Source organism: Pristis pectinata, chromosome 9 (assembly GCF_009764475.1).
Source record: "Pristis pectinata isolate sPriPec2 chromosome 9, sPriPec2.1.pri, whole genome shotgun sequence".
NCBI lineage: Eukaryota > Metazoa > Chordata > Chondrichthyes > Rhinopristiformes > Pristidae > Pristis > Pristis pectinata.
The window spans coordinates 65,766,412-65,910,590 of record NC_067413.1 but is presented as its reverse complement, the minus strand read 5'-3'; the positions used below and the strand labels follow the sequence as shown (position 1 = coordinate 65,910,590).

General features: G+C 39.9%; 3 protein-coding genes across 8 annotated transcripts in view; 1 reads left to right on the top strand and 2 right to left on the bottom strand.

The window, feature by feature from the left end:
* Positions 1-13,073, bottom strand: part of trappc9 (trafficking protein particle complex subunit 9) — a 460,625-nt gene extending 447,552 nt beyond the window's left edge. For 2 of the 5 annotated variants that reach the window (XM_052023166.1, XM_052023170.1), the window contains exons 1-2: positions 12,925-13,073; positions 4,955-5,555 (exon numbers count right to left, since the gene is read on the bottom strand). In XM_052023166.1, the coding sequence (XP_051879126.1) occupies positions 4,955-5,538 (584 nt within the window). In that variant the 5' untranslated portion in view covers positions 5,539-5,555; positions 12,925-13,073. Of the gene's footprint in view, positions 1-4,954; positions 5,556-11,240; positions 11,442-12,406; positions 12,553-12,919 lie in introns of those variants that run through there. The other 3 variants (XM_052023168.1, XM_052023167.1, XM_052023169.1) reach the window with 3 other exon arrangements.
* Positions 13,074-40,101: 27,028 nt separating this feature from the next.
* Positions 40,102-103,281, top strand: thoc1 (THO complex 1). 2 transcript variants are annotated; one of them, XM_052022981.1, is made up of 21 exons: positions 40,102-40,170; positions 42,834-42,907; positions 43,175-43,235; positions 45,072-45,138; positions 56,269-56,387; positions 59,024-59,072; positions 64,896-64,991; positions 67,563-67,645; positions 67,740-67,822; positions 69,015-69,123; positions 72,409-72,543; positions 73,537-73,637; positions 75,508-75,574; positions 80,115-80,165; positions 80,568-80,638; positions 81,089-81,184; positions 81,978-82,043; positions 83,482-83,565; positions 83,674-83,821; positions 84,664-84,748; positions 98,335-103,281. In XM_052022981.1, the coding sequence occupies exons 1-21, from the start codon at positions 40,123-40,125 to the stop codon at positions 98,625-98,627; spliced, it is 1,986 nt and encodes a 661-aa protein (XP_051878941.1). In that variant the 5' UTR covers positions 40,102-40,122; the 3' UTR covers positions 98,628-103,281. The 2 variants fall into 2 exon arrangements, with proteins under 2 accessions (XP_051878941.1, XP_051878942.1); XM_052022982.1 differs by having other exon boundaries at positions 40,108-40,170; positions 67,749-67,822.
* A 149-nt stretch (positions 103,282-103,430) lies between these two features.
* On the bottom strand, positions 103,431-142,236 carry usp14 (ubiquitin specific peptidase 14 (tRNA-guanine transglycosylase)). Its single transcript, XM_052022984.1, has 16 exons — positions 142,064-142,236; positions 137,536-137,681; positions 136,136-136,168; positions 129,974-130,078; positions 124,655-124,758; positions 122,805-122,863; positions 120,127-120,257; positions 117,354-117,434; positions 116,370-116,449; positions 115,695-115,809; positions 115,393-115,458; positions 113,342-113,434; positions 111,918-112,043; positions 111,052-111,118; positions 104,286-104,393; positions 103,431-103,857 (listed from the first exon to the last, which is right to left on the bottom strand). Exons 1-16 carry the CDS (start codon positions 142,077-142,079, stop codon positions 103,706-103,708), a joined length of 1,482 nt encoding a protein of 493 aa, XP_051878944.1. The 5' UTR covers positions 142,080-142,236; the 3' UTR covers positions 103,431-103,705.
* Positions 142,237-144,179: the final 1,943 nt, after the last annotated feature.

Sequence of the window (144,179 nt, the reverse complement as noted above, 5' to 3'; positions counted from 1 at the left end):
TAGACGCTTCATCAGAACTAGGGGATAAATGCATTTCCATACATCAACTGCCTTTCCAGGTAAGAGGTCAAAGGTTTGATAGTGATGCAATACATTTAGTAGATAACAAGGTAGCCATGGTGCAAGGGTTTTGGAAGGAGTAAATTATCCACTATCACCCAGGTACCCAAGAAAAATAAGGTAACATGCCTTCATGATTCCCACCTGGTGGCTCTGACATCCACCATCATGAAGTGCTTCAAGAGGCTGGTCATGGCATGCATTAACTCCATCCTCCTAGAGAACCTCGACCCACTGCAATTCACCTACTGCCAAAACAGGTCTACGGCAGGTGCCATCTCCCTAGCACCATACTCATCTCTGGAGCACCTGGACAGGAAAGACACCTATGTTAGACTATTGTCTCTTGACTACAGCTCAGTCTTCAATACCATCATTCCAAGCAAACTCATCAAGCTCAGACCTGGGACTCAACACCTCCTTTACTAACTGGATCCTTGACTTCCTGACCAACAGACCAGTCAGTAAGGACAGGCAGCAACACCTCCAGCATGATTGTTCTCAATACTGGTGCCCCTCAAGGCTGTGTCCTCAACCCCCTACTCTATTCACTATACACTCATGACTGCATGACCAGATTCTGCTTTAATTCCATCTACAAATTTGCAGAGTGGACCGTATCTCAAATAACGATGAGTCGGAGTACAGGAAGGAGATAGAAAGCTTAGGTGACATGGTGTCATGACAACCTCAAAACCAGCAAAACAAAAGAGCTGGTCTTTGACTTCAGGAAGGTGGGTGGTGCATACTCTCCTGTCTACATCAACGTTGCTGAGGCCGAGAGGGTTGAGAGCTTCAAGTTCCTAGGAGTGAACATTACCCATAGCTGGTCCTCATACAACCACGTAGACAGCACGGCTAAGAAAACTCACCACTGCCTCCTCAGGAAGCTAAAGAAACTTGGTATGTCCCCTTTGACACTCACCAACTTTGCACCATAGAAACAATCCTATCTGGATGTATCACGTTTGGTACGGCAACTGCTCTGCTCGGGACTGCAAGAAACTGCAGAGAGTTGTGGACACACCTCAGCACATCACAGAAACCAGCCTCCCCTCCATGGATGCTGTCTACACTTTGCCACCTTGGTAAACCAGCCAGCATAATCAAAGACCCCACTCATTCTCTCTTCTCCCCTCAGGCAGAAGATACAAGAGCCTGAAAGCATGTACCTGTACCACCAGGGTCAAGGATAGCTTCTATCCCACTGTTATAAGACCATAGTACAGTTCCCTGGTATAATAAAATGGACTCTTGACCTCAATCTCTCTCATTATGACTTTGCACCTTATTGTCTACCTGCACTGCACTTTATCTGTGGCCGTTACACTTCATTCTGCATTGTTTTTACCTTATTCTACCTCAATGCACCATTTAATGAATTGATCTGAATCAACAGTATGCAAGACAAGTTTTTCCCACTGTACCTCAGTGCAAGTGACAATAATAAACCAATTCCAATTCTCAGGAGGATGGGTTGGGTGGACATGTTAATTAAGCATGCTAATTTGATCTGATCCATTAATTGCAAGGTCCTTCATTTCCTCATACACTTGCAATTCTGTTCTGTAGTTTCAACAATGTGTAACATTTTTATCCTTGCATCAGTGGTAGTGAAATTACTGATGAAGATTCTTAGGAACAGGATTTAAACACATTTGGAAAAAACACAGCCTTATTAGGGATAGTCAGCATGGCTTTGGAAGTTAACAACATGCCTCTGTTGTTAAACAACCTGGATGAAAATGTAAGTGGTCTGGTTAGTAAGTTTGTAGACAATGTGAAAATTGGTGGAGTTGTGGATAGTGAAGAAGATTGGCAAAGGATACAGCAGGATAGAGACCAGTTGAATAATTTGGGTAGATATGGCAGATGTGAGTTTATTCCAGATAAGTGAGAGTTGCTGCATTTTGGGAGGTCAAAACCAAGAGAAAAGTATACAGTAAATGGCCAGACCTCTAGGAGCACTGATGTACCAAGTGATCTTGTTGTGAAAGTCCTTAGCTCCCTGAAAGTAGATAGGGCAGCAAAGAAGGTATACATCATGCTTGGCTTCAACAGTTGGGGCACTGAGTATATCAATTGGGAAGTCATGTTGCAACTGTATAAAACCTGGGTTAGGCCACATTTGAAGCAGAGTGTGCACTTCTGTTCACTACACTACAGAAAGGATGTGGAGGTTTTGGAGAGGATGCAGAATGTTAAAAACAAACTGCTGGAGGAAATCAGTTGGCTGAGCAGCATCTGTGGAAGCAAAGGGATAGTCAACATTTCAGGTCCAAACCCTACACCTGCAGTCTCCAGTTCACCAGGATATTGCCTGGATTGGAGAGCATTAGCCATAGAAGAGAAGTTGGAAAACTTGTATTGTTTTCTCTGGAGTGGAGGCCAAGCTGAGTGGCAACCTGAAAGAAGAATATAAAATTATTAGAGGCACAGATAGGGTTGATAGTCAAAGTCTTTTTCCCCCCACATGGTGGAAATGTCAAATACTAAAACAGAATAGATTTAAGGCTAGAGGGGGCAACTTCAAAAGGAGATGTGAAAGGCAGTTTTTTTTTAATTAAAAAAATACTCACAGGTAGGTGTCTGGAACACAATGTCAGGGGAGATGGATGAAGCACAAGTTTAAGGGGCATTTAGACAGAAACATGAACAGGCAGGGAAGAGGGGGGGTACAGACCACATGCTCGCAGAAGGGATTAGTTGGATTGGCATCAAGGTCAGTGCAGACAGGGTGGGCTGAAGGGCATGTTTCTGTGCTATATCATTCTATGATCTATTGTTAGGTGCACCTGGTATTTCTCATGGTATAATCTTCCCTACTTATTCTACCAAGGTTGAAATACTAAAGCTGGGGATTACAATTCTGCTGCTATTGACATCCCACAGCTTCTCACGAATTTCTTGGAACTAAACTGCTAAATTTGATCATTTAACATAGTGGTAATGTCATACACCACAATGAGGGCGTCATTAGCATGAATGTGGAACTGTTTCCACCATGACTGTGCAGTGCTCAATCCTATCAATTCTATGACAAACTGCATTTGCAACAAGTGGACTGACAACTCTTAACACCTCTCAGACCTAAGTCTCTGTAGCCCTGGTATTCATACATTTTGACTTAAGACCCAATGAAGTCACGTGGAATCTTGTCAATAGAGGAAGAAAACTTCCTGCCAATTATCACTTAAGGGCAGCTGCCTTGCCAATAGAAGATAATTCGCTCAGGGATCATGACAGAAGAGGTTTGCCAACTGTGGGGCATGCTAGGGCATTTTAGGGAATATTGTCGTGGGTGCCGAAACAATTTGGCCAAATTAGAACTGCAGATATCATCTGGGAAAGGACATGCTTAAATTAAATGTTTTTTTTAAGTGACAATCGCAGGCCACATAACTGAAACTGGCATTTTAAGCTGCATTATTTAAAAAGATTTTAAAATATCCAGCTGCTCTCCACATACCATCCTCCCTAATGAAGGACTACAATTTCTGTTGATTAGAAATTAATATCTAATATTTTGCAACCTTAATGAAAAGGATCTACAACCTCCTTCATTAACATCTTATAACTTGCATATAGTGTGCTTTATCATATTTAGCCTGCAGCAAACTAGAACCCAGTCATGGGTTTTTAGAAAGAAGAAAATAATCAGAATTTGCACCTCTTCTCCCCATCTCAAGTCACCCCCAGTCCCGAAGAAGGGTCCTGACCCAAAACATTGACAGCCTGCTTTTCTCCACAGATGCTGCCTGGCCTGCTGAGTTCCTCCAGCATCATTGTGTTTTTCCCATCTAGATTCTAGCATCTGCAGTCCTTTGTCTTTCTTTCCCAAAAATAACACATTGGCAAAGCAAAAAGGTATAATGTTTTGGGCCTGTATACACAAAAGTTTAGAGTAATGCAAGAAGATCTCATTGAAACTTACAATATTCTTATAGGGCTTGACAGACTGGATGCAAGGAGGATGCCTCACCTGGCAGAGGAACACTAAAACAAGAGGTCATAGAGAGAACTAAGAGTAGGCCTGTGATACTTAATTAAGGAGAAATTTCAGTAAATCTTCGGAATTATCCATCCTGATGGCTATGGAAGCCCAGTCATAGAGCTCATTTAAAACTGAGATTGACAGTTTCTGGAATATTAAGGAAAGAGAGGGATGCGTACATGCAGGAAAATGGTGCCAAAGTAGAAGATCAGCCATGATCTCAATGAATGGCAGAGTAAGTTCAAGGGACTAGTCCTGCTCACATTCAAAACAATTAATACAAACAAGTTCCACAAAACTAATTCAAAACTTCAGCATGTCTCCCCAAAGTAACATTTTGACACACATAACTTCTAATTACAATTTTAAAGTTACGTAGAGCAATTTATAATTGTAATATCAATACTGCATGAGTATTAATCACACCTCCATGCCTGCTGAAAAGAACAGCAAATTCTACCTTTAAACAACAGCTAGCAATAGATTTTTACCCCCATCTCCAATATTTTTTTTTAAACATTAAATATTGCAAAAGGCTGGTTTTTTTTGTGCAAGTCATGAGTGAATTAAAAACATTCTTGAAGATTTTGGTATTTACTATAAAAATCAAAGGAGTAAAAGATAACAAGTCAGGCACTACTTTTGGGAAAGAAGGCACTTTAATATACTCATTAAATTGTGATTCAATATTTTAAAGTGTATTTTAAGGATTAAAAATAACGGAGACAGTTATTTTTTGCAAAATACAAATCTCATGAATGAATCATTTATAACTCATTAGAAACATTTAACATTTCATTGCCATTCTTGTTTGCCCATAAATAGAGTTTCTTAATATTACAGAGTTCAAATCTTGCCAACAATGTACTAACTTCAAAAAATATATACATTATCACTCACCTACTATCTGTATCTAGGCCCACAAAATCTTTCTTTTCAAATGGCACACACAATAATTGAACCTTGTCTCCTGATTTATCTGTTGCTCTGTCGAGACGCTTCGATTCCAAAACAATAAACAATGATTCAATAAAGTCTTCCACTTTCTTTTCTATAGTTTCACACTCTTCGTAACTTGGATAAAATGCAACATCGGTGCGAGGTTGCTCAGCTATTTCTCCCTGCAGCCCAAAGACAAACAAACGTGAATCGTACAATGTAGAACCATAAATTTCTTTCTGTAGATGGAATTTCTCTGAAGTCTGAGGCCAGTCCTTTGCATTGCAGCACTCTGTAACAGCTATCAACCCCACAACTTTTCGATGGGTTTGAAAGTCTCCCCATTCATTGTTTTCAGGTGGGTAATGATGTCTATAACGAATGTATAGAACTCTTTGAGAATCTTGAAGGTTAATCTGATTGGCAGCAGAAATTTTCTTGTATATCTTGAAGAACTGTTCCTCTGGTACAATTCCCACAGGCTGGACAATAACCAGAAGACTCTGGTGATCCTCGGCACATTGCATGTAGTCAGGGACACTCATTCTCCATCAACTGAAACCTGGTTAAATGAAAAACAAAAATCACGATTGCTTTTCAATGTTTGAGGCTTTCTACTTTCAACAAACAAAAACTATTTTCAGCCATTACAAGGTCATCCATTTTTATAGTGAACTATTTCGATACTCAGGGATAATTATTTTCTTCAAAGAATTAAAACAAACTTCAAATTGCACAACTGCTCCACTCATAGGGAGTTAACTCAAGTTGGAGCAGTTGAATTTTATTTTTGAGAGACCTTTGCAGAACTGTGATTATCAACTATTCTTTGCAATTTCTGGAAAGTAACTTCAATGCCCGAAAAGATAGGTAGAGTTAACCAAATTTTGTCTCATGATTTAAAAAGCTGAATGAACTCATTAAGAAAAAGCATTAACACTCAAACATCCTGAAAACATCACTGATTCTATTTTATGTGAGGCCTCTGCTAATGTTGAAGTTCACACCTCATTTCTTCCTCCAATTGAACTGGTTTTTAAAAGCAACAAAGTCTGCTTGAGGAACTCAGTGGTTCAAGCAGTATCTGTGGGGAGAAAGGAATAGTTGGCATTTCAGGTCAAAATTGATAGGCAGGAACACAAAGGGCTACCAGTGCCAGAATCTGATAATTAAAGGGAGGTGAAGATCAGGACTATTAGGGAAGATGTGAATGACAGGTGGAACCAGAACCAGAGAGGGGAGGGGGAAAGCCTGTGGGTGAACTGTGTGTGTTGTGGGCAGATGGAAGAGAAAGAGTGAGAAAGATTGAGGATGCACAGGTCAGTATGGGAATTGGAAGAGGAATTGAAATGGCATGGAACTGGGAGCTCAGGATGACCATCATGGACAGATCATAGATGCTCTGCAAAACAGTGGCCCAGTCTGTGCTCGGTCTTGCCTTTATAAAGAGACCATATCGGGAGCACCGAATGCTGTAGACAAGGTTGGAGGTGGTGCATGTGAATCTCTGCCTCACCTGGAAGGGCTGTTTTGGTCCCTGGATGGTGGTGAGGGAGGAGGTGCAAGAACAAGTGTTACACATTCTGTGATTGCAGGGGAAAGTGCCAGGAATCAGGTGTGGGTGGGAAGGGATGAGTGGACCAGGGAGACACAGACGGAGTCGTCCCAGCAGGAAGGGGCAGGGAGGAGAAGATGTAGCTGGCGGTGGGATCTTGGTAGCTGGCAGAAATGATTAAGGATGATGTGCTAGATGCAGAGGCTGGACATCCATAGTGAAGATTAGAGAGTGGGGGCCAGGAAAAAAAAAAATCAGAAGTTATCAAAATGATGGAGGACATATGAAGAATCCCAGACACAGGTGGGAGGGGACAGGACAAGGGTACACAGGATAGAGTCGAAGTATGAAGAGATAACTTCAATGGATCATGAGCAGGCAGAAACAATGGGCCTACCAAGATAGTCCTGTTAGGGGATATTGGGCAAGAAAAAGAAGTGGTAAGTGCAGGGTTGGGACACTGTCAGATTGGAGTTTACATCTTAAATGCAATTTACTTTTAATGGATTGAAAATATTTTCCACAATGACGATGTCAGCCTTGGTTCAGTTGCAAATCAGAAGGTTATGGATTTAAATTTCATTCAATTGAGTCTTACTATTACTGAGAAATTTATGCATATGACAAACCAGGAATGCATGGTCCAGTCTTCCCACTCAGTTTGTTGTAAAAGATGATACTGCACTACTTGAAGGAAAGCTCTCTCACTAGTTCATTGGTTACCATTTTTCCCCCACCACTAAAATTCTGGCTTTCTGGAAAAGATTTATCAAGCCATAACTTAAGTACTTTTTCAAAATGAAATGTAACCTAATTTTCCAGTAAAGTCCTATCGTAGACCTGGAGATTATTATACAGTGCCTTTTATAAATTTCTTCCCACACTTTTGTCCACATGATCTTAAACTCAAGTTGTTCATATCACACAATTTCAGGCGACTCACATCAACTCAGTAAAATGTAACTTAATTTCCGGTAATGCCTTAAAGGTCTTTAACATCAAAAAAAGATGGGCCAATATCTTCAGAAGCAAAAAAACCTACAAATATCTTAATGCCTTACATTCAGTTTCAGCAACCAGGAAAAAAGTTTAACAGGCAGTAGCTCAAAGATAGTCTATGAATCACCCTCACCGTCATAAAAGCAAAGAGCAATCTGATGAGCTTTCAAAACAAGTCCAAAAGCCTGATTTATTGTCATGTGCTCAAGTACATGTATGCACAGGTGCAATGAAAAACTTACTTGCAGCAGCATTACAGGCATAGAGCATCATACAAGCAGTATTCACAAGAAACAAATTATATACAATTTTTTACAAGAAAGAGCATTTTAGTGCAAAGTGGTCACAGTGTTGGTAAACTGTAGTGATTTGGGCTTTGCCGGTTAGTTCAAGAACCAAATTGCTGAAGGGACACAAGAACTGCAACAATATCTGGAGGTAAAAAAAATGTATGCAAAGAGTTAAGCTTTAAGGCATGTATTCCAAGAGCTTCTTAGAAATATTTAAAAAGCAAGAGTAGTACAACTCAATACAAATCCTTTGGAGGCAGAGTTGAGAAACACTAATAGGAAGTAAGGAAGCAGATGAAGCCTTGTATATAAAAAATAAGTATTTTGTGGGATGAGTACTGTCAGTCACACTGCACATCTGTGAATGGTTCCAGTAAAGATAAGCCACCTTCTTGAACCATTACAGCCCATTTGTGAATTCACACAGTGCTGTCAGTGATTTTGACACAGTGACAGTGAAGGAACAACAATGCAATTCCAAGTTAGGACAGTATGTGACTTGAAGGTGACGGCATTCCTATGCACCTGCTGCCTTCCACCCTGGAGTGCTGGAGGTTTTGTATCATTCCTTTTATGGAAGACAGAATAAGGATAAATTCTGATGTGCCAAGATTCAAATAAAAGTGCAAAACTTAACATAAATGAGAAGCTATGGGAGAATTAAGGGGCAAACCCTAAGGACCCGTGAACCTTTATCACTGATAGTTTCAGAGACAGTCAAATAATTAGTAGAAATATTCCAAAATGCCTTCGATTCTGGAACGAAACAAAGTGTTACTCCTGTTTCAATAAAGAAAGGAAGAAGAAAGTAGGTATCATGTCAGTTAGCTTTGCCTTAGTTGTCAGGAACTTTTGGAATCAATTCTTAAGGACACAGTAATAATCATTATGTGATTAGAAATAACCAACATGAATCCAAGAAGCCTATTTTACAAATTAAAATTTTTGGTAACATGACAAGCAGGACAGATAAGCAACAAACAATGAGATTAGCATTGCTGGATTTTCAAAGTCAATTCATGTTACAGAAAATGTAATGACATAAAATAAAGGCAAAGTGTCAAAGTTAGTGGAGCTACAGCCTTAGAGCACCTACAACCAGTGTTGGACCCCGACCTCCTGTGTTGTGTGGAGTTTGCACATTCTCCCCATAGCTATGCAATTTCCAAAGACATGTTGGTTGGTAGTTAATTGGCCACTAAGTTGCCCTGATTGTGTTGGTGAGTGGTAGAAGAGTGGGGTAATTAATGGGATGCAAGAAGAATGGGAATGCTCCAAGAGCCAGCATAGGAATCCATTTGGTCCATGGAGACTATGCTGCAAAGATGAAGTAATACAAAATATTTAGATTGGCAATAGTGTATTAGCATCGGTAGATAATTGGTTAAAGGACAGAAACAAAAGGAGGAATAAATATTTAACTTATCCCACTACATCACTTACACATTGCTACATTGACATTCTTTAAACCGATCACAACAGAAAACAGATTATAAACCCGAATCAATTTGGGATTTAAAAAAATTCCTTTCCAACTCCATAGGTGATTGAAAGTTGCTCAGAGTATCACTTTAGTGAATGGAAATTACAAGAACAATCTGACCCACAAAACAAAATGGTAAATTTAGGGACGTGATAAATCTACAATCAAGACATGGACATCTTTGCATTAAATTATAAATTGGCCACAAATATTACTTTATCAGTTAGTAAACAAAGAAATAAGCAATGGATAAGGATTTTTTATTATTTACTCAAGGGATATGGGCTTCACAGGCCAAGCCAACATTTAATTGTTCATCCCTAATTGAGATGGTAGTAGTAAGCTGCTTTCTTGAACCACTGCAGTCCTTGAAGTGTGGGTATATCCATAGTGCTATTATCAATGTATATGGCATCTCTTATCACTTTAGAAAACCCTCTGTGATTCACCAATGAGTGACTTCAACATGCAGTCAATACTGTCACATTGGGAAACACAGCAAATATTATTGACCGAGCAAGGCCCACAAACTACAGAAGTAAAAATTACTCCCCTTAATTGTTAATAAGGGAATCATAAAAACATCTTTCCTCTCAGAGCTGCAACATCTGCCCATTTACCTCAACTTTCCACCAGTCCTTCCAGTGATACAACAATTCACTTGCATTTATTCCATTGAAATAAATTACATTCAACACTCACAACGTGATCTTGTCTACATGAGAGGAAACAAACACGAATTGGGGACTGCACTGATTCAGTCTGCAAGGGCAACAGGTGCTTATCACTTCCCACTCTGACCTCTCCATTTTCAACATCCTACATTGCTCCAACAATGCCTGGTTTAAGCTCAAGAAACAGCACTCAGCTTCCAACTACACCCGTTAAAATCATCAGTACTTAATATAGAATTTAACAATTTTGCTTTAGTCTTCTTTATCTCCCACAGATATGGCAATACCTTTGACTCAATCTGACTATCATGTTGCTCCACCTGCTTGTTTTAAAAGTAATCGTTACCTTGTCAACTTTGATTTGCACCCTATCACAGATATTCCCTCTAAACTCTCCACCTTCCCCTTTCTGCAACACAAACATACTCATCTTCTCACTTTTCCAGTTCCGATGAAGGATCCTTGACCCATAATATCATCTGTTCTATCCCCATTGATGCTGCCTTAACTGCTCAGGTTTCTGTCATTTTCTGGTTTTGTTTGAAATTTCCAACATTTACAGTTTTTTGCTCCAATCATCAATATAGTGTCCATAACTAACACAATCTGGAGTCATATTCACCTCCGTATTGATTAAAAGACCTACACTTACAGTACAAGATTAATTCAAGGGATTTGAGGAAAGACAGGAAAGTGATACTAAGGTAAGTGAACAGCCCTGACCATATAGCAAATGGGATCAAGTGCAAGGGGCTGAATGGCCTACTCCTGCTTTTGTTTCTTATGTTCTTATAGTAGCTTTCGTGACCCAAGGACATTAAAATGATTTGTAACCAAAGTCATTTTGACAAAGTTACAAGGACACCGTTATAATGGTGGCGAAACTGCAATCAATTTACCTACAGCAGGATCACACAACCAACAAATTTAAAACAGAGGCACAAGAGACCGCTGAAGCTGGAATCTGGAGCAACAAAATCCATTGAAACAACTTAACAGGTCAAGCAGCATCGATGGCAGGGGAAGGAATTGTCAAAGTTTTGAATCAAATCCTGCATCAGGACAAAAAGTGGAGATGGGGGATAGCCAGTATAAAGAGAAGAAAGAGAATAGTGAAACAGGAGCCAGAGGTGATTTGTGTTCCCAAGCAAAACAAAAGGAAGGTGCCGGGGGGGGGTGGGGAAAGAAAGAAGAGAAAGTGGAGAAGGAAGTTGAAGATAAAAACAGATACAGAAGTGAGCATTACCTGAAATTGGGATGGGTTGTAGACTACCCAGGCAGAATATGAGTTGTTGTTCCTCTCGTCAACAATGTTAAAATAACCAGATACTGTGCTTTAGTTACTTTTTTTGGATAAACTATTAACAGAATGTTAACTGGCTAACATCTCCTGGCCAAACTTCTTCTATTCTTCTTTAATAGATACCGTAAAATCTTCCACATCTACCTGAATGAAACAAGACCTTAGTTTAACATTTGATCTGAAAAACACCACCTCCCTTCAGTGCAATTCTTCCTCAGTACTGCACTGTCCCAAATAACATGGCCCAAGCTGGAGAGTTGGATTTAAAGTCCTGAGAATAAGAAAAACTGCCAAGGCTCAAAAATAATTTTAAAATTAATGCACAAATTTAACAGTAACCAATTTATAGTATTGACTTCGTTTGATAAGCAAACAAAATTATTAAATAAACCACTGAAATTACAAACATTGGGAAACTTCATAAAAATGTTGATAGACTAGAGGACATAATAAATATCAAACTCAATTGACAAAAAGGTCTTTTCAAAAAAAAACAGGCTTAAATGATCTTCTAATCCAATCTTCATGCCCAACCTGGGCTGACTTTTGCAAGATGACCATGAACCAGAAGTTTGAATTACATGAGCTGAGGATAGTATCAGAAAATAAAAGCCAATGAGAAAAAATGTTCCATGCAAACTGCATACTCAAATATTCAAGAAAATTATTTCTATGTGCAAACAAATATAACACTATTCAGAAATTATGATGTAACCATAAAAATTATCACTTCTATTTAGCATGGCTCATTGACCACTACCAAAGAATATTAACTAATAAATCATTGAGTAATTCTCATCTAAAATTTGTTGCCCAAAAATCATGTTTACAGGTTTAGTTCAGACTCAAAACATGAAATTTTACCATTAATATTTAAGTGTGCCAACTCATGTTATCATCATTTTCTAACTAATTAGTATTACGTTAAATTAGTAACAAAGTGATTTAATTCTTCTACCTTGTTTACAAAATGCTTTATTTTAAAATCAGATTTCAATGAAGAGTTACATTTACTAGAAAATATATTTAAGTATTTTCAAACGGAAGTTTTACTGCATTGATCAGTACTTTATCCTGCATAAGCAAACATTGCTCCAGCTGACACTCACTTTATCATCTCGGATCTTGAACAGTTCGTAGAACAAGTTATTGTTATTTAAAAAAAAATGTTTACCATAGAAAGCTTATATGAGTGTTTAAAGCCCGAAATAAATAATGCTCGTGCAAACAAAATGTAACCCCAGTTCGACTTTTAGTAAAACCGAGAAACCAGGAAACAGACAAGGCCTCAGCTGCACCAAAACACTCCAGGTAGGAGCGCTCCACTGGCCGCCCAGACTCAACCAATCGACTCTGGGTATATCACTAATGTAACAACAGGTAACACTTCAGTTTAAGAGAAGAAGTTAAATACAATAAACTCTCGTCTTTCCCGGTGTTATCTGTCATTGTACAACTGCACATTCCCATCCACGTCAATAACAAAACAAGATTTCCAACAGGTTCACGACCTCAGTTCAACAAGCTGCATGTACAACATGAATAATCCTCAGATGCCTCCCGTTAATGCACACCATTCTTTTCCCAAATTAACTGCTTCACGTTACATGAATGAAACGCACCATACCCTCCGACAGCAAGGGGAAAGCGACGGGAGACGGGCACGTAACCGCCAACAGAAGTTTCCCCGGGATGTAAGCCGACGCGCGAGTGAGGAAGTCGTTGTCCTTTTGTTGCCGATGGTTTTAATTGGTCCGCAGGCTCATGCCATCACATTCGGACTCCGCCGGCTCGTGCTCGATCAGTCCCGCGCGCGCGCGCGCGCGCGCACCTGTCACTCAACGTCGCGTTCGACCGCAAGGTTTGAGGAGATCTGACGTCGTCGGGCGGGCTCGCCAGATTCTCTCTCTGACGGTTGGTGCTTTTTTTTCACCACCACCCCCCCCCCCTCACTCCCCTCCCCTCCCCCTCTCTCCGCCCCACGTGAAACGCATCAATGTCAAAGCAGTGATGACGTCTTCGCTGATCAGCTGCGGCCCTCACCCGGCCGCTTCCAGTACTCCGCCGCCGTCAACGGACGGGGAGGGAAGGTGATTGCTAAAATCATAGTTTTTAAATCACAGAAGAACGTTGAGTCTAGGTGGAACAAATCTATGTGTTTTGGTAGAGGATGTACATTGATGCTGTTCGAGAATTAGATGCATCTCCTTTCCAGCCCCCTCTAGCTTTCCAGGCATTGAGTTAACCAGAAAACACCCAGCTCGAAAACCGTTGACTTGCTCCTGTCACGGGATAAAATGAGGGCAAATTGGCAATAAGGATGTTTTATTTCCAGGTTAAAATATGATTTGGAGTGTGATGGAAATGAGAAAATCCGTGCTCAATGGGGAGAGATTTTAAATAATGATTCAGCTGTTCCCAAGCTTTATTTCTCGACGCATTACTATCCCCTATTGCATTGCACCACCATCCTTTTGATTATTTAATCTCTCAATTTCACAGACCTTTCCCATAATGATTTTCACCCCTCCTGACTCCCATGCGAATGAAAACTTGATGACGTAGGAATTCTACTGCGCAGCACATGTATGTATTTATGTGGTGTGCTATGTGCTGCAAATAATCAGGTACTTGGTAATTTGGTTTATTATTGTCACATATGCCGAGTACAGTGAAAAACTTGGTTTTGTATGCCATCCATACAGATCACTTCATCACATCAGTACATCAAGGTAGTACAAGAAAAAAACAATAACAGAATGCAGAATAAAGTGCAACAGCTACAGAGAAAGTGCAGTGCAGGTAGACAGTAAGGTGCAAGACCACAACGAGGTGGATTGCGAGGTCAATCGTCCATCTTATCATACAAGAGGACCATTTCATTTTCTTATAACAGTGGGATAGAAGCTGTCCTTGAGCTTGGTGATCTGTGCTTTCAGGCCTTTCTGTCATCTGCCCGATGAGAGGGGGGAGAAGAGAGAGTGTCTGGGGTGGGTGGGGTCTTTGATTATGCTGGCTGCTTTACCAAAGCAGCAAGACATGTAGACAGACTCCATGGAGGGGAAGCTGGTTTTCGTGATGTGCTGTGTCCACAACTCTCTGCAATTTCTTGTGGTCCCAAGCAGAGCAGTTGCCATACCAAGCCCTGATGCATCCAGATAGGATGTTTTCTTTGGTGCATCTATAAAAACTGGTGTGCGTCAACGGGGACATGTCAAATTTCTTTAGCCTCCTGAGGAAGCAGAAGTGCTGGTTTGCTTTCTTGGCCATGGCATCTACATGGCTGGACCAAGACAGGCTATTGGTAATGTTTACTCGAAGGAACTTGAAGCTTTCAACCATCTCAACGTCAGCATCATTTATGGAGACAGGAGTGTGCGCACTGCTCTGCTTCCTGAAGTCAATGAACAGCTCTTTTGTTTTGCTGATACTGAGGGAAAGGTTGTTCTCATTGATACCATGCCACTAGGCTCTCTATCTCCTTCCTGTACTCCGACTGATCATTATTTGAGATTCAGCCCACTACAGTGGTGTCACCTGTAAACTTGTAGACGGAGCTAGAACAGAATCTGGTGACATAGTCATAAGTTTACAGGGAGTAACGTAGGGGGGTAAGGATGCAGCCTTGTGGGGCACCAGTGTTAAGGATATAAGGATAATTGTGGTGGAGATGTTGCTGCCTATCCTTACCGATTATGGTCTGTTGGTCAGAAAGACAAGGATCCAGTTGAAAAGGGAGGTGTTGAGTCCCAGGTCTAGGTGTTTGGAGATGAGTTTGCTTGGAATTATGGTATTGAAGGCAGAGCTGTAGTCAATAAATAGTAGTCTGACGTAGGTGTCTTTATTATCCAAATGCTCCAGAAATGAGTGTAGTGCCAGGGAGATGGCATCCATCGTGAACCTGTTTCAGAGGTAGGTGAATTGCAGTGGGTCGAGGTTGTCTGGGAAGCTGGAGTTAATGCATGCCATGGCCAGCTTCTCGAAGCACTTCATGATGGTGGACATCAGAGCCACTAGGCGGTAGTCATTAAGGCACATTACATTATTTTTCTTAGGTACTGGGATGATAGTGGTCTTCTTAAAGCAGGTGGGAACCTCAGATTGCAGTAGGGAGAGATTAAAAATGTCTGCATATACCCCCACCAGCTGATATGTGCAGGATCTAAGGATATGGCCAGGGACTCCATCCAGTCCAGATGCCTTCTGTGGATTCACTCTGGAAGATTGATCTGATGTCTGCAACAGTGACTATAGGTACAGGTGCATTGGAGGCTGTTGGGGTGGGTAGTGACATTCTGGTCCCCCCCTCTTAAAAATGCACATAGAATGCGTTAAGCTCATCAGGAAGGGATGCGCTGTTGTCGGCGATGCTGCCTGACTACATTTTGTAGCCCGTTATAGCAGGTAAGCCCTGCCGGAACTGATGGCTGGTCTGGGACTCTATTTTGGACTGGCATTGTCTCTTGATAGCTTTACGAAGGTCATATCTCGATTTCTTGTATAGGTCAGGCTCACCCAATTTGCATGCCATTGTCCTGAACTTCAGTAGGGAGTGTATCTCCTGATTCATCCATGGTTTCTGGTTTGGGTACACCCGGACTGACCCCTTTAGTACACAGTCTTCTACACACTTGCCTATAAAATCTGTGATGGTGATGACATACTCATCTAGGTTGGCTTCTGAGTCTCTGAACGTGGACCAATCTACTGATTCAAAGCAGTCACTTGGAAGCCCCTCTATTTCCTCAAACTAGCACTGTACAACTGTATGTACTGGATTCTCACATTTCAGTTTCTGTTTGTATGCAGGGAGAAGGAGCACAGCCTGGTGGTCTGATTTACAAAAGTGTGAGCAGGGGATGGATCAGTAAGCATCTTTGATGGTTGTGTAGCAATGGTCAAGGGTGTTTGGGCCCCTGGTGAGACAGGAGACATGCTGGTAGTATTTCAGTAATACACTCTTGAAGTTGGCCTGGTTGAAGTCACCGGCTATGATGAAGAGGGCCTCAGGGTATCCCGTTTCAAGGCTGTTGATCACGGAGTATAGCTCATTGAGTGCAGGATTCACATCCACATGGGGTGGGATGTAGACTGCTGTTAGCTTAGCTGAAATGAACTGCCATGCCAGCTAGTATGGGCAGCACTTCACCATTAGGTATTCCAAGTGTATTCCAAGGTAGTCCACTTACTCTTCTCATTGCTTCCTGGATTTTCAAGTTTTATGTTACCTGCAAACTTTGAAATTACACTCTGTATATATAATTCTATGCATATAAATGATCAATGGTCCCCATAGTGAATTCTGAGGAAATTACATTTTTTTAATCTTTCATTTGCTCCAACTTGTGTGGATTCAGAATTGGCTCGCCCATAGAAGACAGAGGGTGGTGGTAGATGGAGTGTATTCTGCCTGGAGGTCGGTGACCAATGGTGTTCCACAGGGATTTGTTCTGCTCTTTGTGATTTTTATAAATGACTTGGATGAGGATGCGGAAGGGTGGGTTAGTAAGTTTGCTGATGAAATGAAGGTTGGTGGTGTTGTGGATAGTGTAGAAGGTTGCTGTAGGTGATAACAGGACATTGATAGGATGCAGAGCTGGGCTGAGAAGTGGCAGATGGAGTTCAACCTGGAAAAGTGTGAAGTGATACACTTCGGGAGATCGAATTTGAAGGCAGAATACAAGGTTAATGGCAGGACTCTTAGCAGTGTGGAGGAACAGAGGGATCTTGGGGTTCACGTCCATAGATCCCTCAAGGTTGCCGCGCAGGTTGATAGGGTTGTTAAGAAGGCGTATGGAGTGTTGGCCTTCATTAGTCAGGATATCGAGTTCAAGAGCCGCGAGGTAATGTTGCAGCTCTGTAGAACTCTGGTTAGGCCACATTTGGTGTATTGTGTTCAGTTCTGGCCGTCTCACTATAGGAAGGATGTGGAAGCCTTAGAGAGGGTGCAGAGGAGATTTACCAGGATGCTGCATGAATTGGAGAACATGTCTTATGAGGATAGGTTGAGTGAGCTAGGGCTTTTCTCTTTAGAGAGAAGGAGGATGAGAGGTGACTTGATAGAGGTGTACAAGATGATAAGAGGCATAGATCGAGTGGACAGTCAGAGACTTTTTCCCAGGGCAAAAACGGCTGACATGAGAGGGCATAATTTTAAGGTGATTGGAGGAAGGTATAAGGGGGATGTCAGAGGTAAGTTTTTTACACAGAGAATGGTGGGTGTGTGGAATGCACTGCCTGCAGAGGTTGTGGGGGCAGATATATTAGGGACATTTAAGAGACTCTTAGATAGACACATGAATGATAGAGAAATAGGGGGCTATGTGGGAGGGAAGAGTTAGATAGATCTTAGAACAGGATAAGATGTCGGCACAGCATCATGGGCCAAAGGGCCTGTACTGTGCTGTAATGTTCTATGTTCTATGTTCTAACTGTCAGGTGGATGCAAAAGAATCCATGGCACTAATATGAACAGCAATGGCATCATCCCTACAATCCTGCCCAACATATATCCTGCAACCAATACTTAATGGAAAATTATCTGGTCATTATCTTATGCGGCACAGTAGTGTAGCAGTTAGCCTAATGCTATTACAGCGCCAGCGACCCAGTTCAATTCTGGCCGCCCTCTGTAAGGAATTTGTACGTTCTCCCCATGTCTCCGTGGGTTTCCTCCGGGTGCTCTCGCTTCCTCCCACATTCCAAAGATGTACAGGTTAGGAAGTTGTGGGCGTGCTATGTTGGTGCCAGAAGCATGGTGACACTTGTGGGCTACCCCAGAACACTCTATGCCAAAGATGCATTTCACTGTGTGTTTCAATGTACATGTGACTAATAAAGATATCTTATCCTATGGTTATTTATGTTTATTTATGGGAGTTTGCAGCACACAATTTGGATGTCAAGTGTCCCACTTTATAAAGGTGTCTACATTTAAGGAACTTAATTAGCTGAAAAGCAGTTTGGGAGGATCTGAGGGAATGAAAGACACTATACAAACTAATCTTTCTCCTCAGCCTACTAAACCAAACTTGTCTATGCTTCACCAGCTGATTTCATACACCTATTGCCATCTGAGCTTCAAGCACTTAAAAACACAAGAAATAGGAGCAGGAAGAGATCACCCATCCCCTTAAATTCTCCCCTAATACAACAATGGATAATCCTTTAATTCAAGACCTCCCTGATCCTGAAATCCCTTGATTCCATTGATAACCAAAAATGTCAATGCAGGTCAACATCTGAAATATCCACAATGCTCTGGGATGGGAAACCCCAAGGATTCACACCCTCAAAGAAAATAAATTTCTCCTCATTTCATTCTAATTGCTTGACTTTTTATCCTGTGACTATACCCCCTGATTCCACACAGTCCAACCCAAGGAAACATCCTCTTAGCATCTATTCTGTGAATTGCTCTTGGAACCATACGTGTATCATTAAGGTCACCTTTCATTTTTCCAAACTCCAGGATATCCTTCCTGAAGTACAGAGTTCAATACGAAACTCAATGCTCCAGGTATCATCTCAGTTAAACCTGTAAAAAAGTAACAAAACATCTTTACTCTTGGACTCTAAACCTTTTGCAATGAAGATCAACACTCCATCTGCTTTGCTAATTGCTTGCTGCATTTGTGTGTAAACTTTGTCTTTTGTTTATGAACAAACCAAGATCTTTCTGCATACCCACATTTACTAGTTTCTCACATTATTCTTTCCAAAATGACCCCATGTTATTCCCATGTGCACTTCTGCCTAGTTACTTAACCTATCTATATTACTCTGCACACTTTTTGCATTTTCCTCACTGCCCTCTTTTTATTCTAGATTTGTAACATTAAAACAATGTGGATTTAGTGATGTGATTGATTGACTTTGTCCTTTCCTTTACTTCTTTAATATGTGATGACATTTGTGGCTCTTTCACCACTGACTTCCTTATGTGTACTTACTCTCTCTTCCAGATGCCAGTGGAAAAGGGGAGAGAGAGTCAGTGCAGAGACAGCAGAGGTGGAATATGGGGGATTGTGCAGGGTGGGACTGTAGCTATGAGCCCAGGTCAGTAACCACTAAAGCAAAAAATGCTTCTCTGCTTTTATTTCAGATTTCCAACATCTGCAGTTTTATTTTTGATTTTCAGAGCAAGGAAAGTGGTGGATTTATTGTTCACAGAGATTTAAGTCCACTGGCAAGGGACAGCAGGTCACCTTGTGAATCTTGCTCCGAAAGCTGGATGAGGCTATGTGTTAGATGGTGCTTTCCTCAGCCTGGATGTGAGAAGGAGTGAAGCAGACCGATGCCTTGGGCCATCTGTTTCAAATGTTACCTGACTGACTATTTGGACCTTACTGAAGGATGATGCGTAATGAATAAGGAAGGGCAGCAGCTGGCTCTCAATACAAGGCACAAAACAACTCCATTATTAACAGATATAAAATGTTTTTTAAACAGTATAAGAAGTGATTGTGAAAGTATTTTTCCCAGAAATTAATAAGCCCAATGATTTTTGCAGATTACCACTATTAGTAAAGGATCAACATTATTTTTCCACAGCTCATTCTGGCTTGTCCACAAATCAAGCACACTTTATTTGACAGTTTAGGTCGGGCTTTATTTAGAAAAGACTTGGGTGCCTCATATTTAGGACCTAATTCTTCACATATTTATTTTAATTCTCCATGTGTTTTAACCCGGCATTTGTCATAAGCTTCATTTTTGTTTCATTTTCAGTTCTATAACAGTGAACTTTGCTTGTGTTAATGTTTCTACTATAGGGAAATTACGTCCCATTTAAAGGACCTACATTGTTTAAGTTACTACTTAATTTACTGGGTTGTGTTCCTTTTAACTCACCAAAATGAGTCCTTCTCCAACTAATTACCAAATCATTATTTTTATATTTTATTGTTCATTGGTCATGTTTTTGACAACTCTAAACTTGATGATATAATGCTTCCTGACTGAAACTTGCCCGTCTTCATTCCCCTGAACAAAATCCAACACTGGTCCTTTCATTATACGTTAGGAAACAGAGTAATCAAGAATTTCCAACTCAATCCATCAGATGTATGGACTGGATCATGATTGATCTAACACACCACCTATACTTATTGCCCACACTTTTCCTGCAGCTCCACAGTAATGATTGACTTTGAGGCTTGGCTGCTGCACCTGTCCCATGCTGTCCACAAATCAGGCACACTAATTCAACAATCAATGTCTGGGACACAAAGGATAGATTTTAAATTTTCTTCCCCCACCCCCAAGTGTCGTGATGTCTATTGAGCTATTTCTAAATGTCTGATCATCAGAGATATCGAAAAACAGTTCAAACAGTTTTAAGTCATGAAAAAAATTAAAATTGCTTAAAATAGTTTAAACTACAAGAAATTAATTTAAAAACATAAAAATGATAATTGTATTTCAATATTCCAGCAGCACAAATGTGGTGACAGAAATGGAAAAATGGAGTTCACTGGAAAACATGGTAAAATGAAAGGATGGGGAAGGTGTTTAGCATTTACTTTGAACAATTGAATACAATCTTCAAAGTTAATAACATTATAGAATAACATAAGAATACAATAGGAGCAGGTGTAGGCCACTCGGCTTCTCAAGCCTGTCCCATCATTCAATATGATCTAGACTTCACCTCACCCCCTCTTCTGTGCCAGTTCCCCATTGTCCTCAATTCCCTGAGCTTTCAAAAATGTATCAACTTCCTCTTTAAATACCTTCAATGACCAAGCTTACTTAACACTATGAGGTAGAGAATTTCAGAGATTCACCACCCTCTGCAAGAAAAAGTTCCTGCACACCTCAGTTTTAAATGACTTCTCCTTAGTCTTGTAACTATGTCCCCTCATTCAAGATCATGCCACAGAGGAAAAGCCTCAACTGCTATTCTGTCAGACTCCCTTAGGATCTTGTGTGTTACAATAAGATCACCCCTCTTCTAACCTCTTTACCCTCTTTTGGTGTCATTGACAAACAAATAGATTACATTCTGCTCCCTCCTCCAGGTCATCAATATAAATCATAAATAATTTAATGCCATGAACTGATCCCAGAGGACCTTGCACCTTATTGTCTACCTGCACTGCACTTTCTCTGTAGTTGTTACACTTTATTCTGCATTCTGTTATTGTTTTACCTTGTACTACCTCAATGCACTGTGTAACGAATTGATCTGTATGAACTGTATACAAGACAAGTTTTTCACTGTACCTCAGTACTTGTGATAATAATAAACCAATTCCAATCATTGGTTATTCCAGCCTGTTAGCCTTCCAGCCTTCTAGCCTGAAGAATAACTATTTATTCCAGCTCTGTCTTTTATGTGATAACCAATCCTCAAACAATATCTACATGGTATCCAGTCTTCAATCCAAGTTACAGAAAAAATGCAGAAGCACAAAGTATGACTAAAGCAAAACAGTACTATTAGTAGAAATGGGCTGCAGCACTTATGGGTGCCATGTCCTGCAGTTGATGACACATTTTCTAACAGTCAGAAAAATTAAAGACACACTTCAATTCAACACTATACTGAGATGCTGCAAAGCTTCAAGTTCAGTAAATATAATCAGGTACCCAAAGGGATAATTGTCAATTACATAATGAATTTGTACCTACCAAGATTTCAAATTTTGGAATGTCCCTAAACCGAACATTGAGGGACATATTAATGTGTGGGTTAATTAATATGTGAATACAAGCCAAACTCTTTAATATTTCAACTTACTTTTGAAAAGGCAGGTAGTATTGACATTATGATGGAAATGGCACTGAATAATATGAAAAGGATTTGAGTCAATTCAAGACATAGATATGAGAGCATTGTCTGATGCTACAGAAGCAGTTGTGTCTTCCTCACAAGGACCAGGTCTCGTGCAGTTTCGGTGAGAAATTAGCAAACCATAAGACTCAAAAGGCAGGAAATCAGATTAAATAATTGCAAAAGGCCCTGCTATGAATGGGATTGAAACCACACAATCTTGGTTTGTCCATTTAAAATTGCACTTTGCTGTAATTGCAACATAGCAAACATTTGGTACCATAATCCTTGTATGTTTCACAGGAAGAAAACAAGTATGCAGAGCAAATTCAGAGGTAAGTATTGCATGCCAAATGGTATTTATGCTGAAGATGATGACAGTGGAGAAGACTGCAGTGAATTTAAAACTATCATCACAATAACTGATACACGTCAATACTGCAGAAGATTGTTCAGTGATGGGACAAGACATCAATAGACACAACTTTAGCCAAATACCACTGACTCAGAACAATGCTATAATAGGCACATATTCAAGAGAAGTGCTGAAATAAGTTACTTTAGTGCTCCAGATGACAAGGAAGTTGATCAATGTATACTTTCTTCAGGCACCAACATTATTGGGCTGGGACTGGATCAGAGCACGTGGGGCAAGTATTTTCTATTTGAGCATCAGGCCTAATGAGAAAAAAGATGAAAGGCAAACAAATCTCTTTTCCTCCAAGAATCACATGTTTCACCTGGATTTGGACACTGAAGTGGAAGTAAATGACAGCCTTCCAAACAAAAGTACAACATTGATTGGAGACACAAGAGATTCTGCAGATGCTGAATCTGGATCAACACATATTGTGCTGGAGGAATTCAGGTCAGGCAGCATCTATGGAGGGAAATAAACAGTCAAAATTTTGGGTCAAGACCCTTCATCAGGACTGGGAAGGAAGAGGGCAGAAGCCAGAATAAAAAAGGTAGGAGGGGAGGAGGAGCACAAGCTGATGATTGGTGAGTCCAGGTGAGGAGGGAAGGTAGGTGGGTGGGGGAGTGGGGATGAAAGGGAGTGATGCAAGAAGATGAGAGGTGATAGGTAGAAGGGGTAAAGGGCTGAAGAAGAAGGAATCCGGTAGGAGAGGACAGTAAACCGTGGAGTAAAGGGAAGGAGATGGGGAATAGATGGACAGGTCACGAGGCCAGGGGAGGGGAAAGGGAAGGGGTGATGGAGCCACAGAAATGAGAGAAAACAGAAGGGAGGAGGGTAAGGGAGAAAAAGGAAAATAAAAGAAGGGGGGAGAAAAAGAGGGGAGGGGTTACCAGAAGTTTGAGAAATCATTGTTGAGGCCATCAGATTGGAGATTACCAAGGCGGAATATGAGGTGTTGCTCCTCCAACCTACGTCTGGCCTCTGTGTGGCAGTAGAGGCCATGGATAGATGATAGAATGAATTGGAAAGTGCTTGTGAAGTTAAAAGAAATGCTGCAAAACTATTCAAAAACTGTGTGGCTATAGAATTGTTCAATAGAGTTTATTTATTTTAGTAGCATTAGACAGTGCCATAGCATTATGCATTTGGGATTAGTGTTATGTTTGGAGTGCCAGATGTGGGGACCCTGGGAGACTACCAGCTTCCCCGAGGACTACATCTGCGCAAAGTCCATTGAGATGCGTCTCCTCAGGGATCATGTTAGGGATCTGGAGCTGCAGCTTGATGACCTCCGGCTGATTAGGGAGAGTGAGGAGGAGATAGAAGCTATAAAGAATTTGTAGAGAATACCTCTGTGCTGGTCCCCCTCAAAAATCGGTATCTCATTTTAGATTCTGTTGGAGAGGATGACCCGACAGAGGAAGACCACAGCAGACAGGACGTTGGCACCGTGCCTGGTGCTGTGGTCCAGCGGGCAAGGAGAAATGCAGTGGTTATAGGGGATTCTATAGTGAGGGGAACAGATAAGACATCCTGCAAACCTGACAACAATACTCGGATGGTGTGTTGCCTCCCTGGTGCAGGGTATGGGATGTCACGCACTGGGTACAGAACATTCTGAGGGGAGAGGGTGATCAGCCAAAAGTCTTGGTACATGGAGGTACCAATGACATAGGTAGAAAAAGAGAAGAGGTCCTGAAGGAAGAGTTCAAAGAGCTAGGAAGAAGGTTGAGAAGCAGGACCTCCAGGGTAGTAATCTCAGTATTACTACCTGTGCCACGTGCTAATGAAAATAAGAATAGCAAGATCAGGCAGATGAATGCGTGGCTGAGTAACTGGTGCGGGGGGCAGGGCTTCAAATTCTTGGGTCATTGGGACCTTTTTTGGGAGAGGTATGACCTATTTACAAAGGATGGGTTACACCTGAACTCCAAGGGGTCCAATATCCTGGCAGGAATGTTTAATATAGCTGTTGAGGAGGGTTTAAACTAATTTGGCAGGGGGAAGGAAACCAGGATGTTAGGATAGAGGAAGAGGTATATAGAAGCAAGTCCAAGACAGTGTGCAGTGAAGATGGTAAGAAGGACAGGCAAGTGAAAAGACAGGATAATTTGCTGAACAATAGCAATACAGCGAAATCGGTAGCAGTAACTAGTCTAAATGTACTATATTTAAATACACGTAGCATTAGTAATAAAGTAGATGACCTAGTGGCACAGCTACAGCTTAAAAAATATGACATTGTGGCAATCACCGAGTCATGGCTTAATGACGGATGTGATTGGGAACTGAATGTCCAGGGGTACACAGTGTACAGGAAAGATAGGCGGGTAGGCAGAGGGGGTGGTGTAGCCCTGATGATTAGTAATGATACAAAATCATTAGAAAGAAGGGACATAGGGTCAGAAGAAGTGGAATCCTTATGGGTGGAGCTAAGAAATGGCAAGGGTAAAAGGACAATAATAGCAGTTATATATAGGCCCTCTAGCAGCAGCCGGGATGTGGAATATAAGTTACAGTTAGAAATAGAAGTGTGTCAGAGAGACAACGTCAAGATAATTATGGGGGATTTTAACATGAAGGTGGATTGGGAAAGCCAGGAAGGCTGTGGATCTCAGGAGAGCGAGTTTGTGGAATGTCTACGGGATGGCTTTTTGGAGCAATTTGTTGATGAGCCCACCAGGGGATCGGCTGTTTTGGATTGGATGCTGTGTAATGAACCGGAGGTGATCAGGGAACTAAAGGTAAAGGAACCATTAGGAACTAGCGATCACAATATGATTGAGTTCAGTTTCAAATTTGAAAAGGAGAAGCTGATAGCAAGAGCATCAATATTTCAGTGGAACAAAGGAAATTACAAAGTGGCATGAGAGAGGAACTGGCCCAAATTAATTGGAAAAGTAAGCTAGTTGGAGGGACGGCAGAGCAGAAATGGATGGAATTCCTACAAGAAATAAGGAAAATGCAGGATAGATATATTCCGAGAAAAAAGAAGGTTATGAATGGAAAAATGGCACAAATGTGGATAACGAGGGAGGTTAAGGCTAAAGTGGAAGCAAAAGGGAGGGCATACAAGGAGCAAAAATTAGTGGGAAAACAGAAGACTGGGAAACTTTCAAAAACTTACAGAAAGAAACTAGGAAGGTCATTAGGAAAGAAAAGATGAATTATGAAAGGAAGTTGGCATATTCAAAAGGATACTAAGAGTTTTTTTAAATATATGAAGAGTAAAAGAGAGACACGGGTTGATATAGGACCAATTGAAAATGGTACAGGAAAGATTATAATGGATAACAAAGAGATGGCAGAGGAACTAAATGAGTATGTTGCATCAGTCTTCACTGTGGAGAACATCAGCAGTATACCTGATAGTCAGTGGTCTCGGGATAGAACTGAGTTAAGTCAAGATTACTAGAGAGAAGGTGCTAGGGAAGCTAAATGGACTATGTCTGGATAAGTTTCCCGAACCAAATGAAGTGCACCCTTGGGTTCTGAAGGAGGTGGCTTTAGAGATTGCGGAGGCATTGGTGATAATTTTCCAGGTATCAGTCAACTCCAGCATGGTTCCGGAGGACTGGAGGGTCACAAATGTAGTTCCGCTGTATAAGAAAGGTGGGAGGCAACATAAAGGAAATTACAGACCTATTAGTCTGATGTCAGTGATTGGAAACTTATTGGAATCAATCCTCAAGGATGAGGTTATGGAATACCAAGAGGTGCAAGGCAAGTTAAGTCCAAGCCAGCATAGTTTCATGAAGGGAAGATCCTGCCTGACCAACCTATTGGAGTTTTTTGAGGAAATCTCAGTTAGGGTAGATAAGGGAGAGGCTGTGGATGTTGTGCATCTAGACTTTCAAAAGGCCTTCGACAAGGTGTTGCACAAGAGGCTGATTAATAAGAGAGTATTGGAGAAGCAGGAAGGTTGCAGAAAGACTTAGCTAGTTTAGGAGAATGGGCAAAGAAATGGCAGATGAGATTCAATGTTGAAAAATGTGCCGTTGTACACTTTGGAAAAAGAAATAAACGGGCAGATTATTATCTAGATGGGGAGAAAATTCAAAGTACAGAAGTGCAAAGGGACTTGGGGGTCATCGTGCAGGATACCCTGAAGCTTAACCACCAGGTCGGATCGGCAGTAAAAAAAGCGAATGCTATGTTGGCATTCATTTCAAGAGGTATAACGTACAAAAGTAAGGAAGTGTTGATGAGGCTCTATGGGGCACTGGTGAGGCCTCATTCGGAGTACTGTGTGCAGTCTTGGACCCCTTATCTTAGGAAGGATATACAGCTGTTGGAGAGGGTTCAGAAAAGATTTACAAGGATGATTCCTGGAATGAAAGGGCTTACATACAATGAGCATTTGTCGGCACTTGGACTGTACTCACTGGAGTACAGAAGAATGAGAGGGGACCTCATAGAAACATTTAGAATGTTGAAAGAACTGGACAGAGTAGATGTGGCTAAGCTGTTTTCCTTGGTGGGTGAGTCCAGTACTAGAGGGCACAGTCTTAGAATTAAAGGGTATCGGTTTAAAACAGAAATGAGGAGAAATTTCTTTAGCCAGAGGGTAGTGAATTTATGGAATTCTTTGCCACATACAACTGTGGAGGCCCAATCACTGGGGGCGTTTAAGGAGGAGATTGATAGGTATCTAATTAGTCAAGGTATCAAGGGATATGCGGATAAGGCTGGAAATTGGGACTAGATAGGAATAGTTTTAGTTTAGCTCATGGAGCAGACTCGATGGGCTGAATGTCTTGTGATCTTGTGAAACAATAAGAACTGCAGAGAAGGGAAGCAGCAGAGTATGGAAACTACTGTGGACCTTGTACAATATGCAGCTGCATACACACTGCATCAGCATCTGAGGGTAGGGCAACCCAAATATGGAAAAGGGTAGAACTTGCTGATTAAGTGGATCCTGCACATAATGGTACGAAGCTTAAAGTGATGATTCCAAAAGGAAGACAGGAGCCCATGGTCAAGATTTCCCGGTGCTTGTTGAGACTCTCAACAATCGAGAAAGATTCATTGAAGAATGCACTGAGAAATTTCTTCTGGTACAAAGGACTTGCAATCACAGTTGCAGGAATTAAGTCTGATAGAAAGTCTGGGTCTGTATCTTTTGAAAGTAAAAAGCAATTGGAGAAAGAACTTGAATCAACTGGTTGCAAAGTACTGAGATCTATGGTTACGATAGTTAAGATATCAGCCGATATTGAGTGAGAGAATGAATATGGAAACACAAGTGAAGGCCCTGAAACAAAAGGGGTGTCAATGTTTGTAAGTCCACCTCAGGACCACAATGTGAGCAATGATCTTGCTACATCCAACAAATTGCACTGTTTTTCTGAGATTGAATCCAGAACAGATGTGTTGGATGTGCTAGATGCACCTGCATTGTTATGAGGGTGTCAGAGAATCAAGGAACTGCATAAATATATATTTAGGACAATCTGATAATTCTACAACTGTGATTGCAAGTCCTCTTTACCAAACCGGAAACCATAGATGAACCGGGAGATCCACTCCCTACAGAAGTCTAGGTCTGCGGCGTTCAAATCAGGTGACCCTGACCTAAACAAAAATTTGAGATACGACCTCCGTAAAGCTGTCAGGGATGCCAAGAGACAATGCCAGTCCAAAATAGAGTCGTAAACCAGCCGTCAGTTGTGACAGGGCTTACATGTTATAACGGGCTACAAAATGAAGTCAGGCAGCATCGCCGACAGCAGCACATCCCTTCCCGATGAGCTTAATACATTCTATGCACATTTTGAACATAAGAGGATTGGAATGTCACCACCCACCCCAACAACCTCCAATGCACCTGAACCCACGGACACCACTGCAAATGTAAGATCAGTCTTCCGGAGAGTGAACCCACAGAAAGCAACCGGCACAGCTGGTGTCCCTGACTGTGTCCTTAGATTCTGTACAGATCAACTGGCAGGGGTATTTTCAGACATTTTTAAACTCTCCCTGCTTCAATCTGAGGTTCCCACCCACCTTAAGAAGACTACTATCATCCCAGTACCTAAGAAAAGCAAGGTAACGTGCCAGAATGACTACTGCCCACTGGCACTGATGTCCACCATCATGAAGTGCTTCGAGAGACTGGTCATTGGCATGTATTAACTCCAGCCTCCCAGACAACCTCAACCCACTGCAATTCACCTACCACTGAAACAGGTCTACAGCGGACGCCATCTCCCTGGCCTTACACACATCTATGGAGCATCTGGACAGTAAAGACACCTATGTTAGATGATTGTTTATTGACTACAGCTCTGCCTTCAATACAATAGTTCCAAACAAATTCATCTACAAACTCCTAAACCTGGGACTCAACACCTCCCTTGACTTCCTAAACAACAGACTGCAATCAGTAAAGATAGGTAGAAACACCTCCACCATGATTATTCTCAACACCCCACAAGGCTGCCTCAGCCACCCCCTACTCTACTCTCTATACACTCATGACTGCGATGACCACATTCTGCACTAGGTCCATCAACAAGTTTGCAGATGATACCACTGTAGTGAGCCGTTTCTCAAATAATGATAAGTTGGAGTACAGGAAGAGGATAGAGAGCCTAACAACATGGTGTCATGACAACAACCTTTGAGGGAAAGCAAAACAAAAGATCTAGTATTGACTTCATGAAGGGGGGGCAGTGCACATGCACCTGTCTACATCAACGGTACTGAGGTCGAGAGTGTTGACAGCTTCAAGTTCCTCAGAGTGAACATCACCAATAGCCTATCCTGGTCCAACCATGTTGACACCATGGCCAAGAAAGCTCACTAGCACCTCTACTCCCTCAGGAGGCTAAAGGAATTTGGCATGTCCTCTTTGACCCTCACCAGAGCATCACCGCTTGGTACGGCAGCTGCTCTGCTCAAGACCACAAGAAACTGCAGGGAGTTGTGGACACAGCTCAGCACATCACAGAAACCAGCCTCCCCTCCATGGACTCTGGCTACTCTTCTTGCTGCTTCGGTAAAGCAGCCAGTAGAATCAAAGAAACTACCCACCACGGATTTTCTGTCTTCACAAGATCACAAGATCACAAGACAAGGAGCAGAAGTAGGCCATTCGGCCCATCGAGTCTGCTCCATGAGCTAAACTAAAACTATTCTTATCTCGCCCCAATTTCCGGCCTTATCCCCATATCCCTTGATACCTTGACTAATTAGATACCTATCTATCTCCTCCTTAAACGCCTCCAATGATCGGGCCTCCACAGCTGTACGTGGCAAAGAATTCCATAATTTCACTACCCTCTGGCTAAAGAAATTTCTCCTCATTCCTGTTTTAAACCGGTACCCTCTAATTCTAAGATTGTGCCCTCTGGTCCTGGACTCACCCACCAAGGAAAACAGCTTAGCCACATCTACTCTGTCCAGTTCTTTCAACATTCTAAATGTTTCTATGAGGTCCCCTCTCATTCTTCTGTACTCCAGTGAGTACAGTCCAAGAGCCAACAAACGCTCATCATATGTAAGCCCTTTCATTCCGGGAATCATCCTCGTAAATCTCCTCTGAACCCTCTCCAACATCAGTATATCCTTCCTAAGATATGGGGCCCAAAACTGCACACAGTACTCTGAATGAGGCCTCACTAGTGCCCCATAGAGCCTCATCAACACTCCCCTACTTTTATACACTATACCTCTTGAAATGAATGCCAACATAGCATTCGCTTTTTTTACCGCCGATCCGACTTGGTGGTTAAGCTTTAGGGTATCCTGCACGAGTACCCCCAAGTCCCTTTGCACTTCTGTACTTTGAATTTTCTCCCCATCTAGATAATAATCTGCCCGTTTATTTCTTTTTCCAAAGTGTACAACGGCACATTTTTCAACATTGAATCTCATCTGCCATTTCTTTGCCCATTCTCCTAAACTATCTAAGTCTCTCTGCAACCTTCCTGTTTCTTCAATACTCCCTGGTCCTCCACCTATCTTGGTGTCGTCTGCAAACTTAGCCACAAAACCATTAACTCCATAATCCAAATCATTAAGGTACAAAGTAAGAAGAAGCGGCCCCAACACCGACCCCTGCGAAACACCACTAGTAACCGGCAGCCAACCAGAACAGGATCCCTTTATTCCCACCCTTTGCTTTCTGCCTACCAGCCAATGTTCCACCCATTCTACTATCCTACCTGTAATTCCATGACCTCTCATCTTATTAATCAGCCACTTGTGTGACACCTTGTCGAAGGCCTTTTGAAAGTCTAAATACAAATCATCTACCGCCTCTCCCTTATCCACCCTACCTGAGATTTCCTCAAAAAACTCCAGTAGGTTGGTCAGGCAGGATCTTCCCTTCACGAAACTATGCTGGCTTGGACCTATCTTGCCTTGCACTTCTAGGTATTCCATAAGCTCATCCTTGAGGATAGATTCCAACATCTTTCCCACCACCGATGTCAGACTAATAGGTCTGTAATTTCCTTTATGCTGCCTCCCACCTTTCTTATACAGCAGAACTACATTTGTGACCCTCCAGTCCTCCGGAACCATGCCGGAGTCTATCGATTCCTGGAAAATTATCACCAATGCCTCCGCTATCTCTAAAGCCATCTCCTTCAGAACCCGGGAATGCACCTCATCTGGTCCAGGAGACTAATCTGTCTTTAGTCCATTTAGCTTCCCTAGCACCTTCTCTCTAGTAGTCTTAACTAAACTCAGTTCCATCCCTCGAGACCCCTGACTGTCAGGTATATTGCTGATGTCCTCCATAGTGAAGACTGATGCAAAATACTCACTTAGTTCCTCTGCCATCTCTTTATCATCCATTGTAATCTCTCCTGCACTGTTTTCGATTGGTCCTATATCAACCCGTGTCTCTCCTTTACTCTTCATATATTTAAAAAAACCCTTAGTATCCTTTTGAATGTTATATGCCAACTTCCTTTTGTAATTCATCTTTTCTTTCCTAATAACCTTCTTAGTTTCTTCCTGCAGGTTTTTAAAAGTTTCCCAGTCTTCTGTTTTCCCACTAATTTTTGCTTCCTTGTATGCCCTCCCTTTTGCTTTTATTTTAGCCTTAACCTCTCTCGTTATCCACATTTGTGCCTTCTTTCCATTCAAAACCTTTTTTCTCGGAATATATCTATCCTGCATTTTCCTTATTTCTTGTAGAAATTCTCTCCACTTCTGCTCTGCCGTCCCTCCAACTAGCTTACTCTTCCAATCAACTTGGGCCAGTTCCTCTCTCATGCCACTTTGTAATTTCCTTTATTCCACTGAAATATTGATATACCTGCTATCAGCTTCTCCTTTTCAAATTTGAAACTGAACTCAATCATATTGTGATTGCTAGTTTCTAATGGTTCCTTTACCTTTAATCACCTCCAGTTCGTTACACAGCATCCAATCCAAAACAGCCGATCCCCTGGTGGGCTCATCAACAAATTGCTCCAAAAAGCCATCCCGTAGACATTCTACAAACTCGATCTCCTGAGATCCACAGCCTTCCTGGCTTTCCCAATCCACCTTCATGTTAAAATCCCCCATAATTATGTTAACGTTGTCTCTCTGACATGCTTTTCCTATTTCTAACTGTAACTTATAGTCCACATCCTGGCTGCTGTTAGGGGGCCTTATATATCACTGCTATTATTGTCCTTTTACCCTTGCCATTTCTTAGCTCCACCCATAAGGATTCCACTTCCTCTGACCCAATGTCCTTCCTTTCTCTTGATTTTATATCATTACTAACCATCAGGGCCACACCAACCCCTCTGCTTACCCGCCTATCCTTCCTATACACTGTACAGTTCCCAATCACATCCTTCATTAAGCCATGACTCGGTGATTGCTACAGTGTCATATTTTTTAATCTGTAGTTGTGCCACTAGGTCATCTACTTTATTCCTAATGCTACATGCATTTAAATATAGTACATTTAGGCCAGTATCTGCTACCGATTTTGTTGTACTTCTTTGTTCAGCAAATTACCCTGACTTTTCACCTGCCTGTCCTTCTTACCATCTTCACTGCACACTGTCTTGGACTTGTTCCTATATACCTCTTCCTCTATCCTAACATCCTGTATCCTAACATCCTGGTTTCCATTCCCCTGCCAGATTAGTTTAAACCCTCTCCAACAGCTAAATTAAATATTCCCGCCAGGATATTGGACCCCTTGGAGTTCAGATGTAACCCATCCTTTGTGAATAGGTCATGCGTCTCCCAAAAAAGGTTCCAATGATCCAGAAATTTGAAGCTCTGCCCCCTGCACCAGTCACTCAGCCACGCATTCATCTGCCAGATCTTGCTATTCTTACTTCTATTAGCATGTGGCACAGGTAGTAATCCTGAAATTACTACCCTGGAGGCAACACACCATCTGGGATTCATTGTCGGGTTAGCAGAATCTCTTATTTGTTCCCCTCCCTATAGAATCCCCAATAACCACTGCATTACTCCTTGCCTGCTGAACCACAGCACCAGGCACGATGCCAAAGTCCTGATTGCCATGGTCTTCCTCTGTCAGGTTATCCTCTCCAACAGAATCTAAAATGACATACCGTTTTTTGAGGGGGACCACCACAGAGGTATTCTCTAAAAACTCTTTATAACTTCTGTCTATCTTCTCCTCACTCTCCCTAATCAGCCGAAGGTCATCGAGCTGCTGCTCCAGACTCTCAACACGTTCCTTGAGGAGCCGCACCTCAATGCACTTTGCTCAGATGTAGTCATCGGGGAGACCGGTAGTCCCCCAGGGTCCCCACATCTGGCTCTCCAAACATAACACTAATTCCAGATGCATACTGCTATGGCACTGTCCAATACTACTAAGATAAATAAACCAGTGACTTACACCCGCTCTATAAATCTCGCCTCTTACCCGGTCTTGCCGAAGCCCATTGAGCCAAAGCCCAACCACTCTGCTTCCTCTCACTCCGCTGCCCACTCTGACGCTGCCTGCTGGATATGGCAGTCTTTTTAAATTGCCCGCACTCTACCAAGTGACGTCACGTGCCTGCGCAGTCACTCGCCGCTATCCTGAACGCTAAGGAAAAGAAAACACTCAACACTTCGTTAGTTACCAGCTCTCACTGCTACCTCGCCTCTCGCTGCCGATCAGAACAGCTTCTTTTTGTTTTCCTTCCAAAAACATTATTGACATACTTAAGTGTGGTAAGCAGGTGCAGTTTTATTTATAATATCAGTAAAAGTAAGCATTTTTAATGAAGGTCTCCAGTCTTCCATCTGTTATTTGATTTAAAATCACCGCAAGTGACTTCATAAAACTAATATCAGTAAAAGTAAGCATTTTTAATGAAGGTCTCCAGTCTTCCATCTGTTATTTGACTTAAAATCACTGTAAGTGACTTCATAAAACTATACCAAAACATTTACTAACTTTGTTGGTATACACATGTCAGCTTCTTTGTAAATTAAACATTTTACAAATATAGACTTTTACAATGAGCCAACCAGCACTTGGTTGCCTGAGAATACAGAAGGAAAAAAATTGCATTTATTTTCATCCTGAGGTATCCCAAAACGCGATATGGCCGCCAAGGTAATTTTGATGTGTAGTCAGTACAGTGTTCTCTCCCCCCTTTAATCAGGCAGAAGATACAAAAGCTTGAAAGCACGTACCACCAGGCTCAAAGACAGCTTCTATCCCGCCTTTATAAGACAACTGAATGGTTGTCTTGTTCGATAAGATGGACTCTTGACCTCAAAATCTACCTCATTGAGACCTTGAACCTTACTGTCCACCTGCACTGCACTTTCTCTGTACTGTAACTCTTTATCTTGCACTCTGTTATTGTTTCTACCTTGTACTATCTCAATGCACTGTTGTAATGAATTGACCTGTATGGATGGTATGAAAAACAAGTTTTTCACTGTAACCAATTTACCAACTTACTTAATTCTTGAATGTAACTTGACTAACAGGTTATAAAAGCAGAAGATGTTGAAAACATTCAGCAGATCAGGATGCAGGATTTCAGGTTTCCGGCATCTGCAGTTTTTTTTTGATTTTCACAAACTTACAGCTCCATGTTAATTTAGATGACATATATGAGTTTACTAGTTAATAATGCAATGTATAAGTTACTAATGTAAAGGTGTTCACTTCTTTATACAGTGTTTGTTCTTTTCTCTTCAAATAAGAATTAGAATGGCATTTGTAAATTGTTTTTGGATATGGATATGAGCCATTAACTGTAGTTAAAAGGTTGGTGAGGTTGCATGTTATGTGGTTAACTCTGCAACATTGTATGGACTGTGTTACAGTTCAGTTGAATTTCTTTGATGTATCTGATCTAAGTAAGTCATGTAACATTCAATAGTACGGGAGGAACCAATACACCACAAGTTACAACGCTGTACTGACTACACATCAAAATTACCTTGGCGGCCATATCGCGTTTTGGGATACCTCAGGATGAAAATAAATGCAATTTTTTCCTTCTGTATTCTCGGGCAACCAAGTGCTGGTTGGCTCATTGTAAAAGTCTATATTTGTAAAATGTTTAATTTACAAAGAAGCTGACATGTGTATACCAACAAAGTTAGTAAATGTTTTGGTATAGTTTTATGCAGTCACTTGCAGTGATAACAGATGGAAGACTGGAGACCTTCATTAAAAATGCTTACTTTTACTGATATTATAAATAGAACTGCACCTGCTTACCACACTTAAGTATGTCAATAACGTTTTTGGAAGGAAAACAAAAAAAAATCAGTTGTATTTTATCATGCTGCCTGCATGGAATGGTTTGTGGAAGATTTGATGTTTGTGACTGCACACGTGCTAATTTAATTTTTAGTGCATTCAATGTACAATTTACTAATATCAGTGGAAACTTGACACTCTCCTGTCAACATCATAGCTTAGTGATTTGCTAATGTTACAACATACAAAGTAAAAGTTGCAAGTGTGTAACTCACTAGTCTGCTCCTTTTCTCCCCCTCACACAAACATCCCCTCTGTTTAAAAACCATTGTTAATAGAACATAAAAATAACAATAACTTAAACATTGCAAATATTTTTTTTTGAAATTTAGATCCTATTATTCTAAAATTCAGGGTTTAGAATGTGTGAGCTCTCTGAAAGATTGCAGAGTACTTTCTTATTTCAAGTCGATACTTAACTGACCGTCATTGAATTTCACTTTTTTCTGTTGAGCTATATATATGCTGCATATAATACTAACACCAAATTTGATACCTGCAAAAATTTGTGAAATTGGCCAAAAACACATTAGAACAGCACATTGCTGGTCTGTACCCAATATCATGTGGCGAAAGGAGACCTGTTGGCTCCAGTGGGAGTTCACACAGTTTAGTGTGCCAACAAAGGAAAGGTGTCAGCATTTATCGGTAAACTTCTGATGACATCTAGACAGCAGCAATACCTGTTATGGTTGCCATGGAGAGGAGAGAAACTGCATGAGAGAGGGAGAGAGCTCCACAATTTTCAAAGCCTTGTTGACAGAAATTGATGTCAAGAGGATGGTCTTGTGGGCTGGGTGTCACGAAAGTATCAAGGCTCAAAGATTGTGAGGAGAGGGCTAATGATGGCAGAATTGATCATGATAACTGACAAAAGGGAACCATAAGCAATGGTTCTCAAAAGAAAAATTGGATGGTAAAGTTTTGTAGGAACAACCTTATGAGAAAATTAAGTGGGTTTCATAATGAGGAGAGCTTGGAAAAATCAAGATTAGAGATGGTATGGAGCTTAGAGAGATACATGATTTCAGGATAAAGACTGTAGAGAATATTAAGGGAAGTTTGGCCCCATGGATGAGTCGAGGTAAGGTGGGAAATGACAGTTGTAGTAGAATATTTTGTCTGTTTTTTTACAAAATAATTCACAAACTCCTAAGACTGATTATTAGAGATAAAAGTAAACAAGGCAGAGGAGGATAATATATAAAAAATCTAACTAATTGCCCTTGAAGAAGTGATGGTAAGGCTGTCTTCTTGAATTGCTACAGTCTTTCTGAAGACTGTTTTTGGATAGGGACTTCCAGGATTTAGACCCAGCAGCAATGAAGGAAGGGCAATATATTTCTAAATCAAAATGATGTGTGATTTGGAGAGGAACCTGCAGGTTCCTGGTGTTCTCTTGCACCTATTGTCCTTGTCCATTTTTGTCATAGAGACCGTAGGTTTGTTGGGTGTTTGTTCCAGTAAACTTAGTGAGTTAAATTGGTAAATTGATTTATTATTGTCACATGTGCTGAAGTACAGTGAAAAACTTTGTATTGCATGCCATCCATACAGATTATTTTATCACATCAGTATATTGAGGTGGAAAGCAATAACAGAATGCAGAATAAAGTTTTACAGTTACAGACAAAGTGCAGTGCAGGCAGACAATAAAGTGCAAGGCCATGATGAGATAGATAGTGAGGTTAAGAGTCCATCTTATCGTTCAAGGGGACTGTTCCCTCCATGGACTCTGTCTGCATTTCTTCTGCCTTGGTAAAGTAGCTAACATAAAAAAATGGGCAACAAGTCCCAGACTACAACCGCTTGATGAGTAAATAAAATAGGGCAGGAATTTGCCCTCAGTGGCTTATGTAAGGTGCGCATAATTGTTGTGGCGGTGCTTTATAATCTGCTTCCAAAATTCAGTTCCATTTGACCCAATAGAACATAATTTTGGAAGCTGAATTTTATTTGTTCATTTGTTAGGTTCCAGACACCAGCAGTAAGGCCAACATTTATTGTCCGTTTCCAATTTCCAGTAAGAAGGGAATGAGCTGCAATGCTGGTGAAGGTGCTGGTGGGGAGGGAGTTCCAGGATTTAGACCCTGTGGTGATGAAAGAACAGTGATATATTTCCAAATCAGGATCATGTATGACTTGGAATGAAACACCCCCACGCACCTGCTGCCCTTGTGTTGAGAGAGGTGGTGGGTTTGGGAGGTGCTGTTGGAGTAGCCTGGGTGAGTAACTGCAGTGCATTTTGTAGATGGTGCACACTGCAGCCACTGTGCACCTATGGTGGAGGGAGGGAGTGTTTCGGGCAGTGGGTGGGGTGTGATCAAATAGGCTGCTTTGCCTAGATTGGCTCAAGCTTCTTGAGAGTTGTTGGTGCTGGGCTCATCTGGACAAGTGGAGAGTATTCTGTCATATTCCTGACTTTTCTTGTAGATGCTGGAAAGGCTTTGGAATGTCAGGAGGTGAGACACTTGCCCCAGGAGACCCAGCCTTTGGCCTGCTGCTGTGGTATTTATGTGGCTGGCCTCAATGAGTTTCTGGTGTATGGTGACCCCCCCCCCCCCCCAGGATATTGATAGTGCAGAGTGGGTGATGAAGGTGCCGAGGGTAGGTGCTTAGACTCCCTCTTGTTGGAGATGGTCATTACTTGGTACTTTTGAGGCACGATGTTACTTGGCACTTGTCAAGCCATGCCCAAATGTTGTTTGACTCTTACAGCACTGAGTATACAGGCTGTCCTTGGGTAATGAACAGACTCTGTTTTATTCCTTGGAGTGTAGGAGACTGAGAGGTGATCTTATAGAGGTGTATAAAATCATGGGGCATAGACAGGGTGAATGCGCACACTTTTTCTCAGGGTTGGGGAATCAAGAACTTGAGGGCATGGGTTTGTGAGAGGGGAAAGATTTAATAGGAACTTGAGGGGCAAGATTTTTACACAAAGGGTGGTATTGATGTGGAATGAGCTGCCAGAGGAAGTGGTTGAGGCAGGTACAGTAACAACTTTTAAAAGACAGTCGGACAGGTACATGGATTGGAAAGGTTTAGAAGTTTATGGGCCAAACGCTGGAAAATGGGACTAGCTTGAGTGGGGCACCTTGGTCGGCATGGACCAGTTGGGCCGAAGGGCCTGTTTCCATGATGTATAACTCTATGAATAGTCAAAGACCCCACCCACCCAGGACATTCTTTCTTCTCCATTCTCCCAGTGGACAGAAGATGCAAAAACCTGAAAGCACGTACTACCAGGCTCAAGGACAACTTCTATCCCACTGTATAAGACTATAGATAGTAATTATTTTATATATGGTACAGTCTGCAGCCATGGTGAGCCAGCAGTGGAAGTTGTGAATAATTAAGATTGTGGTGGATATGAATGTTTAATATTGTCAATCAAGTCAAGTCATGTCAGGTTTGAAATATGCAATAGACCTTACTCAGAAAATCCCCTGCGTGTCAGAGTTTGTTTGTCCGCTAATTGCTCAGAAATGCAAATGATATGACATGACTTCCTTACTTTTACGTTCAACACCCCGACCAATGAAGGCAAGTGCCTTTATCATTCTATCTACTTGTGTTGCCACTTTCAGGGAGCTATGGACTTGCATTCCATGATCCCTCTGTACATCAATGCTTCTAAAAGTCCTGCCATTTAATGTATACTTTCCTCTTATATTTGACTTCCCAAAGTGCAACAACTCACACTTATCCAGATTAAACTCCATCTGCCATTTCTCTGCCCACAGGTCTGTATCCCACTGAATCCTTTTACAATCTTCCTCGCTCTGTATAAGTCCACCAATGTTCATGTCATCTGCACACTGACTAATCAGTCCACCCACATTTTTTCCAAAATCATTTATGTATATATAACAACAGAGGTCCCAGCACTGATCACAGAATTCCAGTCAGAATAACATTCCTCCACTACTACCCTAAGCCAATGCTGAATTAACCAAGTCTCCATGGATCCCCTGTGCCATAATCTTCTGGATCAGCCTGCTATGAGGAACCTTGATGAAATCTTTACTGAAGTCCATCTATACAAATCCACTGCCTTACCCTCATCAATCATCTTCGACACCTCCTCAAAAAACTCAGTCAAATTTGTAAGACATGACCTGCCCTGTACAAAGCCACACTAGCTATCCCTAATAGGTCTGTGCTTATCCCGATGCAAGTAGATCCTATCCCTAAGAATCTTCTCCAATAATTTCCCTACCAGTGAAGTAAGGCTCATGGTCTTATGATTTCTTGGTCTGTCTCTATTGCCCTTCTTAAACAAAGGAACAGCATTGTCTACTTGTTAGATGCTGCTTGACCCACTGAGTTCTTCTAGCAGTTTATTATTTGCTCCAAATTCGAGCATGTGCAACGTCCTTTTTTCTTTTCTCTGGAGTTTATATATGATGCAAAAGTAGCCTTCATGTATCCTTGGTGGAACACGATACTGGTAGTGGATATTTTGGCTCATGGATGAAATGTTACTTTGTCTGGTGTCAAGCTTCTCGGAGTTCTTACAAGTTCACCCATCCAGGCAAATGAAACTGTTCATCACACTACTCTCCGTGCTTTTTACATAGTGCAGGGACCTTGTAATCTTGCGCTGTTTTAAAGTGGTATCTGTTTCATGTTGAAAACTGTAACAGTCCTACATTGTGTTTGATTACTATTTGTTACGTTGGTGTCTGTAGTGTAAACCTATGTAATCCTGCGCTCTTTGGTAGGCTGTAAATCGCTTCAAGTTGAGGATCACAATGTAGGGTGAACTTGGACATCAGGCTGGGGCACAGTTTGCTGATGGAAGTGCGGGGAGGGGTGTCCCTGCGCTGGCTTATTGATGCCAGCCACAGAAAGGGGGCGCGTTTGCTTCGATATCCTGGTTCCCGACCAGCATCGCGCGGTGCTTCCGGTCAAAATGTCTCCCGGCATGTTCCAGTTCAACGAGGCGCGGCAGAAGTTCAGTGTAAGGAGCCGGCTTTGGGTTGTCTGTTGTCGGTGCTGCGCGGCCAGTGGGTTATTGCAGCGGGGGTGGAGGCCCTGGGAGATAAAGGGGGATCTCTGGGGCCGTGACGGGCAGTTGTCATCGCCGACCCCCGACGCGGCAGTAATTTCAGTAACTCCTGCACTGCCGGCCTCCCGACCGTTCGTGTTTTTACTTATAACGAGACCCGGTCGGATCCGTGTTCATTGAATAGGTATTTTCATTGCACTTTGTTTTCAGGAGGCGGTGTGGTTATAGGCAAGGCCCTTTGTTTAGCGATAAGTGATTGGTTGATGAACAAAGCTCACTTAGTCTTCAATAGGTGTAATTGGTTACTTCAGGTGAATTTCAGAGGATATGTAGTTGAAAACCTCTATTCGCACAAAAGATGTTTCTCTGATAGTGCTATACTTCCTCAGTATTACACTGAAAAATTGATGTAGATTATTTCTGTAAGCCTTTCTCAAAAATTAGAATGAGCTTTAGCTAAAGTGTGAAGTGAAACCTCAAAGTTTTCCAAACACTGTTAATCTTGCAATGCTTTGTCGTGTTAAAACAGACTTAATTATTTATTTAAGAGAGCATGCTTTGGGGTATAACCAAGATCTAGCAAATAACTTGTAAGAAGGGAAGAGAATTCCATCAAATAGATTTTGGCAAAGTATGAGGTATGGTGCCTGATGCACTTGGGGCACAGTGCAAGTCTGCATTTGGAAAGCTGCAGGAAGGGACGTGGGTTGCGGTATTCAGTTGAATAGAGACAACAGCTTAAAAGTGTTTAGGGATGGAAGTAAACAGATTGTCATTAAAACTTAGAATTGTAGGTCAACAAAGTAATGTAAAATGTAACTGACTTGGGAATGTGTTTTAAAGGTATGGAATTCAAAGCTAGTACAATCTACTCTAAAAGTAGAACAAGATTCTTTGCTAAAACAAGGATTTACATGGATGGAACTGGAATTTGGAGAATACATTAGTGAGTCATGATTGACCAATTTATTTTAGAAAAGGCATACTTAGAAGGAGTCTTTTATTATTGGATTATCAGCTGGACAAGGTTAATGTGGGGAGTATCTGAAACTAGGGGCTTTAAATACAAGATAGTTAAAATCTAACAGGGCAATAAGCAAAAAAAAACTTGTTAAAATGTGGAAATTCATAACATTGAATGTTATGTTGTGGGAATTTGGTTAGAAGCCTTCAAAACAAAATTAGGTAAATACATGAGAAGGGAAATGCTGGAAGGCTGATGTGATGGAATGAAAGGAAATGTATGGAGTTTAAATATTAATACTGAGTTCTTCGAATGAGAAAATCCTGTTTCAATGCTGTACTTTCCATGTCCCTCAATGTAACTTAGACCCCTGACATTGTCTGTAACTGGTATCCATTTGTGTTGAATTTTATAGTGAGCACGTGTGCAACAGCCAGATGTACACAACGGGATCCTGCAAAGAGATGAACGTCCAAACATTTTCAAATTTGTGTTGTACCGCCCATTTGAAATCAGTAGAAATGTGAAAACAAATATCACATTAGATTTGAGACTGTAGAAAACCAGTCAGTTTTTGCATGAATCTTTAGGCATGTGAAATATTGCTGGAAAGGAGAAAGTATGAAGAGAATACATGGAGATAGTTGACATTGCAGGAAATAAACCAGATCATGCTCAGTTTTTCAACTGTCTTAGTAACTGACCTACTCTCCTATACTTAAGTCACTGAAATGATGGTTCACTTCTGTGTGAAGCCAAGTTAAGTTATGATCAACAAATACAGTCACATTGAGAGCTTGTTTGTGTGTTGACAGTTCAACCTAAAGATGAATTCTCTTATCTAACCTCTTACCTGAATGACTGAGCCTCCAAAAATGCAGTACTCTATCTGAATTCACTTAGAATGCCACTCTAGGTTTTTGTACTCAAGTCTCGATTTCAGTGGATACATATACTGTCTTGGTTTTTCATCCTCCCTACCCAGCATGTGCCATGTTTAAATTGTGAATGTGTAGAATCTTCACAAAACACTTAACTTTAATTTTCTAGCTGATTCATCTGGACCATTGATCATCATGAGTGGAGGATATAGTAAATGAGGTGTAGAGGAAATTTTTTTTACATTAATAGAAAGCTTGCTTTTAACACTTGAAAGAACAGTTTTTCCTTGTTCTTCAATTATTTCGAAGCTTTTGTCTTCTTTACTTACTCCAGCATAAATTTGTTCTTAAAAATTGTGTCTTTGTACAATTGCTGAGTTAGTCCCAAGTGGTTGCATATTTACTTCATTTTAATTGGAGTCCATGGTTCAGTCTTGAACCTGTTAGTTTGTGCAGGAGACTGGAGCAAACTTCGTGTATGTGGAATTGCACAACAGAAAGATTGTGCTTTTGCTAGTGCAAACACAATTTTGTTAAGACTTAACTCAAGTAGAGCAATACTGAAAACTAAGCTTGTAACACATTGATAGAATTGGTATTGGTTTATTATGTTCACTTGTACTGAGGTACAGTGAAAAACTTGTCTTGCATACTGATCGTACAGGTCAACACAGTGCAGTTCCATTGAGTTAGTATAGAGTGCATTGATGCAGTACAGGTAAAAACAATAACAGTACAGATTACTAACTAGTTTACTTTTACTTCACTAGGTTTGTACAAAAGAAGCTTTGAAGAGTAAAAATATCAGACCACTAATTCTTATCTTCAGCCAGTTGAGTGGAGGGTAAGTAGATGTGACCCCTGCACTAAGACCGTTTGGGTTACACAAATATACCCTTTCAGAATTCGCAAGTCACTACCCAAAAATTTGAGATACAGAATAATGTTTGCTCTCCTGAAATTTATGGTTTTGGGGGGGGGGTTGGGTTGGTGGGAGAAAGTAAATAAACACTTTTTTCAATTTTTTATATTTAAATCGTCATGTATCTATGCCTTTTCTATGATTATTTGAAATGACATGTTCAGAATTGTTATTTGTTTCTATATGTAGTGAAACAGAAAAGAAAACAACACTGGATCAGGCATTCAGAGGTATTCTAGAAGAAAAAATTGTAAGTAGCAATTAAATGTGGCAATGTTTTTACAACTTTAGCCAATATTATATGCATTGGCTAGGAAATGCTAGTTGTTAACAGGCTGAACAATCCAAGTGTATTGTCATTATATTGCATGAATGTGGTTTGAAAATAAATGCAGTGGTATACATGCATGTGTAATTATAACCACTTGCATTACTTGTATATTACAACACAGGAGGTGGCCACTTGGCCTATCAGGTCCAGGCAGGCTCCTTGTGGCACTTTACACTAAGGATATTTACACTAGCCAATTAACCCTTTAGTATATCTTGGGATGTCAAAGGAAACTGGAGCACCGTGTGGAAACCCCTGTAGTCATGGGTAGAGTGTGCAAACTCCACACGGAAAGCAGGATCAAACCTGGCACCATGGAATTATTAGGCAGCAGCGCTAACTTTAGAATCATTGTTGCATTTCTTCACTGTGTATTAGTATTCACTGCATAAAAATGCATCAAACCTAGAAGGACCGTAACAGAAGAATAACTTATTCAGCAGCCCCAAATCTAATGGGGCTGGACAAGTTTAAGAATACAACACAGTAATAATCATAGAAATTGGGAAAGGAAAATGGAAAGGAATGAAACTTGATCTCTGTGAATACTGGAACAGGAAGAAATTGAAGCTGCCATCAACAAATCTTGGTTTATCAACCATGTTTGCAATCGGAATCATTATTCAAGGATAGCTAGTAAACTTAGAGAAACAAAGGACTGCAGATACTGGAATCCAGATTAAAAAAAACAAGAAGATTCTGGGGGAACTCAGCAGGCCAGGCAGGATCTGTGGAGAAAAATAGACGGTTATGTTTTCGCCAAGGGTCCTGACTCGAAATGTTAACTGTCTGTTTCTCTCCACGGCTGCTGCCTGGCCTGCTGAGTTCCTCCAGAATCTTGTTTTTTTTTTCTCTAGTAAACTTGTCATGTATCCAAATATTTGATATTTTGATTGAGATAGTTCAAATGGAAGTGTGTGTACTTACAGAGGTGAATGTGTACTAAAATTTTACATTTCCTAAATAGTCTCTTTTAAATATGTCTCCTTTTGGTTTTTGTGGGTTCCATGACAAGATCAATACCCCATATAGATCTTTATTTAGAACTGTTTGTTTGTAAATGATGTTTGTTTTTAGCAGTAAGTTACTGAAAGATGAAGGTTCCCAACCAATCGAGAGTTCCATTAATAGTATCACTTCAATGAAATTTCACTGGTTGTAGGGAAATGTGATATTACGTCCAAGATTTATAATTATTTCATCGCCTGGGACTTCATCTTTTGGGTGCTTAATGACTAGCCACGGTCCCTGAGAGTCTCAATTACTTTGAATCATTTGGTTAAACATTCCAGGTTATATCAATTGTTGCAAAGAGTTTTTTGTAAATTTCTTTCTCAATGTACTGTCAAAGACAAATATTGCTAGAGGCAGCAGTCACTCATGTTCAAACAGCAGATAGTTCTATCTGTCTTTTTGTTTAAAATGTGATGCTGGTAAGAGGTCTTTGGTAGAAAAATTGTCAATTCATCTCAGGGACTTTGCCCTTTTCCTCTATAACTGCTCACCTTTTTGTCATTAATTACATTCATTTATTCAATTGAATTCTTGAAATTCTTTTGAACAAAGTCTTGTTGCATATTTGGCATGATTTCAATCAGCTTGAATTCTAGGGAGAAAGACTTGTTTGTAGAATGGGTTTCTCAGATAAATTTAATGGGGAATAATCAAATTTATGCCTCCAAACAAATAAATTACTAGTGTACGGTACAGAGACTTTTGATAACTTTGTTTTTGAAAGTTCTTTTCTCTTTTTAGTTAGAACAAGGCGAATGTGAAGATTTCTTGTCTATTATCTCCCTCAGCATTAATGGAGTGAATGAAGGTAATTGCATATTCAAGAAAACATTCAAATTGAGCACTGTTGTCTAAATTAATCTGTGGCATTTTGCAGTTTTGTTAAAATATTTTAGCCTATAATCAAGAATATTATGATATTTGCCATTGATAATCAGGTGACAGTTAAGCGTACTTTCCAACATTGGGTAGTTGGAGTAATTACAGAGCAAAGTCTAATTGTGCAAATGTAATTTACTCAAAATCTTGCTGCTTTGGAACATGTTCAGATTTTCAGAGTTCATAATACTTTGAGTTAGCATTTTTCAGTTACCAGTGGCTTTCTTGGACACCAGAACACAGATTTCCACAATTCATTTTTAATTTAATAAATATCATTGTGGATTTGTATAAGTTGATATTTAGTGATAGAAGATTTATTTTATTGTGCAACGTTGAAATTATCCATTATGTATGAAAGATGCAGAATGCTTTGTATTCATTATTTTTGCTATATAAGAACCTGTGAATGTAAAGATGATTGCACAAAAGACTGCATTCATTGCTCCCTTGTAGGTGTGATTAAGAAATAGAAGTGTACTTTATTGTACAGAACATGTACTGTAACTAGTTATCTGTGATTCAGCTCCATTTCCAAATCCTCACAAGATGAAGCAGCCGTGTCTACATGCATGCATGCATCAGGACTCTGACAATGTCCAGGCATGGACTGAAAAGTGTCAAGTACCATTTGTGCCAGACATGCTAGGCAATAACTGTTTTGAGAGTTCCTTCTCCAGAAGGACTGGAACAGTTTAAGGAGGTGTCTCACCTCTGGCTTCTGAAGGTCTATTAGGAGTATGTTGGGTTGGTTTTGCCAGTGAAACCCTTATGTCTGTGAATAATTTTTTTTAAGAAAAAGTTTGCATTTAATATGCATTAGTTGTGGGCCAGGTATAACTATGGCCTGGTGCCTTAAATCTGATTATCATATTAGCGTTGTTATCATGATCCAGAACTAAGGTTGCATACGAGCAGTGCCATGAACAATTTGTTAGTGTATCACAAAATATTTAGCAGATTAGGCAACATCCATAGAGGAACAGAAAATATTTTGGGTAAATGAGTTTTCATCAGAACTAGGAAATGTCAGAAATGGGTTTTAAGATGCAGAAAAATTTGAGAGAGGAAAAGGGATCTGTGATAAGAGGAGGAATCATGACAGGAGAAACTAAATGATGAAAGTGATTATAATGCTGGGTACAAGACTTAATGAGATGAGCAAGGGAACAAAATTTTATTCTGGTAGAATTGTTCTTTCTTTTTCAATCTTTTTATTAGTTTTCACATTAATACAGGTTAATATATAGCATCAATGTTTGTACATATAATACAAAGAGATCTGGATAACAATCATGGCATAGATAATCATAAAGAACAATAAGATATAAAATAAACTGTAGATCCAACGATCTCTTAGTAAATGAATATAATATAAAAAAAAAGGAAAGAAAAAGGTTTATTATATAAATTTAAAAAAAGGAAAAAAAAAACCCAAATCAGTAAGAAAAATTATAAACAATATAAACTAAACAGAAAAATTTTAAATAAACAAAAAAAAAGGAAAAAAAAAAGGCTGGACTAAAATTTCTCAGAAACAAAGCAATATTATGTCGTCAGTTCCGTTCCTCTAAGTTGGAAAGTTATTGAAAGGGGATCTACATCATGTGAAAATATTGAATAAATGGACTCCAATTATCTTCAAATTTAAGTGAAGGATCAACAGTACCACTCCTAGTTTTCTCCAAGTTTAAACCTGATATAGTTTGAGAGAACCATTGAAGAGTAGTAGGGGGTATTGGATCCTTCCATTTAAGCAAAATAGATTGTTTGGCCATTAATGTAACAAAAGCAATCATACGGTTAGTGGAAGCAGATAAATGGCCAGACTCTCCTTGGTAATCCAAAAATTGCAATGATCGGGTGAGGTTGTAAATTAACCTTCAATACATTTGAAATAATGTTAAAAATATCTTTCCAATATTTTTCCAAAAGAGGGCAGGACCAAACCATATGTGTCAAAGAAGCCACATTTGATTTACATCGATCACATATAGGATTTATGTGGTGATAAAAACGAGCTAACTTATCTTTGGACATATGGGTCCTGTGAACTACCTTAAACTGTATCAACAAGTGTCTGGCACACATTGAAGATGTTTTCACTAAATGAAGAATTTTCTTCCAAGTCTCTGTAGGTATAGATATCTGGAGTTCGCTTTCCTATTCATTCTTAATTTTGTCCAGTGATTCTGGACGTATTTTCATAATTAAATCATAGATTATTGCTATCAAGCCCTTCTGATAAGGATTAAGACCTCAAATTTTTTCTGTAGTTTCAATTTTATAAGGTGTCGGAAAAGAGGGTATAGTAGCTTTTAAAAAATTTCTGATCTGCAAATAACGAGAAAAGTGTGATCTGGGCAAATTGTACTTGTTAGACAATTGTTCAAAAGATGAAAAACAGTTGTCAATGAATAGATCACGAAAATATACTATTCCCTTTTCCATATGGAAAAAGCTGAGTCAACTCTGGATGGATGAAAGAAAAAATTAGATTGAATGGGACTTGACAAGTTGAATTTATTCAATCCAAAAAATTTATGAAATCGAAACCATATTCATATTGCATGTTTAACAATTGGGTTAATCATATATTTACTTAATTTGGTAAGTGCAAAAGGGAGTGAAGCTCCTAAAATAGAAACTAATGAAAATTCAAGTACTGATTGGTGCTTGAGGTGTACCCATTTGGGGCATTGAATTACATCTAAATCTTGTATCCAAAAAATTAAATATCTGATATTAATTGCCTGTGGCGACTCACCTTACCGGTATCGAACTGGCTCCCGAGATCGCGAGTGTCGTCGGAGGCCCCGACCCAAGATGGCGCAGGGCCCTCCTCCTTCTCCATAGTTGGGCAAGGAAAGCCCGCGCGCGGGAAGGTCAGGTGACCCGCGCGTGACGTCAGCACAGGAACTGAAGCGCGGGAAGAGTTTCGGTATTAAAAGGCGCACCGCGCTCCTGTCGAGCAATCAACTTCTGACTCCAAGCAACAGACTCCATGTCTTTATTCTGTAGTAGTGTAACTAGCCGCTACATTGGTGACCCCGACAGACCCAAACGTTTTTGGACCCACGATGTCTGCGCAACAAGAGGTACAGGCAGTAACCCTTAAACTACCCACCTTTTGGACCCTCCAGCCACGTGTCTGGTTCGACCAGGCCGAGGCCCAGTTCCAGATTTGCCAGATCACCAGGGATGACACCAAGTAATACTACATGGTGAGTGCCCTCGACCAAGACACCGCAGCCCAGGTTGAGGACTTCATCCAGGTGCCCCTGGAGGAGGAGAAGTATGATAAGTTCAAGACCCTCCTTCTTGAGACTTTCGGCCTTTCCCGATGTGAATGTGTCTCCCGCCTCCTCCATCTCGATGGGTTGGGTGACAGACCCCCTCTGTACTCAATGAGATGTTGGCTCTGGCAGACAGCCACAAACCCTGCCTGATGTTCGAGCCGGCCTTTCTAGAGCAGTTACCCGACGACATCCACCTGCTCCTGGTGGATGCCGACTTCAGCGACCCCCAGAAGGTGGCTGCCCGTGCTGATGTCCTTTGACATCATATGGTAGCTGATGGCTACGGCGGCTGGCCACCCAGATAGCCTCCTGCATGTGTGGGACAGGCGTTCCGGCCGTCGTTTCCTGGTAGATACTGGGGCCGAGGTCAGCGTCATGCCTCCCAACAGCCACGAGTCTCGTGAATGCACACCAGGACCCGCCCTCAGAGCCGCCAACAGCAGCGCCATCCGGACCTTTGGCACCAATTCGGTGCAACTCCAGTTTGGCACCAGCAACTTTACCTGGACATTCACGCTGGCCGCTGTTGTGCAACCACTCCTCGGGGCAGATTTCCTTCGCGCCAACAGTCTGCTGGTTGACCTGCAGGGTAAGCGTGTGGTACATGCCAGGACCTTCCAAACGTTCTTGTTGGGTGAGGCCAAGCTACTGACCCCACACCTCAACTCGGTCACCATGTCGACCAACAAGTTCGCCACGGTCCTGGCAGGGTTCCTGTCCATACTAACGCCCCAGTTCTCCACCACCTTGCCCAAGCACGGCGTCCAGCATCACATTCCTCACCCAGGGCCCACCCCTCCACGCCCACGCCCAACAGCTACCCCTGGACAAGCTCCGCCTCGCGAAGGAGGAATTCAGGAAGATGGAGGAGTTGGGGATCATCCGCAAGTCGGACAGCCCATGGGACTCTCCGCTACACATAGTCCCCAAGGCAGCTGGAGGCTGGCAACCCTGTGGCGATTACCGACGCCTGAGCGACATAACTACCCCGGACTGGTACCCCGTGCTGCGTATTCAGGACTTCGCTGCCAACTTGCACGGGCAGTACATTTTTTTGAAGGTCAACCTCGTCCACGGCTATCACCAGATCCCGGTGTATCCGGACGATATTCCAAAGACGGCGCTGATCACACCTTTCGGCCTCTTTGAATTTGTCCGGATACCCTTTGGCCTCAAGAACGCTGCTCAGTCCTTCCAACGACTGATGGATGCAATCGGGCACGACCTTGTCTTCATCTAAATATACCTTGGCGACATCTTGATCGCCAGCAGCAGCCGCCAGGAACATCTCACGCACCTCCGCCAACTTGGTTCTCGCCTGAGGGATTTCGGCCTGACCATCAACCCAGCCAAATGCCAGTCTGGGCTTGAGACAATTGATTTCCTGGGCCATCGGATCGACAAACACGGCGCCTCGCCCCTGCCTGCAAAGGTTGACGCTATCCGCCACTTCGGCAGGCCCACCTCCATCAAGGGCCTGCAGGAATTTCTCGGTATGGTAAACTTTTATCACTGGTTCATACCATCAATGGCCCGCATCATGCGCCCGTTGTTTGCTCTCCTGTCGGGTGGAAGCAAGGACATTGTTTGGTCGGAGGAGGCTGACACTGCGTTCGTCAAAACCAAGCAGGCCTTGGCGGACGCGGTTACATTGGTGCATCCTCGTATGGACGTCCCGACTGCCCTCACGGTCAACACCTCCAGCACAGTGGTCGGAGGTGTTCTAGAGCAGCTCATCGAAGGGCGTTGGCAACCGCTGGCGTTCTTCAGCAGACACCTTCGACCACCAGAGCTCAAATAGAGCGCCTTCGACCGCGAGCTGTTGGTATTGTACCTGGCCATCAGACACTTCCGATACTTCTTGGACGGCAGGCCGTTTACAGCTTTCACCGACCACAAGCCATTGACCTTCGCTTTCAACAAGGTCTCAGATGGCACTTGTCGTACATCTCAGAGCACACCACTGACGTCCGCCATCTGTCCAGGAAAAAGAATGTGGTTGCGGATGCACTTTCACGGCCCACCATCCAAGTTTTGTCCTGGGGGTGGATTTCGGCGCCTTGGTGGAGGCACAACAAACGGACATGGAGATGCCCAGCTATCGCACCGTAGTCTCGGGCCTGCAACTGCAAGACCTACTGGTAGGCCCCGGCGAGCGCACCCTGCTCTGCGATATCTCCACTGGTAAACCCTGCCCCCATCATTCCAGCTGCCTGGCGTCGACGGGTGTTTGATTCCATCCACGGCCTGGCACACCCATCCATCCGGACTACTGTCTGGGTGGTGTCCGACAAGTCCTTCTGGCATGGCCTGCATAAACAGGTTTCCGAATGGGCCTGGTCCTGCACACACTGCCAAACCTCAAAAGTACAGCAGCATGTCAAGGCCCCTCTGCAGGACTTTCAACCTACCCGCCGGAGGTTCGACCATGTCGACCTTGTCGGTCCTCCCCCAGTCTCCCGAGGAGTGTGGTACCTCCTCATGATTGTCAACTGCTTTACCCGCTGGCCTGAAGCCATTCCCCTCGCGGACACCTCCACCCAATCCTGTGCATGGGCCCTTTTGTCAACTTGGGTGGCCCGTTTCAGTGTCCCGGCCCATATCACCTCAGACGGGAGCTCAATTCACCTCCGGCCTGCGGTCTGCTGATGTCCCTCCGAGACTGTAAGTTTGTCTTTGTCAGGAGGGGCACGCACCGAACACCGCTGCAGCGGCTGTACGAAGGGCCATTCCGGGTCGTCAAGAACAATGGGTCTATGTTTGTGCTGGACATTGGGGGACGCGAGGAGGTTTTTACAATTGACCGGCTGAAGCCGGCTCATTTAGACCTGGACCAACCGGTAGTGGTCCAGCGAGCGCGACGCAGAGGCGGGCCACCCAAGTCATAGTTTATTTAATTCTGGTATCTCTGGTTCTGGGGGGCGGTTGTGTGGCGGCTCACTTTACTGGTATCGAACCGGCTCCCAAGATCGCGAGCTTCGTCGGAGGCCCCGACCCAAGATGGCGCGGGGCCCTCCTTCTTTTCCATTGTTTGGCTAGGAAACCCCGCGCACGGGAAAGTCAAGTGACCCACACGTGATGTCAGCGCAGGAAGAGTTTCGGTATTAAAAGGTGCACCGCGCCCCTGTCGAGCAATCGACTTGACTCCAAGCAACAGACTCCGCGTCTTTATTCTATAGTAGTGTAGCTAGCCGCTGCATGCCCAATAATATAATCTAAAGTTAGGCAAGGCCATACCACCGTCATTTTTTAGTTTTTGTAGATATTTCTTACTTAACCTTGGATTTTTATTCTGCCAAATATATGAAAGAATTTTAGAATCAATAGTGTGAAAAAAAGATTTCGGGACAGAAGTTGGAATCGCTTGAAATAAATATAAAAATTTTGGTAAAATATTCATCTTAATCGCATTAATTCGGCCTACCAATGATAAAGACAGTGGAGACCACTTAGTAAATAATTGTTTAATGTGGTCAATTAAAGGCAATAGATTAGCTTTAATTAAGTCCTTATGTTTCTTGGTAATTTTAATACGTAAATACATAAAATAGTTACCAATCTAAAAGGTAATTGCCTATAAATTGGGGTTTGCATATTCAATGGAAAAAGTTTGTTCTTATTAAGATTTAATCTATAGCCAGAAAAAACACTAAACTGATCTAGTAGTGATACTACTGTGGGAATAGATTCGTCTGGATTAGACATATAAAGTAACAGATCATCTGTGTAGAGAGAGATCTTATGAATCTTCTGTCCGTGAGTAATGCCACATACAATTGAAGAGTCCTGGAGTGCAATAGCCAAGGGTTCTAAAGCAATATCAAATAATAAAGGGCTTAATAGGCAACCTTGTCTAGTTCCTTGAAAAAGCCTAAACAAAGGAGATCTTTGATTATTAGTAAGTATTGAAGCCATAGGTGTATAATAAATCATTTTAATTGCAGATATACATTTAGGGCTAAAGTTAAATTTTTGAAGTGTAGTGAATCGATATTCCCATTCGACTCTGTCAAATGCCTTTTCAGCATCACATGAAACAACACATTCTGGAATTTGGGATGAAGGGGTATATATAATATTCATTAATCTCCTAATATTAAAATGTAAATAGTGATTCTGAATAAATCCTGTCTGGTCTTCAGAGATAATTTGTGGAAGAACCTTTTCCAGTCTAAAGGCCAATATTTTGGAAAATATTTTTGAATCTACATTTAATAAAGAAATAAGTCTATAAGATGCACAATCAGTGGGATCTTTATCCTTTTTGAGAATTAAAGAGATAGTTGCTTCATAGAAAGATTGTGGTAGTTTACCCACTGATAGGGCATCTTTAAAAAATTTTGGCTAACCGGGGAACAAGAATATCAGAAAAGGATTTTAAAAAATTCAGCTGCATATCAGTCAGGGCCGGGTACTTTACCCGAGTTCATTGTAAATATTACTTCCTTTATCTCTTCCTCTGAAATGGGAGCATTTAATGTAGAACATTCATTTAAAGATAGTTAGGGAATCTTCAGATCTTTTAAAAATTCATACATTAATGTAGGATCCCCAGGGGATTCTGATTGGTATAAAGAAGAGTAAAATTCTTGCAAGGATTTGTTGATTTGAACATGATCTACCGTGTAGGTTCCATCTGGTTTACGAATTTTATTAATCTGATGTTTAGATAAAGTAGCTTTCAATTGGTTGGTCAATAATTTACTGGATTTGTCACCATGTATATAAAATTGATTTTTGTTTTTAAGTAGTAGATTTTCAATTGAAGATGTTAATAATAAACTATGTTGTAATTGGAGTTCTGTTCTCTTTTTAAAAAGCTCCAGATTCGGAGTATCAGAATATTTTTTATCAATTTCTTTAATCTTGTCAGCCAATATACGTATTTCGTTATTAGTTCATTTTCTCAATCCAGCGGAATATGAAATAATTTGATCACGGATATATGCTTTAAAAGTATCCCATATTATCCCACTGGAGATTTCTTCAGTAAAATTAGTTAAAAAGAAAAATGAAATCTGTTCTTTAATAAATTGGACGAAATCTGAGTCTTGTAAGGGTTAAATCGTCATTGTCTGACATCAAAGGATACATCTGGTAATTGATAAAGTCAATGGTGCATGATCAGAGATGGCAATTGCATCGTAATTGCAGTCCATAGTAAGTGGAGCTAATCTAGCATCAATAAAAAAAAGTAATTAATCCTCGAGTAGTTATGTGGACATGAGAAAAGAATGAAAATTCTTTATCGTATGGGTGTAGAAACTTCCAAACATCTAAAATTCTGGATTCAACTAAAAAGGAATTAATAAAGACAGAGGATTTGTTTGGAAGTGCAGGATTTGACACATCTATCCATCAAAGGGTTTAGACAACAGTTGAAGTCTCCACCCATAATCACAGTGTATTCATTTAAATTAGGAAAAAATGCAGACAGATGTTTAAAAAAAAATTCAGGGTGATCTACATTGGTTGCATAATAAAAAAGCTGTTATGGTTAATGTTTACGAAGCAGACCAGTAATTAATAAAAATCTACCATTTGGGTCTGATGTTGTCTCATGGTGAACAAATGAAATTGAGGAGTCTATATATAAAAAAAATAAACTCCTTTCACCTTTGCTTGTGAATTTGAATGGAACTGTTGACCCCTCCAAAATCTTTTTTAAAAAAAAGCGTTGATTATCGTTCTTCCTGATGTGAGTCTCCTGAACGAAAATAATCTGAGCATTTAGTCTATGAAAAACTTTAAAAATCTTCTTGCGCTTAAGCGGATTATTTAAGCTGTTAACATTCCGTTAAATAAAATTAATAGTCTTATCCATTTTAACAGATTAAAAAACATATGGTTATGTAAAGGGTTAATCTTAGTATATCCGAGTCTACCAACAGGAAGAGATAAAAAAAAATTCAAAGAGGAAACGGATGTGACGACAATTTAGAAAAATTTGTAGTTTAGCCCAGAAGAAAAACCTAAAAACAACCCCACCCCCCTCCCCCAACAGCCCGAAAACTGGCCAATAGGCAGCCAGAAAGCTACCCTCTAATTGAACTAACCCCAGTTCTATTGGTGGCAGTAGTCCAAATTGAAATGTATGTAAACCAACCATATTTTGTCTAAAAATGAACAACATAATCCAAACAGAGATATCAAACTAACAACATAGTTGTGAGATTGAAACGGAGCCAAAGGGTGTTAATGGCCGACAATTAAAAAATACAGTTTAATAATTATTTGGAAAAGAAAGCAAACGATCAGTCATTTTGTTAAATTCTTAATTATTATTAAAACAAAACATTAAACATATTAAAAGAAGAAAAAAAGAGAGGCTTAAATCTAAAAATTAATTGGATAATAAAGCAAGTAGGTAGTAAATCAAAGGAAAAACTGTGTCTCTTCCACATTTCTTAGCTTCTAAAATTAAAAGCTAATTCAAAAGAAATTCCTCAGCCTCTTGGACGGATTTAAACAATTTACGAGATTTAACAGGTAATGAAATTCTTAACCTTGCTGGGAATAATAATGCAGGATGATAATTGCTTTGATAGAGACGAGCCATAATTGGTTTGCAGGTCAGCCTTTCTTTCGTAACTTCTGGGATGTAATCTTCAACTATTCGAAACTTCCATTGTTTAAATTGAATCATTCCACGTCTACGAGCGGTACAAATCAGGAGTTCCTTGATGCTGACATAATGGAATCTCGGTATTACTGGCCGAGGTTTTTAATCCGGAGCAGGTTTAGATCTTAATGCTCTGTGAGCCCTATCCAGAATGGGCTGAACAGAGAACATTTAGGAACCAAACACATCGACCAAAAGATTAGAAAAGAATTCCGTAGGGTTACCAGTCTTGGTGTTCTCTGGAAAATTGATGATTCTTAAATTTTTCCTCCTGCTGCGTCCTTCCAGGTCGATGATCCTCTGTTGTTGCTTTTCCAGGTTTTGCTTGGTCATAATTAAGGCTTTTTCAAGTGAAGGGAGTTTGGGATCTCTCTCTTTACCAGCTTGGTTGAGTTCAGCAATTAGTTGCATTTGTTTGGCATTTTCCTGGATAAGAGTATTTTGCTTGTCTTCAAGTCTTTTAAGATAGACTTCAATTCGGCAAAGCTCCGATCGAACTTTCTATCCAGATTAGAAATAGCTTTCAAAGTAGGTTGGTCTCCAATACCTTTACCATTAGCAGAGGCTTTCGATCTGGTGGTCATTTTAACAGTTAAAGATCAAAATTAAACTTGTGCCAGTATTGTAAAAGGGTGCTAAATGGTAGATTGAAAAGTGCCTGGACCAAAGCCAAGGTATGACTTAGTCCATCGAGCACCACCAACAGACTCCGACATTGTTGAATATTAAGTCTGGAAGACTGTAACTATGCCTAGTTTAAACATGATGTGCTGTTCATCAAGCTTGCATTCGTCCTGCATTTATTGCCACATCAGTCCTTCTACAAAGATGAAAAGTTAGTGTTTTTGCAGAAAGTTGGTGTTTTTATTTATAATTATTAAAAACATTTTCTTTATTCCATCATAAGGGGAGAGAATTCTCTACTCAAAAAAAAACATTTTACCCACTTCAAGGCTTGTTAATTGCTTAACATATCAACTTTTTTTGCCCTTATTAAAGTGACCAAAGGTTTAAGTTACTTAAGTATTTAATTTATTGGTGGAAAACATTAGTGACTGTAACATCAATATTTAATAGCATATTATTAAAGCTACAAGTATGTTTTCATGTAATAATCTCATAACTTGTGCATGTGTAGGCATCTGCTCTGCAACAACACCCTTCTTACTGCTTGGTGATGTTCTTGATTGCCTTCCTCTTGATCAATGTGACAGAATATTCACTTTCGTAGAAAAAAATGTTGGAACTTGGAAATCTGTAAGTAATGATTGAATTAATTGTTCAAAAGAAATAGACAATTTACAATAAACAGATAATTTAACACAGTGAATTTATGTTTCATGAATCAATTTCTAAGTCTTTGTTTTAATGAGTGAAATAAAATTCAGGTAACCTTTGGAGTTATAGGCATGGAGCAACAATGAGGTACTTCCTAAAATTATTGCTATTGCAGAATGCCAGGTACCTGAAATGAGTTTATTTGCTTTCATGGCTTTGGCCAAAGATTGGAATGAAGTGCAAAAAAAAGGGAAATAGATGCACAATACAAATGATGTTATACAGAAACCTCAATTTTAACTAAAACTAGTTTGCTATTTGCAATAAAATGATCATACTTCCCCATAGCAAAATTTACTGTATTCTTCTTACCAGTGCTAAAGATTATAACTTTATTTCATTGGCATTAACAGTTGCAAGATGGCCTATTCCTTTCATAGGAGACTCAGTCATGAATGTTTAAGGTTTTGGTTCCAAAGTCACCTGAAATACAAGTCAGGCAGCATCTGGAAAGAGTAAAACAGTTAACAATTTGGATAAACAAGCTTTTATCTGAAGTAAGAAAACGTAGGGATACACAGTTTGTTTTTAAATGAAGAACAGAAAAGAAATGGAGCAGAGTAAAAGTATCTGTGATGGGATGGAAAGCAGTAGAGATCAAATAACAAAAGTATGACAATGCAAGTGTTAATGGGATAAGCAAGAGTGTCAGAAGAGTGGCAGAAGTGTAAATGGATTGATAGCTATGAACTCTTTGAGATGTAGTGAAAAGATGCTGCTTTTGTCATTGTTAACATTAAAAGATTAATATAAGTGAGAGTGTTTCCTGCTAAGGTTATTTGACTCGGATTTGACTTTATACTTGCCAGAAGATGCATTTCCTCACTGAACCACACTGAGGAGCTTTTGTCCTTTTATACGACTGACTTTTTTAAAAAAAAGATGTATATTTATTTAGAGAATGTATAGAATCATGTTACGTTGTTCAATCAGTATTCTCGTAATCCCGCAGTATTGCACTTGTTGAACCAGTAATGTTGCAGAATTGGATAAAATTATCCTCTTGAAAGATGATGAATACTAAATTTACATCAGGACTATAGCAAAAATAAAGTGAAAAGAAAACACAGCATATGAGGAAAATGTACATAGTATACTATTTCAAATCCACTTTGCCAAGTATATTTGTGTTAGTATTTGGAAGCTATTTTTCACATTCTCCCAAAGTACACAAGGTGTTATTGTCTGTCCTGTGGTATACTACCTTGAAACTGTTCCAAATGGCCAATACAATGAAGATGGCAGGAAAATGTACATTTTCAAAGAGAGGTGAAATAATTTTTAGAATAATTGTTCTTTTAAAGATTAAGTGGGAATTGATTAGGAAAAGTGTCTTGGTTGACCTGGTGTTTCTAGCTTATTTTGTGGTGAATGAGGAAGAAGAGATGGTCACCATATGATAGGAGTTTCAATGTGAATTTTGTTAGACAATTGCAGAGTATAGTTAATTGTGCAGATATCTATCCTATTTGAATGGAAACTGCTTATAGCCATAATTAAGAAGCTTTGAACTTTTTGTATATTTGTTATATTATATCTATACTGACAAGTCTAATTTAACACTGAATTCATAATTTTTGGTAAATTACCTACGGGACAAATTAAATGTTCAGTAGTGTGTCATCAGGAATTGTGATCATGAAAGTATACCCTTTATTAGTTATCCCAATATTGTTTAAAAAAAAAGTGTCAACAAAATTGTTGGGAGTTGAATGAAACAAATATTTTGAATCAATCGTGCCTTCCTCTTCACCAATCAAAAATTAGTAACTTCTAAATTAAAATCAAAAAAGAACTGTAGCTGCAGGAAATCTAACCTAAAAACACAAAATGCTTGAAATATTCAGTGCGTCAGGCCCTGTCTGTGGGAAGAGAAACAGAGTTAATGTTTCAGTTCTGCTGAAAGGTCTTTGGCCTAAAATGTATCTGTGGGTAGAGATACAGAATTTAGGCCTGACCAGCTGAATATTTTCAGTGTTTTCTGTTTTTATTATGATGGCTTTTAAAATTGCATGTAGTCAAGTTCATGACTTTCCCAATGAAGAAGATAAATAAAGGCACATAACCACTGGATTGTTTTTGATTTTTCTATCTGTTTTTCTTTGCCAAAGGCTGAGGTCTGAGAAAATGCCACACACCTGCATTTTTGGATTCTAAATACCAGAAAAACAGATGGCATAATGGTACTGTGGACAGTACTGCTGCCTCAGCTCCAGTAATCTGGGTGCACATCTGGTTTCCCTTGTCTGTGTGGACTTGACACATTCTTCCCCTGACCACATGGGTTTCCCTTGCTGCTTGGGTTTCCTCCCACATCCCAGTGATGTGCTGATTGGTATGTTGGTTAATTTAAATTGCCCCCAGTGAGAGAGAATAGGTTACAGGGAAATTGGTTTGGGAATGGCATTGATGGGATTCCTATGAAAGCTAACACAGGAGGCCATTTAGCTCATCAAGTCTATGTGGAAAGAGAATGAGCAAAATAAATATGTTGGGTGGGTTTGTGAAGTCAGCTTCTTAAAGTTGTTGTAGTAACAACCGTTATTTGCTTTTAGGCAACATTTTACTCCGCTGGAAAAAACTACTTGTTAAGAATGTGCAATGGTAAGTGAGCACAAATTAATTGGTCCTGTCCTGACTCTTGCAAATTGGGTCAACATGGAGTTGTTTTTCATGATTTATTTTGTAAAAGAACTTTCTCGGCATTAGTAATAATGGCACAAAGCTACTAGATTGTTGCTCTAAACACATTTAAATTCACTGTCTTTCAAACATGGAGATCCGTCATCCTTGCCCCATCTGGTCGATGTGACTCCAGACCTGCAGCAATGCAGTTCACTCATAAAAGCTCTCTGAAATGGCCCAGCAAGCCAATCAGTTGTTCCATACCTGCTACATTTACCAAAAAAAACCCAGAAACCATCTGGTTATCAACTGTGCTGCTAAATCTGAACAAATCAAAGTTGGTTGGAAAGCCCTTCTCACAGACTCCTAGCTGTCTAAATTGGGAATGCTGTCAGGCTAATCAAGCCATAGCCTGAAGTTTATGTAGCATTCTCAAAATCGTACCTTTACTGACAACTTGTCTTACACCTCCATCACAATGCATGAATATGTCTTATCCCATCAGAGAGGACAGGACAGTAGTGCACGCAGGAGAGAGTAGCTTTGGGAGCCCTTGATGTTGACTCTAGAGACCATGAAGTCTCATGGTATCAGGTTATTTATGGGCAAGGGAACTACATTCTGATTACCATGTACTCTCCCCCCTCAATGCTCTATGTGAATAACCCTGGAAGAAGCAGCGGGTAGTGAATGCATAGAATGCACTTGACTGATGGATGTGGTAGATGCTTCTGTCCATTACAGTATAAAATTTGCCAGTTTATAGCTTTGTTTCACTTTGAAGATCTAACTTAAATTCACTTGCAAGACTTGTTTGTGAAAATAACAAACCAATATGGGCATTGGTTATAAATAAGATTTATTAAGAAATTTACATACAACAAAGTCAGAGTTTATTGTCATATGCACAAGTACATGTATGCACAGGTGCAATGAAAAACTTATTTGCAGCAGTGACACAGAAACATAGCATCATATAAGCAGCATTCACAAAAAAATTATATGCAACTTTTACAAGAAAGAACACAATTAGAACAAAAAGTCAATTTTAGTGCAAAGTGGTCATAGTGTTGCTAAATTGTAGTGATTTATGGTTTTGCTGGTTGGGTCAAGAACCGAACCTGGTGGTGTGGGACTTCAGGCTTCTGTACCACCTGCCTGTTGGTAGCTGCAAAAAGATGGCATGGCCTGGATGGTGGGGATTTTTGATGTTGGAGATTGCTGCCTTGAGGCAGTACCTCCTGTAGATACTACCATTGGTGGGGAGGGATGTGCCTGTAATGTATTGGGCAGAGTCCACCACTCTCTGCAGCATTTTGTGTTCCTCTGCATTAAAATTGCTGTATGAGACCATGATGCAACTAGTCAGGATGCTTTCAATAGTACATCTGTAGAAATTTGTTAGTGTTACAAAGGACTAATACTTAACAAAGATGTTTGTCATAGTTTTACTCAAATTCTTGGAAGCTGTTTTCCTTCTGCTATGTTCTGTTTACTGCAGCTGCCTTTGAATGGATGTGGTAGATGCTTCTGTCCATTGTAATATAAAATTTGCCAATTTATAGTTTTGTTTCACTTTGAAGATCTAACTTACATTCGCTTGCAAGACTTGTTTGTGAAAATAACAAACTGATATGGGCATTGGTTATAAACAAGATTTATTAAGAAATTTACATACAACAAAGTCGATCTTGCTTTCTCTTGCGCTTTAGTTGATTCCACACTTCTATCTACTTTTTCTTATTGATATTTCATGATAACTAACAGTCCTCTGAGCAGTTTCGCCATTTCCTCTTTTGCATATTGAACTGTTCTTATCATTCTTTGGTTCCTCAGACTGAGTTGCCTCTTGACTGGGGTGGGGTGGTCACTTTTTGAGCATTCTGTCATAAATTTTGCTTGCTTCAGGGATATGATCCTTGGGTGTTTCAACACCACCTTTGTTTTCACTCTCGCTCTATCAGTGTTCTACTCTTAATTTACTTGTTTAATACTTCATTAGCACCTTGGTAAACTTGGCATACTTTTTCTGAGTCAGGCTATCTGCCTGCTATCAGCATAACACTGTACTCTGAATCTTCATAATCTGATAACACCCTCAGCTGTGCTCTGGCACAAGACTTGTGCAAAATGGGAAAGACTTGCAACAAATTAAAACTGGCCACCAATGAAGTGCTGAGGATCACCATCAGCAGCAGAAATGTATACCTCTGCAGCTTCAGAGCTCAGCATGTCCCTCATTCTGGCATTGCAGTGAAGTCAGGGAATTGACACTGATTCAATGAAGAGTGCAGCAATACATGTCAGAAATAACACCAAATAGACCTAAAGTCAAGATGCCAGTCTGATTAAGCTGTCATGCAGAACTATGTGCAAGCAAGCTGGCGAAAGTAGCAGGCAATAGACATGATCTAAGTAATCCCACAATCAAAAATTTCGGATAAGGCTCTGCAGTCCTGCTGTAAGAATGTAATTTAAGAACAGAAACATGAGTAGGCCATTAATCCCAAGTGTCATTCAGTTTAATTATAGCTGATCCTTTATCTTGGCATCATTGCCTATACCAACCCCATATACCTAATATCTAAAATTTGTGGCATGTTATCATGAATGGTGGTGAATAATTAAATAAATAACAGGAGGAGAAGGGTTACAGAGCATGATCATCCTTAATTACCGTCGGGTTCAACATATGAGTACTAAATGCCTGAAGTTTTGCAACCATGTTTGGCCAGAAGTGCTGAGTGAATGAATCATCTTAGCTTTCTCTTTGAGATTCCTACCATCACAAACACTGGACTTTAGCCATATTATTACACTCAGCTTGACATTAAGAAATTCCACCATAAGGTCAGAAATGAGGTTGTGTGCTAAAGTTTGTTTAGATTTGCAACTCCTCCGCAAATGAAACAGTTGATACCTGTGTGCAGGAAGACCTAGACTGCAAACTGATAAGTGGCAAGTAACACGTGAATACATGCACCACAAAAGCACTAATAACATTATGCAACAAGAAAGTCAAACCACATCCCCCCCCCCCCCCAAAAAAAAAACCCAAATATTCAATGGCATTACCATTGCTGAGTTCCCCCATCATTGACATCCTATGGGTCACAGTTGAAATCTTGAAGTCCAGTTGACCTGCCAGATTAACACTATGGCTACAAGAGCAGGTCAGAAGCTGGGTATGCTGAGGCATGTGATTCACAGTCTGACATCCTAAAGCCCTTCTGACATTTACAAGGTGCAAGTCGGGAACTTAATGGAATACCATCCACTTGTTTGGATGCACACATTTCCAACAACGGACAAGAAGCTTGACACCTCCAGGGCAATGCAGTTCATTTGATTAACATTCCATCCACAATTGTAAATTTGTTCCCTCCACTAATGGCACACCACGTTTGTAGTATGTACTATTTATAAAGTGCCCTACAGTTTTTCACTAAACCTATAACTTCTACAACCAGTAAAGATAAGGCCACTGGGTACATTGGAATACTGTTATCTGTATGTTGCAGCTTTGTAAAACTTTAGTTCAGCTGCATTCAGTTCTGGTCACCCCATTATAGGAAGGATGCCAAGGCTTTGGAGAGGGTGTAGGAGAGGTTTACCAAGATACTGCCTGGATTAGAGGGCATGTGCTATGAGGATGGGTTGGACAGACTTGGATTGTTTTCTCTGGAGTGGTGGAGGCTGAGGAGAGATCTGATAGAGGTTTATAAGATTATGAGAGGCATAGATAGAGTAGACAGCCAGTATCTTTTCCCCAGAGTTGAAATGTCTAATACCAGAGGGCATGCATTTAAGGTGAGAAGGGGAAAGTTCAAAGGAGATGTGCAAGGTAAGTTTTTTTCCACAGAGAGTGGAGGGTGCCTGGAATACGCAGCCTGGGATGGTGTTGGAGGCAAATAGGGGAGTTCAAGAAGCTTTTGGGTAGGCACATGAATGTGAATGGTAGGACATGGACATTGTGTAAGCAGAAGGGATTATTTTAGTTGGACATTGTATTACTAATGTAATTGGTTCGGCACAACATTGTTCCTGTGCCGTACTGTTCTATGTTCCTTTCTAATGTGCACATCCTGACTTAAAATGTATTGCCACTATATGATTATCATGTGGTTCACCACCACCATCTTAAGAGCAGTTAGGGATGGGCAACTTTGCCAGCGACATGCACATTCTGAAAAATGAATTGAAAAAAATGTATATTCCCAAGCATCAGCCTCAATCTGTACAGTAAAACTCCAATAATCTGTATTCCAACTATTTACCTATCCTGAAAGTTCACCATCTGGTTCACCATGGTGATGTTTACCATGATCCCTTGAAATTTGCTCGGACCCCAGTTCTTGCACTTCCTTGAGACTTGCATGATTCACCTAAAAAAATTATAACACTATCTGTTTTTATAAATGTAAATTAAAAGTATGTTGGGATATTAGTAGGAATAATGTACTAAGTATGCCTGATTATTAGAATTTTACAGCAGTTTCCTTGTAAAAGTAGTTTCTTAGCACCAACAGTGGATGGTACTAACTGTGTACCATCCCACAGTTAGTAAGTGTTAATCATAGTCTTTCATCTATTCTGTCAGGTTCAGACCATTATATTCAGGCTAATATTGATAATAAGTATTTTCCCCCAAGGAAGTAATGAGACAAAAATGTTGGTATATATTTTCTAGTGCTTAATTTATGCAGAAAGCTTCTAGTTAGATGGTACTGTATATCCATGGTAGAAAATTATTTCTATGCCTGAAAGTTCACTGGAGCTGGTATGAATAAAACTGTGAAGTAAAACTCTACTCCCCTTAAATTATATTTATTAAGAGTGATATTTCAACAACAGCATCTAAATTGTGCTGCATCCTTTTTCTGAGCTGGTTCCTTTAGACTCTGTATTTGCTCATCAGCAAGAAGTTATCACTTCGTCCATTCTGCTGCCTATTATTTTAAAAAAATCACCTGAAGTTTTAATTTTTTTTTATATACCTTTAAATTCTCAGGCACATACCTGAACTATCTGAAACATCATAAAGTTTGTATAAAAAAAGCCCATACTAAATACTAACCAAACATTGAGTGACTGATGGCTCACTTTGGAGTTCGAGATTATGTAGAATACAAGTTGTTATCAATGGAGTTTAAATTATTTGCAGTGCTCGAGCACAAATCATTCATTTTAAATTTTTCAGATCATGGGGAGCCATCATTCATTTACCATGCTGTTGGAGTTGTACGCTTCTAAATTTGGCTGAGGAATGAGCCTCATTCAGGCATCTCCAAAGTTAAAAGCAATGACAATACTTCGCACTGACTAAAGATAACTGCATTAAAATTTGTAAATATTCTGTTTAAAACTTGTGTTAGTTTACTTCCAATGGACTTTTTCTCTCTGTATAATTTCCTTCACTATGTTGGATTAGTTAAATTCGGATTTATTCTGGTTTCCTTGTGACACATTTGTCTTGCATTATATCTTCTAAAGATCTCATGTACCCTCACCGTAACATGTAATGTATTTGCGTCTGAGCTTTAGAGTTCAGTGTATTAGTGCATGTTGTTATCATCCAAACTCTCATGTCTTGAAATGCAATTCTGGTCATTTGAAGTAACCAAGCAAAAACAATCCGCTGCAAAGAAATTAAACTAGCTATACAATTTTATTTTATGACAACAGCACTGAAGCTACGTGGAACTACATCATTCCACTGATCCATAATCTGCTACCTGAATGTTCCACCATATGTTGCTAATGTAAGTAATTGTTTAAATTTTAACTATAATAATTTTGTAGATCTCCTACGAAGACTTTCCAAGTCGCAGAACACTGTTTTCTGCGGAAGAATCCAGCTATTCCTGGCAAGGTTGTTTCCTTTATCAGAAAAGTCAGGTAAGAAATTAGAACCACTTGAAAGGAATTTCCATTTATTTCTATGAACCTTCGTAGTGACTGTACCGTAGAATGGAACTTCTATGTCAGTTGTCTGTTGAGAAAACTACAGACAAAATGGTAATTGGAATCGTGTATCATTATACCATCTCCCAACAAAACTCTACTTGTCTATTAGATTTCATCATTGCTTTTCTTTATATTGTGGTTATGGCTCAATCTGAATTTTCTGAGAGTTTCCAGCACTTAATTATCTCTTACTACATATACTAGTGACCTCAAACATCACCCTTCTTTTCTGCTTTATTGCTTTGATTCTACATTTCCCATCAAATTTTACATCCTCAGTGCACAACATTTGTTCTTATGTTCGATAATTGTTCTATTCATCTCCTTAAAATCTTTTTTAAGGGAGACAAAGACCTGTATCAAAATACAAAGTTTACCTAGCTTGTAAATTCAGGCAGCACTTACCAATTTTCACATGCATTACCTCTACACTTGGCCTCACAATTTGCTGTGTCTTAGGAAATGACCCTCTCTATTCCATTGTCACACATGGCACCAGGTAGCCCACATTTCTCTTTGCCAAGCTGTTTTCCCTGTAAATGCATCAATTTCCTTTAAATCTTTAAAGAGATTTTGAATTTTGGTGATATTTGAGGGTTTGCCTCCATTGTCTTTCCTTCGCTATTGAATAGGATACACTAAAAAGACAAGTGGTTTTTAGCCAATAGACTCTAAAATTTGTTGTTGTATTGATCAGAAGCAAGTCAAACTCTCCACTAGTATTGCACTTTTTAAGCTTAAAATGTCCCATCCTACATGCCAACTCTCTTTTGTGAATCTTTAGTCTTTTGCATTGAAGGCATATTGTACAGAAATTCGATAAATAATTTTTATATATTAGAACCCTGGATCATTTTAGTCAATTTTTTTTCCTGCACAATCTTAAAAATCGAGCTGGAGCCAACAAAGTGTTACTCCACTCCACTGTGTCTACTAATGTGTTTGAGAAGAGGACTCGTACAAGGTATCGAAGTTTGCTGAGATTATGAAGGTAGGTGGGGAAGTAAACTGTCAGGAAGATTTGCCACTGAGATTCTCTTTCTTCTAGACTCCCAAGAACTACAGGTGCAGTTTATTTAATATTTGGTTTTGGGAACTGATCTTTCGCACATACTCTCAAGTACATATAATTCTTCTTAAATTAAGGAGTTCCAAATTATACACATTATTTCATGTGTGTTTTCACCAAGTCTGTATTTATTTTTTGGGATGTGGGCTTTGCTGACAAAGCCAGCATTTATTGACCATTCCTCCTTGCCCCTGAACAGAATGGCAAGCCATGATATTTCAGAGGATCTCTTAAGAATTTAAGCACATGGCTATGATTCGCCCATAGGCCAGACCATGTAAGGATAACAGATTTTCTCCACCAATGGGCATTAATGAACCAGATAGATTTTTTTTAATGAAAATCTGTTAATTTTCTGGCACCATTGCTAAGACAAGCTGTCTTTTTTTAATTAAATTCCATGGTAATTGAATTATAATTCCATAGCTGCCATGAAGGGCTTTCAACTCTGGCCTCTGGGTTACTGGTCCAGTAATTTAATTACTGCGCAAACCCCTACCCCTTGTGTAATTTCAGAAAGTTGTCTTGCACTTAATTTGCAGCTTCTTTAAAACGATGGCTATGTATTCCTTCCCTTTCGAATTGTTTTCTATAGTACTAATTTTCATTAATTTTTGCGCAAGGACATAAATAGGATGATTTACCACGATTTACTTATATGCCACAAACTTAAATTCTGCTTTATCGTTATTTCTGGAAAAAGTGGATAATTTCACAATTCTCCACGCTGCCCTTCATCTGACACCTCCCTGTTCAGTGACTTAACATGCTTCTATGTTTGTCTTTCTGTCATTCTGATAGTTTATTTCCACAACTACTTTCATATCCTCAGCAAAATTGGATATCTTGCACTGAGTCCTCTTCTCAAACACTTTGGCATAAATTGTACATGGATGAGGTCCAAGCTCTATCTGATATTTTGATGAAATGTCACCAACTAGCAATGTTAACTCTTTCTGTCTCTCTAGCTGCTGCTTGATTTGCTGATCATTTTATTATTATTATTATATGTGCAAGTTGCACTCTGTGATCCCAAAATGATCTGTAATTTCACTTCTGTTTGTTAGCCAGTCCTCTTTCCATTCTTGTATATTACCCATAATCCTTAACCTTGTGTAATAACATTTGCAGTCTGTGTAGCTTATCAATGCTTCCTGATAATCATAATATATTGTGTCCAATGGATTTCCCTCATTATGCACATTGTTTGAAAAATCAACAGTAACATCTGAGAATGAAGATTGGACACAGTTCGTGTGACTGTCTACTCTTTCCACCCCTATCCTACCCATTTGCTGTACCTTATCGGTGTGTAGCATGTCATGAAAGAGAAAAAGGTTACAGCATTTCCAAGAAGTAGCCACAAGTGTCATAGATTAAGCTTCACTGAAATAGTTTATTGCTACATGATTCTTGATTGTGTTTTATTTTAGGCCTCAATCTGCAGAGCCAGTTTAACCTTGAAAATGTCACTGTGTTTAATACCAATGAACAGGATAGTACCCTGGGGCTGAAGGTGAGTGTTATTTTGGATGAGGAAGCTATACACCTATCAGAATTGTCTTTCTAATGTGTCATTTTTTAAAAAAATAACTTTGCTATATTTTGAGAATTTGCAGCACACAGAAGATAGAGAAGATGGAATGGAAGTTGAAGAGGGAGAGACAGGTGACGAGGAACCTCCTACAACTTGGTACAAATAATTTAACTTATTAACCACAGAGAAATACAGAAACCTCTGGGCCTTTCTTGAATTATATATGTTTAAAATTATTTTGTGTGAATATTGTGGAATGTGAATGTAGAATTTGCAGCAAAGAAACAAGTCATTTGACCTGGTTGATCCTCCTTGGTAGTGCAGCTCCACATAAGCCTCTTCCCACCAGACTTCCTCCAACATTACCTGCATCTGTTTTCTGTATCTACTTATCCAGTATTTCTTTAAAGATATCTAAGCTGTTCAGTCAACTAATTGTGGTAGCGAGTTCCATGTCCTAACCACTTTGGGTAAATAGTTTCTCCTGAAGTTTTTGTGACTATCTTATTTCTGACTCCCAATTTGGCAATCACATAAGCGGAAATGTCTCTACATCTACCCCATTATCAGACCTCTAAGTAATTGAAGTCCTCTGTTGTATCTTCCACAGTCTCCGTTTTCCAATAAAATTAGCGACAATTGGTTCATTGTTTCCTGATTGTTGTAATTTCTCAGTTCTGGTATCGTCCTTGAAAATCCTTCTTGCACTTTCTCCAGTGCCACTGGATCTTCTTACTTATGTGATCAGAGCCGTACAGTTCTGCTGAACTGTCGCATATTCAGGATTCTGCGCAAGTTGAATTTGTGCTTTTCAGTTAAACCTTTTAATATTAACAAAAATAATTCCGAGAAAGCCAAATATTTCTTTTTATAAGTCTTTCCCTCTGAAGAAACAATTTTATTTGATCCCTAAATCACTTTATTAATTTTCTAATTACTATTGTATTCTAACTACTTTCGTGGAAGTTGGTTCATAGTTGAAGTGTGTGAGAATGTTACTTCAGGTCAGGGAGATGCTTGCAGTGAAAATCTGTTGCAGTCTAAGAACTTGATGAAACAAATTAACTATTGCTCTTAAAGTTTTGAAAATGACTTTTAAATGAGTACTAGTGAATGTAATCTTTCTGTACATTGCAGTACAGGCTATTGCCTTCCATTTTTTTTATATCGGTGTCTTTATTATTGTTTATGGGTCTATTTCCAATCACCTTTTGGCTGTCCCAGTTGAATAGAGTGAATTAGTTCTTTCACTACTTTGGAGGCTTGTATAACCTAAGAAGCATTGCAATTTTGTCATGACTATAATCTTCAACTATTGTGAATATTCATTTTTTTTTGTTTTAAATAGCTCTGTTCCCATTGATTATAACCTATATCGGAAGTTTTGGTCACTCCAAGACTTTTTCAGAAATCCATTGCAGTGTTATGAGAAAATTTCTTGGAAGACATTTTTGAAGGTAAATTTCATTTGTTACATGATGCCATTTTATTGTCCGAAAGTCCTTTTTAGTTGCATTCACATATTAAAAAAAAATCATTATACATCAAGAGACAGTGTTTAAGCAATTTATAACTGAGAGGAAGCAGGACTGGGCTGTTCAAAACTCTAAGGGAAAGCGAGCAGGCCAAAAGTTTCAAACTGCATGAGAGCACACGGAGCATTTAAGAAGAGTTTAGTAAAGAGATAACGCTAATTCAGTCAGGATAACAAATTGATGATAAAATTATCTTAAGGAATGAGAAATACATTTTTCTAAAATGACGAACTAGCAGCTCTGTTGGAACTTCAAGAGGCAGGCACGGTAGTGTAGCGGTTAGCGTAATGCTTTACAGCGCCAGCGACCCGGTTCAAATCCGGCCACTGACTGTAAGGAGTTTGTACGTTCTCCCTGTGTCTGCCTGGGTTTCCTCCAGGTGCTCCAGTTTCCTCCCACATTCCAGAGACATACAGGTTAGGAAGTTGTGGGCATGCTATGTTGGCGCCGGAAGCATGGCGACACTTGTGGGCTGCCCCCAGAACACTACGCAAAAAGATGCATTTCACTGTGTGTTTCAATGTACATGTGACTAATAAAGAAATCTTATCCGGATACTTTGTTCACCTGAGCTTCAGTGGGAGCTTGAATCACCACGTAGCTGAGGTGTTTTGAAGCATACATTCAAGGACTTAGTCACCCCACAGCCAAGGAGTTCAAAATCACAAATGAATGGCCATCTGAAAGTGCAGGACCCTTTAGACTGTGGTACCACTCTCAAACCATTAGTCAGCATTCAAAATTAGTGGTGATGACAGCACAAAGGAGAGCAGTCTAAGATACAGTAATGGGGCGACCAGTAAGACTACAGTAAATATAGCAGATTTGATGGTCAGAAGCTCAGATAGGCATTTCAGTATAGGTTTTGAAATTTCTGCATTGTTTTTATTGTTAAGGCTTTTAGGGTAAAGGATGTCATGGAGAGGGTGCAGAAGAGCCAGAAATCATGCTACATGTAGGAATCAGAAACGTAGGATTCCACAAGCAGAGTTTTGGGAGCTAAAGAGAGAGTTTAAGAGGACTTTAACAATAATGTCAGAATTACTCCTCAGATTGTCTGCTTGTGGAGATAGAACTTGGAGGATTGGGCAGATTAATGCATGGTGAGAAGGGAGATCCTCAAATTCTTGGCGTATTGGGACTAGTTCTGGGACGGAAGGGACCTGTTAAAGGTGAATGAGTTTGCCTGGAACAAGCACGCTTATGTAGTTCACTGGTGCAGTTAATGGGGATGCAAGTGACGTTTAAACTAATTTGTTCCTGCTCTGAGTATCATATCTAGCATTAGAAGGATGAGGTGCGCAGTGATTCTCAAGTGCTAGATAGCACCAGAGTGAGAAATATCAATGGTAGTAAGGTGCAGATTAACAGTCAAAATTTAGAGTACACATGTGCAAACACACCAAGTGTGATTAAATAAGGTTGATTAGCTGCAAATGCACATAGCCCTGTGATAACATGTGGTATAACAGAGACGTAGCTCAAAAAGTGATAGGATCGGGCCCTAAAATTCCTAGATTTTATTAGATTAGTGAGCCGTAGGCCTTAGAGTAACAATTCAGAGACATTAACACAGAATGGTAACAGGCTGGAAGGAGGACATTTGGCCTGTTGAATCCTCGTCGGCTGTATATAGGAGCACTCAGGCTGGTCACAATCCACACAGCCCTTCAAAATTTTTGCTTTCTGATATTTATTTGGCTCCATTTTGGGATGCATCGAAGATTGCAGAGATATGTTTGGGTAGGGCAATACAGAGCCAACCATATTCTTTAAGATCTCCTTAGATATGTGGGATAATGTCATAGGGCTAGAGGATTACAAATGTCGCACCCTTTTTCAAAAGGGGCTGCAAGGCAAACCTTGCAACTGCAGACCAGGTAGTTTGACCTTGGCGGTGGGGAAGCTTTTAGAAACTGTAATGAGGGGTAAAGAGGTGAATCGTCACTTGTTGAAGGCTGAATTTATAAGCCAACTTGAATTTGTTAAAGACAAATTGTTTTTCACTAATCAGATTAATTTTTTTTGATGTGAAGTCAGAGGGTTAATGGGGCAGGCATGGTAGTGTAGCGGTTAGCGTAACACTATTACAGTGCCAGCGACCTGAGTTCAATTCTGGTCACTGTCTGCAAGGAGTTTGTATGTTCTCACCATGTCTGCGTGGGTTTCGCCTGGGTGCTCCGGTTTGCTCCCACATTCCAAAGACGTATGGATTAGGAAGTTGTGAGCATGCTGTGTTGGTGCCAGAAGCATGGCGACACTTGCGGGCTGCCCCCAGAACACACTACGCAAAAGATGCATTTCGCTGTGTGTTTCGATGAACGTGTGACTGATAAAGATATAACAAATGCTGTGTATATGGACTTTTAAGAGATTTTTATTCTACATAAATGGCTACTAGGTAGAATTGAAGACCATGGAGTAATATACTATGTATTAATAGCTTGGACATTTATAGTTTGCAGGTGTTATGGTCTTATAACAATGTTTGAAAGCGATGAGGGGACTTCAGGAAGACATAGGCTAATGGAAAGTATATGTGCAGATGAAATTCAGTGCAGAGAAGGAGGAGACAGTATAGATTAAATGGTCCAAATCTGAAAGGAGTGCAGGAACAGAGACCTGAATGTATAGGTGCATAAAACTTTGGTGATAAGGAAGGTTTAGAAATCATGTTTGCTTAAAGGATCCTGGTTTCATAAGCAAAGATTTCAAAAACAAGAAGATTATGTTGAGCCTTAGACAACCTTCTTTGCTATCCACAATGCCATCACTTTTTGTGTCACCCACAAATTTACAAATCATATCTCATCCATTGACATCCAGACGTTGATATACTGTATATCACAAGCTGGAAAGGTCCCACCACCAATCCTACAGTATACCATTAGTCACAGACTTCCAATCAGAAAAACATCCTTCCACCACTACCCTCTACTTCCTATCACCAAGTCGAATTTGGATCCAATTAGCTAGATTTGAAGGACATGCTACAAACTACATGGTGCAAACCAAAAATAAAGGATATTATTACTTTTGAATGTTCAGTAAGTTATTGAATAACTTAATTGTATGTTATTTAGTTTGTGTTTTGTTTCATTGCACAGTCCATGATTGTGAATAACAGAGTAAAGGTCTCACTTTATGCTTGCACAGTATTGATATTCTCTTTTAACCTGACCATCTCTGCCCTAACCTATGTTACAGCATTCAGATGAAGTGTTGGATGTTTTCAGAAGCTACAAACTGGATGATATGCAGGCTTCAAAGAAGAAGCAGGAAGAATTAAAACCACCAGGGGAGGAACATGTTTACTTTGCTAAATTCCTGACCAGTGAGAAGGTATTTTTTTTGTGTGTTTGCAGTTTTGATGAGATTCTTTAGGCTATTTGCTGTCTTTCAAAAATTGTTCAATGACGGACTATAACATCTGGGCTAAAACAACTCGATTAATGTACTGCAGCATGTGAACATTAGAGTTCAGTCCACAGAGTTCAAACCTGCAGCAAACACAAAAGCCAAAGGAGATTTCCTGAATCAGTATAAAAGACTTTGATTTCTAACTTGACGTCCATCTCTGATTAAAGCATTTTGCTGAAAATATGAGTAAAATGAAGATGAGAGCTTGCTTTAATGTGGTTGTCTCCAAATACTTGTTAATACTGTGGGCAAGTACAGTTTAATCAACATCTAGGAAGTTTAAAAAAATGGTTATTCAATAAAAAATGGTTATCTTGCTTAGTCCTGTTTCTGACTTACCTGGGATTTTAATTATGTATATATTTTGGTAAGAAACTAGTTTCTGCTTTAATTATATATATTTTTCCAGAGCAATGAGATATAGAAAATCAATTGTTATTGTCCCAGTCTTTGATTGATATAGTTGGGAGTAGAATAACTTCTGCAGTTCATGAATAAGCATTTAACATATGCATGTTTTAGATGCATTGATAATTTCTTAACCTATTGATGTTTGGTAAAAAGACTAAACAATAGACACAACAAAGAATAGTAATGTACTTCATATCAAATGCCATAATAAAATCCATTTTCTTTAGTTCTACACTGCTGTACCAATGTTTTGCCACACAGATCAAAATGTGATTTTTTTTTACTCCTGTTATTCATGTTCATAGCAGCAGAGCAGTTAAGTAAGTACATGCCAACAGATGTCTGCAGCCCACTTAACCTTCCGACAGCACGCCATGCCTAAATCTCCTGTATTATCCTGTATTGTGGGCTTCTGAAATGGCATGAAGGAATCCCACATGTTTATATATTTGAGTTCATAAAAGTTCACTTGTAATTCTGACTTCTTTTCTATTTTACTGTTAGCTGATGGACCTACAACTGAATGATAGCAACTTTAGACGACATATCCTTTTACAATATTTGATATTGTTTCAGTACCTGAAGGGCCAAGTCAAATTTAAAAGGTAATCATGTACGAATTTATTCTTACCATCTTCGGTTAAGGATACCCCATTAATGGAGCATTAAGGTCAATGGTAGAGTTGAAAATGCTTCTAGGTTCATGAGATTAAGCAAGTATACAAACACTAGGAAGAACAGTGTGCCAGAGATGATCTTTGAGGTGGAAGGTCAGTAGGCAGGAAATGTTGGTGGAATTTGATTTTCTTGGAATTTGATTTCAAAAGTTTGTATTTGTAAGCACGTCACCTGATAATGATTTGAATTAGCTTCTTCCCTTTAGGGAAAGTTATTTAAAGCTACTTTATTTAAATGAAAATAAGCCTTGTGTAATTCTTAAACAGACTTGGTTTTACTTGTTGTGTTTTTCCATCAATTAACATCTGCGAATTATCTCTCTACCCTTCTCTACAAAATGATTATTATCTGCTGGTGCTTTAAGGACATTGGTTTCACTTTAACTAAATTGTTGTTACCATTATGAGCTCTTCTAGTGAATATTGGTTGTGTATTTTAATACAGAATCATTGCAGTTAATATTGTCCAGCTGACACACACCTACAGACACTACTGCATTTTTGCTAGGTAATGGTCAAAAGTGGGAAACCTGCCGATTTATCACTTAATAATCCTAGGGATATTACTCAGCTGAAATCATCACATGCATTGTCAAACAGCAATCACGTTTGAAGCATGATTTTTGTCTATATATTGAGAGAATCAACGTAAAAACATACCCTTGAGCCCACCGAGTCCACACTGACCATCAAACACCCATTTACACTAATCCTATGATAATCCTATTCTCATTTATTCTACCAACATTCCCATCAACTCCTCCCCCACCCACCAGATTCTGCCACTCATCTGCACACTAGGGATAATTCACAGTGGCCAATGAACCTACCAACCTGTATGTTTTTGGGATGTGCAAAGAAACTGGAACCCCCAGGAAGCTCGCGTGGTCACGGAGAATGTGCAAACTCCACACAGTTGATCTATATAGTTCAGTTACTTACTGAATAAACTGTCTGAGCTATTGAGGAAGTATTGGTGCAATTCCATTAAACTTTTTCTGCCAGGCTGATCTCTGTCATGCAAGATCCTTTACTGGCTTTGTTTTCTATCCATGTTCTCACCTGGAGATCTGTAAGGCAAGCTTGAAGGAATAGTACCCAGTTTATTTTTCTTTCCCTATTTGTTTGTCTCTGTTATATCTCCCTCATTGCTGTTTGTGAACCCTAGTCTACTTAGTTTTATTTCAATGTGCATTAAAACCTATACTTTGTGTTAGATACCTCCAATTAGAGTCGTGAAACTGGGTTGTGGAGGCTCAGTTTCCGAGTATATTTAAAATGGATCTAAAGTTTAAGAAATTAAGGGATTATGGGGATAGTGCAGGTAAGTGGCACTGAGGTAGAAGATTCCTTGTCATCTTCCTGAATGGTAGAAATGGCATAGAGAACTGAATGGCCTTTATTTATATTCTCATTCAAAATAATGTTGGGAAGGTGTCAGAAGCATTAGGTAGAGTTATTGAATCTTGGAAGAAATGCAAATCAGTAGTTATTTATAGGATACCTTATAGAAGATGGCTTTCAAGACTATAAGTTTAGGAAAAGCTTCGGATTTGCTTATTATTTTGGGAGCTGTGAAGGTACAAAGATCTATTTTAAGATTGGAGATGTACTGCAAGGAACCAGATGTACAGTAAATTATACTGTGTGATGTTTACTGTATTTTTTGGTAGTGAGGAAGCTTAAATAACAACCATAGAACTCTCAAATAATGAGTAACGTTCAGATACTTTTTACCACCTGGAGCTATGAGAACACAATTTAATAAAGTGTGACATGGTGTAATTCTTTTTCACAGCTCCTATTGTGTATTAACTGATGAACAATCTCTTTGGATTGAAGATACCACCAAAGCAGTTTATCAGGTTGGTTGAAATTAATTAATTACCAAATTGTACTATAATTAAACCTTACCAAATATAGTATTTTTTAAACATAAATGAACTGAACAATGTGTTTATTTTTCATTAATCTTCACATTATATGGTTGTGAAGACTAATAATGGGAGGTGATTTCCCTGTACCTTGGTACTCCTAGTTCTTGCAGCCTTGGTATATCACTCGTATTTAATTGATGTTCATAGTTTTTCCTTTCTCCTGCAACTATGTCACTTCTGCAAGGAGAAGCATTTTATTTTTCAATGGTTTATTTGTGGGCCGAAGGGCCTGAATTGTGCTGTAATTATTCTATGTTCTATGTTGATGTCATTGGTTAAGGCGAAGATGTTTACAAATGCATTAGCCTTATACAGCACGGAAACAGGCCCTTTGGTTCCCTGTATTCACACTGACCAAATCCCAAACTAATCTTACATAAGAACATAAATAGGAGCAGGAATAGGCCCTCTGCCCGTTGAGCCTGCTCTGCCATTCAATAAGATCGTGGCTGATCTGGCTGTGGACTCAGATCCACCTACCTGCCTTTTCCCCATGACCCTTAATTCCCCTACTATGCAAAATTCTATCTAACTGTGTCTTAAATATATTTAATGAGGTAGCCTGTACTGCTTCCCTGGGCAGAGAATTCCACAGATTCACTACTCTCCGGGAAAAGCAGTTTCTCCTCAACTCTGACCTAAATCTATTCCTCCAAATCTTGAGGCTATGTCCCTTAGTTCTAGTCTCACCTACCAGTAGAAACAACTTTCCTGCCTCTATCTTATCTATCCCTTTCATAATTTTATATGTTTCTATAAGATCCCCTCTCATTCTTCTGAATTCCAGTGAGTGTAGTCCCAAGCAACTCGATCTCTCTTCATAGGCTAGCCCCCTTCATCTCCGGAATCAACCTTGTGAACCTCCTTTGCATCACCTCCAAAGCCAGTATTTCCTTCCTCGAGTAAGGAGACCAGGACTGCACTCCAGGTGTGGCCTCACCAGCACGCTGTGCAGTTGCAACATAACCTCCCTGCTCTTGAATTCAATTCCTCTAGCAATGAAGGCCAACATTCCATTTGCCACCTTGATAACCTGTTGCACCTGCAAACTAACCTTTTGTTATTCATGCACAAGCACTCCCAAGTTCCTCTGCACAACAGCATGTTGCAATCGTTCACCATTTAAATAACAATCTGATCTATTTTTCCTTCCAAAATGGATGACCTTGCATTTACCAACATTGTACTTAATCTACCAGACCCTTGCCCATTCACTTAACCGATCTATATTTCTCTGCAGACACTCCGCATCCTCTGCACAATTTGGTTTTCCACTCAATTTAGTGTCATCAGCAAACTTGGATACACTACACTCGGTCCCATCTCATTCTCCCTGATCTCATTCTTAATTAAGAGCGCTATCTTACCTTCCTACCTATCCTTCTGTATTACCTGATACCCTTGGATATTTAATTCCCACTCATCTCCGCCCCGCAACCACATTTCTGTAATGGCCACTAAATCATACCGCTTTGTACTGATTTGTGCCACAAGTTCACTGACCTTGTTTTGAATACTACAGGCATTCAGATAAAGTGCCTTTACACTCATTGTCCTTTTAGAATCTAGTAACCTGTGGGTCCTTTGCGTTTGACTTTTCTGTACTCCACTCTTACTCTTTTCTAACTTTTGCTCTGGTCTCTGCTTTGCTTCCCTCAGTCTTTCTGCATGGATTCCCATCCCCCTGCCACATTAGTTTAAAGCCTCCCCAACAGCACTAGCAAATAATCCCCCTAGGACATTGATCCCAGGTGTAGACCATCCAGTTTTTTTTTTACTGGTCCCACCTCCCCCAGAACCAGTTCCAATGCCCCAAGTATCAGAAACCCTCTCAAGCACCACTGCTCAAGCCACATATTCAACCTAACTATGCTGCTATTCCTACTCTGACCAGCACGTGGCACAGGTAGCAATCCTGAGATTATTACCTTTTGAGGTCCTACTTTTTAATCTATCTTCTAGTTCCCTACATTGGGCTTGTAGGACCTTATCCAGCTTTTTTCTTATATTGTTGGCTACGACAACTGGCTGTTCACCCTCCCAGAATGTCTTGCAGCGCTCCGAGACATCCCTGACCCTTGCACTTTGGAGGCAACACACCAACTGGGAGTCCTGTTTGCAGCCACAGAAGCTCCTGTCTGTTTTCCTTACCATGGATGGAATCCCCTACCACTATAGCTCTGCCGTTCTTTTTCCTGCCCTCCTGTGCCGCAGAGCCACTCACAGAGCCATCATCCTGGCTACTACTGCCTTCCCCTGATGAGCCATCTCCCCCAACAGTATCTAATGCGGTATATCTGTTTTGGAGGGAGATGACTGCAGGGGACTCCTGCACTACCTTCCTGCTACTGCTCTGCCTGTTGGTCACCCATTCCCTACCTTTCCCCAGGCCTTTAAAGTGCAGTATGACCAACTCACTAAACGTGCTATCCACAACATTCTCAGCATCGTGGATGCTCCAAAGTGAATCCATGTGCAGCTCCAGTGCCATCATGCAGTCTGGCAGGAGCTGCAGCTGGACACACTTCCTGCGCATGTAGTCATCAGGGACACTGGCAGCCTCCCTGAGTTCCCACACTGTGCAAGAGGAGCATGACACAGGTCTGAACTCACCTACCATGAATGAAAATCTTGAGCAGTAGCCTTCTCTATCGTGGCATTTCAAGTACTCATCTAAGTACTTAAATGTTGTGACTCCCAGTCTCCACCATCCCTTTGGGCAGTGCATTCCTGATTTCAACCACCATGTCGGTGAAAAATAAATCTTCCTCAAATCCCCTCTAACTCTCCTACTTTTTAAATCTATGCCTTCTGATTTTGGAGACCTCTGCTGTGTAAAATTTTCTCACTATTTACCCTGTGTAAGACCATATGCCCCTCCTAATTTTGTATCCTTCAAACAGTCCCTTCTCAGCCTTCTCCCCTCCAAAGGTATCTAGTCTCTCCTCATAATTGAAACACTCCATCCCAGGCAACACCCTGTCAGATCTCCTCTGCACCCTCTCCAGTGCAATCACATCCTTCCCAATTTGTGATGACCAGATCAGCACAAAATACTCTAACTGTGTCCTAACTAATGTTTTTTATGACTGTACCATAAATTCCTTTTTCTTGCATTGTATGTCTCATCTATTAGAAACAAGCATTTCATATTCTGTATACTGCCTCAATCAGCTTATCTACCTATGCTGCTGACTTTAGGGATTCTTGTATGTGTACATCAAGGTCCCTCTGTTCCTCAGTATTTCATAGGGCCCTACCATTCCTTGTGTATATCCTAGCCTTATTACTCCTCCCAAAATGCATCACTTCACATTTTTAGGATTAAATTCCATTTACCATTTCTCTGCCCATCTTACAAACTCATCAGTATCATCTGTTGCCTAAGACAAACTTCCTATCAAACACACCACCTATTTTTGTGACATCTGTGAACTTACTCATTCACATCTAGTTCATTAATGTAATTAACAAACAGCAAAGGTCCCAGCACAAATCCCCGTGGCACACCACTGGTCAGACTTACAATTGCTAAAACAGCTTGATCATCAAATCCTTTTATCATCAAGCCAGCTTTGGCTCCAGTTTACCAAATTGCTTTGGATTCCATGGGTTTGCGTGCGAGATTAAATAAAGACTTTACTGATGTCCAGCTCCTCTGAAAATTTAATCTCATTAGCCTGATCTTCCCTTAACAAAGCCTCACTGCCTGTACAAGTGCAGCCTCCCTCTTGGACCTTCTCCTTTTCAATGTAATTTGTTCTAGAATCCTATCCTCTTTCCTGAGTTCTTCAACTACAATGTCCCTCATAATGAATAATGGCATTGAAGTACTCTATCATTGTTCACCTCTAATTTTCTCAAATCAGCAGGTGGTAGTCAGGTTTTTGGTAAACCTGCATATTTAAGATGGTGGACTGCAAATTTGCACTCATTCTTGTAGGTACTTCAATTAAACTCCCAGATATGTTTCTGTCCCCATCAGATGTACATTTGATGTTGCCTTTCTATTATTTTGTAACTGGCAGATTATTACATTGAATCGGGACATTTATTATCAGATCTCTTGCCAGCTGTGATATGAACTGCAACTCAGTCACTGATTTTTAGTAATAAATCGTTGTTTCATGTTTTGGATATTTGAATTTCCCTTTGGCCTCAAATATTTGTTTGTCCTCCAGTGCAATATTTTGTGCAATATTTTGTACAATATTGAGTTGTACCAAAATATACTTTCAAACAAGGTAGTCAATGTCTTTCTGCTCTACAAATTTGCGAAATTAGGTAGGTCAGGGAGAATATTACATACAGTAGGTAGAAACTTCTCTGTTTTTGATTTGAAACTTTTACACAGTGATATTTGCATGAAGAGTCTGTAAATCTATGGAAAATATTCCTGCTGACCCCAAAAAGATCAGGACTATTGATAAAAGTGAGCTTTTTAATGTTGTTTTTGTGTTCTCTGTAGTTGTTCAAAGAGACACCACCTGATGGAGAAAAGTTTTCCAGCATGGTAGAGGTATGTCAAATTATTTCTGTTTGAATTTCTGATTTAGATTTTCTGATGCTAGGTAGTCAATTAATAATTAACAAAGGTATTTCTTACATGGTCTCCAGAGCAAATCAATAGATGGTGAAATGGGACAGATGCTGTAGCTCATTGTTTGCTCATTTCTTGCATACGTTCTTTTCTTGCCAGTTATCGTACAGTGCTCTTGATCTAGCATAGATGAACCAATTGAACTCAGACTGAATATGTGATTTGAATTCTTGAAATCTAGGCCAGTTTTTTTGTTAGAGAGTTTCAGGATTTTGATGCATTTGAAGTCAGGTTTATGTATAAACTGGAGGTGATGATCTTCAAAGTCTATTTAGGTAATCAAACACTTATAAGAACTTACGTGCTCATATTTTATTACAGCATATACTACACAGTGAAGAAAACTGGATTGCGTGGAAAAATGAAGGCTGTCCAAGTTTTGTTAAAGAAAGGTATATTCTTCAAGATTTAATCTGATTTTCCATATTTTTGTTATCATTTTTCTGTCTCTCTCCTACTTCAGTTATGTTGCTTAATTAATTAAAAGGGAAAACCAGCATCATAGTCTGTATATCTTTTACCATTCTCTTTCCTGTTAATATTCTACAAGTATAAGTAAATCAATGCAATGATCTTTACGTAATTCTGTTATGAAGTTTTCTTTTAAAAATGAATTTCAAACAAGTAATGTTTCCCAAGTAATTAATGAACAACTGCAGCTGGATATTTTCTGATTTTTGTCTAAGTTTGAAATTCATGTGCAATCTTGAGAAAGATGGGGAACCAACTTGATACTTTGTGCAAGTGTTGTTTCTTCTCTCTTGCTCTGTCTCCCTAACTAAAATGTGTGCAAACACCAGAAGTCATTGATTCACTCTGATTAGTGATATTTGGTTTTAAAGACCACCTGAATCTAAAATTCCAAAGCCTGGAAGGAAAAGACCTGCTCCTGAAGATTTCTTTGGAAAGGGACCAAATAAGAAGGTCTTGATGGGAAAGTGAGTATATATGAAATTCAAAGCAGAGTTTGGGGACACTGTAAGCAAGGCAGAGTAGATTTATTAGGTAATCTGTATCACTTCGCTGTCATACTTGGTTTCCTCTAAAATGATTACATTTTTATGTCCATTAAAATTAAGATAGCAGGGCTGGGAGCTCTTTGTTTTCCATTTTTGACATTCAAATGAGATGTGCATGCATACAGAATAAATATCTCTGGCTGAAGATTGTAAATTGTTCTCCGCTCCACACTAGAGAGTCCAGTAATTTCTCTGAATGAGAAAGCTGGTGGATGCTAAAATAAGCACAGCTTTTTGCTTTGGGCTCGCACAGGTTAATAGTTGGTTTACCAATGACAAAGTACTTTTTAACATAGGACTTTTGTAGCTGTCTGCTTGAGGATTTATCCATTCATTCCAGGCTGAAATCAAGTTTGGCTTTTAGAGCTGGGATAGATGTCATCTACAGTAGTTGCTAAAATATTGCCAACTTTGTGATCAAGGATGGTGTTCCTTAAATATTTTCCCGGAGTCTTTAAAGATTTACTTATGATGGTTAACAAAAAAAAGAATGTGTACTGTAAAATCCAGTGTAATGCTTACAATCATTTGGAGATTTTGGTGATCTGCATGAGGGGTACAGCAGTGAATTGTAAATAATTTTTGCAGCTAGCTTACTAGCACAATTTCTATTTGGAGGATTATTCTCTTATAGTGTTCAAACCAACTTATTTTGTAAATTACGTTGGTCGTATACTTCACATCTAATAAATAGTCATTTTGTTTCCCACAGTGAAGAGCTGACACGGCTATGGAATCTCTGCCCTGATAACATGGAGGCGTGCAAGTCTGAGAGCAGGTAAGAGAAACAATTTAACTACACTTCATATAGCAGTTAGTTTTAATAAAGATGGGATATGCTGGTGATACACGGCATCTGTGGTGAGAGAAACCTTGTTAACGCATCAGAATGATGACCTTTCATCAAAACTGAATAAGGTAATGCTGGAAATGCTTAGCAGATCAAGTAACAGCTGCTGAGAAAAACATTTACCTCTTTCTTGCTCTTCCTTTACATTCCTACAGACAGACTGGCTATAATTAACAAGCATACATCATCCTCTCTTTGACAGCATCAGCAGTATTTGCATCACTGGACAATCTAAGTCTCTACCCTGCCACAGACATTCACTTCGTCCACTCTGTCTCTCCTGCTCTCTACAACTTAAAGCAGTCTTGTTTTCTCACATTTCCAGTTCTTATTAAAAGTCATCAATTTGAAACGTTAACTCAGTTTCTTTCTCCACAAATGCTGCCTGACCTGCTGACTATTTCTAACATATTAAGGGAGGTAAATATCTACTGCATTCGGTGCTTTGTGTGGCCTCCTCTACATTGGCAAGACCAAACGCAGACTAGGTGATTGTTTCGCAGAACACCTGCACTCCCTCCATAACTGTGATCTGCATCTCCCCATTGCCAGTCACTTCAATTCCCCCTCCCACTCCATCACAGCTATGTCAGTCCTCAGCCTCCTCCACTGCCAGAAGAATTCCAAGCGCAAACTGGAGGAATTCCCCACACCCTCCCCCACCCAGCATGCCTCTTCTTTTCTTCCCTTTCCTAGCCTAACTTTTTTTTCTACCTGCATTTTCCTCCTTGCCTTTGACCCATCCCCTGGTGGATCTGCTCTCCCCTCCTCCCCCGCACCTGCCTCTCACTGCTTGATTTTTTCCCTCCTATATATTGGGCTTCCTCTTTTCCTATCTTCAGTCCTGAAGAAGGGTCCTGACCCAAAACATTGACCTCCTGCTTTTCTCCACAAATGCTGACTGACCTGCTGAGTTCCTCTAGCACCATAGTGTTTTTCAGTTTGCTTTTGGATTTAGTTTTACTGCTCCCTTTGCACAAGTGAAGAACCATCACTGAGCCTATTTGGGATTCGTGACTGTGGTAGTGCAAAGACTGTGATCTGCTATGAAGATGAGAGATAGGATTCTGCTCCAAATTTGTAGTTTTTCATTAAGATGTGAAGTAGTAAGAGGCAGCAGTTACACCCATTACTGACAGATTTAAGTGCAAATAATTCTGCCAGATGATCTAGTTCTTGTTGTGATTAATCTTTTTTGTGTATACTATAATTTATAATCCAGTGAACAAAAGCACATTTATATTCATGCAAAAGTTATTTTTAAACTATTAATTTGGCTGTGATTATTATGTTTTGATCTTCAGTTTGATATGATTTATGTGGATAGATTTTTTTTTCCCTAATAAGTTAATGCTCATGATTTCAGGGAGTTTATGCCCAGTTTAGAAGAGTTTTTTGAAGAAGCTATTGAACAAGCTGATCCCGAGAACATGGTTGAAGAAGAGTATAAGTAAGTTATATTTCACAAACTTAAAGATGTAATTCTGTTAACTACTCAAAATTATGATTATCAGAAATATGTTCACATTCCAACATAGTTTTTAATTTAATTACACAGGGTGGTAAATAATTCCAATTATGGTTGGAGGGCATTGAGGCTGCTTGCTCGAAGAAGTCCGCATTTTTTCCAGCCAACTAATCAACAATTCAAGAGTTTGCCCGAGTACCTAGACAATATGGTTATCAAATTGGCTAAGGAATTACCTGTGAGTATGTCTGCTTCATATTCAGGATTTAATTATGCAATACAGATGCATAATATTGCATTGCCATATTATTGAAAATGCATCTAAATAACACTTGTTTAGAATATGATGTTCTGATTCATCAAGTCAACGGGTCCATCAGTAACTTAACATTGTGGAAGTGTCTGCAAACACCTACTTCTGCTTCCCTTGCTACAACCAAAATATAAGTTGTATTTAAGTTTTGTGACAAGTTCAAAAAGCTAACCTTTTACTCAAAAATGTTAAGACCATTTAGGATAGTGAAGTATTTGGTGAAAAAAGCTTACTTTGATGTAATGCTTTCTAAAAAAAAAATGAACCAAAGCACCTCTCAAAGTATTTGGGGACTGAGGGCAAGAGGACTTGGTCAGAGTAAATTAAAGGTTTCAAGGGGTCTCTGCAGAGGCATTACATTGGAGAGACCAAGAGGAAAAGTTCAAGTGTTTGCCAGTTTGGGTGGAAATTGAACAGTTGAAAGTGGAGTGAAGCATGGAAAGAATTAAAATGAGATTGGAATGGAAACGCGAGGTGAATAAGGCTGTTGAAATGGAGAGGAAAAGGCTAAGGGAATTTGAAATCAGTGCATGAAAGAATGGAAGCCTTGTGAATGTCTATGATCACAGAAATGAGGGCTAAATGAGATAATGTGTTCTGGTGACGGAAGTTCTAGTTTTATATTTGCTTATTAAAGTAACTGCTCTTAGTTATGTATGACATGTAGGATTTACGACAGACAAGATTTAACGTCAAAATCTCAGGGATAAAGGAGTCTTTAAAACTTGAATTGCTTGTCAACAAATCACTCTTCTGATTGCTTCCAGCCTCCATCTGAAGAAATAAAGACAGCAGAGGATGAAGATGAGGAAGAAGACAATGATGATGCACTTCTAAAAGAAAGCAATGAAAGTAAGTCTGTGATTCAGATATTACATGAAATGTATTGAAAGTTCAATGCTACTCAACATTATTATATCAGATATGGGGCCTGTTAATATAATTAAGTCTTCAATGTTTTCCTCCAACCCCTGTCCCTGAGTTGGTAGCATTGATAATAAACTAAGGAATGGATGAATAATATTAATAGAAGGATAATTAGAAACGTTAAAGGAAAACTCCAAATTTAAAACAGCATACTTTACCACAAAGCAGCTTTGCCAGTTCCTAGAGAATTTTCAATTTAATTATTTAATTGTGAATGTTTGGGCAGATGTCTCACCAATTTGTTATCAGTCACTAATTGCCCAGAAAATGCTGTTAGCCATAGTTGTCACCACATGACAAGTGTCAGGTAGTCTGCTGCTGGCTGAAAAATACATGGGAATCTAGGAGATTTATGAATTTTGTAAATATGGACCTGGACTTTGTAATCAACACCACAGCTACAATGCCTGATCTCAAAGAAATCTGCTCATAAAGATTGGTTAATCTTCAGTATTTATCTTTGTGGGGTGGATTACCCTTTTCCTAATGTTATGTTTTTGGGTATTAAGGGAAGCTCTGGCATCTAGCAAAGGTGATATCAATAGGAAGATTAAGCAGTTATTCACTTGCAAAAAAAAATTGCATCAAAAATGTTCTAGCATGTGATTAAGTTCAGATGGCAAACATGGAAGTAAAAGTACAAGTTCTAACTTGAACATTTACAGAGCACAAAATAAAGATTAGAGTGAATACAATTTTACAAGAGATTTCAAAAAAACACTTTTTATACAAGCCTCTCCGGCTTTAACAGAACACTGTTTTCTTGTGTGTATCATCATTTCATCTATATCAAAATTTTGTTTTTATATAAAGTATGCAATTTTGAAATAAAGAAATGGAATCCATGCATGAACAATTAGCTGTTTCAGGGTTAAAGAGGTTATTTAGTGTTAATTCTGGCCTCATATGGAATTAAAAACTTATTCAACTTCTGCAACAAAGTGTAATTTTTTACAGGGCCTTTTTGCATAAGTGGTTATCTTAAGTTCTCATCATTACACTGATTTCTGGTGATTAACAGGAGATTGATGCAAAAATATGTCCCATCGGAGGACCAGAGAATCGCTGACAATTCACGGACTTGCACCTCGACTTCTGCATATTCAAATACTGTTTTCGTCATATTTCTTTCAATATGATAGTGAGAGCTAACAGGTTCACCATTGTTTCTGATGATGGCAGAGCCCAACATAACTGAAGCAAGAAAATTTACATTTATGATTAGTCAGTGAGGAAAATTGTTGCCATTGCTGTGAGGTAGAACTCGAATAGTACTAGTAATTCACCATTCAAACCAGTTGAGTAGTAGTTCTTATGATTGTATTTCTTTGCATCAGTGACGGCTGTGGGTTCTATGGGTATTTAAAAAAAATTATAAATCATCCGAGCAATTCTAAGGATTTCTTTTTCTGACAGACTGACCCTTTTAATGAAAATTTATGAAATGCTACTATTTTGTCTGAAATTATGCCACATTTAAAGGCATGAGTGTGCTGACATTGTTCAGAACTGTTGCTGCTGGAGCCCATTGTTTACGCACGTTGTGGTATGTGATTACTATTCTGGTTTCAGATGACATTTCACCATTAAGAGGACAAAGGCCAATCTATTCTCCACACATAGGTTGTAGTGTAAATTTCATACTTAATCAGCAGTGCTTAACTGGAGCACTCATTAAAAGTGATAAGCCTGGGGGTAGAGAGTATTTGTATGATGAATCATAAAATTTACAGTGATTCGATCAGAGTTAGGAATTACAAGTCAATAAATGACTAGAAAAAGTCATAACATTCATTTGTAAATCATAAATGTAACAAACAAATGCAGCTCTCAGAAATATAAAACTATTTCATGAAATCTTCATTTTTTTTTAAATACAACCTCCAATGTTGACATTTCTAGTTTCCCATGTATTTCAGCCAACAACAGCAGGCTACCTGACATCATCGTCTGGTGACAAAAGGCTGCTAAAGACCTCTCCCAAGCAGTTAATGGTTGCAATCAGGTAGGTAGAAACATCCATTTTGAAGGCACTTTTATATTGTTACATGGGGTCCTGGGGAACATTCCTCATATGGAGATCTGTGACCTTCATGTGCCACACTACCCCATCAGACCTATTAGAAGCTGAAAACTAGTCTTGTAGGTAAGAGGGAATAAGACCAAAGGAAAGGAGGAATAGACTATGTGGCCTCTTGAGTTTGTCTGCCTTTCAATAAGTTCATGGCAGACCTTGTGCCTTGTCCACTTTCCCACCAATCCCATAGCCCTTGAATATATTCAGAATTGAAATTTATATTTTTGGGTCCAAAGGGAATCAGTGACCTGGCATCCACTGCCCTTCAGGGTTGAGTGTGATGTTATTGGAGAACCATCCCTTAAATATAATAATGTATGTAATCTAGATTTTCATGTCCCATAATTGACTCAGGAATAGGTGACAGGAGCATTGAGCATTTACAGTTAACATTCATTACAAAAGATTTGGGATTTTAGGAACTGGGAGTATGCTGTTTCTGGAGTTTTCCTTAATGTTTAAGCTATGAATGTCATACATTTTCATATCAGTAACTCATCTATTTGTTGAAGCATGCAAGATTTCATTGTAGCTTCATCCTCTCTGTCTCCATTCCAATGTAACATGCAGGTGATTGTTTATACTACAGTAAGTAGAAGAGCCTATCGCTAATGCTACTGGAGTACCTCCTGGGTTCCTTCAAAGATCTGCTATTAAGAGCAACTAACAAATAGTATTTTTTACATGAAGAAACATCTTTTTCAAATTGGTATAAGGAAAATTGATGAGAATAGAATGGAAAAAGGTAGGTTTTAGATAGCATTTTAAAGATGAAGAGAGAAATCATGCACAGTGTTTCAAAGTTCCAGAGTTTAGGAATAAAGTGGTTGATGATTTTGCCATCAAAGGTGGGAAGGCAGAATCAAAGAAATGGAACATCTGTAAGGGAATGAGTTTGGGGACATTACAGAGATGAGTTTCAAACTCACTGTCTTAGAGATGAACAGGACACCAAAATTATTAATGATTGAGCCTGAGAAAGGAATAGGAAGGTTGCAGAGAGACCTAGATAGTTTAGGAGAATGGGCAAAGAAATGGCAGATGAACCATAGAACCATACAGCACAAAACAGGCCCTTCGGCCCACCGTGTCGTGCTGTCCATCAGACCACCCTCACACTACCTAACCCCTTCCTCCCGCATATCCCTCTATCTCACGTTCCTCCATATGCCTATCCAACAAGCTCTTGAACCTGTTCAATGTATCTGCCTCCACCACCACCCCAGGCAGTGCATTCCATGCACCAACCACTCTCTGGGTGAAAAACCTCCCTCTGACATCTCCCCTGAACCTCCCACCCATAACCTTAAAGCCATGACCTCTCGTCTTGAGCATTGGTGCCCTGGGAAGGAGGCGCTGACTGTCTACTCTATCTATTCCTCTCAATATTTTATATACCTCTATCGTGTCTCCTCTCATCCTCCTCCTTTCCAGTGAATAAAGCCCTAGCACCTTAAGCCTCTCCTCATATTCAATACCCTTCACTCCAGGCAGCATCCTGGTAAATCTCCTCTGCACCCTCTCCAATGCCTCCACATCCTTCCTATAATGAGGCGACCAGAACTGAACACAGTACTCTAAATGTGGCCTAACTAGAGTTTTGTAAAGCTGCATCATAACCTCGCGGCTCTTAAACTCAATCCCACGATTTATGAAAGTCAACATCCCATTGGCCTTCTTAACTGCTCTTTCCACCTGTGAGGCAACTTTCAACGAACTGTGAATATGAACCCCCAGATCCCTCTGCTCCTCCGCACTGCCAAGTACCTTGCCGTTTCCCTGTACTCTGCCCTGGAGTTTGTCCTTCCAAAGTGTACCACCTCACACTTCTCCGGATTGAACTCCATCTGCCACTTGTCAGCCCAGCTCTGCATCCTATCAATATTCCTCTGTAAGCTCCGACAGCCCTCCACACTATCCACAACACCGCCTATCTTAGTGTCGTCCGCAAACTTACTAACCCAGCCCTCCACCCCCTCATCTAAGTCATCTATAAATATCACAAAAAGTAGAGGTCCCAGAACCGATCCCTGCGGGACACCACTAGTCACTGCCTTCCAATCCGAGGGCACTCCTTCCACCACAACCCTCTGCTTTCTACATGCAAGCCAATTCCTAATCCACACAGCCAAGCTTCCTTGGATCCCTTGGCCTCTGACCTTCTGAAGAAGCCTACCATGAGGAACCTTATCAAATGCCTTACTAAAATCCATGTAAACCACATCCACCACACTGCCCTCATCAATCTTCCTGGTCACCTCCTCAAACAATTCTATCAGGCTTGTGAGGCAAGATCTTCCCTTCACAAAGCCATGCTGGCTGTCCCTAATCAGTCCATGATTCTCTAGGTGTTCATAAATCCTATCCCTTAGAATCCTTTCTAACAGCTTACCCACCACAGACGTGAGACTCACCGGTCTATAATTCCCTGGCCTATCCCTATTACCTTTTTTGAACAAGGGGACCGCATTCGCAATCCTCCGGCACCACCCCTGTGGACAACGAGGACTCAAAGATCCTTACCAGCGGTTCAGCAATCTCCTCCCTAGCCTCTCGAAGCAGCCTGGGGAAAATCCCGTCAGGCCCCGGAGATTTATCTGTCTTAATATCATTTAACAACTTCAACACATCCTCTCTCTTGATATCAACAACCTCGAGAACATTACCCCTACCAGCACTCCCTTCCGCATCATCAAGACCCCTCTCCCTGGTGAATACCGAAGAGAAGTACTCATTCAGAACTTCTCCCACCTTTGTCCTTAATCGGACCTACCTTCACCCTAGCCATCCTCCTACCCTTCACGTACTTGAAAAAGGCCTTGGGATTTTCCTTAACCCTACTAGCCAAAGCCTTTTCATGTCCCCTTCTAGCTCTCCTCAGCCCTTTCTTAAGTTCCTTCCTCGCTACCCTATATTCCTCACGGGCCCTGTCTGAACCTTGCTGCTTATACCTCACGTATGTTACCTTCTTCTCCCTAACAAGTCGTTCCACCTCTCTCGTCACCCACGGTTCCTTCACCCTGCCATTCCTTCTTTGCCTCACTGGGACATATTTATCCCTAACATCCTGCATAAGATCCCTGAATATCGACCACATCCCCATGGTACATTTTCCTTCAAAAAGGACATCCCAATTTACACTCCCAAGTTCTCTCCTTATAGCCTCAGAGTTAGCCCTTCCCCAATTGAGAAACCTCTTGTCCTCTCTGCACCTGTCCCTGTCCATGACAATTTTAAAGGTTATGGAGCAATGGTCACTGTCCCCCAAATGCTCACCCACCAATAGATCCTTCACCTGTCCCGATTCATTTCCTAAAACTAGATCTAACATGGCATTCCCTCTAGTCGGCCTGTCAACATACTGCGTCAGGAATCCCTCCTAGACACATTTAACAAATTCTGTCCCATCTAAACCTTTGGCACTAAGCAGGTTCCAGTCTATATTTGGGAAGTTGAAGTCTCCCATTATAACAACCCTGTTATTTCTGCTTCTCTCCAAACACTGCCTGCCAATCTGCTCCTCTATATCTCTACTGCTACCGGGGGGCCTATAGAATACTCCTAGTAGAGTAACTGCTCCTTTCTTGTTCCTTAACTCCACCCATACGGACTCTGGAGATGATCCTTCTACAACATCCATCTTTTCCACAGCCGTAACAGTGTCCCTGACCAGTATCGCCACCCCTCCCCCTCTTCTCCCCCCTTCCCTATCCCTCTTAAAACACTGAAAACCAGGAATATTCAATATCCACTCCTCTCCTGACGTCAGCCACGTCTCAGTAATAGCCACGATATCAGAGTCCCCCATACTTATCCAAGCCCTCAGTTCATCCCCCTTATTCCTGACACTTCTTGCATTTAAGTAAACACACTTCAGTCCATCTACCTTACTACTTTTACAGCCTGTATTCTGCTTCTCCTTCCCCAAAGCCTCTCTACCTGTTTGATCTAACTTTTCCCCATTCCCTTCTCCCTCTGACCTACTTCTCCGGTTCCCTTCCCCCTCACAAACTAGTTTAAACCCTCCTGTACCACCTTAGCAAATCTCGCTGCAAGGATATTGGCCCCCTTCTGGTTCGGGTGTAACCCGTCCTCCGTACAGGTCTCACCTTCCCGAGAAGAGATCCCAATGATCCAGAAATCTAAAACCCTCCCTCCTGCACCAACTTCTCAGCCACACATTTATCTGCCACCTCCTTCTATTCCTACCTTCACTATCACGTGGCACTGGCAGCAATCCCGAGATTGCTACCCTTGAGGTCCTGTTCCTCAATTTTCTGCCTAGCTCCCTGAACTCGCTCTTCAGGACCTCATCCCCCTTCCTACCTATGTCATTGGTGCCAATATGGACCACAACTTCTGGCTGCTCTCCCTCCCACTCAAGAATTCTGTGGACCCGATCAGTGACATCCCGGACCCTGGCACCTGGGAGGCAACATACCATCCGGGATTCATGCTCACTGCCACAGAACCTCCTGTCTGTTTCCCTGACTATCGAGTCCCCTATCACTACCGCATGTCTCTTTCCCACCCTTCCCTTCTGAGCAGCAGTACCAGTCCCAGTGCCAGAGACCTGGTAACTGCAGCTAGGCCCCTGCAGGTCATCCCCCTCAACAGCTTCCAAGGCAGAAAACTTGTTACTGAGGGGAACAGCCTCTGGGGCTCTCTGTCCTGTCTGCCTGCCTGACTACTTCTTCCTCTTCCCTCCCCTGACTGTCACCATTCTATCTGCCTCCTGAACCTCAGATGTACCTACCCTAAGGGGGGTGACTGTCACCTGATGCACCGTGTCTACATAACTCTCTCCCTCCCTTATGTTGCGCAGTGTTTGTAGCTGCGACTCCAGCTCATCAACTCTGAGCCGAAGTTCATCCAGCCTCAAGCACTTACTGCAGATGTGGCCATCTTGGACCGCAGCAAGGTCCACAAGTTCCCACATCAGACAGCTGCAGCACACCACCATGTCCTCCATCTGACTACCTTTTTTTTCCCCTAGTTAGTCCCACCTACAAATCTATAATGACCAAAAGCTAAACCTTGCCTTTACCTACTTACCAGCTACTTACCCTCCTTGCCCCTTCACGCCGAAGCCCCCTGAGCCAAAGCCCAGAACACTCTGCTCCCTCTCACTCCGCGGCCCGCTCTGACGCTGCCCGCTCTATAGGCTGTTTCCTTTTTAAGCTGCCCGCGCCGCGCCTGCGCAGTCCAGCCCCCACTCGACTACTTAAAAAACTTATTAAAAAATCTAAACCTTACACTAAAAACCCTAACAAAAACTAAGCCTTACACCCAAAAACCCTAATAAAAGTGATAAACAGAGAAAACACTTAGCTGCTCCGAAGTCCTCCGAACCGAAGCCCGAGTCTCATCGAGATGAGATTCAATGTTGAGAAATATGCGGTTGTACACTTTGGAAAAAGAAATAAATGGGCAATTATCTAGAAGGGGAGAAAATTCAAAGTACATAAATACAAAGGGGCTTGGGGGTACTCGTGCAGGATACCCTAAAGGTTAACCACCAGGTTGGATCGGCAGTAAAGAAAGCAAATGCTATATTAGCATTCATTTCGAGAACTATAAAGTATAAAAGTAAGGAAGTGTTGATGAGGCTCTGTGGGGCACTGGTGAGGCCTCATTTGGAACACTATGTGCAGTTTTGGGCCCCTTATCTTAGGAAGGATGTACTGATGTTGGAGAGAATTCAGAAAAGAGCTACAAGGATGATTCCCGGAATGAAAGGGCTTACTTATGATGAGCGTTTGTTGGCTCTTGGACTGTATTCATTGAAGTACAGAAGAATGGGAGGGGACCTCATAGAAACATTTAGAATATTGAAAGGACTGGACAGAGTAGACGTGGTTAAGCTGTTCCCCCAGTGGGTGAGTCCCGGACTAGAGGGCACACTCTTAGAATTAGAGGGTACCTGTTTAGAACAGAAATGAGGAGAAATTTCTTTAGCCAGAGGGTAGTGAAATTATGGAATTCTTTGCTACATACAGCTCTGGAGGCCCGATCATTGGAAGAGGAGATAAACAGGTATCTAATTAGTCACGTTATCAAGGGATATGGGGATAAGGCCAGAAATTGGGGCTAGAGGGAAATAGTATTAGTTTAGCTCATGAAGCAGACTCAATGGGCCGAATGGCCTACTTCTGCTCCTTTGTCTTGTGATCTGGTGAGGGACAGGGGAACAGAGCTGACGGGAAGGGAGTGGAGTTTCTAGCTGGGTCTGGTGGCTTTAGATCTGATGTTGATCAGAGAAATGTAGTGACACTTTTGAGTCCTAGTTTCAGATGAGCAATTTTGCCAGTCTAAAGTAGTTGAAAGAAAGAGTTTTGCTGTGTCAGCATTCCTGGGAAAGCTGAGCCCTTTCTGTGAAAATGTCAATAGAGGATTGGTGAAAGCTAGAACTAGGATCAGTGAAGCTGGAGCTGTGCTGGCTGCATTTGGCTATGAAGAAATCAGAACTAATCTGTTACTCATTAAAAACATCTGTGCAGATTATCGACAACATTGGCTTGGATTTTTTGGTCAGCAGCAGCTGCCATTGCTCATTACTAAGCAGTGTGTTGTCTCTGCTTCAATTGTGTAGATTCCCTGGCAACCTTCCTTTCAAAAGCTGATTCATAGTGGCAATGTCTTGGTAATTTAACTGCCATCTCATGTGGTGGGGTGGGCAGGATAGGTTTGGGGAGAAGCAGAGCAGCCCCAGCCACAAAACAGAATCCCCAGTAAGACATCCAGAAACAATAGTAAATTGAAACATTTTAAAACAAAATTTAAAACATTGAACTAGACTATGATTATACTGTTTTTGAAGATTGTCATTGTCCAGCACTTTATTTCCCACCTCGTCTCTGGAATAAATTTCAACCAGATGTGGCAGGTTTGGCCAAGTTTGATCTGATGCTCCAGTTGTCAGGTTGCTTAGCTGCTGATTGCATTCTGATTTTGTGTTGATGCTTCAGGTTGGGGCATCATTTTTAGGTTTGTGTGATGCTGCACTCACTGAACCAGGGTTCTTTCCCTGATTGTAACTGTAGAGTGGGGATTGCATGTAGATTGTGGTGGTGTACATTGCTGCTTCTCCTAATGGCCCACAGTGATGAATGGCTGCCTAGTTTTGAACTGGCAAATATTCCATTTAGCGTGGTTGTAATTATAATGGCGGAGTTTCCTTGATGGAAGGAAAGGACTCAGTCTGCACAAGGACTGTGCAATGGTGACCTCTGCCATTACTCCCCAACACAGATGGATCTGCCACTAGTATATTGGTGAGATCAACATCATGTAGATTTGTCTTTTGTGTTGGCTCCATCATCATTTTTTTATATCTGTCCCAGTAGAAATAGAGCAATTGAATAGTTCTGGTAAAGAAGGTCAGCATTGTAAACTGATCAAATACTGTGGAAAAGTTGAAGAACATAATGATCTACACAGCAGATGTAACTCATAACCTCAGTTCTTTAACATAATTTAAAGAAATTTCAAAATACAACATGTTTGAGCACCACAAAAAGAAAATGTGATTGAAGATTATGTGGGTATTGGAAAAAATGTGTTAAAGGCAGCAATTATGTTGAAACAAAGGAAAAATAAGTAGTCACGTAGCAAGGATGATCGGGCTGAGCTCAGGATGGGAGTTTGAATGGGAGACCTCGTGGGGATCAAGTAGAGGTAAAGATCAGGGATTCATAACAAACCTATTTTGTGTGACATGGGAGAATTATAGAAGTGCTTAAGGATGCAACTGTCCCTGTACATTAAGGGTTAATTTGCTGAATGTAACTGGAATAATGAGTCATCTTGATTGAAGAGATTAATCATCAAACCAGCTCTATTGGTTTATATCTACTTCACAACAGCTGTGCTTTAATTTGGGTCCTTCTGAAGTCAGGAAGGAACATTGGAGACTGCACCTGGGAATGATAAGACTAGGTGACAGTTGCAGAGAAGCAACAAAGCTGCGGTTCATCAGTCAATAATGAAGATATCACCTTGGAAGGAGAAACAGTTTGTACTTAAATATAAATAAACTGCAGATACAAAGATAGAAAATGCTGGAAATACTCAAGCAGGTCAGGCTGCAACTGCGGGAAGAGAAACAGTCATCTTTTCAAGTCAGAGATCCTACATTAGAACTGAAAAGGAGATAAAAGAAGCTTGTAAAGGGAGGGGAAGGGGATATCTCAGTAAAAACCAATGTGATAATGGGAATAAGCTGTAAATAAGGTTATCTGTTCAATGAATGAGAGGGTGAGACCATAGACAAAAGAATGTGGGAGTTGTGAAATGCAGAGCAGGAGAAGGCCGGGTGGGCTATGTCCTCTGCTCCCAGAGAGAATAAAAAAGAAGCTGAGTTAATATTACAGACAGATGACTGATATAGACAGAGAGCTCAATTTACTTGAAGTTGCAGAATTCATTAGAGTCCATAAGGCTAAGGAGGTTGTCCAAATGCTAGTTTTTTTTTGAGTTTTTAAATCACAAGTGAATGACTAGACTATTGGTAGTGGAGGTTATTTTGCAGGTTAAATGTTTCCTTATTGATGACTGAGACTTCATGATATTTAGAACCATAGAACCATACAGCACAAAACGGGCCCTTTGGCCCACCATGTTGTGCCGTCCATCAGACCACCCTCACACTACCTAACCCCTTCCTCCCGCATATCCCTCTATCTCACATTCCTCCATATGCCTATCCAACAAGCTCTTGAACCTGTTCAATGTATCTGCCTCCACCACCACCCCAGGCAGTGCATTCCATGCACCAACCACTCTCTGGGTGAAAAACCTCCCTCTGACATCTCCCCTGAACCTCCCACCCATAACCTTAAAGCCATGACCTCTCGTCTTGAGCATTGGTGCCCTGGGAAGGAGGCGCTGACTGTCTATCTATTCCTCTCAATATTTTATATACCTCTTTCATGTCTCCTCTCATCCTCCTCCTTTCCAGTGAAATAAAGCCCTAGCACCTTAAGCCTCTCCTCATATTCAATACTCTCCAATCCAGGCAGCATCCTGGTAAATCTCCTCTGCACCCTCTCCAATGCCTCCACATCCTTCCTATAATGAGGCGACCAGAACTGAACACAGTACTCTAAGTGTGGCCTAACTAGAGTTTTGTAAAGCTGCATCATCACCTCGCGGCTCTTAAACTCAATCTCGCGACTTATGAAAGCCAACATCCCATTGGCCTTCTTAACTGCTCTTTCCACCTGAGAGGCAACTTTCAGTGAACTGTGAATATGAACCCCCAGATCCCTCTGCTCCTCCACACTGCCAAGTGCCTTGCCATTCACCCAGTACTCTGCCCTGGAGTTTGTCCTTCCAAAGTGTACCACCTCACATTTCTCCGGATTGAACTCCATCTGCCACTTGTCAGCCCAGCTCTGCATCCTATCAATATCCCTCTGTAAGCTCCGACAGCCCTCCACACTATCCACAACACCGCCTATCTTAGTGTCGTCCGCAAACTTACTAACCCAGCCCTCCACCCCCTCATCTAAGTCATCTATAAATATCACAAAAAGTAGAGGTCCCAGAACCGATCCCTGCGGGACACCACTAGTCACTGCCTTCCAATCCGAGGGCACTCCTTCCACCACAACCCTCTGCTTTCTACATGCAAGCCAATTCCTAATCCACACAGCCAAGCTTCCTTGGATCCCTTGGCCTCTGACCTTCTGAAGAAGCCTACCATGAGGAACCTTATCAAATGCCTTACTAAAATCCATGTAAACCACATCCACCACACTGCCCTCATCAATCTTCCTGGTCACCTCCTCAAAGAACTCTATCAGGCTTGTGAGGCAAGATCTTCCCTTCACAAAGCTATGCTGGCTGAGGGAATCTGGCCAGACTGTGAAGAAATCATCTGCTCAAAGTATAGAAACTTCTCTATTCTGGCATCTGATTGTTCAGAAATCCTGATGTTCCGGCTCCTGGTTCACACATCAGTTTGGAATGTGAGCTAAGGGCTTGGTGTGCAGCGAGGGTTCTTCTATATTGCCTGTTCCCTTTAAACTTGATTTCACTGCAAAATTTAATGTACTATGATGTACTGTATTGTAAAACTCTGATAATTTGGTGGAGCCGAAATCATAGATTTTCTTAATTACTGGATCGTACACTTAGTGTGAAACACAAGTTTCACTTTTGTTTTGAACATGTTATGTGGTAGTATAATAAATTTTCCAGTTAATCTGGTGATTTTAAACAGAATGGGAAATATATATAAGCATTTGAATTGCCATGTTATAGAAGGCTACTGCCCAAGAAAATGGGATTAGCATAGATGGGCCAAAGGGCCTGCTCCAGAGCTACTTGACTCTGGCCATATACCCCACTCACAGTCTGGATTTCCAAACAATTGGATGCTTGAGTCTGCAGCAAAAAACAAACTGCTGGAGGAACTCGGCAGTCAAGCAGTTGATGCAGGGCCTCCACAGATGCTGCTTGATCCATTGAGTTCCCCCAGATTTTTTTTCTTGCAGTTGGCTGCAGAATTCAGTTTTACTGTAAAACAGAAAATGTTAGAAACACGCAGCAGTTTTTTTTTAAGATTTCCAGTATCTGCAGGTTTTTAAAAAATTTTCTATTATTGACTCATGAAACTCCTGAATTGTAGCTACAGCTCCATATTCTAGAATTTATATTTGTCGGTCATTTTTGGGAGTCCTTTAATTTGCTGAGTTAGTGGATTGGTCCTTGTATTGCTAATGAAGTACTTTTGAAGTGCAAGTTCCAACTGTTGTAGAGTGAAAGCTTTCAACCAAGCATTTTATTTGCTTCAGTAGAATAATCTTAGCTCTGGCCTAAATTGAGTAATCAAAATCAAACAAAGCTCTTTTAATTAACAAAACAGTATATAAAGGTACAATTGCATGATGCATATTTTAATAAGTGACAAGTTTAGAATTTAATTTTTCAATAAATGTTGACTAAATGTAGTGACTGTCTGATTAGCTGCTAAATTTAAGAAGAGTCCTTTAAGTATCTTATTAGAAATTGGCACCAGTCTGAAGGTGGTACTTGTGACAATTAGCTAAACATTTTACAAAAAGCTGTCTACAGACTTTTATAAAAAAAACTTTGTCAGAAGTATCCAAGATGATGAATTTAAGGTTTAGAGCCCTGTACTACCACTCATCAACATTGCAAGTTGAAGCTATGACACAATGTGCTACCATGATCTTACTGTGTTTGGTGAAAGGAAGAAAGACTACAATTCACTCTCACTTTCATCATATTCCTGCAAGATAACAAGCAAGTGTTTGATTTTCTTTGGGGCTACTATTTATTGGAACCTAATGTTTTATTCTCATCTGACAAGTTGATCTGGATTATAGTTTGAACAGAATAAAGAGCATGTTTACCTTTGTATGAATTAGGTATCGTAAGTGACATTTAATTTTTTCTTTATTTTTAGGTCCTGATGTGCACACTAAGCTTGTAACAGGTGAACAGATAGATATATTTGCCAGCAAGCTTGGAGAACAGTGGAAAGTATTGGCACCACACTTTGAAATGAAGGAGTCTGACATCTGTGGAATCGAGTCTGATAGTGAGGATGTGAAGATGCGTGCTAAGCTGCTGCTGGTTGCTTGGCATGATCGGGAGGGATTGCAAGCTACAGTGGAGAATTTTTTGTCTGCATTGATTGATGCTGGTTTGACTGAACTTGCAGAAATCCTGACAAATGAGGCTGACAGCATCAGCTAGTTATTAACTAAAGAACTAAACAAGTGTACAAATTGACCTTGTTTTCTTTTTTTACTGTTCTATTTCAAATAATGAGGCAATGAATTTTACAAGTTTTTTATATATATAAACCAGTTTCTGTAATATGGAGATTTTTTGGTTTAACTATCCTTATTACACCTATGTTGATTCAGCTCTAACCAAAAGGATTTGTGTTCATGGCCTAAACTTGGCATGGTGTTTCAATCTCTCCATAGTTAACTTTTACAATGGTAAGGAATTGTTGCCTCATTAAAGTTGCAGCCATCTTAAGTGTAATTCTTAACTCTTATAGCACACTTTTGTATTTGAATTAATTAGTGGATAGATATGAATAACTACTTGCCACCTTCTAAGTTGAAGATGGAAGTATACAAGTAAATGTGATCCATTGTTCAGAATTTCTACTTATGGGAAAGGAGGATCTTAAATTTAGAAATGAAGATGATGTTCTTTTGATTCAGTTGACATCCACCTTGGAGGTACATAATGATAAAGGGTATAATTCAAATCATTTCAGGGTTTTATCTTTATGTTTGCAGCTCAGATTGGATTCTAAGATGTAAAACTTGCCTTGCTATGCTCTGCCAGCACACAACACATAGGAAACATTTGAATGATCAGTGACAGTTTAAGCAATGAATATTGTCCAAATGTACATTTAGAGTTTAGTCCTGCAAATACAAATGCAAAATGTAGAGTTGGTGTGCCCAAACTTTTGATCTCCACATTTTCTAATTGTTCAGTTTTGTTTGAAATCATTTATTTACAAGTTATCATGTAAGCCTAGTAGTGAGTGTAACAAAATTATTTAATGATATGCCACTTGTTATTGATGCAAAAAGATTAGGGTGCCAAGAAGCCAAAACAATACAGATCTGAGCAGCATTGGACTAGGAGGTTAAGAGGTGGGAGCAAATCCACAGATGGTTTTGAACAAAATGAGAATTTAAAATTCATAATGAGTCAAGTATTTGGCTGTGGACCATTCTAAAATACTCCAACAATTTCCTTTAACTGTACTGTAGCCCCTGTTTAAACCCTGTTGCTTTTTCCAGGATTTCAGTTGTGCTAATGCCTCAGCTGTTTACTTTAGGTGTAAAGCCATTTTGCTCACCATCATTTTCGGGCTCTACACCTGCTTATGCCACCTTTCATCTTCCCCTTACAATCATCTACACTTCTAGGTAAGGCCTTTCCAGTTCATAAACCTAGAAGCAAATCTTGTGTTATCATACCATTAACAGAAGAACATATTTCAGGTAACAATTCAGTCATTACAGAAAAGGCTCATTTCTAAAAGTTGTTGCAATTGTTTGGGAAATTAAAAACATCACATTGCTCACAAAGAAAAGCAATACAAATCAGGCAGGCAACTCTTGTTTTAAATTGAAAAGGGAACTACTCAAATCCTGCATATGATTTTAAACAGAACTGTAGATAGCAAAAATCTGAAATTTTCTGAAACTTCTGCAGAGATAGCCTTCTACTCTGATGTAAAGTTAAGCATATGTGTTATATTTTCATAGGCATTGTAATTAGCACCTAAGACAAATACAACTTAATTGAGTAGTAGGAAATCATGCCATGTGTGGATTCTTCAGGACTTACACAGGCATTCATCTAAGAGACACATCCTGTTAAGAACAGTGGTACTAAGGATCTCCTGGAAAGAGTATTTCAGACTTCTCCTCACTGGAACTTGGTCCTTGACACAAGCACCAGTCTTGCTACCTCCTTGACTGATTAGAAATCAAAAAGGCCATTTGTATTAGAGAAGCAAGACCATGGAGCAAATGGTATCCCTGAAGTTTTAAACCTTGACAGAGTTTAGTTACAAGTTCACTACCTCATCTCCCAAGTCTTGGAAGGGGAGGATATGCCAGGAGACCATCCTCAAGAAAGCAATCCAGTTGTAGTAGTGGTCTCCCTGCATTCTACCACAGGAAAGCCCTCTTTAACTGCCTCCTCCCCTGATTATAGGGTGGATTCTATCCATTTTGAGGCGCAATGGACATGATCTGAATTGCATGTTGACTACAAGAGAAATGCAGGAAGTGGCACCAACCCTCAGACAATCATCTCTACATGAAGCATGCAAGTATTGATCACAAAAGTCCAAATAAACCAAACTTGGAGCAGATTTGTATCAAGCAAAGCTACATCATCATACTGGCACTTTTTAAATCTTGCTCGCCACAAATGCTGCACCTTGCCTCCATCAAGCTTCCTGCTCGCGTGGTATCGAACAGCAGGACAAATCATGTCACCTTCACTCCAGAACCAAGGCCACCCCAACTTAAATCATCACAGATACTATAGACTTTCACTGAACCATAACAGAGAATAGGTCTTCCACTTAAATCCACAGAACAAAGGTCATCTACCAATCTATCCTCCAACAATAAAGGTCCATGACATACATAATAATAAAAAAAAAATCACAAGTTTCAAGTTCCAACAACTTGTCCTGGTCCAGCCACAGATGCTATGGGCATAATTACACACGGTCTGCTCCAATGGTTAGGCCACATCATCCCCATGTCTAATCCCAGACTCCAAAAATAGACACTCTTTGCCAAACTGTCACAGCAAGAGATTATCAGATGAAGGGAGAAAAAGATTCAAGTTGGTTCTCAAGGTACATCCACCATCTCAATGGAATCCTTGGACCATGACCACTGAAATTTGAGAAGGCCATCCGGAATGAACCTCAAGTCCATTCACCAAGAACACATCACCTCCCAAATTATCCATCTGACTGCCTAGTCACTCAAGGACAACCTGTCCCACCTGTGGCAGTCTGCAGGCCCCACACTGGCTTCACCTTCAGTGGAAATCATCCTTAACCCTGTTTAAAGACAGACAAACTGGAATACAGTTCTACATCATCAGCCACAGGGGCCAATATACAATATAGATGCTAATGTGAAATTTTAAGTGCCAATATTTATTATTTGGCATTAGTTAAACTTTGACTAATTTCTTTGAGAGCTGCTCTATATTACTTAGAAGTCAAATTATTTAAATTTCTAAGCAAAGGCTATTGTAATAGTATTATAGTTCCATTATCATTGCTTGTGGCAAGCATCATCGTCAGGAGAAAACACAACAGGACTTTACAGCCAATTAATTACTTCTTAAGTGTATCCACTATTGGAATGTAGAGTATCATGATTACAGTTACCTCTGGATAATGCCAATATAGCAAATAAGTAACACGCCATGAATAAGTCATTGAACCCAGAAGAATGTAGTTCTTGCTGATCCTGCTTACCTTTATAGATGGCTGAAGATCCAACCAACCAAAATGAATGTATTTGATGAAAATTCTGAACGAGAGTACCAGCTCAAATTAATGAACCTAGAATTGGAAGCAACTATTTTGCACAGATAAAAAAAATTCCTTGGAGCAAAATTAACATTAAAAGGTATGTTCCAAGATTGCAAGTACAACAAATTTTCCCAAGCAGTAACATTAGCTTTTTAAGTACTTACATAGATTTCTCCATGGAGAAATGGAAGTGGCAAAAAAATTCAGAGAATACCAACTCCATGAGTCCAGAGTTATCATTTTTATTTCATTAGCCAAAATAAAAAAAATAACTTTTTCTTCTGTAGATGTTCTGATCTGCTAAATGTTTCCAACATTTTCGATTATTATTTCAGATTTCTAGCATCTGCAGTTTTGAGCCATGTTGATTCCTAGAGATGAACCTTCATGATTCATCGGGCTTCCACTTGATTAATGTGTAAATGTGCAAGATCAGCAGCAGTGTATAATGCAAGTTTGTGCCCACTACCTTGGCAGCTGCCATGATTCTTTTTATTCACAAATCATTTGCCTTCCCATTCTTTGCTACAGCAAGCTAATGTGTGCATTTGTTTTCTGAAGAAGAATGAGCAATCCACAGTTCAGTAAATAAAGGGAGATGGGAAGGGTAAATTAGCCATCATCATACATTTGACAAATTCCATTAATGCTGATCCACTCTCTATCAATTTGGATTTTGCTCTTGAATGGTTTCAAAGTGGATGGTGTTTGGAACTCCACTGATTCTAATCACATATTGGACAACCATCTTGTTAAAAGAAAAAAGCTCTGCAGTCTCTGCAGGGTTTACAAACTCATATTTCTTAGTACGGCATAGGTGTAATTTTCTTCATAAAGTTCAAAAAGCTACACTTTAAGCTTGAAATTTAGGGAAATAAGCAGAGAGAAAAACAGATCAGGCACCAGCCATTGCAGAGGACAGACAACCCAATGAAGTTCCTTACCCAGGCTGATACGAATCAAGCCTCAAGACAGGACATAAGCTTATTATCATATTATTCACTCTTGGAAAAGAAAAGCTTAATCCACACACAACTTTAGAAATTTAGGTTTGGGGGACTTTAATCTAATATTATTGGGTGATGAATCACAAACAGGTTCAAACAATTAAGTTATTTTTCCAATTATGTTCAAATAATAGTTGAACTTCAAAGTTTTAGCAAATCATAAGGTTTATGAATTTACTTTGTACAATAAAATGTGGTTTCAGGCAAACTAGTTTTGGTTGGAACAGCAATACAATGGTTAGAAAAACTAGAACTTTTTAGAATTAGGCTTAATTGCAATGTAAAATTTACAATGCAAATTTACATTGTACTTTTAATTTGAAATACACATTTAAGAGAAACCCCATTCAATGGGATATTTATTTTTCTAATGCAGTATCACACATCCACTCACCAGTAATCACATTTGACTGAAAACCAGAAACTGGAGGAAGAAACCCAAGATTTATGGATCACTTTTATTATTATTATTATTCCACATGGAGAAGTGGCAGAATTAAGAACAGATCAAATCCACAGGTCTTCTTCAACTAATACCTGATTTGTTTTGAAAGGTTTGGTAGGTGATGTTAAGCAATACCAGGGTCACAGTTAAGACAACACCTTCCCTTTGCAGTCTTACTTCCAATTAAGGTAAGCCACAGAAAGTGAAGGCATTGCACAACAGTAATAGCCATGCAGGATAAGGAAAATGAAGGTAGTTGTGCTCAATTATGACATCACTGCGGGGCTTCATCTTCAATTACTTCTAGTCTACGAGGCCCGTACAGTAGAACATAGGCTATGTGCCAGTCACCACCACCAGACAACTTTAGAATATCCTCCGGTGCCACAACGCTGACTTTATCATCATCGAATTTAATCCACTCATCTAAAAATCAAATCAATACAAATGAGAAATGGAAACCTTAACGTTTAGGAACACAAACATTTGTTGCAATATAGATTTACATGCAGGTCTTGCTGACTAATGTCTAAATTTACTTCAAAATTGTCCTTTCAGCACAGAATGCAGTTGCAACAGGCAAGATGTGCAACAGCTGCAATTCATACCTATAGCAATTCATATACAAATGTAAAAAATATAAAAACTTAATAAAACTAAGTAAAGGCTGCCAAGGACCATTTTTATTTTTAAATGTTAGCAATGTTGAATTTCTCCAATTGATACTAAAAAAGGAAAGCCTCCTAATGTTAGATAATGCAAACTAATTATATAAATCAGTTTGCATTAATTATATAAAACTAATAATACTTATATCAATTATATAAAACTGATTATATAAGAGGAAAGATTACCTGATTTTCTTCTAACCCAAGCTACGTAATGACCAGATGAACTTGATCTGCCTTGATGTGTTAGTACTGCCATTAGTTCATAGTATCCACTGTTATTTGAGCCCAAATCTGTTAAAATAAAACAAAATTATAATAATGTTCTTAATCAAAAAGCAAAAAAACAAAAGTTTTAATTCCTATAGTATTACATTACTGATTTTAGCTACATTCAGTGCTTGGAAAAGACAACAAGCAGAGAACAGGCACTATCTTGGTGGTTCTGTTTACTAGTTTAACTCAAACCAACTTTGAAACTCAACAACTTGGTTGCAGATAGTATACTTTTGGGTTTGAAAAGGAGATCCTAATTTGAATTCCTAAAGTGTTACAACACTGTATTTTAAAATGATATACATATATTAAAAAAAACACATACATACATATATGCACACATATAGCAACCATAAGTTTATATCTACTCCTCATTCTTCTAAAAAAAATCAAAACACCTCCAGTCCCTGGGTCAATTTTCCAGTTCATTCAGAATGTCTAGTAACCATCCATGACCAGAAAAGCTGCTCCAGGAGAAAACAAGCAAAATTGCTTCTTCAAACTACTTAGCAGTAGGTTACAATTGTTTTTACCGTAAATCAAAATATTGCTGTACAAGCTGAAGGAAATGCTGGATGTAAACTGTACAATGTTGACAATACGCATTATTTGTAAAATATTACAGCCCTAAAGACAGGTGGAATACCCCTTTTCAAGTAGTTCAACTCATTAGGGAGACTCCAGAAGTGCTGAAGTATCAGCAACAAAAGAAATTCATGCAGGATTCAAATCTAAATAGCAATGCTCAATAGAGGTAAACACACAAACAGGCTCAATTGGAATCATATTGAGAGATGCCTAGGACTGGCCATAATTTGTAATATGTCCCTTGGTTTCTTCCCTCCAATATGGTTGCAATACAAAATGCACTCAATGGTTAAACAGTATTCAGTTACTAAATCACCTGGGATCACTGTGCTACAGGAATCAGTGTGTGCAACCAAGTTGCTGAGTAGTTTTTGCTGCTGAGGAATCCAGAAAGAAATAGGAACAAGAATAGGTGATCCAGCCTTCAAGCCTGCTCTGCCATTCACAAAAATCATGTCTAAAACTTTGGTTAGACCATATTTGGAGTATTGTGTGCAGTTCTGGTCACTACACTACAAGGATGTAGTGACTTTGGAAAGGGTGCAGAAGAGGTTCGCCAGGATTGGACAGTACTAGCTACAAGGAGAGGTTGGACAAACTTGGAATGTTTTCTCTGAGCAAAGGCAGAGAAAGGATAGATCGAGTCTTTTCCCCAGGGTGGTAATGTCAAAAACTGGACAGCATAGCTTTAGGGTGAGAGAGGCAAAGTTGAGAGGAGATGCAAGGGAAAAGGTTTTCTTTTAGACACAGAGCAGTAGGTGCCTGCAACACACTGCCAGGAAGGTGTAGAAGCAGATATGAAAGCAATGTTTAAGGGGCATTTAGACAAACACAAACAGGTAGGGAATACAGTATGGATTATGTACAGGAAGATAGGATTAGTTAGACTGGCCTCATGGTCGGCGCAGACATGATGGACTGAAGGGCCTGTTCCTGGGCTATTCTGTGTAATCTACTTCAGCTCCATTTTCCTGCACTATCATATCTCCTTACTGTCCAGAAATCTATTGTTCTGGGCTTTGAATAACAATACAGCCATCAAGGCTAAAGAATTCCAAAAAGCTCTCCACCCTTTGAGTGAAGAAATCTGCCCTCAGCTCAGTGTTAAGTGATCTACCACTTACTCAGAAACTATGCCCTTGGTCCTCTGCTCCTCAGTCAGGGGAAAAATCTGGAGACACAAGAGACTATAGATGCTGGAATCTGGAGTAACAACATCTGCTGGAGGAACTCAGCGAGTCGAGCAGCATTTCTGAGAGGGAAGGAATTGATGACATTTCAGTTTGATGCAGGGTTTCGACCCAAAGTGTTGACAGTTCCTCCTCCCCCCCCCCCAAACAGATGTTGCTCAACCTACTAAGTTCCTCCAGCAGAATGTTTGTTGTTGCAGGGGAAATAGCTCTTGTATCATGCCCACTGAGCCTTTAAGAATTGTATTTGTTTGGAAGAGATCTCCTTTCACTCTTCTGAAGTCTTAGTCCTAGTCCACTCAATCTTTCCTCATACTGCAAACCTGCTGTCCAGTCTAATGAATCTGCACTCCCACTATGGCAAGTGTATCAGTCCTTCAGTAGAGAGATCAAAATTGTGCACAATTATATACCTGTGACTCTGGTCATCAACTTCTTCATGAACAGGAACAGCCTCCTGCCATCTGCTTTGTTCAGACACCTCAATATTTTATATATTTTTATTAAATCTTCCTTCAGTCCCCTCTTTAAAGAAAACAGTCCCAGCATTTCTAAATTATCCTTTGGTATCAGCAGCAAACTTGAAAATATGATATTTGGTCCTCTTAACCAAAATGGAGTGTGACAATTTGGAGCACAAGTACTGATTCCTGCAATACGCCACTAGTCACAGCCTGCCAACCCGACAATAATCCATTTATTCCCACTCTTTGCTTTCAGTCCAATAACCAGTTTTCAATCTGTGTCAGGGTATTATCTAGCAGTGCACTATTTCCATAAGTGAACAGGTTGTCCACTTGATCTGGAAAGTACCTTATTCTGCCCAGTACCTAGCAATGCAACAGCAACAGCAAAATTCAATAATCGTAGCAGAGGATCTTTCCAACATTAAGGGAATTGAGGTTTGAGGTCAGTACAAGAAAGTGGTACTGAAGTGAAGAAAATTTAGCCATGATTTTACTGAATGGGAAAGCAGTCACAAGGAGTGTAAATATACAAACTGGTGCAGTCTTATGCATTTTGTACCCTGATTGATGAAATGCAGCATGTGCCACTCCACAATTTCTTATCTGAACAATAATTTATACACCTACAAGATTCAGGCAAGCAGAAGATGATAAATGAATAGCATACAATATAAAATAGTATTCTTCTAATGCACTAATGATCTTTCATTAACCTTTCCAACTCTAACCACCACCCTACATTCTTTATTCTAAAATTACACAGTTGAAATTTCTCATCTTTGGAACCTTCCCAGTGTATCTTTCCTGAACCCTCTTTGGAACTTCCTTCATAGTCCCTGATCCATCTACTAATGCATACCTTTTTAGAACCATGCCATTTACTCTAAATTGCCTCTTATTCCTTCTGCCAAAGTATTAAATTCCATCTGCCATTTCCCTGCCCAGTTAACCAATATGTGCCTTCTTGTAGTCTATAACCATCCACTTCACTGTCTATCACACTTCCATCTCAAGAATCAATCCAGTGACTTTTTTTTGTACTTCTGCCAAGAAAATAATGCCCTTTACGTCTGGAGATCAGAGCTGTGATGCTTCATGTAGGAATTATGAGGCACAGGAACAGAGACATTTCAGGTTTTACAAATACAAAGCTTGAAAACTGACAAGTAACAATGGCTTCTAAAAAAAAGCCTACAGAATCCTTTAGCTTTATAAAGAACAGCAGAGGGAACAGAAGCACAGAAGTTGTTCTCAAACTTTAAGATACTGGCTGGATCTCTACTGACATAATGGGCACACACCTTGGAGAGGGTGTAGTAGAGGTTTACTAGAATGATACCAGAGACTGGAGAAGGTAGAGTTGGCCTCCTTTGAACTAAGCAGTTTGACAAGAAATTAGCAAAAGGAAAGATTTAAGTAATTAAAATTCTGGTTTTCTTTAGAAAATAAATTGGGAGAAGCTGCTTCTACTAGCAGAAAGGCTGTTAACTAGAGTAGGCAGAGGCATAGTTAACTGGCAACAGATCCAATGAGGAGTGAAAATTCTTCAGTGTAATAAGTTAGGACATTGAATCTATTGCCCAAAAAGGTGGCAAATTCAATAATAATTTTCAAAAAAATTGACACAGGCTATATTATTTGATCTCATAATCACAGTAGATCAGCAACTATTTGCAGGTCATGACAACAGTCTTAGTTCCAAAGACAATACTATATGTTTGTGATTTGAAGTAATTCACAACACTGTGGCCAGCAGTTTAAATATCACATAAATGGTACAAACTTACACAGTGCACAAACACAACTTCTTATCATTTCATGCTTAGTAGCAACATTTAAAGTATAACATTGTTATGTAAACATTTAAAGTAGGAACACCTTTGTGAAGATAATATTGATGATACTTGGCCATTACATACTACAATGCCACTCACTTAGTCAACAACTTGCATGACAGTTTAGTTTTACTAGCTCCTGTCATCAGTACTGTGGCTATGGCCTTTTGTTTGTCAGTCTCACCTCCCAGATGGATGACTATGAGCTTCACAAATTTAGCAGCTCTACCAGTGACTGCCATTTCTGCACCACAGCTAAAACAAAATAGCACCACAATGGATGATATCAGACCATGCGTGAAAAATCACCTACATACTAATGCCTACAGTTGTATATCTCATTTCTATATTCAAAGATTTTTCCCCCACACTTTTTTTCATTTTATCTTGTTCAACTACTTAGTACTCTCTCTGAAATGTTCAAAAAAAGTCTCACCAACACATTTCATATTACCTTAACAATTCTTCCCCCCTCCCCCCAACAATATTGCTTGACCTGCTGAGTTCCTTCTGTAGAGTGTTTGTTCAGATTCCAGTATCTGCAGTCTCTTGTATCTACATTTCATATTATGTTTGGTTTATTCAAAATGATCTTTTAACTCAGGTATTCTTTGTGATTGTATTGACTGTTTTGATGCTGCTTATAAAACAGTGCATCCTCTAATTCACCATAAGCACTTCCACATTAGAACTTCTTTGATGTTATTAAGAGCCAAATGACGATTCAATGGTAGTGATAGTCAATTTATTTTATTAACATTAAAGAGGACTATTCCTAAAATTTTCAATATTGAACACTAAACAAAGATTTCTAAATTCCAAGCAGAACAAGAACAAATTTTACAAATCATACAATTTTCAGGGCTCTGGAACTACAGAATGTAAGAAAATTCATTTGCACAAAGTCCGATAAACAGCAACAAGATAAATGTTTAGGTTATCTGATTGCGACCAAACAAGATATCAACTAGGAAATAGTGACCAAGGAATCTCCTCTCCTCCAAGAATTCAAAACCTAAATGGGCAGCAAAATATTGGATTAAGGTTTCATCTGAAGGGTGGCATTTGTGACTGATGAGATGGTATGCTTATGTCTCTGGAGTGGGAAGTGAAAAGGAATGAAAAGCAAAACAAAAAAGATGCTGAAAAACTCAAAGTCAGGCAGCATCTGAAGAAAGAGAAACAGAATTAATAACCTTTCTGGTAAATGACATTTCAACAGAATTGAGTTAGAAATCAAACAGTTTTTAAGTTCCAGGAAATGGGGAAGGAATGGGAAGAACAATGAGCAATGTCGAGACAAAGGAAGACTGAATGACTGCCAGCAATGGTGTTATCAGCTGAAGGAAGGTGCTGAAGGATTGTTTACCATAGCTGATTTGTCTGGAAGGATTGTATATTGGAGATGAGTAAAACAGAGTTCCTGGCTTGGCCTACGGCATTGCAACACTGCGAGGCTACAGACAGACATCACAGTGACAGTGAGAAGGAAAACTGAAGTGACAAAAAACTGGAAGCTCAGTGTCACCCATGTGGACTGAACAGTGTTCTAGAAAGCAGTAATCGATCTTCATTTCTTCCTCTGATAAAGAGGGGACTGGACTGAGAGCACCAAATGCAGAATACCAAATTATAAGAGACAGAAGTAAGTTACTGCTTCACCCATAAGAAGCCATAAAAAAATAAGTCAGAATTATCCACAACGCAAAATGTTTTTCATGTTATTCAAATAAAGGGAACAATTTGCCAAACTCATCATTCCGCTATTCCAATAGAGCAGTTAAAATTCAATTTAGTTGCCACAAACATGTTAGACAAGTTGCATTAGAAGGAAACCCATGTCCTGTGGCACCCTGAGGTTTGGCACTCTCATTCCTGAGTTTTGCACCAAAACCTGCATTACAGGCAAGCTTATGATGGTTCCTGACTTTTCCCTAGCTTGAAAGAAATTGAGAAGTCTGTTTTCAGTTTCTCAACCAGGCCAAAGCTTTTTTAAAAATCCATCAATAAGCAGAGTTATTAACTGAGCTTAAAGGATACAAGGCTATCCTCAAAATAGTTTGCAAGAACAAGGAACAAGCAAAATGATATAAAGCAGGAAAAATTCCACAGGAGGAAAATTATAGAGAAAAGGGCAACGAGTATATAGAACACAAATTTAATAGAGACTGGCAAATACAACTTTCATGCCACTGGCACAGATGTGTGGGTCATACCCGTAACAGCACTTTGGATAAATGATGTATGACAAGCTTGTTTAAAAGAATTTACATGTATTTCAGATCCTGACCCTCACATCTCATTGTGGATAAGCAATTACTTTTATTTTGGTGTATGACTTTGTTGACAGTGCAAAAGTAACTTGGTTGTGGTCCTGGGCAATTGCTTCTCATCACTACTAACAACAGAAGTTGAGGGTTTGAGATTTGCCCTCAAAGATCCTTGGCAAGTTGCTGCTGTGCATCTTTTGCTTTGTTACACTGCAGCCACAGTGTGCTGGAGGCAAATACTTTCAACTTCAATAATTATCAATTACTTTACATGACAGAATATGGAAAGCCTCACATTAGAAACAAACTACTAATTACCCACTTACCATTAGGGAAATAAAATGGCTCATACTTGATTTCTTTTGGCTCTCCACTTCCATTTTTAGTGCCAGTCTAATAATAAAAAGGAACAGATAACCAAAGCACTAAATATCAACTTTAGAGATTATGAATGATTGTTGGGTAAATAAAATGCATCAATATCAAGTTCCTGATCTATTATGACTCAAATAAAACTTGCTAAAAAATGTTTGACTGCAGTACATTCAAAGTTCACCATTAGGTTAATATAATTTTAAGAACAAAAGCAAGTTTTATTAAATTCTACTAAAATATTCACAGCCAATTCCTCATGAAACATTGTCACTGATATGTCAGAGATCAAACTGATTCAATATAGCAAGGCATTCTAATTTGACCTCCATTTGAAATCTCAAATTCAAATTGTCCTAATGCACTGGTTCTTCATAGTGAAGAAAACATGATTAATTCAGAATACACGGTTAATTCCCAATACACAATTAATTCCCAATACACAATGCCTCTGCTGAATATCAAGTGGTAAACGATATAAGAATCAAAGCAATGCAGCGGAATAGATCAATCGGGCTTTCCCTTCAGGAACAAATCTTGCCCAACCTGAGGCATGGAAAGTCTTCTCTTTCTAGTAATTGCAAAAGTGCTATTATGAAGGAGGTTTGCTAAGAAATCTGTTCTGTAAGGCATGGTCAGATAATTTAAAAAAAAGCATTTATTTCAAGATTAGATTTTTCAGAGTCTCAGAGTAGCTACTGACATAGAAAATAATAAATATGGGCATGTTCCATTCTGAAGTTGTGCAAAGGGGCACTGTAGGGCAAGTGCTTTACTGTACAGTTAATTATATCAAATAACAGGAAAAGACTTAAATTACCTTCATCTGCATATCAGCTTTCCGGTCTTCTTGTTCCTTGAATTTTAACCTATGTGGAACCATTTTTTCTTGTAGCTCTGGTACACACAGTTCATATACATCGAGCATTAAAGGGAACTTGACATCCTGAGGACAATTATAAAACACATTTTCTATTTATAGCTGCAAAACTACATTAATGACACGTTAATATACCTTCCCCTTTAAAGATTTCTAATAGAAATATTGTAATACAAATACGAGGCTGTCATTTCAATACCAAGTACTGAAATTGCAACTGCCAACACAAACAACTAGCACTTAAGTTTGTTAAATTGTAAAAGTACCAAGAGGCAAGACTTCTGGCCTAATCCAGTTAAAAATAGAGACTTGACCCTTTTGCAACCACTTGGACTGTCTAAAGCACCTTACATCCAATGAACTACTTTTTAAAAATATAATTAAGCAGTATTATTGCACTGAATGCAGTATTATTGAAGGAAATGCTCAACTTTAGGCTGGAGTGACCATATGCAATTCTGACTGGTGGATTTTACCAGGGATCTGAAACTAACTTTGAGAAAAGGCTTAAGAGAATGGGATTACTTCCATACTGGAGGAAAGAATGTTGAGGAGACCAATGATTTTTACAATTTAGAAGAGTTTTTAATACAATGAATAGGAAATATATTTCTTCTGGCTATTGATAATGAACATTGATCTAAAATTGCCATCAAAAGTGAGAAGAAATATTGGTAGTTATTTTTAGTAAAGAGCACATGGTAGAGATGCTTTGACACAAGGAATGCAAGGCTTTTAAGGGAAAAGTGAACAAATATGTACAGCTGAGGAAGCAGCTTGTGGATTGGGAGGACAGTATGATTATATTTGTAATATCTGGCACCAAACTACATCCATACACTGCAAATGCCAGTGGTGCCTTACATTGATATCAAATTATCACACACAGTGGAAATCAGTTTCTTCCATTTCAATTGTTTCAACAAATTTAAATAACAAATTATACCAATTTAAGAGAAAAGGAAAACAAAACTTGAAAAAAAATGTTTATAGCAATCACGTCTAACTCTCCCTTCCAAGTTTGACTCCAGTATGCTTCCTGGACAGATTAATAGAATTAGTAAATATTCAAGGGCAGCAGCACCTGTAATCAATTAAATACCAATTATCTGTGTTTCTTTTTGAATATAAGACAGTCATAAGTAATTTGCACATGTGTTTGTGTGGGGAATAATTCAAGAAGACCCTTTGGCCTATTTTAACTTAGTTAGTCTCCAAAGCACAGGTGTCTACTTTGCAAAAAAAACTGAATGACTTAAAAAGGAAAACCAAGATCAGTCAATGAAATGGCAATCCAGAGAACCAAATGAAGAAACTGTCTTTCTAAATGTACTATGATCAGTCAATAGATTACAATTACAAACCTTGAGAACTTTGGCATTTACAGACTCTTTTTCCTTGTAGAAAAATCTCACCATCTGAACTGTCAGGTAGGCAGGCAAACGGCATATTTTAGACTAAATTAGGAGGAAATAAAAATGATTAAATAGTGTTTAAATCTCAGTAGGAGCACAGTATGGCTACACACTGTCATAATTCATTTCACAACAGATTTACTCAATAGAAAAGCATGATCATTTGTTCAATTTGCTGAACTTCTTTGTATGGTTCAACTACAAGGTCAAAGTAGGGATGTTCACAATGTTTGCACAAAGATCAATTCCAAATGAAGTTGTCCATGCTTGCAAGCATCAAGACCTAAACACCACTCAGGCATGGGCTAACAAGGAGAAAATAATGGTCAGACAACAGATGACCCAACGAGAGTCTGACCACCTACTATCACTGGGTTCTCACCACCAACTTGCCGGGAGGTCGTCTTTGACTGTAATTCAATTGGGCAGCCACATAAATACTATGGCTACAAGAGCAGGCCAGAAACTGGATTCCTGCAGCAAGTGGCTCATTTCCTGACACCAAGACATTCCCACCACCTACAAAACATAGGTCAGAAATGGATGGAATACACTCCACTTGTCTGGCTGAGTATAGCTCCAAAAACACTAAAAATGGTCAATGATACCTTGCAGCCCACTTGATTGGTACCACCCTAAATGTTTGTTTCCTCCACAACTAGTGTACAGTAGCTGCAGAGTGTACCATCGACAAAAATATACTGCAGCTGCTAGGCTAGGTGAAAGCACCTCCCAAACTCAGGACCTCTACCACCACAGGACTTCAGTTGCATTGGAACACCACCAATACTGGCCCATTCCCCAAGTAGCACACCATACTGATTTGAAAATATATCAATGCTTACAGGTCCAAATCCTGGAACTTCCTACCCAACAGCAGAGAGGGAATACCTTCAACTTAAGGACAGCATCAGTTCAAGGCAGCAGCTCATTACTACCTTATGAAGGACAATTCAGGGTGGGCAATAAATGCTGACTTTGCCAGCAATGCCCAAATCCTAAAAAATGTACTTTAAAAAGAAAGAAATTACATCAAAGCACAACTGCAGAAAACACAAACAAACAAAAGAATATCTGCAGAGTTTTAGCGACCATGCAATTTTAGACACATCCACTGCTGATTGTCAGGCCCATCTTTCTTTCTCAATAGTATAGGGGGATATGAGGCAGGCAGTCAAACATAAATGTCTCAACAATAGGAGTTAATATTCTAAAACACAGCAATTTGAAATGAAATTCTTTAATGAAAGAAAGAATTTAATTTGTGTGAAACTATTGGTACATAAGGAGGTGCCAATTTGCTTATAGGTTTAAACCAGGATCATTTCATTCTATGGTGTGCAAAACTAGATGACAACCTGGGCTGCAAGAAAGGCCCATCAATTGGCTATGGATGCCCAGATCTGGGAGAAGGGACAGGGGAGCAATCTAAACAGCATTTAGCAATCCCTGCTGGAGTTACGGATATATACAAATCAAGATGGGGACTTTACAACTTAGCTCAACGTTGTGGATAATACCCCATCCCCTTTTCCTGTCTCAGCTCACAGAGCAATGACTATGCCAAATGTAATTAATTGGCTCAAAGCACTTGGCGACATTGAGTGCGAAGGCCACTAATGAAAGATCTTTCCTTTCACTAACCAATTATGAAAATGCTCTGAAAAGGCTGCAAAAATGCACTGCTGACAAATGGTATAGAATCTTTGGAATTCTAAGTGTTTAAAAAGTATTTTCTTCTTGGTGGGGGAGGGGGTGAGAGTGGAAAAATAAATGGGACCAGAAAGGGAAAGACATTTTCCTAATCATTTTCTACCTATTTGTAACAGTTAACAAAACACAATGGCTTGACAACATGAAACACCAATCTTAATTCAGAAACATAGTAGCAATTTTCAAATTCCATCTTATTTCTTAAAGTCCATATTTAATCCACAGGCAATCTACTGCCAAATGCTTTCTTCATTCCCAAACATGATCATTTATGATATTACACTTACAGATTTGATGTACAAGGCATTTCTTTGCAACGTAGGAGAATGCTTGGTGATCTCTTCTTGAAGACGCTGAGAAGTTAAAAATTATGTTATTTGGAGATCTAGTAAAACTGATGCAGTTTTGCTAATATTTAGGCAATTTTTAACTCACAGAAGAATGAAATACTTGTAAGTACAAGAAAACATGATTAAAAGCCTAAACAATTAAACCGTAAAATAATTGTTAATCCTATTTTGTCATCATTTAATTCATCTCAATTTTCTTTAGAAACCTTTGAAGATTAATTTGAACTTTTGATACATACCAGCTTTAGCCCTGTAAATAGATATTTGACCTCTTGATTAATGAAACAACTAAGCTGAAGCTGAGTTTCCTTGCCCTTTGTTACCTCCTCATCTTCAGCCTCTGTACACTTCATGCTTTATGAAAGTTAAGGAAGAACGTGAAAGACTGTACTGTCAGAAGACAATGCTGTCAAAGGAACAGATGAGACTCCACGTATCATAAATAAGATTAAAATTTTGTGTTACAATTTTAACAAACACTGAAGAGAAGTTACATGGATTTAACTAATCGGATCTTCTGACGGCCAACAAGACTGCCCTCAGATCACAGCTTCTTCCAACCTCAATCTTTTGACACGAGAATGGCGAAGCTTTGTACAACACAGAGCTATTTCAACCACAAGTGCCTGGTCCTACCCTATAGTGCTTGCAGTTGTCAAGAGCAGTTCTGGAGCATTGATCCTCAGAGGAGAAAAGATCTAAGTGCTGACAATTAAGCATCTCGCCCAATATTTTCAACTTACAAATATAAGACAAGTTCAAATGGTGATTGTAGAAACAATTTGGCTGTATTTCCACCACTGGTACTGTAACACAACAACTGCGTTTAAGCCACATAACAAAAAAACCTCTACTTTTTCTCAACTAGAGGTTCCCCCAACAGCTTTGCTCTGGATTTATTTTTAAAAGGATACGTGGTTTCATATTCTATACCAAAGAACTGATCAATGAAATTTTTCTTGGGTGTTGAAGCTGCTGCTCCCTCTGAATTAGTCTACAGGGAAGAAAAGTAACAGTTATTCTGAGGTAAATGTTTGTTTGCAAACTATGAGAAATAATATAGAAAGTTCTAAGCTTGGTTCATTGTAAAAGATTATCAATTTGTTAATTTCAGATTTATTTAAAATCACAGGGATCATGAATAATATGTTGGGGCGGAAATTCAGTAACCAAAATCAATGTTTGGGTCCTACACTGGCTCACAGATTACTGGCTACTTTGATACCAATCACAACAAAGGCAGTGGCTTTCATTTTATTTGATCTCCAATGAGCCAAGACAGATAGCAATACATGCACCATATACTGTAATTTGTATTTTTACTATTTCATATTTTAATAATTAAAAGGTAATTAAAATTTGTAAAGCAATGAGATGCAGACTGAATCAACAGTTCAACTGTTATTGACTCTTTACTAATTAAGGGCTCTTAAAAAGGATTTCAAACCAAAAAGATCAGGCACAATTCCCAGCATTTTAAAGCACCAGAACCATTATGACCTTGTCACAATCTATAGAGAAATGAGCCTGCTATTAAACTCTAGCATTTATGTCTTCATACACATGACTTAAAAATATCATTATCTGGTTATGTATAGTTATTTTACGTGCATAATCTTCAGAAATAATTCGGATAATTCACCAAGTTCACGACTTTATTGATCAGAGAACTATGGTGCATTGATGGAACAATTTCAAGGGGGAAATCAACCTCAGAAGAGGTGAAGAGAGAAAGGAGTGTCCTTACAATGACTGAAGTGTTTTGAAATGTCTATAATCGGTTTTTAAGCAAACAACCAAAGTCTCTTTCTTGAAGCTAGCTATGAGAATAAGTTGCAACACTACCACAGCACACAGAAAAGCACAAGTTAAAACAGGCATGTTAGCTACACTTATACCTCCATTGGTGTATCTAATTCCAAAGGGTCAAGCTTCTGTTGCAGCACCCTCATGATTTGTACCCAACACTCATTAGCATCCTAAAAAGGGTACATAAATGAACTGTTAGAAATGTCATAGGCACCACACCTTAAAAAACATTTTTTTAAAACTTTTACGCAGTTAATAAACATGTCATCTTGAACCCTATAATTACCCTGGATGGTAATTTGTTGAAAGCAAAACCAGATCATATCAGATTTATTTTACAATAAATCTTTCATATTTTTATATACCTGCATAACTATTGGAACTTCAAACAGAAGTTTCCTAACCCTATCATATCTGTATTTAATTTAACTGCAAAGATAAACAAAGACCAATCCGACAGAGTGAATAGATACAGAAAAGAAGGAACAGTGAGCTTTTTTTTAAACAAATGAACTGATCAGATGAAGCCTGCATTGACATGTAGTGGGGTAAATCTTATTAAATCAATCTTGTTGAATTTTAGAATTACTATTTACATCAGGGAGTGTCAAGGGACATTATTTACATGAACATCCAGAAAGCATTCACAGAGATGGTTAACACAACTGAGAACACATAGCACTGGAGGGATATTATCCACGCGGTTAGGGAATTCGTTAGGAGCTAAGGGACAGGGGGTGACACTCATGGGTAGGTACTCCATTTAGCAGGATGAGACTAGTGGCATCTTCCAGCTCTGCTTGGACCAGGGCTTATGGCAATATCCATAAATAATGCTGTGACACCAAGTTTGTAGCACAGCAAATAGTGCAGATGGCAGCAAAAGATCACCGATAAATTAACTGGATAAAAACCAGAGCTGTTGAAGATGAAAAGTGGGGAAATGTGAAGATATCCACTTCAGATGCAGAAGAGACACTGGTTTATTTTCTAAATGTAAAAAAGTGAGAAACCATGAAGTAGCAATGATAATTAGGAGCCATCTGTGAAAATTATAAAAGAATCATTTGAAAGGCCAATGGAATCTTGGTGTTTTATGCAAAGGAAGCTCTAAGATAAATGCATTTAGTTTTGGGAACCAACATTTGGGCAGGATATACTGATTAGGAAGTGTTGTAGTACAGACAAAGTGGCAAGATATAAAGAATTGAAGTAGGTAAAAGGAGTCAAGTTATGATTGCCATGATTTAGTTAAATGGTCATTCCTGCAACTATATTCCAAACCTACTGTCAACACAAAACAGGTAGCTTGACAGATTAAGCTTAATATAAATGTGACTGAAAGGGAGGGAAAGAGATCAGTTTGGACAAGTATGCCTTTTATTATTTTAAATTACACTCACCAGGATAGTAGTTAGGAAAATAAATCAGTGAATTAATCAGCCAATAAAATAAAAACCTAATTCAATCACTTAAAATTCAATTAAAGTTCTGTTTTTACCACCAATGTTAAAAAGAACAAATCTTTTAAAGGCAGGGTGAGGAAAGTTAGCAGAAGACATTGGTGTTTCGATGATCAAAGAATGTACAAGATTATGCTATGAGCAACAAGCACACCTAAATATAAGGTACTAACCAGGTAAAGCTTATGACATGGGTTTACAGGGATGTTAAACTGCAAAAGAAAGATTCAACAGACAGAGCTCAACAATCACACAACCAACTAATCAAATCACAGCAAAGCACTGCAGCTGCAAATGGCGGAGGCGTGTAAAGGGCCAACATGAGGTGGAGCCCCTTTCACCAATCATCACTAGTACTACTGTGCTAACCAATGGAAGGATCCATGATTTTGGTGGATGGGCAAGATGGGCAACTGCAGATAGCAGGATAAATTCAATCAAACTCACTCCCAACCAACATTCATTCAACAGTGATGTCAGAAGATATTATTAATATTCCTATAAAATACAACTTAATCACCAATAACCTATACATTCACATTCAGTGTGTGAAGACCACTGGTATATACTACAACCACAGGCGTGCTGATGATGGGAGAGTATAAATGTTTACAGCAAGAACCACACCACCATGCAGCAATACCTGGATAATAGTCAGGCTAAGGTAGAAACACGACAAGGAATATTTGTGTCACACGTGTCCACATTGATTATTCCCAACGAGAGAATTTAACTACCATCTCCTAATATTCAAAAAGTGTTACCTACCCTGACACCCCAACAACATTCCGATTAGTAATTCAGCTGAACCAGCTACATAAATACTGTGGCTCATCTGATTCCCCAAAGCCATTCCTCTATTGATAGAGTAGAAATCAGAAATGTGCAAGAATACACTTCACTTGCCCAGGTGAGTGCAGGTCAAGGAACCCAATAACATTGAGAGTAATGTTGCCTTCTTGACTGGCATCCCATCCTTCATTCTAAATATCCACTCTTTCCACAACAAAAGACCATATAGCAGCTTATGCAATCTTTAATACACTGCAGCAACTCAATACTTCTTCAACTGCACCTCCCAAACCTAAAATGTACATCCCTCAATACAATCTATGCCAGTACGAGGTCAAAAACTGCAAAGGGATGGTAACATCAACACCTGCAAGTTCTCCAAGTCAGACACTATACTTACTTAGAACTGTAGCACCATTCCTTCAACAGCACAGGTTTAAAATGGCAAAGCTCCCTATTCAACAACATTTTGGGAATCTCTTCATAACAGACTGGAGTAGTTCAAGGCAATGGGAAATTAGTGATGGGCAATAAATACAGTCAGTGCCCACATTCCAAAAATTAATTAGAACAGAATACATTTGAAATAGCATTTTACACAACTTACCTGCTGAAGATACTGGCCTTGTTCCCCTTTCTCTGCAAATTGGGGGAATGCCATGTGAAGAAACTGCAGTAGAATTATAGGTGGAATACTAGAGGATGTTTTATCCATTGATTCAAATAAGTCTCGAAAAGCTGAAATAAATGGACACAATTCGTCATTTTTCTATTTAAGGATTTCTGGTGATAATTTACACAAATATTAAGTCGTAACGTCTGGTTAAGCCTGATGGGACAGATTTCAAGGGGTTGAAGTGGGCAGAGATTTTACCTTGAATTGATAGCTGGAGATTTTTCTTAAGGAGTTGATGCCACGTCACTGCACTGAAATATCAGTTTGGTATACTGAATGAGTGTTCAATGTTAGAACTGTCAGAGCTTGGGACTAGCATGGAGGAAGCTGCTTTGAAGAAGGGTGGAGAGAATAGTGATTTGGAAGCTTAAAAAAAAAGGTTAAGACTGGACACCTGCTAGCTGAGGCAAAGCCAGAAGTTTACAAAAAATTCAGCCAGATAAACCTCTTAACATGGAAAAGCCAACAATGTTTTTATTATTATATGCACAGTTGATGTTGTGCTGAATCTGCAAACAAAGATGTATAATTTACTTCAAATATCCAGACTAAAAATTAGTTTCAGAGTATTGCCAGGAACATTAGCAGGCAGGTAGTCTGAAAAATGCCTGCTAATTTTCCCCCATCTTCCAAAGTATGTTTCTCAATCATTTCACAGCAGATCAGTTGAGAGGAGAACTAGTGCTTAGTGGTGGTACTGGGAGGTATGGGTCAGCTTGCCAGCTGGAAATGCAAACAGTGATTTTGCTTAAGTTGGTAGATTGGTCAGGTGAAAGGCAAATGGTGATATTCCTAAAGGTGGCAAAGCAACTACCTTAAAAAGGGATATAGAAGCTTAGAGTTAAGGCTGGAGAGGCAAGTTCACAGTGCCAGCTGGGACTTGGACCTGAAGGTCCTTTGTTCTGCAAAAAGAAAAAAGGCCTCACAAGATCTGAAAAAGCCTTCCTTTATACGAGAGGTGCGTGGATGACATGGGGCATAAATACACAAATTATGTCTGTCATTGCATATCATCAAACTGCACTTATCCAGTGTCATAGTTAATTAATTCAGCAGACACAAGGAAGACAGACATGGAATACTGAACAGTACAGCACATGAACAGGCCCTTCGGCCCACCATATCTGCAACGGTAATGACACCAATCTAAACCATATCCATCTGCCAGCACATGGTCCATATCCTTCTATTTACTGTCTGCTCATGTGTCTGTCTAAATGCCTCTTAAGTGTTGCTATCATATCTGCTTCTACCATCTCCCCTGGCTGCGCATTCCAGGAACCTACCACTTTCCGTGTTAAAAAAACCTACCTTGCACATTTCCTTTAATATTTCCCCCTCTCACCTTAAAGCTATGCCCTCTAGTATTTGACATTTCCACCCTGGGAAAAAGACTGACTATCTACTCTATCTATGCCTCTCGTAATTTTATATACTTTGATCACGTTGCCCCTCAGTTTCTGATGCTCCTGAGAAAACAATCCAAGTTTGTCCAACCTCTCCTTATAGCTAATCACTCCAATACAGGCAACATCCTGGTGAACCTCTTCTGTATCCTCTCCAAAGCCTGCACATGATTCCTAGTGTACAGTGACCAGAAATGCACACAATACTCCAAGTATGGTCTAACCAAGTTGCAACATGACCTTCCTGACTATTATACTCAGTGTCCCAACTGACAAAAGCAAGTATGCTATACACCTTCTTTACTACCCCATCTACTTGTGTTGCCACTTTTAGGGAGCTATGAAGTCGCACCCCAAGATCCCTCTGTACATTGATGTTCCCAAGGGTCCTGCCATTTACTGCATACTTTTCTCTTGCATCACCTCACACTAGTCTCCATCTGCCATTTCTCCACCGCAATTTCTAACTAACTGATTTATATCCTGCTGCATCCCTTGACAACCTTCCTCGCTGTCCACAGTCCATTAATTTTCATGTCATCTGCAAACTTCGTATCAGAACGCCTACATTTTCTTTGAAATCATTACAAACAACATTGGTCCCTGCATTTTTCCTTCCAGAACACCACTGGTAACAGACCTGCCGTCAGAAAAACACCCTCTACCACTACCCTCTTGTCTTCCAGGTTTGGAACAAAGGAAAATTCACAAATTTGTGCGACATAACCGGAGTCCCGGTTTTCAGTAACTTTTCATCTTTCATTGCAATTGGATTCATGGAAACAAAAGCATGGCCTTGAATTGAATTTCAAGCAAAAGAAACAAACCATATTAATGACCAGGAGTTAAATAATTTGTTAAAAGGTTAGAAGCCAAAGAGCCCTGCCTGTTCTTCTATGTGTACAACAGCAGTGTTACAGGAAAGCACTTACAAAGGAAACTGCCACTGTTTGCCTACTACCATAATCCCCTCTCTTCCCTTGACTCTGTACATCAAGTACCCCTTCCAACTACCGTCATATCTTTTAAATAAATTTCTCAATCATCTTAGCTAGCTTGCTGCTCATACCCATGTAATATACTTTCTCCCAATTTAAAACTCAAAACAGGTGCAACTAAGTTTCTCTGAACTTTGATAAAGGTAAAAAGGCAGTTAAACCAAAGATAGAGTGTAGGAATATAATTAAAGACTACTTTACCTACCTGCTGTTATATACTGTGGTGGAGTCATAGGCACTGAAGCTCTCAAAGCACCTTTATATCTGAAAGGGTAAAGAAATTCCTTATCTCAGTTCTGAACAGTTAACCCCTTACTTTGAATCAGTCACGATTAGTTCTAGGCAACCCATCCAAAGGAAACATCCTCTCTGCATCAACTTTGTCAAACTCCGAAAGAATTTTGTGTGTTTCACCTCCCATTCTTCTAAACTCACACGTTTAGCCTTAGTCTGTTTAATCTATCCTCACATGATAAACCCGCTTTCCCACAAATCAATTGGGAATCTTCACTGTATTCCTTCTATTGCAAGGATATCTTCCTAAGGGAAGTATAACGGTCCAGTACACAATATTCTGTATGTACAGTAGTCTCACCAGGCCCTGTATAATTGGAACAAGCCATCTACGTCTACCCTTGCTACCCCTGTACTCAACTCCTTTCGCAATAACTGCGATAAATCGGGACAGCGACACACAATTCTCCCATCCTCCCACCTCCTCCCCACCCCCCAAGATAATTATCATGAAGCAAAAATTATTCTTTTGCTTTGTTCTCACATTACATTAAAATTCATATTCCATACTATTGTTAATTGTTGCCATAATTTACATTGTTTTTTTTTAAAAAGCTATAGTAACATATTCACCACTTGACCTTTGATGATAATCATCTTGTCAAGTTTATTTTCCTTTATATAAACATATTATGTTGATGTTTGGGTTATTTACAATATTTAAATGATACCTCCATTTAGAAGTGGGGTTTGCGTTTCATTGGAAATTAAAATCAGCAATACGGAAGTTAAAACCAAGGTTGCTATAACTGAACTATCGATGTGCTATTTAAAATGTCTTAATATAGCATTTACAAGTTTGGCAGTGGTTGAATTACCAGACGAGTCATCTGGAGGCCTGGACCAACAATCCAGAGACCCTGGTTCAAATCCCACCACAGAAGCTGTGCAATTTAAATTCATTAATAAGCTAGAATTTAGAAGAACAACCACCAGTCACAGTAATGATGACCACATGAAGTCCAAATAGAATTGAAAAAAAATCTGATTCATTATTGTTTCCCAGGGAAGTAAATCTGCTCTGACCTGGTCTGGTTTATATGTTACTCCAAACACAACCCATGTGGTTGACTCTTAAATGATCTCACAAGCCACCCAAGCTGCAGATAACTCATCACCATTTTCTCAAAGGCAATAAGGGATGTGAAATGAGCGCTAGCCTTGCCAGCAATACCAGAGCGCAAAAAAAAATAAATTCAAAAGTGCAACAAAACAAAATTCAAATCATAATTATACTTAACATAATTCCTTCTCCAGTTATCAGGCTTTTTAACTGTAAGGTACAATATAAATTTGCAGCTCATAACTTCTTAATATATCTAGTGCATTTCTTTCCTCGCTTTTGTAAGAGCTTTACTTTTTCTTCTATCTGGCTCATTTTGCAATTGAGAATATGAAATCCGCAATCCATGTTAACCTGCAACAACAACACCCACCCGCAACAGCAATGAAAAAAATGACTCATCTTACAGGAAACCATCTAGCCGCTGGCAATCCTATGTATTCATTAACAAACAATCTTCAATTAGTACAATTTTTCATATTCATTATTTCCTGATCAACATAGTGTCTGGAGGAAATGTAAAATGAGAACTGACATTAATCCTATTTAAGATCTTTTTGACAATAACCCTTAGTTAATACGTTAATACATTGATTATGTACACATCACATAATCGATTTTGAAGACAAGAATTAGCATGGGATTGTTACTGAGCACACTTATGTATTCTAAATCTACTTGCAGCTTTTTGTCCTTACTTTTTCAAGGTGTCCCTGAGTTCAGGCACTGAACGTAGACACTGTACAGTAGCATTCATGTAACAGGTGTTTCCAAGATTGGTGAGCCCACATGGAAGATCCATCTGCCAACAGAAAAGAAACCAATAGCCAGTCATTTACATCAAAGGACAATCTCCAGACTAAACATAGGCATTAGGCAGGTTGGTACAGCTTTAACAGGGCTGCCGCACAGATTATATTCCTATATCTGTTCTTCTGGTGGTGTGTAAAGAAAAAGATTTTCATCTGTAGTTTCTAATGTTTACCACTTAGCACTATCAGAATAGGAACAGAAGCATACTGGGTACCCTTTTAACCATGAATGGTACAAAGAACCAGAACTTATTCCTGGTATGATAGTGAAATTAATGTCCAAGCTCTGGCTGTCACTTTAACTTCCCAAAATGAAAACCCTGGATCAGATTGTGATCTAAACAAAATCCCCTCTGTTTAGGTTGGTCTTCAGCTTTCAAAAATTATAGCAACTTTACTAATAAATAAACTGATATACTGAACCACATAAATTAGATCATTAGAACTAGAAAATTAGTTCCAAGTCTAGTTTGCCTCAACTTGCAACTGAAAGTTGTACATGTGGAAACTGAAGGACTTGGTGCAGGGACAAGAAAAATGGGATGAAAACTGAAGATAGAAGACTACAGCACAATACAGACCCTTTGGCCCACAATGTTGTGCCGACATTTTATCCTGCTCTAAGATCTATCTAACCCTTCCCTCCCACATAGCCCCCTATTTTTCTATCATTCACGTGTCTATCTAACAGTCTCTTAAATGTCCCTAATGTATCTGCCCCCAAAACCTCTGCCGGCAGTGCGTTCCAAGCACCCACCACTCTCTGTGTAAAAAAACTTATCCCTGACATTCTCATTATACCTTCCTCCAATCAACCAGGGATATTTATTCCATTCAACACCCCTCTCACTGGGTTCAAAGCCTTTGTGTCCTTCATTTTCTTTGGACTGAAGGAGGAAGTACTGGGTCTAAACATTACAAATCCATGCTGTAAGGAAAGAAACTCTTCCAATTGGCGGAAGTTTCAAGAACCAGGTACAGCACAGTGGTACAGCTAGTACAGCTGCTGCCTCACAGTTCCAGTGATCCCGGGTCAATCTTGACCTCCAGTGCTGTGTGGAGTTTGCACGTTCTTCTTGTGACTGCATGGGTTTCCTTCAGGTGCTCTGGTTTCCTCCCACATTGAGAGGTTAATTGGCCACTGTAAATTGCCCCTAGTGTGTGGTGAGTGATAGAATCTGAGAGGGAGAGGCAGTTAAGAGGAAATAAAATGGTTAGGATTAGTGTAAAATACCAGGATTAGTGTAAATGGGTGCTCGATAGTGGGCTTGGACTGTGGGACGAAGGGCCTGTTTCCATGCTGTATCTCTCTATGACTCTAGAATGAAGGTGAATGAACCGTAGAATCATAGAACAATACAGGCCCTTCGGCCCACCATGTTGTGCCGACCTTCAAACCTCACCTAAGACTAACCCCTTCCTCCCACGTATCCCTCTATCTTAAATTCCTCCATATGCATATCTAACAATCTCTTGAACTTGACCAATGTATCAGCCTCCACCACCACCCCAGGCAGCGCGTTCCATGCACCAACCACTCACTGGGCGAAAAACCTCCCTCTGACATCTCCCTTGAACTTCCCATACCCTCTTGTATTGAGCATTGGTGCCCTGGGAAAGAGGTGCTGGCTGTCCCTAATATTTTGTACACCTCTATCATGTCTCCTCTCATCCTCCTCCTCTCCAATGAGTAAAGCCCTAGCTCCTTTAGTCTCTCCTCATAATCCATATTCTCTAATCCAGGCAGCATCCTGGTAAATCTTCTCTGCACCTTTCCAACGACTCCACATCCTTCCTATAATGAGCCAACCAGAACTGGACACAGTACTCTAAATGTGGTCTAACCAGAGTTTTGTAAAGCTGCATCATTACTTCGCAGCTCTTAAACTCGATCCCACAACTTATGAAAGCTAACATCTCATAAGCTTTCTTAACTACCCTATCCACCTATGAGGCAACTGTCAGTGATCTGTGGATATTAACCCCCAGATCCCTCTGCTCCTCCACACTGCCCAGAATCCTTCCATTTACCTTGTACTCCGCCTTGGAGTTTGTCCTTCCAAAGTGTACTACCTCATACTTCTCTGGATTGAACTCCATCTGCCACTTGTCAACCCAGCTCTGCATCCTATCAATAGCCCTCTGTCAGCTTCGCCAGCCCTCCACACTATCCACCACACCACCGATCTTTGTGTCATCTGCAAACTTGCTAACCCACCCTTCCACCCCCTCATCTAAGTCATTAATAAATATCACAAGAAGTAGAGGTCCCAGAACCGATCCCTGTGGGACACCACTAGTCACAGCCCACTAATTCGAATGAACTCCCTCCACCACAACCCTCTGCTTTCTACAGGCAAGCCAATTCTGAATCCACACGGCCAAGCCTCCCTGGATCCCATACCCTCTGACCTTCTGAAGAAATCTACCATGCGGAACCTTGTCAAATGCCTTACTAAAATCCATGTAGACCACATCTACTGCACTACCCTCATCAATCTTCCTGGTCACCTCCTCAAAGAACCCTATCAGGCTTGTGAGGCAAGATCTTCCCTTCACAAAGCCATGCTGGCTGTCCCTAATCAGTCCATGATTCTCTAAATGCTCACAGATCCTATCCCTTAGAATCCTTTCTAACAGCTTACCCACCACAGACATAATTCACTGGCCTGTAATTCCCTGGACTATCCCTACTACCTTTCTTGAATAAGGAGACAACATTCGCCACCCTCCAATCCTCCGGTACCATCCCCGTGGACAATGAGAACTCAAAGATCCTAGCCTAAGATTCAGCAATCTCCTCCCTCGCCTCACAAAGCAGCCTGGGAAATATTCTGTCAGGCCCTGGGGACTTATCTGTCCTAATATTTTCTAACAGCTCCAACACATCCTCTGTCTTGATATCTACATACTCTACAACATTACCCTTACCAACACTGTCCTCAGCATCATCAAGACCCCTCTCCTTGATGAATACTGAAGAGAAGTATTCATTGAGAACCTCACCCACTTCCACAGCTTCCAGGCACATCTTGCCACCTTCGTCTTTAATCGGACCTACTTTTACTCTAGCCATCCTTCTGCTCTTCACGTACGAGAAAAAAGCCTTGGGATTCTCCTTAACCCTACTCACCAAAGCCTTTTCATGTCCCCTTCTTGCTCTCCTCAGCACCTTCTTAAGTTCCTTCCTTGCTACTCTATATTCCTTACGAGCCCTATTTGATCCTTGCTGCTTTCACCTTATCTATGCTGCCGCCTTCTTCCTAACTAGTTGTTCCACCTCTCTTGTCGCCCATGGTTCCTTCACCCTGCCATTCCTTCTCTGCCTCACCGGGACAAATTTATCCCTAATATCCTGCAAGAGATCACTGAACATCGACCATAGGGTGCATGCAGGTGCATGGTATCACATACAGATTCTCCTCCAAATCACACATTATCTTATTTAGAAATACATCAAAATCCAGTGTTGTTGGAAGGGATTTCCAGAACTTAGACCCAATGGTGATGGTTTAAGTCCTGGAAATCCCTTCTAACAGCACTCTGGGAGTAACTTCAGAGGACTGCATCAGTTCAAGGCAGCAGCTCACCTCCTCCTTAGGGATGGGCAATAAACGTTCACCTTGCCAGTGGTATCCAGGTCCCAAAAATGAATATTTAAAAAAAAATCTTACTACATACTATCACACAGCCTTGTAACAACATTTCATCAGAACCTGCATGGATCTGGGTAAAGAGCAGGGGAGAGGAATGAATTTGACAGAGGGTAGTGGTGGTTATCTGGAACAAGCTGCCAGATGAAGTGGTTCAACTGCAACATGACATCCCAACTCTTATACTCCCTGGAATTTATGCTGCATGTTCTACCCCTATTTGACTTCTCAAAGTGCATTACCTCACACTCGTCTGGATTAAATTCCATCTGCTACCACTTCATCCATCTTTCCAACAGATCTATATCTTGCTGTATCCTTAGACAACATTCTTTGTTATCCATGATTCAATTTCCATGATTCAATTTTCATGCTCATTGCAAACTTTCTAATCAGGCCACCTACATCCTTATTCAAATAATTTATAAATATGACAATCAGCAAAGGTACCAGCATCCATCCCTGCAGTACTCTGCTTCCAGTCAGAAAAAAAAACACAACCACCACTAGCCCCTGCCTCCTACCATCAAGCCAATTTTAGATCCAGTTTTCCAATATGTCTTGGCTCCCATGCTTTAATCTTCTGGACCAGCCTACCATGCAGGACCTTGTATGTCGATGTAAACCATGTCTACCACACCAAACCCTGCTGACTCCAATCAATCCCTACCATTTCAAGTGAACATAAATGCCATCCCTCAGAACCTTCTCCAACAATTTCCCTACCACTGATACAAGGCCCACTGGCCTCTAGTTTCCAAGCTTGACCCTACTGCCTTCCCTAAAGGAGGGAACAACATTAGCTATTCTCCGGTCTTCTGGTACCTCACCCATGACTGATGAAGATGCAAACTTCTCTGTCAGAGCCCAAACAATCTCCTCCCTTGCTTCCATTAGTATCATGGGATAGTTCCCATCAGGGCCTGGGCATTCATCCATCCTAACATATACCAATATTTCTAACACTTCCTCCTTCCTGATACAGACATGCTTCAAGATATCAGTGCACCCCTCTCTTAACTCTTCAGCCTCCACATCCTTCTCCCTTGTGAATAATGATGCACATATTTATTTATGACCTCACTCATATTCCCCAGCCCCACACATAGATTACCACTTTGGTCCCTGAGGGGACCTACTCTATCCTTAGCTCCCCTCTTGCTTCTTATAAAAGGTTTCAGGATTCTCCTTAATCCTACTTGCCAAGGTCATTTCACTGCTCTTTTTGGCCCTCCCAATTTAAGTTCTTTCTTCTATCTCCTATAAACATCAAAGGACTTGTTCAATACCAACTTCCTATACCTGACATACACTTCCTTCTTTTCCCTGATCAAACCTGCATTTATGGTTCTTCATGGAATTGTGGATATGCTTAGTCTCTGTCCTAGTACCCTTCACTCTTTGCTAACAAGGCTCAGGCAATACTCTCCTCTATCGTCCATCCACAGATCCCTACAAGGCTACCAAATATTAAATGTGCCAATAAACCCCTTACCATAACCACATAAAACAATGTCATAATTGAAATTATGTATTTTTTGTAAGTACTTACAGCTGAAGCTAGCTGTTCTTCTGTCATGTCTTCCATAAATGTTGGACGTACAAGTGGCTCTTCAGGCAATGCCTCTGCTGATCCCATCATTAACAGAGTCATTCCCTGTAAATATAATTTACACAGGTTTGTAGTTAAGCAATATATCTCAAGTGACACCTGCCAAATATTTCACCTTTCTCATGGTGTCACTGACTTTGAGAGTCACATTATTTTAAAAATCAAAAGAGGAGTGAAGAACAATATTTCAGATCATGGAACCATCAAGTGAAAATAGCAAAATGATGAATGGATATATTCATAAATGCAAATGAAGTACTAAAGGCCAAGCACAGATTTTTTTTTTTAACTTCTGGAAACAAGTTAAAGGCATTGAAAACCAATGGAAATGAAGATTTAAAATCCAGATAAAGAATGAAGTTAGCAGTAAGGCGGCACGGTAGCGTAGCGGCTAGCGTGACGCTATTACAGCGCCAGCGATCGGGGTTTGATTCCCGTCGCTGTCTGTAAGGAGTTTGTACGTTCTCCCATGTCTGCGTGGGTTTCCTCCGGGTGCTCCGGTTTCCTCCCACATTCCAAAGACGTACGGGTAGGTTAATTTGGGTTTAAAATGGGCAGCGCGGACTCGTTGGGCCGGAAGGGCCTGTTACCACACTGTAAATACAACTTAAAAAAATTTAAGAGATTCTCTCAGGAGAGTCTTAATTCCATGACAGCATGACTTCAGGGAGGAAAAATAGTCCCATCACTGTGTTTGAAGCTCATTAAGAGTAGAACAGGTAGGTTCATAGAAGCACTTCCTGTAGTAGTAACTAAAAGAAAATGGCTATAATAGGTAGGTCAGTAGAAAGAGAAGGCTGGCCTGTTTAGGTGTTAGACCATAAGATATAGGAGCAGAATTAGGCCATTTGGCTCAAGTCTGCTCCACCATTCAATCATGGCCGATTTTTATTTAACCCCATTCTCCTGCCTTCTCCCTGTAACCTTTAACCCCTTTACCAATCAAGAACCTATCAATCTCTGCCTTAAATACACCCAATGACTTTGCCTCCAGTCCTCCAGTGCAACGAATTCCACAGATTCACCACCCTCTGACTGAAAAAATTCCTCATCTCAGTTTTAAAGAGTTGTCCTTTTATTCTGAGGCTGTGCCCTCAGATCCTACTCTCCTACTAATGGAAATATTCTCCCCACATCCACTCTATCCAGGCCTTTCAGTATCTGGTAGGTTACAATGAAATGTCCAAGTACAGGGCCAGAGATATCAACTGCTCCTCATACGTTAAGTCTTTCATTCATGGGATCATTCTTGTGAACCTCCTCTGGAACCTCTCCAGGGCCAGCACATTTCCTTAGATATGGGTCCTAAAATTGTTCACAATATTCCAAATGTGGTCTGACCAACACCTTATAAAGCCTCAGCAATACATCCTTGCTTTTATATTCCAGTCCTCTCAAAATGAATGCCTTCTTTACTACCAACTCAACCTACAGGTTAACGTTAAGGGAATCCTGTATGAGGACTTGCAAATCTTTTTGCACCTCCAATTTCTGAATTCTCTCATTTAGAAAATAGTCTACACCTTTATTCTTCCTATCGAAATGCATAACCCAGACTTCCCTTGGCTGTGTTCCATCTACCACTTCTTTGCCCACTCTCCCAATCCATCCAAGTCCTTCTGCAGATTCTCTACCTTCGCGAAACTAACTGTCCCTCCACCTATCTTGGTATCATCTACAAACTTGGCCACAATGCCATCAGTTCCTTCATCCAGATCATTAATGTATAAAGTGAAAAGTTGCAGTCCAACACTGACCACCGTGGAATTCCATTAGTCACCAGCAGCCATCCTGCAAAGGACTCCTTTAACCCCACTCTCTGACTTCTGCCAGTCAAGCAGTCTTCTATCCGTGCTAGTACCTTGCCTCTAACACCATGGGCTCTTATCTCATTAAGCAGTCTCATTGCAGCACCTCATCAAAGGCCTTATGAAAATCCAAGTAAATAACATCAACCAATTCTCCTTCATCTATCCTGCTTGTTACCTCATTAAAGAATTCCAACAGATTTATCAGGCAAGATCTCCCCTTAACAAAACTGTGCTGGCTTCACCACATTTTAATCACATACTTCAAAGTACTCTGAAACTTTATCTTTAATGATGGACTCTAAAATCTTGCCAATTGCTGAGGTCAGGCTAACTGGCCTATAATTTCCTATCTTCTGCCTCCCTCCCTTCTTAATCAGGGTGTCACATTTGCGATATTCCAGTCCTCTTGGAACTCCCCCGACGCCAGTTATTCTTGAAAGATCACTGCTAATGCCTCCACAATCTCTTCAGCTACCTCTTTCAGAACTCTGCAGTGTAGTCCATCTGGTCCAGGTGACTGATCTATCTTCAAGTCTTCCAGCTTCCCCAGCACTTCTCCTTAGTAATAGCCACTACACTCCCCTCTGCCCCCGACGCCCTTGAATTTCTGGCATGTTACTGGTGTCTTCCTATTGTGAAGACTGATGCAAAGTACTTATTTAGCTCCTCCACCATTTCTCTGTTCCCCATTACTTACTTCTCCAGCATTATTTTCAAGCAGTCCAATGTTCACTCTTGCTCTCTTTACTTTTTATGTATCTAAAACAACCTGTGGAATCTTCTTTCGTATTATTGGCTAGTTTACCCTTATATTTCATCTTCTCCTCCCTTATAGCTTTTTTGGTTGTCCTCTGTTGGCTTTTAAAGGCTTCCCACTAATTTTCACCATACTGTATGCCTTCTCTTTTATTTTTACGCTGTGCTTGATTTCCCTCATCAGCTATGGTTGCCTCATCCTTCCCTTAGTGTGCTTCTTCCTCCTTGGGATGAAATTTTGCTATATCTCCCGAATTACTCCCAGAAACACCTGCTATTGCTGCTCCACCATCCTCCCTGCTAGAGTCCCTTTCCTATCAACTCTGGCCAGCTGTTAGTTGGAATGCAGTTGGTTACATTCTAACCTGACTTAGAGTGCTGTGGTTTCAAGTCCAATTTGAAAGACTTGAGCAAGAATATATTGGCTGACATCCCACGACAGTACTGAAGATGGATATAGTGTACTGTCAGATCTGTGAAAAAGAGACCACTCCCCCCACCATAACTGTTAGATACAGAAGGTCCCATGGCAATATTTCAAAGAAAGGTAGCTGTACTTTGGGGCATGATGAAAGGGTCATGAAATACATTACACAGAAACACAGCACAATACAGGCCCTTTGGCCCACAAAGTTGTGCCGAAAATGTCCCTACCTTAGAAATTACTAGGCTTACCCATAGCCCTCTATTTTTCTATATATCAATGCAAATTTTTCTATAAGAGAATCTTTCCTTTTATATACTGACAGTGAATTTTCCCAAATAACAGATGTGATGTTAATAGCAATTTGCATAATTTAAGAACCTATGTGGGAAGATGTTTTGAAGAGTAAAGAAGATCTTAATGATGTGAAGATTTCCAAAAGGGAATAGAATTGCACAATTGATAAAATAAAACAAATTTCATTGAAATACAACTCAAATGAGCTACTGTTAAAAGTTATAGCAAACAAGTATTTACTGGCAAAGTAAACGTGACATGCTGCAATGCTGAGGTCACCGATGAGTATAACAGCAAATAAATGACTGGATTACAGAAGGAATACAGTGATTTCTTTTTACAGTGCATGCAAAAGTTTGGACACACAAAATTTTCTGTTACTGTGAATAGCTAAGCGAGTAAAAGATGACCTGATTTCCAAAAGGCATAAAGTTAAAGATGACAAATTTCTTCAATATTTTAAGCAAGATTACTTTTTTATTTCCATATTTTAAAGTTTCAAAATAACAAAAAAGGAAAAGGGCCCGAAACAAAAGTTTGGGCACCCTGCATGGTCAGTACTTAGTAACATCCTCTTTGGCAAGTATCACAGCTTGTAAATGCTTTCTGTAGCCAGCTAAGAGTCTTTCAATTCTTGTTTGGGGGATTTTCACCCATTCCTCCTTGCAAAAGGCTTCTAGTTCTGAGAGATTCTTGGGCCGTCTTGCATGCACTGCTCTTTTGAGGTCTATCCACAGATTTTCAATGATGTTTAGGTCGGGGGATTGTGAGGGCCATGGCAAAACCTTCAGCTTGTGCCTCTTGAGGTAGTCCATTGCGGATTTTGAGGTGTGTTTAGGATCGTTATCCTGTTGTAGAAGCCATCCTCTTTTCATCTTCAACTCTTTTTTTTTAAACAGACGGTGTGATGTTTGCTTCCAGAATTTGCTGGTATTTAATTGAATTCATTCTTCCCTCCACCAGTGAAACATTCCCCGTGCCACTGGCTGCAACACAAGCCCGAAGCATGATTGATCCACCCTCGTGCTTAACAGTTCAAGAGGTGTTCTTTTCATGAAATTCTGCACCCTTTTTTCCTCCAAACATACCTTTGCTCATTGCGGTCATAAAGTTCTATTTTAACTTCATCAGTCCACAGGACTTGTTTCCAAAATGCATCAGGCTTGTTTAGATGTACCTTTGCAAACTTTTGACGCTGAATTTTGTGGTGAGGACACAGGAAGGTTTTCTTATGATGACTCTTCCATGAAGGTCATATTTGTGCAGGTGTCACTGCACAGTAGAACAGTGCACCACCACTCCAGAGTCTGCTAAATCTTCCTGAAGGTCTTTTGCAGTCAGACGGGGATTTTGATTTGCCTTTCTAGCAATCCTATGAGTAGTTCTCTTGGAAAGTTTTCTTGGTCTTCCCGACCTCAACTTGACCTCCACTGTTCCTGTTAACTGTCATTTCTTAATTATATTACAAACTGAGGAAACGCCTACCTGAAAACGCTTTGCCATCTTCTTATAGCCTTCTCCTGCTTTGTGGGCATCATTTATTTTAATTTTCAGGGTGCTAGGCAGCTGCTTAGAGGAGCCCATGGCTGCTGGTTGTTGAGACAAGGTTTGAGGAGTCAGGGTATTTATAAAACTTTGAAATTGCATCACCTGGCCTTTCCCAACGATGACTGTGAACATCCAAGGAAATACAAACAACCTCCCCTTGGCATTCAAAACAATTGTGAAGAAGATTTCAGGATAACATGTTGGTCTCAGCACTGGCCAGTAATTCGACTGGACCAATCACAGCTACCTGAGGCTTGTTATTCTGTACCAGATTGTTAATTTACATCTTCCTAAAAATTTTCTATCACCTACAAGATCAGGTCAGAAGGTATATTCTCTGTTTACTTGGATGGGTACAGCTAAAGAAATTTGATATCATCTCAGAAAAAGCCATCAGTCTGTTCTGCTTTTCAACCATTACTTTAGTCATTCATCCCTTCTATTATGAACATAAAATAGTTGCAGTGTGCATCATTTGCAGGATACACAGCAACAATCTATTATTTCACTGTGTTTCGATGTACATGACTAATAAAGATATCTTATAATCTACCAAGATTCTTTCCAAAACCATTTACATCTTCAGCCAAGAAATTTAAGAGCAGCAAATGCATACAAACACCATCACCTTGCAAGCCGTATACCATCTTATACCTCCTTATGACACTGGCAGCTACCATTTTGGTCCATCATGTCCATGCCAGTTCATTGAACAATATCCCCCACCAGTTTTCCCTATAATCTATTTCCCCCACAGTCCCATCAACTCTCCCTGAATTCTACACACTAGGAACAATTTACTGTGGCTGATTAGTCTACCAAAACTTCTTTGGGATGTGGGTGGAAACCATAGCACCATGGGAAAGCATAGAGTCACACAGAGAACATATAAACTTCTTACAGACAGCGCCAATTGAAACTGAGTAACTGGAGCTGCGAAGCAGCAACTCTGCAAACTGTGTTGACTTTTGATAAATATATAGATCATTGTTTATTCATCATCACTGGGTTCAATTTCTGAAATTCTTTACTGACATCACCATGGGTCTAACTGCAACGTTTAAAAAAAAATGACTCATCACCACTGTGTTCAAGGAGGGAAAGCTGAAAAATGTCCACAAGGCAAGAATTAATCACAGAAAAAATTCAAACCGGTCATTGCAGACCAAGTGAATTTTCTAAATTTCAAACTGGGCTTGTCTCAGCTGCCCGATGGTGACATTCTACTATTGCGCAATTATTTAATGCAGTAATCATCTTACTTACACTCTTTATCTTGATGCTGCCCCATTCATCATCCTAAAAATAAAATAAAATGATCAAAAAATTTGTTTGAAGAAAATTAAGCAAACTTAAAACAACTTAAGAGCAGGATACATTTCCAACAAAGCAAGGAACTTTACATCTCAGAAGGTCATGGTAGAAGAAAACCAAAATAACTGTGGGAAAAAAAATCACTGGGGAAAATTTCTGCTTCCAAAAACTGTTTCCATTTTGTAAGCCAAGGAACTATCAAATGGCACTTATTTTCCAGTAACCTACTCCCTGACCCTTAGTTTGGAATGCATCAGATTACCCAAACCAAATTGCAAAGCAAACTTGATCAAAAGGATTTTAAGCATGCTTCCAAGTTAAAACATACATCTAAGATAATAATTTAGTAACTGACTAGTGGCAATGTTTTGATGATATTTAACAATTGAAGATATGTAATGAAGAATATCTGTCAGACCAGAAACTTATTTTCAAGATGAGAAACTTGTCTCCTGTTAGGACTGAGCAGTGACTCCAGCACATTCTTCTAATGAGCTCAATGATGAGTCCAGCAGTGAAGTGTGAGGTCACATGCACCAACATCAGAGCACAATGCCACTTGTGATTTCTGCATTTGGTCAAGCTCACATGAAAATCCAAACTAGCTAAGTTGTAAACTGATGACAGCCAATCAGCTCAACATGGCCCAAGAGCAATAATGTCCCCAAACCGTGACTCTAAAACTATAGGCCTCAATCACGATTTTTTTTTCATATTTTAGACTGGAGTTGTATTTATAGATTATCTTATGAACAAGTATACTTCTGGGTGACACACTGAAATTTTCTACTGACGGATTGATGAGAAAAAACATATTGGTAATCTACCAAGTTAGATGCAATTTTTTTTGATCAAAACAAAATGACTGTATGCCCATCTGGATCAACGACATGAAATTTTACATAATGCTGACACTGACAGAGCTAAAAGGGAGATGAAAGCAATAGATTCCTTGTGCTAGATCTTGAGTCAGCTAAAATTGATACACTCAAAATAAAATGCACCAGCTCGTAATATGGAATATTTCAATTTTTTTAAATGATATGGGCAAAAGCAGGTACTTCAAAGATGCACAATTACACAGGCCTTCAACATTCTTATTAGCTTCTAGCTCCAGTTTTGGAACGTTATAAGTGACAAAATAATTAAGGATAATGTAAATGTCCATGGGGCAGATAATAATCTTCCTTTAGTTACCTCTTAGAAAGTACATTGTCATCAGTATACTGAATTTCAGGAGACAAGAGAAGGAAGGAAATAAAAGATTTTAACCCATAAAATCTCCCCCACAAGGCATACAAGTAGTTTTGATACAACCATTCAACCAAACATTAGTTCAAAAAAAAAGTTACCTTTAGTGTGCCTCCTTTAATCATAACCTTCTGTCGTTCAGGCTGAACTCCAGTCAGTGCAAATAATTGTGCCTTAAAAACCACGGGTGGATCATCAGTGTTCAACTCCAGTCCATCAAACTTCTCCTTCCCCCATTTAACATTTACTAGGAATCAGAAGGAGTTTCTCATTTATTTAATGGCAATATTTGCAACAGTATTTTAGAGTTCACACAGAATAACACTTGTACGAATTTTTACATTTTGTCTGAGGTGCTCGCTTTGTCTAGTCCCAGAAACACGAGCACACAAATGTCATATTGATTAATGTAGACAAACTGCTCTTAGGCAATATAGAACTCCTATATGCATTTAGTTGACAATAATCTCTGGAATAACATATTCGTTACCAATACAAATACTGCTTCACCATCAAGTGAAGAGAAATGCTTTTGCTAACCTTTGAGAAAGTTCACTCCAGCTGCAGAAGGACTGTTTCCATATTTTGGCTTAAAACTACTTTTGTACAACTTACTAAAGTATACATTGTCTTGGTATCAAGCATATTTGACATAAGACACAGAAATAATAGGGCAAAAGGGCAAATTACCACAAGAAAATTGCTGCACAAGCCTGAGCAATGGATACCCAATTGAAGCAGGAAGTGGATAAGGAGTCGGCTAATCTGGGAGCAATATATCAATAACTTGAGTTAAGAACCCAAAAAAGGAGTGTGCCTGTTTCTTCCTTTATAATAGAAGTAATCATACCAAGCGAAGATGATATTTTCAGACAGAAAGAGAAATTACCACAAAGCTAGGCAATGGATGTCTGAGGGAAGCTGTATTTGGTTAAGGAAGTGGGTGATACAAGGTACCCTCTCGTTTTTCCAGCTTCAATGCTTACTCACATCTCAATCATAGTACTAAACAGGACTGTAATTGTCTTTCTTGAACCTACTAAGAGAAATTGAATTTGTGCCTTTAAAATACTTCAATGACCTTTACTGGATATGTTATAAAAGGTGCAGTTTGACTACTGTGCAACTTCAGCAAGAGAGGCTTGCTCCACTCCTCTTATTAGCAACAAAATTCAACATAATGTTTGCTTTGCCGATTACTGCTCTAGACATCTGCCCACATTTTGTTTTAAATTAGTTAGTGCATGCCTTTTTTGTGTTCCCCATTTTGCCTCTCCCAAGGCCTTTGAAAATGTCCCATATGGTAGGCTAGTCTGGAAGGCTAGATCACATGGTCGATCAGATAAAAATTGGCTTGGTGGAAGGAGACAGAGGGTGGTAGTGGAGAGCTGTTTTTCAGATTGGAGGCCTGTGACCAGTGGTGTACCACAGGGATTGGTACTGAGTGCACTGTTGCTCACCATCCATACCAACAATTTGGAATGACAACATTGTTAACATAGTAAGTTTGCAGATGACACCAAAATTGGTGGTGTAGTAGACAGTGAAGAAAGTTATCTAAAATTACAACAGGATCTAGATAACTGGGGAAGTAGGCCAAAGAATGGCAAATGGAATTTGACTTGGACAAGTGCAAGGTGTTGCATTTTGGTCAATTAAACCAGGGTAGGACTTACACTGTAAATGGTATGGCCCAGGGAGTGTCATACAACAGGGAGACGCAAGGGTACAGGTACATAGTTCTCTGAAGGTGGCGGCATAGGTAGACAGGGTGGTGAAGATGGTGTTTGGCATGCTTGCCTTCACTGGTCAGAGCATGGAGTATAAGAGTTAGGACATCATGTTGCAACTGTACAAGTCGTTGGTGAGACCACACTTGGAGTATTGTGCACAGTTCTGGTCACCCAGCTCTAGGGAGGATATCATTAAGCTGGAAATGGTGCAGAAAAGATTCATGAGGATGTTACCAGAACTGGAGGGCATGAGTTATAAGGAGAGGCTGGAATTTTTCTCCCTGGAGCATAGGAGGCTGAGGGGTGACCTTATAGAGGTATATAAAATCATGAGGGGTGCAGACAAGGTGAAAGGCCATAGTCTTTTTCCCAGGGTAGGTGTGTTTAAAACTAGAGCAAATAGATTTAAGGCGAGAGGGGACAGATTTAAATAGGACCCAAGGGGAAACGTTTTCACACAGAGGGTGGTGGTATATGGAACAAGCTGCTAGAAGAAGCTGTAAAGGCAGGTACAATTAGAATGTTGGAAAGACATATAGACGGGTACATGGACAGAAAAGGTTTACAGGGAAATGGGCCAAATGCAGGCAAATGGAACTAGCTTGGAGAGACAGCTTAGACAGGAGAGACAAATTGGGCTTAAGGGCCTATTTCCATGCTGTATAACTCTATGACTCTAATATGCAGAGGCTTGAACTTATCACTATTGAATCTAAATCACAATATTAAAGCCTTGGAAATATTGTAGCTGTTGTGCCAGATATTACTGAAAATCCTGAAATTTAGTTTTGCCTTCAAATTCAATGATTTTTCATTGATCACAACAGTGGAGATCTTAAAACTGAGTTGCACAGGCACATCTTGCAGAAGGTGGTTAATCTCTATAATTCTCTATCCCAGAGGCTTGATCATTGGGGATATTTGAAGAGGATGATGATAATTTTTTGACAGATCAGGGAACTAAGGACCAGGATATGAGACATGCAGATCAGCCATTATCATATTGAATGATAAGGCAGGTTTGAGAGGCCAGGTGGCCAATCCTATTTTCTTATATTCTTAACTCCAATCATTGATGTATTAACTATCAGATTAGGCAACCCCTTATCCAGCTGCGGCTTCACATGGGCACCCATCCCTCAGGCCTGTGCAGCAATTTTGTCATAATTTGCCCCTTTGCCCTTTTATCACAGTGCCAAACAATGTATTGACACCAAAACAATGCATACTGTGCTAAGTTTTACTATGGTATTGCCATAGAAATGCAAAACTTTGTCATTGTCACCAGTGCTTATTTAGGATTTCAGTCTCTCAATACATCATAATTCAGCAAAGTTATGCCCCTTCTGATACAAGCTAGCTGCCATTTTTGCTAGGTTGTGATAAATTGGCTCGACTTTATCCATAATGACTATTTTATTTGTTACTGATGGAACCATTAATAAGTTGTAGTTACCAGGGTTGGCTTCGTGAATAGGGAGAAATAATTCTGCCTGGTATCCTTTCACCATCAACATTATGATCACCAACACTTCATGATTTTTTTTCCCTTCAAATCTCTTAATTTCCTTGAATACCTGGCAACTGGTCCCCAATTTCAGTTCACTAAGATTGACCACAGCAAGTTTTCTTTTTAGCCTCAATACTGTAATATTGTGTATACCAATATTCCTCCTGTATAGCCCTAATATGATTCCACTCCTTCCTTTCCCAATCACCATTTCCTGCAATCTCTGAACAATAAAAATAGAAGGAAATTGCAACTCTTCAAAATAGTGCCATCGGTTCATTATATTCACTTTACTGGCCCTTGGTTTAAAACATCAATAAGACAACAACTCTGGCTGTGTAACACACCCTCACTGCTGCAACAATCACAAAGCTTTAGTTATGTGCTCGGCCTCTGAAATGAGACTTAAGTATACAACCTTTCGACTCAGGAAAGAGATCGACACCCAAATTATTATGTTTGAGAATATTTGCTCAAAAAAATTTACATTAAAAAGTGATTTTTTTTCTCTGAACCATCTAAATCTACTTTAGACACAATGAATCACTGCTGTCTTAGGAAATACTACAACATCCTACAAAGTGTTTTATTCTTTTGTATTGGGATCAGTCCAATCAGAACAGTCAGACCAATGATAACTAATTACTTGTATATCTTCAAACTATGCCCACAATATCTGTAATATATATTTCCCTGTACATAGGTGGTACGTGAGGGTAAAATATTTCACTAAGGATATTGAGGGGAAATATTGTGTATGGGCAAAATATTTTACTAAGAAATATACTGAACATTCATACAATTAAACACTCCCTAAATCAATTGAGCGGTTCTGTTGCGCTGGAGTGCAATATTAACACCCAGACGTTAAATTGAACAGTACAACAAAATATGAGATCTTTTGAAAAACTAGAAGGTTAAGGAGCTGAAGGGGGCAGTAGTAACAGCGGGTTTCTGCACAATCATTGTGGCAGGTCTTCTGCAAAGGACATGCACGTTTTAAAGACAATCAAGGCGGATAATTCCCCCACCACAAATTCCATTAATAAACCTGTGGAAAACAAATAAACACAGAAAACTCGTGGAGAATAAAATGCGTTGAACATAATCGTCCAAGTCCGGGCTCCACCACCTCCTTTGCTAAAGTGAAAACAAACTCCACCTCGTTGCTTCAAAGCACCTCGGCGAGTACCACCAGTCCCCTTCCAGCACAGGGCCTCCCCGGCGCGGCGCGGCCCCGCCCGGCCCGCTGACACGTGAAGGGAGTACGGTAACACCGAGTAGGCCAACGCTGGGGATCCCGAGGCCTACGACTCACTTTCCGCCCTATTTTGAGAAAATAAAGGGAAAGTTAGTGCCTTAGCGCGGATCCCGGGCCGGGCCTACCTGTGAATACGGGCATATTGCCGCCAGGCGTTGCTGCTGCTCCAGGGATCGGCGGGCCACCTCGCCCAACCTCGGCCTCATTCAAACCCTCCCTTCACTGCGCCTGCGCGCCGCTCTGCCAGCCACTGCCCAGCCTAGCGGGGATCGATTTATCGGCATTCTGTGCACCAGGTTGGACGCCTGCTGGTGGAAGGGGTGAGGCTTTGGCTCAAAGTTTGTCGGGGGATGAGATGTGGCATGTGAGCAGCCCACTGGGCTAGTGAGCAGATGGGCAACCTCACTGAAACCCAGACATACTACGTTTGCTATTTCTCACTTCCCACAACCTGCTTTTTTTCCCCTTCTTTCTTCCAAATATGTATCAAATTTTCGCCAGCAAAGTTCTGTGCTCCAAACACTCGCATTGGTTCCCACCAGTCCTCATCCAAGTTTTGTAAGGTTTCAACGCAGCTCCCAGCTTTTCACGGAATCATTGAGAAGGCTGTTAAGCAAGGTATTCATAGCCATATTTATAAAAACATTCAATATACACGCAAGAAAATTATCACAAATCTTTGCAGAATTCAGACAAGAGCTGAGTTCTAGGCAGACAGCTTCGAGAAGAACCTCGTAGCCCTCGGAGAAGGTGCAGAAAAAAACTCGCGCAGTTGCAGGTACAAGAGACAGAAATGAAGAGGCGGAAGAAGTAAAGCTTCAGGAGATCGAAAAGACGCTCAAAATTAGAATGGTTTTAATCGGATAAATGTTTCTATTAGCGGACGGTCAACGAAAGAACACATATATAAAGTATTTTACAGGATGATTAGAAGTGATATTAGGTACCTGAAATAAAAATAGGAAACGCTGGAAATATTCAAGAGATCGGGTAGCATCAGTGAAACGAGAAACAATTGACGTTTCGGGTAAAGACCCGTCGTCAGAACGGTATCATTTTACGCAGTGACTATTTCACTGGAAAGTTTAGACGTTGAGCCAAATGGCTTCTTTTTACAGTGTATTCTTTCATGATCTTACATGTAGAAAAAAATGTGGCGAAACCAAGAGTTTGAATTTCCATGATTCACCTATTTGCACCTCAGGTTATCAGATAGTGAGTAAATTATTGGACATAATATTCTGGAAGATGGCAGATACCACTATTATTTAGCAAGGATGTGTCAAAAATACCACAAATCATGGAAAAATAGAACACGCTGGAAAGACCCAGCAGGTTAGGCAGCATCTCTGTATTTCCTTACGACAAAGGAAGCCATTCAGCCCATGGAGCTCATGCTGTTTCTGGAGTTATCCCATTCCATCTCTCGACTTTCCTATAACCTATTCTTCCTACATTCTCACCCTTTTCCCTTAGATTTTGTGGAGAATGTATTTAATGTTTCATGTCAGTGACCTTTCATTAGAGGCATTAGCTTATTAGTCTCAGGAAATTAATTGTTTATGAAGAACATTTATATAAGTATCCCTAGAGCAGAGCAAGCCAGCGTGGATTTATGTGGGTAAGTCACAGATCTAATGAAATGTGGGGAATTTTGAAGGGAATATCATATATATGGACTTCCAGAAGAACTCATATAATAGACTAAACAAAAATAGGAGCATACATAATTAGAGATATTCATACCTGTTAAGGAGAAAGATAACAGAAAGCAAGTGTTAGGGATTCAAATTAACAGAGCATAACCAGTATTGTCCGACAAAAATCTGTACTTTTCACTAATAATTACTTAGGTAATCTGTAAATATAGCCCATCCCCAGGTTATGAGTGGGTTCTGTATTTACAGATGTTCATAAGTCACTTTTGTCCATGTCAGAAAATACATAAAATCACGATACAATAAAGCAATATTGTCATTAATAGTATTGATGAGGAAATTAATATGAACATTTATTTATTATCTTCCCCTGCCTAGCTACAGTGTATAGAATCAGGATGGCTCAATGGCTGGTTTAGATTGGCTTGAATTATCAGTGGATGTTACATTGTTTAATATAAGTAGTTGCTTGTCAGTTTCCAAAGCAACTTTCTTAAGTGGCCTCTCACAGTGAAACTGGCAGTCTGAGTTCTTGAGAGACAATGGTATCTGATTACTGCAGGGAGTTTACGTGCAAACAGAT

Coding starts and splice junctions, on each gene's coding strand:
- usp14 (XM_052022984.1), bottom strand. Junction 124,759..129,973: donor AAGAACAGCTAGCTTCAGCT/GTAAGTACTTAC, acceptor TTCTGTTGGCAG/ATGGATCTTCCATGTGGGCT. Junction 104,394..111,051: donor GCCATTTTATTTCCCTAATG/GTAAGTGGGTAA, acceptor TTATTTTAACAG/ATTTGGGCTCAAATAACAGT.
- thoc1 (XM_052022981.1), top strand. CDS start 40,123: ATGTCTCCCGGCATGTTCCAGTTCAACGAGGCGCGGCAGAAGTTCAGT. Junction 43,236..45,071: donor GTATTCTAGAAGAAAAAATT/GTAAGTAGCAAT, acceptor TTCTCTTTTTAG/TTAGAACAAGGCGAATGTGA. Junction 59,073..64,895: donor CTTGTTAAGAATGTGCAATG/GTAAGTGAGCAC, acceptor ATAATTTTGTAG/ATCTCCTACGAAGACTTTCC.